Source organism: Phoxinus phoxinus (genome assembly GCF_949152265.1).
Source record: "Phoxinus phoxinus genome assembly, chromosome: 11".
Lineage (NCBI taxonomy): Eukaryota > Metazoa > Chordata > Actinopteri > Cypriniformes > Leuciscidae > Phoxinus > Phoxinus phoxinus.
Genome location: NC_136886.1, coordinates 32531038 through 32653392, shown reverse-complemented (window position 1 = coordinate 32653392; position 122355 = coordinate 32531038). Strand labels below are relative to the sequence as shown.

General features: G+C 37.9%; 5 protein-coding genes across 11 annotated transcripts; all 5 read left to right on the top strand.

The window, feature by feature from the left end:
• The first annotated feature begins 681 nt into the window (after window positions 1-681).
• Window positions 682-35379, top strand: col28a2b (collagen, type XXVIII, alpha 2b). Of its 4 annotated transcripts, XM_079627775.1 has the most exons (38): window positions 682-791; window positions 889-929; window positions 6577-6648; window positions 6895-7056; window positions 8197-8750; window positions 15636-15656; window positions 15783-15842; window positions 16629-16682; window positions 16766-16810; window positions 16909-16935; window positions 17553-17597; window positions 17686-17730; window positions 17817-17870; window positions 20035-20103; window positions 20182-20250; window positions 20343-20411; window positions 21349-21417; window positions 23557-23625; window positions 23726-23794; window positions 23902-23970; window positions 24491-24562; window positions 24654-24722; window positions 25309-25380; window positions 25478-25546; window positions 26770-26838; window positions 27793-27861; window positions 28005-28073; window positions 28155-28223; window positions 29346-29414; window positions 29502-29570; window positions 29649-29729; window positions 29931-29966; window positions 30047-30083; window positions 31035-31592; window positions 33710-33957; window positions 34071-34275; window positions 34709-34900; window positions 34992-35379. In XM_079627775.1, coding segments are annotated over exons 3-38 (3612 nt in total). In that variant the 5' UTR covers window positions 682-791; window positions 889-929; window positions 6577-6647; the 3' UTR covers window positions 35000-35379. The 4 variants fall into 4 exon arrangements, with proteins under 4 accessions (XP_079483901.1, XP_079483903.1, XP_079483902.1 ...); XM_079627777.1 differs by lacking the exon at window positions 889-929 and having other exon boundaries at window positions 701-791; XM_079627776.1 differs by lacking the exons at window positions 682-791; window positions 889-929 and adding an exon at window positions 1587-1725.
• A 1552-nt stretch (window positions 35380-36931) lies between these two features.
• On the top strand, window positions 36932-44354 carry klhl41b (kelch-like family member 41b). The gene is made up of 6 exons (XM_079629375.1): window positions 36932-38514; window positions 39370-39527; window positions 39631-39738; window positions 41002-41187; window positions 41629-41775; window positions 43873-44354. The coding sequence occupies exons 1-6, from the start codon at window positions 37411-37413 to the stop codon at window positions 43982-43984; spliced, it is 1815 nt and encodes a 604-aa protein (XP_079485501.1). The 5' UTR covers window positions 36932-37410; the 3' UTR covers window positions 43985-44354.
• A 2128-nt stretch (window positions 44355-46482) lies between these two features.
• On the top strand, window positions 46483-58972 carry ppig (peptidylprolyl isomerase G (cyclophilin G)). 2 transcript variants are annotated; one of them, XM_079629333.1, is made up of 13 exons: window positions 46483-46669; window positions 47400-47464; window positions 47565-47639; window positions 48835-48942; window positions 49024-49068; window positions 49770-49857; window positions 50114-50143; window positions 50234-50373; window positions 50923-51091; window positions 53960-54163; window positions 54301-54382; window positions 54974-55125; window positions 57558-58972. In XM_079629333.1, exons 2-13 carry the CDS (start codon window positions 47404-47406, stop codon window positions 58516-58518), a joined length of 2115 nt encoding a protein of 704 aa, XP_079485459.1. In that variant the 5' UTR covers window positions 46483-46669; window positions 47400-47403; the 3' UTR covers window positions 58519-58972. The 2 variants fall into 2 exon arrangements, with proteins under 2 accessions (XP_079485459.1, XP_079485460.1); XM_079629334.1 differs by having other exon boundaries at window positions 46509-46669; window positions 50068-50143.
• An 868-nt stretch (window positions 58973-59840) lies between these two features.
• Window positions 59841-61946, top strand: phospho2 (phosphatase, orphan 2). Of its 2 annotated transcripts, none has more exons than XM_079629331.1 (2): window positions 59841-59929; window positions 60039-61946. In XM_079629331.1, exon 2 carries the CDS (start codon window positions 60045-60047, stop codon window positions 60768-60770), a length of 726 nt encoding a protein of 241 aa, XP_079485457.1. In that variant the 5' UTR covers window positions 59841-59929; window positions 60039-60044; the 3' UTR covers window positions 60771-61946. The 2 variants fall into 2 exon arrangements, with proteins under 2 accessions (XP_079485457.1, XP_079485458.1); XM_079629332.1 differs by having other exon boundaries at window positions 59847-59929; window positions 60044-61931.
• Window positions 61947-63000: 1054 nt separating this feature from the next.
• ssb (small RNA binding exonuclease protection factor La) lies at window positions 63001-73317 on the top strand. Of its 2 annotated transcripts, none has more exons than XM_079628588.1 (12): window positions 63001-63203; window positions 63640-63698; window positions 63783-63886; window positions 66630-66804; window positions 67016-67123; window positions 67581-67684; window positions 67797-67868; window positions 67951-67993; window positions 71163-71300; window positions 71784-71976; window positions 72073-72201; window positions 72702-73317. In XM_079628588.1, exons 2-12 carry the CDS (start codon window positions 63642-63644, stop codon window positions 72800-72802), a joined length of 1224 nt encoding a protein of 407 aa, XP_079484714.1. In that variant the 5' UTR covers window positions 63001-63203; window positions 63640-63641; the 3' UTR covers window positions 72803-73317. The 2 variants fall into 2 exon arrangements, with proteins under 2 accessions (XP_079484714.1, XP_079484713.1); XM_079628587.1 differs by having other exon boundaries at window positions 63009-63203; window positions 63637-63698.
• The last annotated feature ends 49038 nt before the right edge of the window (window positions 73318-122355 follow it).

Sequence of the window (122355 nt, the reverse complement as noted above, 5' to 3'; positions counted from 1 at the left end):
TATCTTCAGTTCTTTCACACAAAACAGACTCACTATCCTTATTATTATTATTGTGAAACTTTGTTTTGAACAACTTTTTTGTAATTGTAAAGGTGTGTGTGTGTGTGTGTGTGTGTGTGTGTGTGTGTGTGTGTGTGTGTGTGTGTGTGTGTGTGTGTGTGTGTGTGTGTGTGTGTGTGTGTGTGTGTGTGTGTGTGTGTGTGTGTGTTAGTGTGTGTGTGTGTGTGACCAAAAATAAACGTAACACGTGGCTCTGCTACCCTCTGCTGGCACGTAAGCATACAATCATACAGGATCATTCAGCTTTCTTAGCCTATATGATATTCAATTTACCTCGATATTAATGTTTTTGCTCTGAAATCGGTTTTATTATTCCCAGAGGAACCACCATTTCATAATTTCACAATGTAGGTTCACAATGTTTATGAAGATAAATAAAATCTAATACTAGCCGGAATGTTTTCCGTGCTATTTTTTTTTTTACTAAATAAATAAGAAAGAACATTGGAAACGGTTTAATTTATATAAGGCTAAACATTTTTAGTATATAAACATCAATATCCACATATTTTTATTAAAACATTTAAATATGAAAAATGAGTGGTGACGCGTCTAAATTAACAGCTGAATCAGTGGTTCGATTCGATTCATTTGAATTGATTCAACAGTTTGAATTGATTCACATAAAATGTTCGGTAGGCCTTCATCTAATCACCAGCGTCATTTGAATGTTCATACACTTCTGTGAGGAAAACCTAACCAACCAACCAAATCAACACTGAAGCGGGGAAGTATGACATCTATCTTTAAAACTGGTCATCAGAGTGAAATCAATCTAAACAATTTCAATTTATTGTGTAAAATTGTTTTATTTTTTTGTTTACGAAGGTTAAAACAGGGATAAATGAGGAACACAAGGAACAATCGAGGTAAATAGAGGCATTTCCAATCAAAATTAAACATTTTCTATTACTATACAAAAACAGAAATATTTAGGCTAATTATATATATTTAGGATACATAAATTAAATTTTTTTTTTTTTTTTTTTTTTATTAACACAGATTACTATTAACTCAATTTGCAAGTGTGGTGGAAATGACATTGAAATGACAAATGACAAAAAAAAAAAAATAATATGCATACATGTGCATTGTTAGTATACAAACTAAGAGTGTGAAAACGGTTTTACGTTTATTGTCTGTATTAAAAGTTGACCATAGTCACATCAACTTGTTTAAGCATCTTTTAAACATTGTTTATGTTGCCTTCCGCTCCTATCTTCAGACTTTCACCTATGCCATGTACATATAGTCTGACACAAAAAGTTGTTCCCATTTGTTTGTCATTAGTTTGAATGCAGACATAATTATTTGGTACTCACTTAGGCCTGGTCTATGGTCGATATAAAATAAGTCTCTGATGTCCCCAGAGTGTGTATGTGAAGTTTTAGCTCAAAATACCCCACAGATATTTTATATAGCATGTTAAAATTGTCACTTTTTGAGGGTGAGCAAAAACGCACCGTTTTGTGTCTGTCCCTTTAAATGCAAATGAGCTGCTGCTCCCGGCACAGGGGGCGGAGCTTCAACAACTTGCACTCTGAGACACATGCACTGAAAATGTCTAAAACGTTTAGCCTTCTATGTTTAAACCGGATTCAGACAAAGATGGAGAGACTCAAGAAGAAGTGACAACATGTAGAAGCAACAGGACATTTCTGAATGGTTAGTTGATGAATTTATGTTGCTGATGTGTTGTTATCTTCTAGTCATTGATTAGCATATTCTGTCTTGATAATCTATAAATCGCGTTCAGGAGGCGGGGTTTATGTAAATTTTAGGGTTGGTGATGTCACTAACCCGGGAGGAATGCTGTGTAGTTCCTACCAGCCGTTTGTTGTAGTCCTTAAAAAGCAATTTCTTTAAAAGCAAATTTCTCCCTTTGCTCTGAACTGCATTGTAACTTTGCAGATGTTGTTTATGCTCAAACAGCAACATTACACACTAACTACAGTTAGAAAAGTGAAATCATACTCAACCACCCCTTTAATAATAATGTAAATACAGAAGGTGTGCATGAAATAGACATGAACATGGACCAACAAACATGGTGAGTAACTTATATGGTGATGAACTGAATGATGAACAGCTGTGGTTAGGATTTGTGTCCATGGAAACTGATGAGTGGCGGGAAATTCAAACAAAGGAACATGTGATGAATGAAAACAAACTAAAAGCCCATGAAACAGAACTAAGTATAGCAAAAACTCACAAGTATAGCAAAACAAACTTGTGTGTGTGTGTGCGTGTGTGTGTGTGTCAAGTCAAGTCATCTTCATTTATATAGCGCTTTTAACCATGTAGATTGTTTCAAAGCTGCTTTACAGAGATAAATGTATAATTTAAGGTAACATATTGTTTTGGCTTTATAGCGGTTCTTGAATAAAGATATTTTCCAGCTAAAGTTAGTTTTGATTGATTCACTTACGTCGAAAGGATAATTTGTTATTAAATTAGGGGCCGCTAAGACGACACTGTTCTCTTAAACGAGAACCTGTGAGTAATGGCGCTCGTGTGCGCATCAGGATTTGATTCAATAGTTATGTGCTTTTGAATGTGCGCAGGTTTGTAATTCTCTACAAACCAAGCCTAATCAAACTATTTGTCCTGCCTATAAATTTGATACAGAATTTTATTTTATTTTATCACTACGGGGGAGATACACCACAGCGAAATTTTCCACAGCGCTTTATCTGTAGAGTGGTAAAGGATCCTCCATAGGGAGAGGCTAGTTGGCACTTCAGCACTGCGTTGTCATCGGGTCCAGGCGAAGGTCCTTCCTCTGCACTACCTGCCCATTCTGTCAGTTCACAGTCTGGTTTCTTCCACTCTCTTCATTGCTTCTCTGAAGTTTCTCAACTTGAAATTGAGGGAATCATTAAAAAAATGAAATCATCTTCCTGTGCCCTGGACCCCTTTCCCACTATCCTGATAAAATCAAATCTCTCTGCCATAAGTCCCCTCATCACAAAAACAATAAACCACTCCCTCCAGTCTGGCCATGTTCCTTCCCCCCTCAAAATTGCGGCTATCACCCCACTTCTTAAAAAACCCAGTTTGGACCCGGAAAACCTTGCCAACTTCAGGCCCATATCCAAACTTCCATTCCTTTCCAAAGTATTGGAAAAAGCAGTTGCTGCTCAGCTCCAGGACCATCTTCAACGTCACAACATGTATGATAAGTTTCAGTCAGGCTTCCGGTCCGCCCACAGCACAGAAACAGCTCTGGTCAGAGTCACGAATGACCTTCTGATGGCAGCCGATGCTGGCTCCCCCTCAATTCTTATCCTCCTTGACCTCACAGCAGCTTTTGACACTGTCGACCACAACATTCTTCTCGACCGCCTCCATAGTGATATAGGACTATCAAATTCTGCTTTGGACTGGTTCACATCCTACTTATCTGGAAGGACCGAGTACGTCAGTTTGGGTGCAGCTAAATCTCACCCACATGCTGTCACATGTGGTGTTCCTCAAGGGTCAGTACTTGGTCCAATTCTCTTTATTCTCTATATGCTCCCCCTTGGCCGCATCATTAGCCAGCATGGTATCTCCTTCCATTGCTACGCTGATGATACACAACTTTACCTCAAAATAAACCCAACCCCCCACCTCCCGGCTGCTCTGCCTTCATCATCTTGCACACCACCACTACTGACCTCCTGCCTGGAGGAGATAAAGGCCTGGATGAGTCAGAACTTCCTTCAGTTAAATTATTCCAAAACTGAGGCAATTCTTGTCGGCACTCCTCAGCAGGTTCAGTCGTCCCTAATAACCTCTATCACTTTTTCTGGAAAAGTCATCCCTCTCTCATCTACAGTAACCAACCTCGGTGTAAAACTTGACTCTCACCTCACATTTGACAACCATGTCAAACATCTGTGCAAATCATCCTTTTTCCACCTTAGGAATATTGCCAAACTCCGTCCCACACTCACCCTTTCTGACGCCACAAAACTTGTCCATGCCTTTGTCTCCTCCAGGCTGGACTATTGTAACGCTCTTCTGTATGGGATCTCTAGCAAGAGTCTGCAGAAACTCCAACACATACAGAACAGTGCTGCTAGGATCCTAATGAGAGTGCGTAAATACGAACACATAACCCCCATCCTTCAAGCACTTCACTGGCTCCCCATCTCCGCCAGGATCCAATACAAAATCACTCTCCTCACCCACCAATGCATCCATGGAAATGCTCCACCCTACCTCAAGGAACTTCTCACCCAGCAAACATCAACCAGAAACCTCCGTTCACAAAATGGCAATCGTCTCCGTCCTCCCAGAACCAAGCTCCGGACCATGGGAGACCGTGCTTTCTCCTCTGTTGCCCCGAGACTGTGGAACTCATTGCCAAACCACCTGAGGGTTCCACAGGCAGTTGACCACTTTAAAAAAGACTTAAAAACTTTTTTATTTAAAAATAGCTACAATTAATGTGAAACTGAACTGTTTTATATTTAATGTTTTCTTATCCTTGCCCCTGTTTTTACTTCTGAAATATGTTTGATGTAGCACTTTGAGATTTGTTCGCAAATGAAAAGTGCATTATAAAAATTATAAATAAAAATTTATTAGATCTGGATACGGCCTGGATCCGGCAGGCTGCGGGAAAACCTCGGGATAAACAAAGACACTAAAATTAGCGTAGATGCCATCCTTATGATGTAACGAGTACATCAGGATTTAAGGGAAGTGTTCCCAGTTCCGGCTGACCTAATCTATGCAGCCTAACATTGAGTTATAGAAGTCTATAATGCATTATGTGAATGAGATGTGTCTTTAATCTAGCTTTGAACTGACAGAGTGTGTCTGCTTCCCGGACAATGGTAGGAAAACTGTTCCAAAGTTTTGGTGCTAAATAGGAAAAGGATCTACCGCCAGAAGTCGATTTTGATATTCTAGATATTATTAACTGGCCGGAATTTTGATCTCAATAATTTTGATCTTTTGAGATCAAGTGTGTGTGTTTTGAGTTTTTTTTTTGTGTGTGTGTGTGTGTGTGTGTGTGTGTGTGTGTGTGTGTTTGTGTGGGTACAGCAAGTACCAAAACCTTTACCAAGTTTTGTACCATTTCGATGAAGTAAAAATAAATACATTTCGGTTTGTTACAACTTGCTTAGAAATGGACCAAAGTTCAGACTTTTAAAGTGATCATACGGTGCATGTTGCTTCTCTTTTGAAGCAGGACAATAAAATAGAGTATGCTATATACGTTTTTGAGATATATAGGTGAGGAAAAGAATGTACAGATATTTCACACCATGTATTGTTAGTTGACACATTTATGCAGCTCCATGGCTCACAACTCTTGGGGAACATCTCTGAGAGAACGGTGTCATCCTGATTCATTCCCTGTTCACTTCAAGCCCTGCCGTCGTCACTGGCTCAGAGCAGAATTTATGTTTCCGCTCAGATTCAAAGTTTTTATTGTTTTATTACTGCCCGGCATGCTTTGAACACCACATGCTTTGATGTTCCAGCTTTATTTCAGTGCTGTACAGTGGTGTGTCCACACAGCATACATATATCACGACAGGTCAGGACGTTAACAGTCCCTGCTGGAGATTTTCCATGAATCCTTTAAGCATTTATAAGACTGTGGACGTGTACGGTATCTAATTTTTATTTATTTAAAGTTATTACGTACAAAATCATTAAGAGCTGTGCATTCGATTGTACATTTAAAAGAAATGATCCTTATGCATCGCTGATTTAATTATAGTAGGTCAGTAGTTAATGTATGTTTTAATGTTCATGAATAAATACAAAATAATCCTAAATTTAAATTATTTGCTTTAAAAAAACATTAAATTTTTTTAACAGTCTTTTTTACATTTATGCACAGCCATGCATTTTATATATTATGATATATAGCATTATATGTAAAAATGGGTGTTTATGGGAGGATCTTCCTCGTCACCCTCAATTTTGGCAAGTGATGCATTCATGACATACCCAAAATAAAAAGTTTTTTTTTTAGACACATAACCAACATATATTTAGAAAGCCAACCCTTGAGAGTTTACAGTTTAATTAATCAAACTGTTATAAATATTGATATATACAAGGTCAAACATAAAACAAAAACAACAAATATTAAGAATGTATTTATTAAATGTATAAAATATTTTTTGAATGTAGGATATCAACTTATAACCACAACTTAAGTGTAGCTACAAGTGTGGTCATGCTTCATTTTAAATCTGAGGATGTTCAAACACAAAATAATCCTAAATTAAAAGTATTTGCTTTGAAAAAAAAAATTAAAACAGTCTTTTTTACATTTATGCACAGCCATGCATTTTATATATTATGATATATAGCATTATATGTAAAAATGGGTGTGTTTATGGGAGGAGCTCTGGATATTAGTGTTCCTCTGGATGGCAGCAGATGCTTTACATGAATGGAGCTGATGCACATTTTACACAGCAAACCCATGCGCTCTTCACACATATCCAGGGATTCTCATTCATTTCATATGCCATCTTTTTATTGCATGTGAATCTCATACAGAGAAGAGGCTATGAAGTCTGTCATGAGCTTCTGATCTTCATCGCTGTACTGAAATCAGAGCTGCTTTACACAGTAAGTGCACTTTTTCTGTTTATGAATCTGTTCTGTTTGGAGAGTTCAGTAAAATGGGTTAAAATCATGAGAAAATAACTTCTTTGCTATTCCACTTTTTCAAGGTGATGTGGCAATATGATGTTACTATTATTTAGAGTATTTAGAGTGAAAAGCAAATAAACTTTGCAAACTTTGAATGTGGCAACACATGTGAAAATAAGGTTATCCATCCTTAATATAGTCTCTCTCTCTCTCGTACTGTAGTGATGATACGGCTGTGGCTGGTTTTGCTGTTGGGAGTCCAGCTTGTTTCGGCTCAGCTGGAGGATCTTGATGATTATGATGATGACGATGACGTAGAAGACAAGAGAAATGGAAGAAGCAAAAATAAACCAATCACCTCAAATGTCATCCCAAAAAACAACGGTAAATATTATTTGCTTTTCAACACAGCAAACAGCAGGTGGCTTGCAAAATACTGTATCCTTTGGTTTCCAGTAAGCACAAGTATGTTTTTGGTCTCGAGACCGATTATTGGTCTTCAACTCTCAGACATGTGAAGTATGTTGATTGAGTATGATTTTTTTTTTACATATGAAACAGATTTTCTCCTCTCCAGGGCTTCTGAATTTGATCTAGATGCTGCTCACTGTCCTGGGGCAAATTTCCTCTCCGACATGTTTCTTCTTCTTCTTCTTCTTCTTCATAAATGTGATTTACTGTAGACTAGGGCAATTTCAGATGGATCACGTTTAATTTTACCTTTACATTTGTTTTTGGCACACTTTATGGTATTTATGTAATACCTAACCAGTTATCAAATGATTCAAGTCAGATAGGAGTCACTGTCCTTTAGTGGCAGAACACATTATACTGGATGTAGTCACAATTCAGCATTTTTGTCACTTTGTTATTCCAAGTCTCGCTTAAAAAAAATAGTTCATCCCCAAAAAATTGTATTTGCTAAAGGTTTTTAACTAAATATGGCATCCCAAACCAGTATGCTGCAGTGTTATTTTAGTGTCAGTGAAATTCGTAGTTCTTGTTAAATTTCTATTTAGATTTAATGTTTATATTTGGTGTTTTCATCTTCATTTGAAAGTTTTAGTCATTTTGATGTGTTTGTCATTTTTATTACTTAAAAAAAATGTCTATAGTTTTAGTTCTATTTTATTTAGCTTTAGATATTAAATGCAATATTTCCTTGGCCACTAGCTGAAATAAAATAAGATTACGTTTTGTTTTTCTATTTCAATTCATGTTTATTAGTCATTTTAGTTTTTGGTTAACGATAACAATCCTATATGCTGTTATTTTTTTGGGTGGTCCACAAGATTTTTTACTCTTTTATAAAAACACTCCATATTTACAGCTGTCAAGCTCCAAATACAAACAATAAAACCAGTCTTGTTTGACGTCAATGGTTGATATTTGCTCTCAGCAAGAAACAAAGATGTTTGAAAAACTTTTTTACATCCATTCTGAAATTATATGTAAAAATAACATGCTTTTGAATAAAAAAAAAATTTATTAATGTTTTTTTTGTTTGTTCTCTCCGTCTTTTAGATGAGGACTGTAATTTGGAACTGGCATTTTTGTTGGACAGTTCAGAAAGTGCCAAAGGCAACCATGCCCAAGAGAAGCGCTTCGTTACAGATCTCGTTACCCGGATCCAGAACATCAATCTCCAAACCGGACAGGGCTTGAACTTCAGAACTGCTCTCCTCCAGTACAGCAGTCATGTGATCACCGAGCAGACCTTCAAAGACTGGAGAGGTGTGCCCACCTTCCATGACCGCATTACGCCCATTCCCTACATAGGGCACGGTACCTACACCACCTACGCCATCACCAACCTCACCCGCATCTACCTGGAGGAGTCTGGCCCTGGCACCGTGAAGGTGGCCGTTCTGCTGTACGACGGCGTGTCGCATCCCAAGAATCCCGATATTTTCTCTGCTTTAGCTGATGCCAAGAACCAAGGGATTAAATTCTTCACAGTAGGTTTCACATCCGCCGCCAACATGGACCAGCTGCGACTACTGGCCAGTCCTCCAGCCGCCCGCTACGTACACAACCTACAGGACAAGAGCGTCGTGGACAAGATCGTCAAAGAGATTGTGAGTACGATAGTGCCTTTTGTTTTCTTGTCAAAGACATCAATCAAAATAAATGGACAGCAAATTGAGATTTTGTTCTGGTTCTTAAGTTTATAGTGCTTTTGAAAAGTTTGACTCAAATATGTGACCCTGGATCACAAAACCAGTCACGAGTCGCACGGGTATATTTGTGGCAATAGCCAACAATACATTGTATGGGTCAAAATTATGGATTTTTCTTTTTTGCCAAAAATCATTAGGATATTAACTAAAGATCATGTTCCATGAATATATATTGTACATTTCCTACTGTAAATATATAAAACATTTGTTTTTGTGAGTGAATGCAGCACAATCGGCAACATAAATGCACAACTTTAAAGGAGATTTTCTCAATGTTTTTTTTTTTTTTGCACCCTCAGATTCCAGATTTTCAATAGTTGTATCTCGGCCAGATATTATCCTATCCTAACAAATCATACATCAATGGAAAGCTTATATATTGAGCTTTCATGATATGTATTAATCTTAATATCAAAAAATTGACACATGTGACTGGTTTTGTGGTCCAGGGTCACATATATAAAAAAGCATTTATTTTATAGCTCTGTTATAGTATACTGAATGTCAACAGTTGTGTCTATTTTTATTTCTCCTGAGGACTGTTATAACTGACAAAAAATGTTTTCATTAAGTCTTGTGAGCCATGAAAAAGCAACATCTGAGCAGTAAAACATCCATCAGGATTGTCCAAACAAGGCAGTTGAGCCAAGAGCTGTGAAAACAATAAGCTTTTGGTTCTTGGGGAGCAACTTTGAAGTGTCAAGCTCAGATGCTTGTGAAGGCCCAAATGAAGGATTTATATCTCTTGAGGGATCTTAGATTAAGAGGGGCATGTGTTTCGGAGTATGTGTGCTACTGTGAAGCCCCACTCTTCCCCATCCACACATCTGCAGTGGTAGCTATGGAAAATGGGCTATCTTATCTCTGTATCTCACCTGAGGACATGGAAAAAAGTTGATTATGAATTCCTTGAACGGGGTATTAGTCATAATGAGTAAATGTTCACTCATACACCGCTTATCTCAAGTTAAAAACCCCTAAAGGAGAAGTTGCTTAGCAGTACCTGAGAAAAGTGCCAATTCCTCTGCCATTTTTTTTAATTACCTGATAAAAGAGATACATAGATAGCATACCTGAAAAAAAAAATCCTGGTATGCATCAATGTATTATTTAGGAGATAAAAGCAATTCCCAATGATATTGGATGTCGCCCAATTGTTTAAAAACAGGCAATTATCAGGGCCGCTTATATCCTGTCAATCAAAAGGGGAGCAAAAAAAAAAAAGGGAAAAAAAGCAGTTTCTCTTTAACTTTTATTCTCTCTCTATAACATGTTTTCCTTGTTTTTTACATTTTATTTAAAAATTGTGTTATAAAATGCAGAACCACCACATTCTCTGTATCAGTATCTATATAGGCAGATGTCATTCTATATAATCGGATATTTATATAATCGGTGCATCCATATGTTACGGGTGATCTGTGTTTGTTTCGGGGTGGGTTTCGGGGTGGGTTTCGGGGTGGGTTTCGGGGTGGGGCGGCAGAGGCTCTGTGGTTCATGTAGTTGGTGGTTCTATCCCCGGTTCCACCTGGCCAAGTGTCGAGGTGTCCATGAGAAAGACACCTAACCCCCGCTGCTCCCGACGAGCTGGAAGGCGCCTTGCATTCTGACACCGCCGTCGGTGAATGAATGGGTGAATGTGAGGCAATATGCAAAGCGCTTTGGTGGCCATGGGTCTGTTAAAGCACTATATAAATGCAGTCCATTTACCATTCCTTCCTGTGCTTCAGTTAGTTTCTCTATGGCTTTCATTGATTTGATTATCAGTTGCACCTGTTGTTCATTTGCGATGATTGGTTTGGTTGTGTATTCTGTTGATTTCAGTTCACTGTCTGTTCTCGTCATTTATACTGGTTGTTGTGTTCGTGTTTTTGAGTCTTGGGCTACGTTTATACGTGGCCGGTTATTTTCATAAACGGACATTTCACCCTCTCCGTTTTCAGAAAAGTGTTCGTTTACACGAACCCGTGTATATGCCGTCAAGAGCATGCCAAACCTATAGGTGGCAGTGTAACGAGAAGCTCAAGCCCACGTTAGCCAATCAGAATCCAGAAAATATAGGTCGCACTTTTGACGCAGTGCAAGTTCTGCCGCATACTGTGACGTCGACTGCCTAAAACTCAGTTTTTCTCAGTTTACATGCAAACGTTCAAACGGAGTTTTCCAAAATCTCCACTTTGGCCGGAGTTTTTAGAAAGAATCGTTTTCAGAGGAGAATTCTCCGTTTGCATGTAAACGAGGGGCACAACCGAAGGGAAATGTCTCCGTTTTTCAAAATAACCATGTACGTGTAAACAGGGCCTTAGTATACGGAGTGTTTTGTTTTGAGTTGGGGTTTAATCATCGCCACAACTGCGTTTAGATCCTGCTTTTCTCGTCTTGTTCGCAACCGAACCATAACCGGACACCATACACCCAAATACCTTCCTGAAAAGACCCGCAGAATTTCTTTGCTGATCCAGGTTGTTTCATGCTGGTGAAGTTAGTCAACCAACTTATTCTTTCCAATAAAACTGGTTGTCATGTCTGTCTGTGTTCAAGAGTGAGATTCCTCCCATCTGTTTCTTCATGGTTTTATTAAAAATCCTTTGACAGTTCCAAATGACCTTGGCGGACGTTCTTAGGATAGTTTCCTATTAGTAGACTGGAATGCTGGATCTTAGTGTATCTGGAGTGGTGTAAACCTACAGAATGTCTTTTCTGACCTCTGTGTCTCACAGTACAAAGCATCTGCACATGGTCAGGAAACTTTTACGACTGAAAATGTTAGCCAGCGCTGCTGTCTCCTGCTAGAAGTTCCCCTGTGCTTTTCTGATAATAGAAAACAGCAGATCACAGAAGAGACATCCAAGCCCATGACATCACACCATAGCTGCTGGAAAATCCAGCCAGACGCAGCATTTGATGGTTTTAAATGTTCCTTCCAGACTGGACAAACTGAGATACTTTTCCCAAAAGCAACTAAGGTCACAAGTTCCATCATTACCAACAGAGATCAATGGATCTTGCGACCATAGTTAGATAACAATGCTTTCGGGAAATGCACCCCTGGTAGATGTTGACCATAGCTAGTTAGGACTGGTAGGCTGCCTTGGCTAAGCTAGTGGGGGTTTGATTGAGATGATTAACCGAGGAGGTGGGCGATATAACCAAAATCTTATATCACGATTTGAATAATTTTATTTCATGATAACAATATATATCATGATATAGTTATTTTTGCTTTAAATAAAGTTTTTATTATATACAAATTTAATTGAAATGTCATCTCATCACCAATTTCAATCACATAAAAACTAATACTAAAAAACTCAAGTAAACAGTCAGTGATAAAATAGGAACTAATTTTAATAATTTCAAGCAATAGACAAGACAAGACAAAAAAAATACAATAGAACAAAGACACAAATTAACCTGAAAAAATGTAAGCACTATAAAAAAAAAACTGCAACGAAGCAGGTTTATTGGGCTGCTATCACTTTAAGTGAGAATGTACTGATTTAATATACTAATACATGTCTTTTCTTTCTCAACCATTTATGTCCACTAAAGACATAAACGACTGTGTTTATGAAGATACTCACAAAGACAAGAAGTTTTGTGTGTTTCGACTGTTCAAAGGCGCTAAAAAGACTTCTAGGCGCTAAGTTCAGTGCTAAGTTGAGTATGAGCAGCGGGTTTAAGTGCACTCGTTTCAGGTGTGTGCGCTCAACAGCCTCGACAGCGTCTTCTTTCGCTGCTTATTGCACTTTAACGGTTTAAAAAAACACTTGTTTTTAAACCGCTAGGCTTAAAAACACATTCAAAAGATAAGCTTTCCAGACGGCACAGAACGGCAGCGCTACGTGACCGTAACCACGATAGAGACGATAGTCCAAAATTTTCTCATTTTAATCGTGTCTACTGGAATATATCGCTCACCCCCAATGTTTTATCATCGCAAACTGGAATGCTGTTTTCTTTGGTCATTTCAACAGTTTAATATCTGAGAAAACATCTACTGTATGGCAGGCAGATCCACATTCTCAGATATGAATGAAATGTTCCTGTCCCTGCTGGAATATCCAGCTAAACTACATTTACAGTGATGAATGATTTGGTTTTGCAGGGTCTTATATGGTCCAAGCTGGTAGATTGTGGTGGTTTTAATCAACCAGAAGTGTCTGGCAGCTCTTTCCGTGGAGGACATTGAAGATATCTATCTTTTCGGAACCATGATAACAGGCCTTTTGCTGACTGGATTAGGCATTGCCCTGGTTTATCAAGAAATTAAGAAGACGGTGACAGCTGTCCAAAGCCTCACAGGGCTGCCCGTCATGATTGAAGCAGTGGGCAGAGTGGTCAGCACTCAGGCGGGGACTAATAACCGCAATATGGAGAACAACAGGGAGGTGACCCGAAATCTGGATAACATCATAGAGAAGCTCACGGCTTTGCAAAAGCTGATGGACCAGAATGGACTAAGAAAGTAGCCGTGCAAAGGAATGCGGCTACTCGCCCCAAGACCAAATAATCCCAATCTTATCTGCTTTCGGCTCCCCTCAACCAGCACTGGCCTCGGCCAAGGCCGCTGTTGGAACAACAACTCCCCCGGAAGAGCACTGCAGTGAGCCGCTCTTGCGTTCCTTCCCCCATTCTCACAGACACCTGCTGATTGTTGACTCTGTTTGGGACCTAATCAAGGTTGTCTCCATGGCAACTTGCTGTGATAACGCTATGACATCCTGCGGACTGAGGCACCGAGATTTGGATGCCAGGCAGAGCGAATCTCCAGGCCTACACATACACAAACTCTTACATATATATACAGATATGCAATCACCCCCCACCCCACATCCCTCGCCTTCGCCGCTTTGTACCCCCCAGCCTGGCGGGCGGGTCTGTGACCAGCGCCGAGTGGCTGCAGGACCGGATGGCTGCTTGCCTGTGCTGGGTTACCTCCATCCCCCACTCCCCTCCCCAGTTGCAAGTCTTGTGGGTTCATGTTGTTGTACTGATATGTGCTAATGTTGCTGAGGTGTTTTTTTTTCCCTGTTCCCAGACTGTACTCCTCACAGGAGCATAGTCTGGGAGTTGCCTTTTTTTCCCCCCTCACCTATCCTCATGTCATGCTGTATTATGTTCCTAAATTCTCTGTCTTCCTGTCCCGTCTACCCCATTGTCATATTGTATGTATGTTTGTATGGACAGGTTGATGGCTAATTTTACTGGTACTTGTGACTAAGTGACAATAAAGGCTACTACTACTACTACTATTACTTACTCATAGCCGGACTATATCGGGTCTATAGTTCACCTAGACTGTGAAATGACGGCTATTGCTTGCTGGGATATTAATTGTATCAGTTTTGTGGATGTAACCAATGTGTTTAGCTTCTCGACTGTAGATCTGATGTAGTCAGTTAGGATTACAGGAATGTCTTTAGGAACAATGTAGTAACAATGTAGTAACTTTCCTCATGTATTGAATGTAAATAGTCTTGACAGGTGTACATCTGAAGAATCTGCTTGACCGTAAGCTGGTATGAGGGCAGTGTTACTGGTATTAGAGCAGAATGGCAGTTAGCGGGTTGCAGTTTTTGCAAAAGGAACATCTGCTTCTCATTGACTTTGTGCCGGGTCAGAGCTTTAGGGTACTACGAGCAGCATGATCCTGCATGCAGAATGAATATCTAACCCGGCCTTCTGCACGCTATACTCATGCTCTGGAATGACTGTTGATGCAGGTGCTTGTCATAGAGACATGAAAAGCACAATTAGGTGCTTTAATCGAAGGCCAGGAGCATTCAAGTCGTCTTCTCTGCTGCTCTACTCTCTCAGCCTCCGTGTTTACATCTGTTAATCAGATGCTCGTTCAAACTAAGCGTGATGTCGCTCATCGCACACACTTTAAATAGGAAATGCGTCTTTCCAATGTGTCATTATGTCAACGGTGTGTGCATGCTGTTTACAATCAAGAAGAAAGGACCTGCAATTAAATTTCCTTTGTTCTCATGGTTGCCTGTGATTCCCAGATTACGCCATCTGTCTAACATCACTGACTTTAAAGTTTAAACAAGATCTTTTAGCCAAGGAATGTTGTTGGAAATGTGTCTCTCTCTTATTATAATTTTTTTTTTTTTTGCTTTATTCATACACATGTGCACCAATCATGCAAAATACTGTACACCCTCTAGTCAAATCTGGCTTGAGAAACACTTAATAAAAAAATCATCCTGGCATGTGGTACTTCAGGCTTTCTTCCAATATATGATGTGATGAGAACCGTGTTTCGAAAAGAAACTTAATGCGGAACATTTCTGTTTTCCTGAAAGTTGTTTGGGATATTTGTACACTTTGTGAGTGTCAGTGTTATTGTTCAATGCCAAATAAGAAAGAAATTGTCCCTCTTTTGGGTTGCTTGATTCTGAATTCCCATTTCTAGATGTTTTCATGACGTCGTTCAGAATATAAAATATTACAATCTCTGAAAAATTAGTTTATCTTTATTCTGTAGCTCTGGGCTTCTAATATTTAAGAACTTTAAGAACTTGACAGCTTACATTACAGTGACTAGTATTACATGTTTAAGTTTAATAAAAAAGAATATAAAGGAGTTAATTAACTGCATATGACAGCATATCTTACAGACCGCCTGCAGACATTCACTACCTTCTCAGTTTACGTTAGATGTCTGATACCCAAAAATTCCACAATTTTTTTGTGTTAATTACATTCTTGAAAATGTCTTATAATTCTTGCATTTTTCTTAAATTAACCTTTGTCACTTTTGTTCCCTTCTAGACTGAGGTGGCTAATGAAGTGGTAAGTGTTTGTCTCACCGCATTCATTTAGGACACTTATTAGTGACCTTATTGTGACTAAAGCTGTGTGTGTGTGTGTGTGTGTGTGTGTGTGTGTGTGTGTGTGTGTGTGTGTGTGTTCTAACAGTGTCCTATTTCCCCAAAATGCACTTGTGAGAAAGGAGATCGAGGACCCAGTGGACCCGCTGTAAGTGTCAAACATTCGTAAACCCTTTCCATTCCCTTACGTGATGTCTAAACACATGCATTTAATATAAATTCACAGATTTTATGTTTCTGTACATTTTTATTAAGGAGGAGAAACACTCACCAGATTGATTAAAGTGGCTGAACAAACATGTTATGAACAATTATAAAATAAATGGTTCAGCCAAATATTTCAATTCTGTATTTATTCACGCTTATGTCATTCCAAACCAGTTTGCTTTTATTTTTCTATTAACAATTTTTGCAGTATATCATCCACACAGATATTGTCCATACAGTGATGATTTATGGTCATCTCTGTCAATCTCCAAAAAGATACATAAAGGGGAAAACACCATAAAATATGTCCCTATGATGGTCAAAAGTTGTTTAAATATTGCGGTAAAATAAATAATGAAAAAAAGTATAATATTTTATTTAACAGAAATGCTTCATTGCTATTTTAATTAAGTATAGAATTTTTATTGGTTTTAATAGGTCCAGAATGGAGCACATGAACATAAAGAAATTATTCTGTATCGACAAGTTGTTAAAAAAAATCATTGTCTATATAGACTGTCAACATTATGATTTGGGGCCAGTTGCATAAACATAGCAATTATGTTGAGACTGTGTCTTAAGAAATAGTCTGACTGGTATCAAATTAGACCAATCTACGTTTTTTTTTATGTAACTGACTAAAAAAAATAAATTTGGATGAGTAACTTAGTCTTAGCGGTTTATGCAAATCTAATGTAAGTTAACACTCTTTCTCTGAGAACCACAGGGTAAAAAGGGTCGTCCTGGAGATGATGGAAGTCCAGGAGCTAAAGGACAAAAGGTCAACAATGTCTTTAATCAACTATCATATTTGTGAATTATTTATCCCATGTTAACATCTAAAATGTGTTGAACGTCCTGCAGGGAGAGGGCGGTTTCAGTGGCTCTCCTGGACGAGACGGGACAGAGGTGAACCTGGCTAGAACAAGGCCTAAATTCGCTCTAATTTGACATTATCTGCTTGCGTAATTGCTCTTTCTCACCATGTGTCCTGTACTGATCTTTAGGGGAAACCTGGATACAAAGGAGAAAAGGTAAAATGAAAATCAGCTGATATTACAAAACAAATAGAGGATGCTGCTAGCAATGCCATATCATGGATTAGAAATCCAAGGAATGCATGAACTGATTAAAATAAAATGCATACCTTGTAATGCAATATGCAAAAAGTCCCATCAGCCAAATGCATAAATGTAAATATAAAGAAATGTGCAAATGTTTACAATTATTTGCAATCCTTAATGGTGCACTTAATAATTTTTCTGTTTATCTTGTGTTTTTAACTCTCTGTTAATATAGAAAATTAAATATACAATTATACAATATAATTTAAACAAATGTGGAATTCACTGTCAGTCACTTAGGATAAACATGTTTGCTAATTTAATAAATGTAAAATGTGTTAAATCCAACTAAATGGACTACAAAAAAAACAGATTTTCCTTACCTGTCTAAAAAAGCAAAACAAAGTAGTATTTGACTTGCAGAATACAATTTATGTAGAATAAAGGCCACTGCTATGACTAGAGTGTATATCATATTAAAGATATCAAAAGTACTAACTAAATATTTATATAAGTTCAGAAAATGACTTGGCATACCTTTACATTGTATTGTGTGTGTATATCCTGACCATGAAACACATTTTTAGGGAGAGCGAGGAGAGTGTGGAACACCAGGAGTCAAAGGAGACCGAGTGAGTGACGCTTCAGGTCTACAGTGCAGTTCATGCTCAATAACATGTAACTGTACGTTTCATTTTGACTGAATCTGACTCTTTTAAGGGCCCGGAGGGTCCTGTTGGTATCAGAGGAAGTCGAGGGCTGCAGGTATGTCTTTTAAACCGCATTTGTGAAAATGCAAAACAAGCATTGTTTCTCTCTCTCAGTAGAGTTTTACCGTATTCACTCTGCAGGGTTTCCCCGGACCTAATGGAGACACTGGACCAGAGGGCCTAACAGGGAAAAAAGTGAGTTGGATTCAACAATCTCAGCTTTCAAATACAGTAAAGCAGCACTTTCCAGATAGCACGTGGAAAAGTTTAGGAAATGTTTGGGACAACTTAATGCCAGAAACATTCTTCCATGTTCATGCATGATAACTTAAAGGCACACTATGCAGTTTTCCGTTTTTGTCAAACTACTGTCGTCACGTTTTCTTTTCCTTGACTCTTCCGACCGCGCTTTCTTCGTCGACTCTGCCATGATTCACGTCTGAAATGCGTGCTAGTGTCTTCCATAGAGGCTGCTTCATATGTTGTTGATGTATGTGACGTCGTGCCGTAAAGCAAGTCGTGATTCTCGCGAGATTTGGCGGGGTGCCACCTCTCAAACTGAATTGCTGGTTTTGCTGCTTTGCTATCGGGATGATTCGCCCTACTACGAGTTCGTTTACCATTGAAAGGACTTTGAAGCTGTTATATTAAAGTACACATCTTGCATAGTGTGCCTTTAAATCCCGTGTATGAGCTTGTAGGGTGCTGACACTAAAAGATTGACATTAAAACTCATCTAGTTCTCAATCTCTGTGGTGCTGATATGCATCTGTGTGTTTTTAAGGAGAACTCAGAGCTTAATTATTTTTCTGGAATGCTCTTTTTTTTCATGTACTGATGGCTGTCATATTTTAGCCGAGCTAGATTAATGTCTGGACTTGCACACGCAGAATGCATGTGTGTGTGTGTAGCAGCACATATCAGTATTTCTGTCTTTGACAGGTTAAGGTGTTCTGCCTAATGTGTGTGTGACAGTAATTGCAGTCTTTAGTTCAATGTGTTTGACATGAGCCATGTGTCTTCAAAGACTCACATTGCATCTGCCCAATGACAAATGCTGGCAGACATGTGTGCCTGATATAATAATCATGAAATAATTTTTTATAATGTCATGGTTATTGTTATTATTCAAAGCAGACACATAAGTTTAAGTCGAGTTTAAAGCAGTACGTGTTTATTTTGGTGCCTATATTAACACAAGCTTGATGACAAGCACACTGACTTTATATTCAGTAAATATGACAGAATCCAGATCCGTTCCATTTTGATTAATTGCCATTTTGATTTAAATCTGATCCCCCTCTTCACCAGATTATGTGAAGTTTTAGCACAAAATACCCCACAGATATTTTTATATAGCATGTTCAATTTGTCACTTTTTGAGGATTTGCAAAAACGCACCGTTTTGTGCCTGGCCCTTTAAATGCAAATGAGCTGCTGCAGAGGGCGGGGTTTCAAGAGCTCGTGTGTGTTAGCAGCTGCGATTACCTCACGCAGACACAATAAAATGACAGAAACTGTTCTGTCTTTAATGTAAAAACGGAGTCAGACAAAGATGGAGAGACTCAAGAGGAAGTGACAACATGTAGAAGCAACAGGACGTCTCTGAATGGTTAGTTGATGAACTTATGTTGCTGATGTGGAGTTAACTATCTTCAATTAGCATATTCTGTCATGGTAATCTATAAGTCGCTCGTATAGGAACTGTTGTGAGATGCACACAGAGTGACTTTCTATTGCATGTGAAAAGATGGATGCTAAAGTTTGAGCTGACTCACAAATGTGCTCGACTACAACAACTCTTCCTCTTCTCAACATGTAACTTTGCATATGTTGTTTATGCTCAAACAGCAACATTACACAACTAATGTTAAATAACTAAAGTTAGAAAAGTGAAATCATACTCAACTCAACCACCCCTTTCATTCAGTTTAAACACGTGTGGCTTTTCTCTGGGCCGCCGTCACAGGAAGGAAAGACTAAAACATTTGCTGTGTTCATGCCATGTCGTAATTATCATATTTTCGATAAACAACATGTGACGTACTCTAAGCTAATCTATGGCGACGCTGTCAATGCCAACAGGAATCTGCTTACAGCTTATGAAAACCTTTTCACAATATTCTAATTTTGAATTTGGGGTTTTCATAAACTGTAAGCCATAATCATCAAAATTATAACAAATAAAGGCTTGAAATATCTCATTTTGCATGTAATGAGTCTATATAATATATTAGTTTCACCTTTTAAGTTGAATTACTGAAATAAATTAACTTTTGCACGATATTCGAATTTTTCGAGTTTCACCTGTAATATTTTGGATCTGTTGTCATTGTTCTGAATGGTTCTGCTTCTTCAGGGGGAGAGAGGCTTTCCCGGACCACCAGGAATACAGGGCGAGACTGGCACTGGGCTTCCTGGACCAAAGGTTGGCCTGAGTTATATATAAAAACCTATGATATCTGGAACCCAATGTGATCATAACGTGTGTTTTCTCAATCTGTAGGGTGATGTGGGGTTCCAGGGCAGAATGGGGCCTCCGGGGCCTCCTGGGCTCGGCGAGCCGGGTCTACCGGTAAAGATGTGCAACTGGTTAATGCTCACACTAGGGGGCGCAATCGACACTGAACACAGTATTAAGCTCTACTATCATGTTTACCTCTACAGGGGTCACAGGGGCCGCAGGGTTTGCCTGGAGAGAAGGGCCCTACAGGAGAGGGTTTACCGGGGCCAAAGGTACACACATCATTGCACACAATTTTAAGTGTGCATGAGTCATATCAAGGCTTTTAGGAGTTAAACTTTTTTTTTTTATTCAAGCCGTGTCTTGTGTGCGTGGTTTATATCAGAGAACCTTTGAAACGTCTAAACCTTGTGTCCTTTGACTTCAGTTTATATTCCTGAGTGATCCAGCATTCTTTCATCTGTTTTTCCATTAAATAATGGATCATAATCAATCCTGCTGTGGTTTGACTCTGCATGTGATAACCGCAGGCTGTGTCAGATACTGTATATTTATGTATTTGGCAGATGCTTTTATACAAAGCGACTTAAAGTGCATTTAGTGAGTGCTACCTTGGAATCAAACCCATAACTTTGGCATTGTTATCGCTCCAGTTGAAGTGTGTTGGCACAGGGCAGAATTAGTGATTTTAACTAGTGGTGTTTGTTAAAGGGATAGTTCACTTTAAAATGAAAATTCTGTCATCATATACTCACCCTCAAGTTGTTTCAAACCTGTATGAATTTCTTTCTTCTGCTGAACACAAAGGAAGATATTTTGAAAAATGTCAGTAACCAAACAGTTACCAGGTCCCATTGACTTCCATAGTAGGAAAAAAAAATACTATGGAAGTCAATGGGACCTGGTAACTGTTTTGTTACTGACATTTTTCAAAATATCTTCCTTTGTGTTCAGCAGAAGAAATAAATTCATACAGGTTTGAAACAGCTTGAGGGTGAGTATATGATGACAGAATTTTCATTTTAAAGTGAACTATCCCTTTAAGGCAACCATTATTAGCAACCAGAACATCTTAGCAACCACGTAACAACTCCCTGGCAACTACTCGGATACCGTACACTGATACTCTGAGACAATTTAAACTCAGAAATTGCTAGTAAATTTCAGAAATAATAATTATTTGATGGTTTAAACGTTTGTCTTTTACAGGGTGAGAGGGGTCTGGAGGGGCCGAAAGGACCCAAAGGATCTATAGGTTCTGGCATTAAAGGAGACAAGGTAAAACATATGGATGTGTTTTAAATGACACGTCGATGGCATAATTTTTATTTTTAGGTGAACTATTCCTTTAATCGCTTTCTCTCTCAAGCTCATATCTCATGCATGGGTTTACTGTAACCTAAAGCTGCTGTAAGTTTTGTTTTCTTCAGAAAGAAAGATTATTCCTTTCTCAGTATTCATCCACATTTGAAATGTTCTCAGCTCTAAAAAGTTTGTGTAATTTATTTGTAGGGGTGGGCGATATAACCAAAATTTTATTTCATGATATGAGAAATTTTATTTCACGATATTACGATATATATCACAATATAGTTATTTTTATTTTATTTAATTTTATAAAAAATTTTAATTTTTCTTATTAAAAATAATGAAGAAGCAAATTACAAACAATAGGACAAATACAACATAACAAAAATAAGAATTAAACAAATTATGTTTTTCAGGTACATAGATGTATTTAACATGCAGTTAGAAATGGTACAGAAAATGAATAATCAGATGTAAAAATATAATAATGCATAGTCTTCACTGTATGAATTCAATATACATGTATTCTTATTAAAGCTACAAAAGTTATCCAGTCGAGAGCAGTGAGGGATTTTCTCTTGATGTCACAGAGAGCAGCAGGTATATTAGACTGCTGTCACTTTAAGACCGATTGAACAGATCCATTATACTGATACACATTAGAGGATGGATACCCGACCCAAGCCCGACGGGACCTGCCGGTACCCGACGGGCTGGGCCGGGTTCGGACAGATATATAGAAATGATGTTCGGGTTCGGGTCAGGCTCGGTCACATCAGTGCGATAAGGCATTGAACATTTTAAATTTAAAACAGCTTATTATGTAGGTAGCCAATGTGCCAACGAAACTCGTGCATAATGTGCGCGCGCTTGTGTTAAGAGCGCTTGTTCCTCCGTGCGCGCTGATGCGCTCATCCTGTTGACATTTCCGATTGCCTTCCTAAAGTTGCTTAATAAAAGCGGGCTTTCCACACAAACAAACGTACAATTGTCATTAGTATGAGAAAAAAATGGGGTTTTAACTGCCGGTCTCGGGTCGGGCTCGGACATAAATATCTTTATGCCTGTCGGGCTCGGGTCGGGTTTGGTGACTGCTCTGTCGGACGCGGGCCGGGCTCGGACAGAAAAATTCGGCCCGATCCGCACTCTAATACACATCTGGTTACTTTCACTTGAGACATAATTGGCTGTGTTTACATGAATACTCCACATAATGTGTAGCCTGGGAAAACCCTGACGAACTTCCGGCAAATTTGAGATTTGCTCTGCAAGTCCGTCTGGCCAAGAGCCCATTCAAGGCCATTTCCAATTTCTCCGAATCGAGGCACCAATCACAAACGCTGAGGCGGGCTTTACACGATGACGATCGCTGTGATTGGTTTTAGGTCTACCCAATTGCGCCCAGAGGCATTTGAGCGACGTCCGTTGGTGACGCCCCTTTGGAAATGGGCTGTGAGAAGGGTCTGGTGTCAACCAGGCTACATAATGTGCATTATGACATAATTGCGTGAAAGAGAACTGAATATGTGATCGCATACTGGCTTTCTGTGTACGTACTTCAGCTGTGTCAGTCAGAGCGAGCGCCGAATTGAGTTGTTTTTCACAGCATATTGCACCTAATAACTCTTTTTAACATCGAGCACATCCCAAATTCGTGACCGCTTTCTGAGAGAAGCATCTTTCTATTCGTGTACTTTATCAGAGTGCCAGTATGTATTTAACATCAAGTACATCCCGATCTTTGTCTCATTCATGCGTTTTATCACTAAAGTGTTAATAGTGCTGTGCTACTCATATACTGTATTTACATACACAATAGCAAAATCTCTAACTATACACATTTTATGCCGTCGCCATGATATATACAGTAATATCGCCCACCGCTACTTATTTGCACAGTTTGCATTATTGAACCTCTCTCTGTGGATGTTTGGAGAAACATGTCACAGCATGCAGTGCAGTCAGCCTGTGGCCAAGACAGATGAATAATATCAATGTTGTATCTATTACACATTGATATCAAAATCATTTTAATAACTAGATTGTACATGAGCTGATAAATTTGCTTATGCTTGGCACTGAAAATATATTTTTATTTATTCCCTTCAGGGTGATTTTGGTCCTCCTGGGCTTCAAGGTCTAGTTGGACTTCCTGGAGAAGGGATCCAAGGACAGAAGGTGCTGACAAACTTATGATCTGTGCATGATGGCATAATAACGTCTTGTATATCCATAGCCAAGAATGTATTGATGATTTTTCACATGGTGATTGTTTTAGGGTGTGGAAGGACCACGTGGACCCCCGGGAAGCAGAGGCCCATCGGGTGAGGGCTACCCGGGATCAAAGGCAAGAGCTTCCCATCATGCTATAAACACAGTCGCCAAATAGTATTAGGTCCTGGATAAACGTTATTTGATAACATATGGAAACGCCTTGCAAATGTGCTCTTGAAGGGTGACCAAGGTTTACCAGGAGAGAGTGGTGCACCAGGAGAGAGAGGAGCAGGAGAACCGGGAGCTAAAGTAAGTCTTCTTCACTTTACTATTAAATCTACAATCAACATGAAAACATTTGTTTTTTATATGCACATTAAAGAATGGAGTTGGCTTTTACAGTGTATATATGTGTGTATGCTCAACTCTTAATGATCCTGATTTTACAGGTGAAACTCGAAAAATTTGAATATCGTGCAAAAGTTAATTTCAGTAATTAAACTTAAGAGGTGAAACTAATATATTATATAGACTCATTACTTTTAAAGTGAGATATTCCAAGCCTTTATTTGTTATAATGTTGATGATTATGGCTTACAGCTTATGAAAACCCTAAATTCAAAATTAGAATATTGTGAAAAGGTTTTCATAATCTGTAAGCCATAATCATCAAAATTATAACAAATAAAGGCTTGAAATATCTCACTTTGCATGTAATGAGTCTATATAATATATTAGTTTCACCCTTTAAGTTGAATTACTGATATAAATGAAGTTTCTCAAATTTTTTGAGTTTCATCTGTAAAGTATTATCTATATACATGTGTAGGGGGAACCTGGAGCTTCAGGGTTTTCAGGATTACCAGGATTACCTGGGGAAGATGGAGCTCCAGGACAGAAGGTACCAGTCTCACCTTAGTCACGGAGACACTTGCTCAGCATCAACATATCAGAAAAAGACACTCATTGTTGTATCTCTGTTTGTATTTCAGGGAGAACCAGGAGCCTCCGGGTCGAGGGGCCCTGAAGGAGCAGCAGGAGTGGGCATCCAGGGTGAAAAAGTATCTCTTTCACTTTTCTCTTATGTTTACCTTTCTAAAATCATCTTAAATGGATGGTTCGGAGAAATTTCAACCTAGGGTCCTTTGCACCATGACCTCAAGCCAACCTTTTTTCCCTTGGTCGAACATTATTAAAGTTAGAGCTTATTTAGAGATATCAGCCAAATGGCTTAGTGCGGGCGCTAATGGATCCAAGATTGTATCTGGTAAATTCCCGCACCAATAATGCCCGGGATGGCACCAAACTAATACAATAGTACAAATAGGTTCTGTACTCATAAAACGAGGCATTGGAAAGTTTGTAAGTACATCAGGAGTTGTTTTAAATAACACTTGTCTGATGGCTTATGCTACCGCTAACCTGGACGTCAAGGTCACTTCTGTGATTTGGGAAAAGCCCGTAAAAGTCCCGGCAGAAAGGTTCAACAAACGGTTTAATATGGACTTTTATTTAATATTTTAGGCTTTACAGGGTTAAAGTGAAATGGAAATTGTTGTGTGTTCTTGTTTCTTGTTATGGTGTTTTACTGTGAACGCCAACTTGATGCTTGTTGATGTAGTGTTGTGTTAATGTGATGTTGTGCAGGGTGATCAGGGTCAGCGGGGAATCCGTGGGTTAGCAGGGCCATCAGGAATAGCTGGACCCTCAGGGTCAAAGGTGAGTGTCTTTTGGTATATCATATCAAACAAAATGAGTTTGAGGGTAAAAATAACTAAAATAATTTTCATTCTGTTTTTTATTAATGTCTTTGTAGGGAGAGCCTGGCACCCCTGGGCGACTGGGTTTACCTGGACTACCGGGACGTGCAATACCAGGACCAAAAGTAAAAGCTTTTCTATTGAAGTTTTTTGGTATTTGCACTATAAAACAAAGAAACTTGGAGTTAAAGTTACTTTCAGACTTTTTGGACCCACAATATATATATAAAACCTATCAAATACACAGTATGTCGGGACATATCGAGCACTTCTTCCACCTCCATCTCCTGTTTTGTTTATATCACAGCTCATATCATATACACAGCTATTATATATATACAGCGCATTTATGTGCCCTATATAGTGCATTATGTTCCATTCACCATATAGAAAATAGTAATTGTGTGACCGATTTTAGCCGCAGCTTCAGCGTCTATTTGTAATGTAGGGGGCGGAGCTTCAGATTCTAGAGAGCATTTGATTTGACAGAAAATCTGATCAGAAGATGTCTGACACTGTATAGATCAAACACTGTAGTTGTACCTGAGACTGGAAGAGTTTGGTTCATGTTGTCGAAACAGATGTCCTGTCAGTCAAGTAAATGTCAAATGAGCTTTTTTAATTTACTTTCTGTTAACATTGTGGTAGTTACGGTCCGTGAAGTCTTTAGCTCTTGGTAACCCGCGAGAGCACCACAAGTTTATCCTTCATCATCGCACTCTCCGGGCGTTCAAAGCAACTGTAGCTTTCATCACCACAACGGAAGGCCCGCCTCTTCCTTCATTCGATTGGACAGTGGGAAAAACAGCGATGACGTCGGGCGCTATTTCCACTCGGAGTTGATTTTTTTCAACTTCGAAAACGCGAGGCGCAGCAGGCGGTAAAACACGAGGTGCACATAAACAGCGTGCACAACGCTCACTGCCATAGGAAAACAATTGAAAAAAGGCGCCTCTCTCTGCAAAAAACGCATCATGTGTGATCCCGATCTGTTCATATCACTGTGTATCAAGCTCTGAGGAAGCCTCCGGAGCTGATATTCAGATATGGTAATTTTTTTGTTTAGTTTCTAACGCGCGCTGTAAACGGTCGACCAATCATAACAGATTGGGCTGTCTAACCAATCAGAGCAGAGCAGACTCCCATAAAGGAGTGGTTTAGAGAGACTAACTTATCGAACAAACAGTTTTTAGACTCCAGTTGGAGTTTAGACTCCAGTTATGTGATGTGCAATGCATATTATGAGAAAATTAAAGTGTTTTTGACCTTGGATGCATGTGAACCTATTGTAGGAGACTCCAAACAAAATTAGGAATCTTTAAAATAACATAATAATGTCTGATTGTAGGGTGACTCCGGCCCATCAGGTCCACCTGGTTTAGAAGGAGAGATAGGGTATGGACTTCCTGGACCAAAGGTACATGTAATTATTATTTATCCACCTTATTCCTGATGATCTCACTGCGTTTTGAATTATGGGTGGCACTTCCGGTTTGAGGAACTTCCATTCAAAAAGGCTGAAACTAATAATTTAAAATCATAAGTTTGCCCAACAAATAAAGCTTATCTGTTAGTTTGACTGGATGATCTGTCAATTTCCCTTCATGGTTTATTTTCAGACATCATAAGAATAACATTACACTTGGTATTTTAACGTGACATGTTATAACAATAATATCTATGGCAAGAGCTCTTTTCAGTCTCTGCTTTCTTTTCCTCGTGATCATTTTCTTTTTTCCCTTTGCAATCCGCTGTAAAAGTATGGAAAAGGACAACATATACTGCACATTTGTGGTCTGTTCTCACGAATTTAATTTACGATATATTCAATTAATAATTCACTGGAATCCATGAATAATCTCTCGTTATTCTCATCAAATCCTCACGTCTCTTTCCAGGTTTGTTTTCACAGGTAAATGCAATAACCTTTCAAAATGACGGAAATCATTTTGAAATAGTATCACGTAATGCTGAAGTTAATGAACATTTTTGATTAAGGAGACATAAGTTACATAATACAGATATAGGCCTATTACAGTGATATTTAACCAAAGACTCGCGCTTTGGGGTTATTTTGATCTGTTGAAAGTACTTTGTTGATGCTTTTACACTTTTAAATTTCCTTTTAATGTTCAATGGTTGAACGGTGAGTAGATTAATGTCACTTTCTTAACGTATTGCGTTCATAGAGCGAGCCTTTTCACTGATTGTTTACAGCTTAACGAAAGTTACACCCATAATTCGCGCAAAGCGCCATGGGGCGCAGGAATAGTGTGGATAGTTAAAATTGTAAAACAAACCTTTCTCTCTGTTATTAATGATGTCAGTTCTTGATCAAAATTCATTGGATAGCTCATGCTTTGTTTCTCAGGGTGATCGTGGTGACCCCGGTCCTCTTGGTCTAAGTGGCCCTAAAGGCGACGGCTATCCTGGTCCCTCGGTACGTTAAACATCCACAAAATCCTATTTAAATTCCATTCATGTTCATGGCATCATAGAAAACTTAATTATTCAGCATGATGAGGCTATATTTTGTTGTTTTTGTTGTTGTGTGTGTCATTTGTTTGTTGGCTTCCTTTTCAGGGGCCTCCTGGTCCCCCTGGTCTTCCCGGAGAACATGGTCAAGAGGGCATCGGAGTACCAGGACCAAAGGTAGGACGGTTATTATGTGTCACACTAAAGCAGATATATTGAATGAACATATAGTGATATTTTATCGTGACTGTGTCTCAGGGTGATGTTGGCTTCAGAGGTTCACCAGGCCAGCCTGGACCTCCAGGGGAAGGACTGCAAGGACCACCTGTACGTCATCAAACACAGGCCGATAGTGATGATGTGTTGATTTAGCCCTTCTCAATCTCTTTCAGCCCGTCTTAGTCTTGATTTAACACATTATTGCATTAGATCTTCTCCCATTGTGCCATAAGATTTCTATATTGGTTGGGTAAGATGCAGACATTATAAGTAAATAAGTAAAATTAATTTAAAATGTGAAAATATGAAATATAAATTCTATGTTAATCTAATATTTACACTACCGTTAAAAAGTTTGGGTCAGTAAGATTATTATTAAGCAACGACACATTAAATTGCATCAAAAGTAAAGACAGTAAAAAAAAATTAATCCTGAAATAATATTAATATAAAGCAGCACAACTGTTTTCAAGATTGATAATAATAAAAATTATTTTTAAGCAGCAAATCATCATATTAGAATGATTTCTGAAGGATCATGTGACTCTGAAGACTGGAGTAATGATGCTGAAAATGCCGCTTTGATCACTATATATTATATTCACATATATTCTATATATTCACGTGTATATATATATATATATATTCACATAGAAAACACTTACTTTAAATTGCAATAATATATATTTTTTTAAATGCTGTTTTTACTGTATTTTTGATCAAATAAATTAGTGAGCAGAAGACACTTATTAAAAAAAATCATCAACCACCAATATTTGAGCGGTATATAATTTATATTTTATAGTACAAAATATTAGAGATAAGTTGTAAAAAAAAAAGTAATCTTTAAAATAAGTGCAACTTTCTTTGTTTTGTTATATAATGCAATAATATTCAGACATTTTTTAAGTGTGTCATGTATATAAATACATTTTTTGAGACGCTGTAAATGCCAAAGCACACGAATAAAAACTTTCTTTGGAATACATCCCATTCCTCAAAGGTTTCATCGATTACCACATCATCTTAACACCACATTTATCATAGTACTGTATCCATGATCGTATATTCACACACACACACACACACCAGAAAATCTTTTACATATGTCCAACAAATCCAGATAATGTAATCCAGTAACATAAACGTCATTCCAGATGTCCGAGTTCTGCTTTTATCTCTGCACGAATGTGTTTTAACTTTTGATTTATGCTGAATACTCTCTCTCAGGGCAACATGGGAAGACCAGGACCTCCTGGCCCAACCGGGCCACCAGGACAAGGCATACAGGGTCCAAAAGTGAGGCACTGGCATACACACGTCATAAAGATTTGAAGACATATCTATATCTAAACCTAAGCGCACATCTTATATACTCTATTATAGGGAGATCAGGGGTCGCAGGGTGTAACCGGGCCAAGGGGACCTCTTGGAGAAGGGATGCCGGGGTCAAAGGTCTCAGGTTTTGTTGTATAATCTGTGTTACATGATTGAATATTCATATATTGTAATGAGTCCATTTGTGTTTCTCAGGGGGATCGTGGAGCTCAGGGCGAGAGAGGGATGAAGGGAGTTAAAGGTGACATGGGAGATTCTGGCACTCCTGGACAAACAGTTAGTAAACTAATCTCAATGTTAACAGAGCATTTCAAATCGGTCATTACACTGTGTATGAGTTGTGGATATAGTCACGGGCGAAATCGACGCTTATGCATATAGTCATCATTTATTTTTTCGGCTGAGTAAAAGAGAGGCAAAATTATGTTTATAAAAATAAATCTCAGTAGTGTCATTAATTATAACTCACTTTTTCAGGGTAGACCAGGAATCAAAGGAGACTCTGGGCTAACGGTTTGTCTTTCACATCATACCACAATATTCAAAACACACTGTGCATATTTCACTCATTCAAATATGATGTTTGTTTTTAGAGGGACGACATCATCAAAATGATCAGGGAGATTTGTGGTATGTTGCATCCCACATTACACTTAATATACAACGTAATATGCTTTATGTATCGGTCAAAAGTTTGGGGTTGGTAAGATTTTTTTTCCTGATGATTTTGAAAAAAGATTCTTCTGCTCAACAAGGCTGCACTTATTTGATGAAAAATATAGTAAAACCTGAAATATTGTGAAACATTATTACAATATTTCTATTTGAATCAGTGTTATTTTAGTTGTATTATAGTTTTATTAGTATTTTGTTAGCTTTTAGTTAATTTTGTTTTCTGTATATACAAATGTGTTTTTTGTCAAGGTATTAGTTTTGTTTTTGTTTTTTTGCTATTAGGTTTAATTTATTTTTATTTCAGTTTTAATTTAATTTAGTGTTTGTTTTTATTTATTTGCATTTAATAATTGTAGTGCTTCAGCTTAAACTTATTTCAGTTTATTGCCAAAATCATTTATATATTTATTTATTTCAGCTTTATTTTATTGAACAGAAATGTTGTAATAGTTTTAGTTTTAGTAAATGATAACCATGATTTGAATATATTTTAAATTGTAATTTATTCCTGTGATCAAAGCTGAATTTTCAGCATCATTACTCCAGTCTTCAGTGTCACATGATCCTTCAGAAATCATTTTAATATGATGATTTGCTGCACATAAAACATTTCTGATTATTATCAATGTTGAAAACAGTTTTGCTGCTTCATGTTGTTGTTGAAACTGTGATAATTAATCGTTTCCAGGATTCTTAAATAAATTGAAAGTTCATTTCAAGTTGAAATCTAAATCTTTTGTAACACTATAAACATCTTTACTGTCACATTTGATCAAGTTAATGCATCCTTGCTCAATAAAAGTATGAATTTCTTCAAAAAGGTTTTACTGACCCCAAACTTTTAAATGGCATATAATCTTAGGCCAGTCTCACTGGTTTTCTGTTCAATACTGTACTGTCTTTCAGGCTGTGGAGTCAAATGTAAAGAGCGTCCCATGGAGCTAGTGTTTGTGATTGACAGCTCTGAGAGCGTTGGTCCTGAAAACTTTGAGATCATAAAGGACTTTGTGGCCGCACTAGTCGACAGACTCACCGTGGGACGTAATGCCACTCGAGTCGGCCTGGTTTGTTACAGCCTTGAGGTCCAGCTTGAGTTCAACCTCGCTCGCTACATGACCAAAGAAGATGTTAAACAAGCCATACGCCGGGTTCCCTACATGGGCGAGGGCACGTACACCGGCTCTGCCATCCGCAAAGCAACTCACGAAGCGTTTTACAGCGCGAGGACGGGTGTGAGGAAGGTTGCCATTGTCATCACAGACGGGCAGACGGATAAACGTGAGCCTGTGAAGCTGGAGATCGCTGTTAGAGAGGCGCATGCTGCCAACATTGAGATGTACGCTCTGGGGATTGTTAACATCAGTGATCCGACACAGGAAGAGTTTCTCCAGGAGCTTAATCTCATTGCGTCGGACCCTGACACTGAGCACATGTACTACATAGACGACTTCAACACCTTGCCAGGTAATACACACAGCAAGCTTGAGGCTGAATGCCAGTTCACAGACTTCTACTGTATGAAAGTACTTCTCTGGTGATGGGAAGGTACATACGTAAGGGTTAATGCCCGACGAGGTATCCATTGTCAGGTATTAGAGGATTAGTTCACTTTTAAAAAAACTTTTGCTGATTATTTACTCACCCCCATGTCATCCAAGATGTCCACGTCTTTCTTTCTTCAGTCGAAAAGAAATGAAGGTTTTTGATGAAAACATTTCTCCATATAATGGACGTCAATGGGTCCCAAACGGTTCGAGGTCCAAATGACAGTGTCAGTGCCGCTTCAAAGGGCTTTAAACGATATCAGACGATGAATACGGGTCTGATCTAGCGAAACGATCAGTCATTTAAAAAATAAAAATAAAGTTTAAGTTTTATAAGCACAAATGCTCGCCTAGCTCTGTTCTGTGATGCGCGTTCGTGACGTCACGTAATACGCAATTACGTTGAGAAGGTCACGCTTCTATGAAAAGTAAAAAATGTCTGTCCTGACGAACATTTTCTTTTAGGCTTTTTAATATTACAACACCCAGGATACACACACGCAATGGGCATTTGAAACGATAAACTGACACAAAGACATTTGAATATGTGTATATGGTCCTCCTTCCGCACATTTGTAAACACTGACTCGTCAAGCGTGACCTTTTCAACGTAACTGCGTATTACGTGATGTCACGAACGCGCATCACAGAACAGAGCAAGGCGAGCGTTTGTGCTTTATAAAACTTAACTTTTTTATTTATTTTTGAAATGACTGATCGTTTCGCTAAATAAGACCCGTATTCATCGTCTGGTGTCGTTTAAAGTCCTTTGAAGCGGCACTGACACTGTCATCTGGACCTTGAACCGTTTGGGACCCATTGAAGTCCATTATATGGAGAAATGTTTTCATCAAAAACCTTAATTTCTTTTCGACTGAAGAAAGAAAGACATGGACATCTTGGATGACATGGGGGTGAGTAAATTATTAGCAAAAGTTTTTTAAAAAGTGAACTAATCCTTTAATGGACGACGGTGAGGTGTGCGCGTCGGACGTTTGCCTCCGCCGAAGTCCATTAATACCTGACAATGGACACCCCGAAGGCCATTAACCTGCTTATACCATGTTCACTTGCCAAACAACACATTTATAAAACATTAGTTTATATTTTAATTAGTTTTACAATTGAAATCTAACGGTTTTAGAACTCCTTTACTAGGTGTCCTATTTGATGGACTTTTTAATGGACACCCTGCAGCCAATCAGAATCGAGTATTCACCCAGACCATGGTATATCTTTGAATATTGAACGTATGGATGTGTGCTGTCTGCCGTCAATTTGTGCATGATGCTTTTTCCCACAGAATGTTTTTTTTTTTTTTTCACATCTCTTTTTATTTTTAATTATGATTTGATTGCACTGCTAACAAGTTAATACATTTTACACACAAACTTAAATCAACTTTAATATTAAGATAATAACTGCACTTAAACATTAAGCATTCATAATAGAAAGATCATGTGATGCAGAATTATGCTAGAATCATTCATACTTTTGTTTCATTACCAGTACATTATGTATCATTATTGTTAATTTTTAGATTTAAACACATATATTTAAAAACTGCTGCATATCTTCTTTTATAAAAATGTTTACACTGTTAACACATAGGGTTGTTGACATGGGGGAAAATGCATAGGAAAAATACAGGTGTACTATTCTGACACCTTTAGCATTTATGATACACAATATGATTTTTTTATATATATATCTTATATATATATGTTAAAAATAGTATAATAGTACACCTATATCTGTTTTTCACCTATATAATTTTGAAAAATGTTATATATATGTATATATATAGTGTGTATATATAATTTTTCAAAGTTAATGAAAATATAACAAAGATTTTTGAAGTATGTTTTACAAGAAAATATTATTTCATTCTTTATACTTTAACATTTCATATTTAATTCAATGTATTACTTGCCATTTTTGTAATTATTTGTGAAATTTACTGACTGAAAATTATTTTAAAGTAAATGTATAATATATTTCCCATTTTCCCCCTCTTTTTAATTGTCCCTCATACAGCTCTGGAGTCCAAACTAGTCAATCAGCTCTGTGAGGATGAGAACGGAGCCCTTATCTTCAGTCGCATTAATGGTTTTGAAAACGGATATGGAATTAATGGCAATGGGAACGGCAGGTATAATTCTGGCACCAACATAAATGAAGGCAACAGAGAGAACAAGGGATCACAATCTGGGATGAACACGGTTACTCAAGAGCGCGGGAAGGGAGAAACGTTTGATCTAACATTTGGTCCAGACATTAATAAGGTTAGTGTACTGAAGATAGTGAATGGATTTTTATATTTGTGCTCTAATTTTGTTTTGTGCGTGCGTGCGTGCGTGCGTGCGTGTGTGTGTGTGTGTGTGTGATGTTCCCTTAGGAGGCTGAGCGTGTAACTGAGACACCAGACATAAACACTTCAGAGCAGAGCAGCGGTAGAGGAGATACTCCAACAATCACGGGGACATCCACAAATAGCAGACCTTCATCAGGGACATCATCATCATCATCATCATCAACAACTGTGAACTCGTCATCATCCTCAGTGCTGTATATACCAGCCCCACGACCACCGTTACCTAAAGGTAAACACATGACACACTCACTAATACAATACAAAATACACATACGTTTGGAGTCAGTAAACATTTTTTATACATAAATCTTTTTTCAGTTAATAATTTTATTCAGCAAGGATGCATTAAATTGGTCAAAAGTAACACTAAAGACATTTATAATGTTTCAAAATATTTATATTTCAAATAAATGCTGTTCTTTCGAACTTCTATTTATCAAAGAATCCTGAAAAAATGTATCACGGTTTACACACACACACACACACACAAAATATTACAGACCCCAAACTTTTGAAAATTTGTGTACATAAAAATAAAAAATAAAACATTTTATCTAACAGGTTATATATGTTGGGGAGGGGGGCAAATTCCTGATTTTGTAGTTACTCATACCTAAAGAATTTGCCGTCTTGCTAAATATTGTTTTTACATCTATGTTCAGAGTTTGTGTCTCTGGACCCCCGTTGTGAGCTGCTCCTGGATCAGGGCCCTTGTCGGGACTATAACATCCGATGGTACTACGACCGGCAGGCCAACGCCTGCGCACAGTTCTGGTATGGAGGCTGCGACGGGAACCGGAACCGCTTTGACACAGAAGAAGAGTGCAAGAGGACATGTGTGGTCGTGAGAGCAGGTAAAACACACTCCGGATAAGTAAATATTACAGCAAATGAAAATGGACACCAGTTCCTGCCATTTAGTCACACTATTTTCTTTGCATTTAGGAGGCTGATAACAGTTGTGGATACATTTTCCTTTGTCTGTAATTCCTCACTTACACTCAGACGGACCTGCACTGAAAAACACGAAGCATAAAAATGTTGTAGGAAAGGACATTTATTAAGGGACATTGTTATGCAACCGTAGCTAATCGAGAAAGCATATCATTTCATATCACAACCAGCAGAACTGTGAATACGGTGAGCAATATTGTAATATTCAACACTGTTATAGTTACACAACATTCATTGAATTGGCATTTATGTAATAATAAATTAAATGTGTTCTTGATTTTTGAGAACTAATGTTTTCAGTATCAGTGAAAGTTTGTAATTTTTTATCTTGTACTGTATGTACTTTTTGTAATAAAATATTTTGTATGTGGATAAATGGCTTGGCTGTTACACTGTCAACAAATTTAAAAGTTCTGTAATCCCATGTTCACTAAATGATGATTTAATGATGAGTTATGCTCCGCTAAAGGAGGATTTGTGCTCTTTTTTACAGAACTCTGGTTTTTATTATAATAGAGTTATAATGAGGAAACACATGGTTCTCTTGAGGTTAGACACTGCCATCTTCTGGAAAGAAACCATCTTTTGGTATTGTGATGTCCAAGGATGACTATAATAATACTGGTTTAAGGCTCAAACTCGGAACAAACTCGAAAAATTTGAATATGGTGCAAAATTGTGAATATGGTTACTGAATTTATTTCAGTAATTCAACTTAAAAAGGTGAAACTTATATATTATATAGACTCATTACATGCAAAGTGAGATATTTCAAGCCTTTATTTGTTATAATTTACAATATTTTCACAATATTCTAATTTTGAATTTGGGGTTTTCATAAGCTGTAAGCCATAATCATCACAATTATAACAAATAAAGGCTTGAAATATCTCACTTTGCATGTAATGAGTCTATATAATATATTAGTTTCACCTTTTAAGTTGAATTACTGAAATAAATGAACTTTTGCACCATATTAACATTTTTCGAGTTTCACCTGTACATGAGACGGCTAACCGTTAGCATTCACATTCATCTCAATGGCAGGTGCATGGGATGCAGTCCTGGACGTACATGACCTGACATTTCTGTTCATGTGACTAATTAATTTGGAGCAAAGGGTTGGCGTCTTCTTAGGCATAGTCCAGTTAGCTTCTTGCTACTGGTGCCCATACTACACCATTATGTTGGCAAAACCTCTTTCTCCAATTTGTTATCTTTTCACAAAAATGTATATGCATGAAATTCCTGGATTTGGTTAAATATAGTTGGGCACCAAAATAGTCAACCCCAAAATTTTAAGAAAGCAGCCTTAAAAAAAACTTACCACTAAAGTCTATGTCTTAAAATATGACTGGTATATTAGTCATTTATCTCTGTTATTAATATCTCCTCGTGCTTTAACAGTCTCACACATCTGTCCCTTATGCTTTGACTTAAATTACACATGACTCCTTCCCCCAACACCTTTCTGTCAGTTTTAATTTTAGTAATAGTGTCTCTAGTCTAGTCTGACTGCCGCTCTCCCCCGAGCCCTGAGATCTTTCCATTTTCTAGGTTTAGAAAACGTCCAGTGTATTTGTGGTTGTCAAGTTTACACATCCTTTTAAAAAGGCACCCATGTTCCAATGAAGTTCAAAAGATCAGTTTGAGACGTCTTGAGACCCCAATTATTGTTTAACTAGGAAGTATTCATCTTTGTATCTTTAGGGATACAACAACTTGTCACCGTGGCAGTACAACTTTGTAGCTTATCTACCCCTAAACCGTGCATATTAGAGTAGTAATATGTACCTTTATATTACTATTAAACTTATAGGGGTAAATAAGGTACAAAGATGTCCCATTGAGCTGTTGTACAAGGCACTTTTTTTCAAGTGTGACTAACTACACTAAGCATTTGATCTCCTCCCAGGATCTGACGCATGTATAATAAAGTTTCGGGGACTCGAGGCACCGAGTGGTTGAGGCAGCTGAAAATGGCTCATCACCTGTTGTAGTCGCAGCTGTCTCTAAACACTGCAAGCGAACCCTTCATTTATGTGAGGAAATTAACTCAAAGACTCTTCAATTCTGATCAATTGAAAAGTATAGAAGAATAGAATTGGATTGGTAAAACTTGCAGACTCAGAGGTCTCCTCAGATCTGTATGTGTGACCAGCTGGCGTCTTGGCTGTCCATCACATTGGGATCCCCTTCTTCACAACCAGGATTGAGGGATGACAGAGGCAGTGGGGGTGGACATGAGCGGGAGGGTTATATTTAGGATGGCAGGATTAAATAACAACCCCTTCACCCTGGGAATCTCTTCAGCTCTCTGTCCTTTTCCAGCCCGGACGGTGTGGCGAGCAGACCTGCGGCCACTTCTTTCTTCTCTAGTCCTTCATTTCCCATCTTGAAACACAACAACATGGATCCCAAAGCCATAAAGGAGGAGCTGCGGCTGTTCCAGAGCACCTTGTTGCAGGATGGACTGAAGGAACTTCTGAACGAGAACAAGTTTGTGGACTGCACTTTAAAAATCGGTGACCGCAGCTTTCCCTGCCATCGCCTGATCATGGCCGCCTGCAGCCCCTACTTCAGAGAGCTCTTCTTCTCCGAGGACGGCAAGGAGAAGGACAGCGGCAAAGAAGTGGTTCTGGATGACGTCGATCCTAACATCATGGACATGATCATCCAGTATCTGTATTCGGCTGAGATCGACTTGACGGACGACAACGTTCAGGAGATTTTTGCAGTGGCGAACCGTTTCCAGATTCCCTCGGTGTTTACAGTATGTGTGAACTATCTTCAGCAGAAGCTTTCGCTGGCCAATTGTCTAGCCGTCTTCCGGCTCGGCCTTGTCCTCAGCGTTCCCAGACTCGCCATAGCGGCTCGCGATTTCATCGCTGACCGTTTCGAAACCGTGTCTGCCGAGGAGGAGTTCCTTCAGCTGGCACCTCATGAGCTCTTGGCCCTGATTGGTGGAGACACACTTAATGTGGAGAAAGAAGAAGTTGTGTTCGAGTCGGTGATGAAGTGGGTGCGCAGCGACAGGGCCAAGCGCGCCAAGAGTCTAGGAGAAGTTTTCGACTGCATACGCTTCCGCTTGCTTCCAGAGAAGTACTTCCGGGAGAAGGTGGAGAACGATGACGTGATCAAGGCCGATCCTGAACTCGTGAAGAAGCTTCAAGTCATCAAAGATGCCTTCGGAGGAAAACTCCCCGAGAAGAAACTCAAAGAGAAGAAGGAAGGAGAGGCCGGAGAAGAGGAAGAAGAGGAGATGCTGCCTGGTTACTTGAATGATACTCGCAGGCTGGGGATGTACGGACGTGATCTGATCGTCATGATCAACGACACGGCTGTCGTGGCGTACGACGTGGCCGAGAATGAGTGTTTTCTGGCTGCCATGTCAGAGCAAGTCCCGAAGAACCATGTGAGTTTCTGCACCAAGAAGAACCAGCTCTTTGTCATCGGGGGCTTGTTCGTGGATGAAGAAAGCAAAGAGTCTCCTCTGCAGTGCTACTTCTACCAGGTACAATCAACTTTTAAAACTGGGTGATGGTGACCAGACTAGGTTTCTTAAACTAGCTTCGCCTCCATAGTCTTTATGCTGATCCACCAGCATTTATCCAGTCTGGACCAGCATGGAAATATTCTTTTCATGGGTCTTTAAACTAAATTAACTTTCATCTGCAAACTTAAATACATTTCCAAGACACTTTTCTGGCATTTTTTTTTTTTTTTTCAGTCCACAGTTTAGTTACCGGCAAAACAGCTTGCGATAACGCTTTACAATAAGGTTCAGTTTGTGAACTCTGGACATCATGAACTAACAATGATCAATATTTTTACGCATTTAGGTTACGTTATACACATATACTAATCAATTTTTATTATTTCAGGTTTTATAAATTAACATGAATGTTAAACCAATATGAATTACATATGTATGTACCTATCAAGTCAAGTCAAATTTCTTTGTATAACACTTTTCACAATACACATAATTTCAAAGCAGCTTTACAGTAAATCATAATGTTAATGTTTATAATATCTTAATCTCTTCATGCCTTAGTCGCATTTAGCAAATTAGAGCTGAGCAATAATATAGTTTTCATTTTGTGACAACAAGCAATCAAGAAGTTGAGATTTGCTAAAGTACACATCACCCTAACTTTATTTAAGAGCTGGGTGATAATATGTACCGGTAAACATGAAATATCTGAAATAATATGCATATGTAATCAATATTAGCCTATTTTTAAATTAGCAAGAACCTAAGTTAATGTATAAATAGTTGTTAATAGTTAGTTCATGATGGTTAATGAGTTGAACCGAAGTGTTATGGAATTGATTTGTCATTTTAAAACTATTTTGTCCTATCCAGCTGGACAGTATCGCTGCTGATTGGAGGGCAATGCCACCCATGCCCAGCCCTCGATGCCTGTTCAGTCTGGGTGAATGTGAACACCTGCTGTTCGCCATCGCTGGCAAAGACCTGCAGACCAACGAGTCCCTCGACTCAGTCATGTGTTATGACACTGAGTATGAATTTAATATGTCCATCATTTTGTCCGTTTAACTGCTCTTCACACATGAGTGGGCTACTGGCTTAGGCGTGTGTCTTCAGTGTTTCATTTCATTGCAGAAAGATGAAATGGAGCGAGACCAAGAAACTTCCTCTGCATATTCACGGCCATGCAGTTGTCTCACATAACAACCTGGTGTACTGCATTGGAGGAAAGACAGATGACAAGTAAGAAAGAGTGTGTGCGTGCGTGCGTGTGTGTGTGTGTGTGTGTGTGTGTGCTTGTACAACTATCTTTGTGAGGACCAGTTTGAGTTTTAGACCATTGGAGTGAGGACATTTTGGCCGGTCTTCACTTTCTGAGACCCCTTTAAAGGCCTTTATTTGAGGGTTTGAGGGTCAAGACTTGGTTTGGAATAAGGTTATAATGAGGTTAAGGGTAGGTTTAGGGTTCGGGTTAGGCACTTAGTTGTGATGGGTAAGGTTTGGGTAAACTGCTAGAGATTGCATTGTGTCAATTAATGTCCTCATAAAGGTGTGTGTGTGTGTGTGTGTGTGTGTGTGTGTGTGTGTGTGTGTGTGTGTGTGTGTGTGTGTGTGTGTGTGTGTGTGTGTGTGTGTGTGTGCTCTCATTCACACATAGGGTGTAGTTCGCAGCTGTCTGTGCCACTTAAGGCAACAGACGGCAAGAGACACTCCGTTGGGTTTTGTCAGAATCTGTCAACTCTCGTTTTCGCCGATTGAACATGTTGAATCTGCATTTGTCAGTCTTAAAAGGTCTGAGAAGTGACGTACTGTAGTTTGATAATTGTTGGAGTTGGTCTGTCAATGCAGTGTGAATTGGCCTTTAAAACCCTCTTATCATGAGCAATCAATTTTGCGTTCATCTTCATGAAAATCAAATATTCATCTTCAGTCCAAAAAAAGCATTTATTGACACTATTATTACTAAACACCAGAAGAACTGTAAAAAGTAAAGAAAATTTGCCAAACTTGTACTGCTTCTCTGTCTGTGTAGCACCTACAACTCTAGGCGAAGCACAAGTTACTAAAGATTACAAAACACATTTTTCTTTCAAATCATGTGCACCAATTCATTTTTACACAATTACACCAAGAATTTGTATTACAAATGTAAATACAAAGTTATGTAATGAAACTCTAGAGTAACTCAATCTGCCAGCAATCACATGATTCTCTATCGGGCACAGCTGATTGGTTCCTGCTGTATCAGTAGCCATTAGCCAATGAGCTCGCTGTTTAACCTTTAAATACTTGGTCAGCATTTGCATCTACAGTGTAGCAGCTCTTTTCTGCCAAGACCAAACATTTCAACATTGCCATATCCATTACCACTCGAGAGTTGTCATGACAGAAATAAAGTTATAAAGTTTTGATTTTAAGTTCAAAGCTAGCACAAATCAGTGCGCTGTAAATCCCTTTCGATGAAAACTTCTGAAAGTAAATAAATCTCTCTTGTCTCTCTCACAGCAAAGCTATGAATAAAATGTTCGTGTACAACCACAAGCAGTCTGAATGGCGAGAACTGGCTGCTATGAAGACGGCCAGAGCGATGTTTGGTGCCGTAGTTCATAAAGGAAAAATCATTGTAGCTGGGGGAGTGAATGAAGGAGGACTCATAGCTCTCTCCGAAGCCTACGATTTTGGAACAAACAAGTATGATTCCACACCATTGTTATTTTAGTATTATTTATATACTTTTATAGTATTTATTTTAATTTTAGTTTAAGTTTTATTCATTTTGTTATGTGTTTATATCATTTTTATAAGTTTCTATTTAGCTTTCATTCATTTTTATTTCAGTTCTAGTTTTAGTAATGTTGGTACTTAAAATGTATTTCAGTTTTTCAACTACTATTTATGTTTTATTTCAGCTTCATTTCAATTAACAAATAGTTCCTGCGAGTAATGCGCCTGAACAAATTAAATCGATTATTCAATAATTATTTACAGGTTTGCTTGCCATACGAAATGATAATATTTACCATTCTAGATGTTGTCTTCCTGTGCTTAGCCATCTTTTTTTTATCTCTTCACTGTTTCTGCATGTAAAAATCTATACAATGCATTAAATTAATTCATATAATTTGCTCTCAGGTGGGACACATTCACAGAGTTCCCCCAAGAACGCAGCTCTGTGAATCTTGTGAGCACCGGAGGAAACCTCTTCGCAATTGGCGGCTTTGCTATTGTAGAGCTGGAAGACAAAACCATCGGACCCTCCGAGGTCACTGACGTTTGGCAGTAAGTCATCCTGATTTTGTGTCATCCAACCAATCAATCAATAAATAAACCAACTAATTAGTCAAGTTCCAAGAAAGAGCCCTGGAATAGAACTGGATGTCAAAATATGAGTGATGAGTTTCCTTCCTAAAGGTGAATAGACCTATGGCTAAGCCAGCCCCCAAACGCGATGAGCCAATCACAGTGCACATAGCTAACCCAATACACTCGGACATTCTCTGCTTCCACGTCCATTGAAATGCATTGCAGTTAGTCTGTTTTAACCCTGTTTTAACCCGGGATAACCCTAACCCTATCCCGAGAGGCTGGGCGACGGTGTGTGTTTTTTTACCCTTTCCCAAGCCACATCTCAACCGAGATAAGTGTATGCTCTGGATTAAGTTATGCGATAACGTTAGACCACAACACCAACTAAACGTGGATAAATTAAACAAGGATGTCTAAATCTGTTCTGAGGAAAGTCGACAACGTATTTGAATGTTATCTTTAACATCTCTAACGTAACGTTAGGCTAACGTTAGCCTAACATTAGAAAAAGTTAACGTTAGCTTCTGCGTTGTACATCATGTCACTTAGCTTCATTAACGTATCTGTAAATAACCAAGATAACAAATGTTACCAATGTTGTGCTGAATGATTCATGTAAATACTGTAGCACCAAACTAATGGAGAGGTAACGTTTCGCTACTCTTGGTAAAGATGGTAAAAAGGCTTTTCCTGTAAACGTATGCAACTTAGACCTGTACATATTTAATTTGATCATGAACCATTAATTACATATTGAAGCACATCATCTTTGACAACTTTCTACAAAACAACTGGGGAACTTTGTGCATAGTTAAGGCCTTTTTGGTGACTTAGAGATGATATATAATCTTTCTGTCTCCAAAAATCATCAATTGCCTCCTGTGAAATGTCTCCTACTGTGACAGTTGCCATAGCGCCTGCCACCGAATGTTGACCATTTGTCCGAGTGAGTGGAGGGGGCGTGGCTTATCCATAGGTCAATTATGTAATATTTTTTACTGAAGACATTCAGCTTCAGTTACAGAAGTACATTTAGACCAAGATTAAACATATCAAAGAAAACGGGGCATTGTGATGCAATGCGCTACAATGGATGTTTCAATACCATACAGCATCATCACGCACCCATTCAAAAAGACAAATGTACCAGTTTATAATGTTAACATTATTGTGGGTCATGTCAAAAAAAAAAAGAGCCCGGTGCAGATACTTTGGATGGATTTATTATAGTCAACAGGTGTTAGAGTGTTAGTCTCAATTGCTTACATGACACATAGCAACACAGCTAAAAGTATTCCCTTCACAGGCACCCATAAGAGTTGTGTTTGTAATGTCTGAGTTGGGGAGGCGCGACACACAAAAGCTGTATATGCTATATTTTTGTAATTCCCATAGGCAGGGTGCGATTTGTGGGAAAAAAAACAGGGGGATGTTTTGAAACATTTTTATTCATAAAAATAAATCATGAGAACATGAACTTCATCACTGCATTTGCCGGAATTGTAAAATCTTTTTTTTACTTATTAACTCATGAAGTAGCTTAACGCAATATTTTTACTCTAATAGCTTACGCAATAACGTTAACTTTACATCACGATGCTGAGCTACAGTGAAATGATAGAAAAGACAGATGTATTCTGTGTTAGCAATTCGCCTCATTCTCGCAAACTGGACACTACTGGATTCGCGTCTACCACGATGCGCTAAACGCCTCATTCGCGCCGCAGGACCTCTAGACGCGCGTAAACGTGTCTTTACATTGACTTAACATTGAAATCACTCGCGCCAGATGCTCAAGAGTGTGAGTAATCATTTTAAAATAAAATTTACTTTAATAAAACCATGGATCCGTGATAAGTTTTGTGATCCGTCTCGCCACTAGTGTAGCAGCACTGATCACTTTGAGGGGAGGATAAAAATAATTAAGCAGAGGCAGGAATACATTGACCAGAAGGGGAAATCCCACGCAAATCGCACCCTGCACATAGGTGTCATTAGTGTCGCAGACATACTTCATATGTAAACAGCTATTGATACATGACACGTGCATTGACCTGCTTTCTTTCACAGGTATGAAGATGACAACAAGACATGGAGCGGCATGCTGAGAGAGATGCGCTACGCTTCTGGCTCCTCTTGCGTCGGCATGCGTCTGAACGCGGCCAGGATGCCCAAACTCTAAATGAAACCCCTCTTTTTAAAGTGTGACTCCATATGGTCATGTGACCTTTGACCTCAGCACACAGCTGTCTGTGGTCATTTAAGCATAGTCTAAAATGAGGAACTAAAAGTGCAAAAAAGCTTTTTGGGTTCTCTAAAGTATTTTTTCTTTTACATTTTAGACTTAACAGTTAATGTGAAATGAATGTGTATGTGTGTGAACAAGCCATTTTTCATTTAATGCCATGACAGCTAGAACAGGTGCGCGCCTATTTCTGTGTTGTTATTATACTGTGATAAAAATAAAAACTTTAGTATTCTACTTCAATACTAGTAGGTTACTATATGTATATGCATTTTATTTTGTAAAATAAACATTTTTAAACCATATCAACTAACTTGTGGGGTTTTTCTAGCACAGTTTATTTCCCTGATAAGTGCAAAAATAAAACAACTATATATTCTGGCTAGTCACATTGTTTTTACAGCAACACATTTGTATTATTTATTGATAATTTACTTTTTAGTTTTCATATTACACTGCTTTTGTGAAGTTTTTGTGAAGTTGAAATACTATTTCTTTCAGTACTTAGACTGGGTGACCGGTACCGACGGCTGTGGTTCGGACTTCGGTATAGAAGCACAAAGATTTGGTTCAATGACTCACTGTGAGAAAGAATCATAAAAAAGTTTTGAAATTAACATACAGAAGATAAACACAAGAAGAAATAGGGTTTGAGGTCTTACTTGACGCAAAGCAGTGTTTGCTGTCAAAGCATCAGGAGAAACATCTAACTGTCTTTACAAACATGTCCATCAGCAAACCCGTTCTGATGCCTGAGACCAGAAGATGGTGTTGTATGTCAAAAACAGCCTGACGGTGTTTGCTTGAAAAGCTTCATCGCATCACTGATGATTATCAGAATCTCTCACAAATCTCATATCAACTTAAAACCCATGTCAATGTCTGAACACTCACCTGCTGTAATAATAACACTAGACTAGACTGGTACATTTTGTCCTCCTCTGATGCATTTCCCTCAGCCAGATTCTCAGTCTGTTTCACAGGCATTTGCATGTTTTAATGTGTATCACTGTGATGCTGAAGAGTCCAGAGACACACACTCCTGGAAGAAGCTGCTTGTGTGTGTCCGTGCTCAGTTTCAACTTCACTTTACATTGTTTTTATTCAAATTCTACATTAAACACATTTTATATATGATATTTTGTCTTACATTACATTTACATGTAATCATTTAGCAGACACTTTGATCCAAAGTGACTTTCAAATGAGGAGAGTAATAGAAGCAATCAAACTAGGGCATAAATATGCAAGTGCTGTGACCAATCCCAGTTAGTCTATCACACAGTACACGTAGCAAGTTATTATTATTTTTAGTAAGTGTTAGTATTAATGGGTCAAGTGTTGCCGAAAGAGATCCCAGCAAACATCCCAGCAAGCCATTTTGCGTTTAAAAGATGTCTAGTAGCCGTCCAAACACAGCCCAGACGTCTAAAACAAGGCAAAATTTGTGAAAATTTAATAGACGTCTAAACCATATCCCAAGAATAGACAGGTCATTTTATTTAATTTAATTTCTTTATCTAATTGATAACTAGTTTAGATGTATATTACATTTTAACTGACAGCCCAACTTTTGCCTTGTTTTAGACGTCTGGGCTGTGTTTGGACGGCTATTAGACGTCTTTTAAACGCAAAATGGCTTACTGGGATGCGTCTTCAGCAGTTTCTTGAAGTCGGGTTGAGATAGACATCATTCCACCAGCAGGGAACAGCAGGTAAAGGTCTGTGAAAGTGATTTTGTGCCTCTTTAGGGCTGATGGCACCACAAGGTGCTGTTCACGTGCAGAACGCAAGCTTCTGGAGGACACATAGGTCTGAAGTAGGCCTACTGTGTTTACCTGTAGATATATATAGGGGTGCAGAGCCAGTGGTTGTTCTGTTGGAAAACATCAGTGCCTTGAATTTGATGCGAGCAGTGATTGGCAACCAGTGCAAGTTTATGAAGAGAGGAGTGACGAGCGCTCTCTTCGGGCTCGATAAAGACACTCTTGCAGCAGCATTCTGGATTTGACTGCCAAGAGAGCATCACAATAAGTAAGTTACCAGTGAAAAGGGTAAATAATCACCAATCTGCTGGTGAAATAAACAACACAGAGACATGAACAGAAACCAAATCTATGAACACGCAGGGTCTTGAGCGTCAGGGAATTCATACAAATTTTAGTGTATATAACATTGCAGTAGCCTAATTATACAGCAAAAGATGATGTTTTGAAGAATATGGGTGACCAAACAGTTTCTGGTTCCCATTGACTTCAATAGTAGCTACTATAGCCTACTATGGAAGTCAATGAGACCCATCAATATCTTCTTTTGTATTCAGCAGAAGAAAGACATTCATTCAGGTTTGGAACAATTTGAGGCCAGGGTGAGTAAATAATAGTATTTTTTGGGTGAAATATCCCTTTAAATTCAAGCGAAACTGCAAACCGCATGTGGTTTTTGTCCGCATTAAGCTTCCATAGTCTACAGTTGAGGCTGTTCATCTTTTTACCCAGAATGCTCCGCTAGTCGTCACGGCGCCATTTTTACAGACCTGCGCGCTGAGGACACGAGAACGACAGTCAATGTTGTTTATATTCTCTTCATTTTAGTATAACCGGTTTAACTTGGATCAAACATGTAAGTTAAACTCCGAGTTTACTAGTAAAAAGGGAAGAACGAAATGGAAATATTAATGTACGCACTAATGGACACATGTAGCATGTTAGCATGCTAATCATTCAATCATTAAAAGGTTAAATGTTACGATTTTATTGCTGTTAAAAGCAAACAGTGCTGATTATACACTTCACACGTCTAAGTTAGATAATAACGCAGTTTAAATAATGTGATACACTAGGTGTGTTGCTGGTGATTTCAGTTCATGTGTATTTATTAGCTTATCTGTGCCGTGAGGCTAGGACAACATGTAGCTAGCATGACGAAAAATAAAGGTTTTAATGTTGTTTTATTCAAAAAGTTATTTAGAATATCAAAAGCGTCATGAACTCATGTAGAAGTGATCTTTTTGACGTGTTCACAGCCGTAATGTGTGTAGTTCTGCTGATAGTGAAAGTGGTTACATTGACATTTACGGTCAGTTACTTCATTAATACGCTAGAGTAGCCAAAAACTATCGATATGTATAAATAATAAATTCCAGTGTTCACTATGGTGGATGTTTCAGAATCTGTCATAGACATACCCATGTTATAATGCACAACTAAATCAAAAGATCCAAGTGCACTCAGTTTATGGAGTGCATTAGTGTGTGTAAGAGTGTTGTTACACTGGGTTGTGGTGTTGTATTGAGTCTGTAAGCACAGATCTGTTTCTGTACTACAGTTTGATGTGTGTTTTGTGTTTGCAGCGTGATGGGGGTGAAGGCGCAGCGTCCTCGCTGCTTCTTTGACGTTGGCATCAGTAATGTGCCAGGTAAGACTCAATATGCACTTAGACATCTGCTCTTTAATTTGTGAAAATGTGGGATTTATTTCCCTGTGTGATCTTTCTCTCCCGGTTTTCCTTTCTACAGCGGGGAGAGTCGTCATTGAGCTTTTCTCTGAGGCGTGTCCCAAGACATGTGAAAACTTCCGCTGCCTGTGCACAGGTAAAAAATACAAGCAGTTTTTGTAATAACTTAGGAACTCCAAGGCACTCGAAATAAGTAGAAAAAGTTAAAAAGCCTTTATTTCATTGATGGCTTAAACATTAAAATTGGTGACAGATCCACCTAAGCGTTGCGGCTTTACATGCCTTCGTCAGGGTGTGTACAAGCAGTTTTGTTTTATAAAACTGGAAAGCTGTCTCTAAATTTCACATTTTTAAATGTTAGCAGTTTTAAATATACCATTTTATATATTTATGAAATGAAAGGTAATTTTTTATTGTCAGAGGAACTATTATTTCAACAATACAGACAATTAGTAAATTTCTATTTGCCTAATGTTTTATGGGTACTGTAAATTCATACACTTTAGAGGATGGATACCCGAGCCCGACGGGACCCGCCGGTACCCGACGGGCTGGGCCGGGTTCGGACAGATATTTAGAGATTATGTTCGGGTTCGGGTCGGGCTCGCTCACATCAGCGCGATAAGGCATTGAACATTTTAAATTTAAAACAGCTTATTATGTAGGTAGCCAATGTGCCTGATGCTTTCACTTGATGCAAATCTTTTTCGTGATTAAAATGTAAAATATTACCATAACATCCGTCTTCCTGTGTGCGGACATTTGTTTATGTAGCCATGACAACGAAACACGTGCATAATGTGTGCGCGCCTGTGTTAAGAGCGCTTGTTGCTCCGCGCGCTGATGCGCTCATCCTGTTGACATTTCCGATTGCCTTCCTACAGTTGCTTAATAAAAGGGGCTTTACACACAAACAAACGTACAATTGTCATTAGTATGAGAAAAAAATGGGATTTTAACTACCGGTCTCAGGTCGGGCTCGGACATAAATATATTTATGCCTGTCGGGCTTGGGTCGGGTTCGGTTACTGCTCTGTCGGACGCGGGCCGGGCTCGGACAGAAAAAAATGGCTCGATCCGCACTCTAATACACATCTTTTAAAACATACTGTTTTTCGCCTACTATATAATAGGGAAGTATGCAATTTCGGATAAAGCCCGAGTCTTGCACTGTCCTGGGATGCGTTTCCCAAAAGCATTGTGAGCCCAAATGAATCGTGGAGACCATTGCCAGTGCCACTAATGTTCTCGATGATCTACTTAGCTCACGTTACTTTTGAGAAACGCCCCCCGTGTCTGTATTTATGCATTGTGAGGGTTTTCTTCTCCAGGTGAGAAAGGAATTGGCAAGACCACCCAAAAACCTTTGCACTACAAAGGAAGTCTGTTCCATAGGATAGTGAAGGACTTCATGATACAAGGAGGAGACTTCACTGAAGGTACCAATGTCTTGCTTTCTTCTGTTGTGTTATGTTTATCCTGTGTGTTGTGACATTTAACAGACATGTTTGCCTTAACAGGGAATGGCAGAGGTGGAGAATCTATATATGGAGGTTTCTTTGAAGGTGAGTGTCCTTAAGATTTTACATATCAATATTTAGTCAGAATTGTCTAAAAAAACTTTTATTCAAATTTGTTTAAACTGTCTTTATATACCAATACATAATTAAAATGCAAGTACTCTGAAATAGAGAATATAAAAAACTGAGTGACTCTAGTGTATTTAATCTTCAATAAACAGTAACACAGCTCATTAATTCCATTCACTCCCACCTAAAAACGGGTGCGCGACTGCGCGCACGTGGGCAGAGCCAGTAATAGCGGCGGTAGTCATGGCGACAGAGAGTGACAGTTGCGCAAGCCAATCACTTGTTTCGTTGAAGATTAAATACACTAGAGTCACTCAATTTTTATACTCTCTTTTTCAAAGTACTTACATTATAATTATGTATTGGTATATAAAGACAGTTTAAGCCAATTTGAAAAAAAGTTCTTTAGACAATTCTTACCTACCCAACCTTTAATAACAACACTGGAGTTGGCGCCGATAGCCTTGTGGGAAAGTGCGCCGACATGTAGCGTCGTTGCGCTTCGGGCGACCCGAGTTCGAGTCCCGGCTCGTCGTGGACCTTTCCCGATCCCATCCCCCCTCTCTCTCTCCCATCTCGCTTCCTGTCTAGATACTGTCCTATCCAATAAAAGGCAAAAACGTCAAAAAAAATACTGGAACACTGGATTAAATATTCTGCCATTTTTCTTTTTCTAGATGAAAGCTTCACAACGAAACATACCAAGGAGTTCCTTCTGTCAATGGCAAACAGAGGGAAAGACACCAACGGCTCACAGTTCTTTATGTGAGTCCAACACACAGGCTTCTTCAGGCGTCCCTACTGTCCTCTTGGATAATGGATGATAATCTGCAACTATCGCTTTCCTTTTTTGCAGCCTTGATGTAAAATAAATGTATATGTCTTCAGTGCATTCGTCTGGTCTTGAACGAGTTATGAACTGCGGTCCCAAATCGATTTATGATGTGCATTAATCACTGTTTTTGTGTTCGTTAGATTTGTATTTACATTCTGCCTCACTGTTTTGTGTCCCTGACCATAGAACTACAAAACCAACTCCTCACTTGGACGGGTAAGTGTGCAGCACTATTAAGGAATATGGATTAGAAGTATATTTTATATGTGCAGTGTTTAATGGTTTTGTTGCTCTTTCCCCCACCAGAATTCATGTGGTGTTTGGTCAGGTGATCTCCGGCCAGGAGGTGATCCGGATGATCGAGAGTCAGAAGACGGATACCAACAGCCGACCCTATGCCGAGGTCAAAGTGCTCAACTGTGGGGAACTTATTCCGAAATCTAAAGGTGATTATTGTATGTTTTTATGTTATTAGCTTCTAGCTACAAAAGATCAACTTCACGTGTCATTGCATTTCAGAAAATGTTGGCATGCAATTCATAACCGAACGAAGTATGCTGACTGACCTTTTTTTATTAATACTAATAATTAGTATTTATATAGTGCCTTTCCAACACCCAAATAATATTGCATACTTGTATACAAATATATTTTTGGCCTAAGACATGATTTAGATCTAGTTGCTTATTTAAAATTTGACAAATTAACTTGCACTTTGATCATACTCATTTATAAGTAACATTAATTGTGATAAGACTGTCCAGTGTTATGTGCATCAATATTTACTTTAATGGTCACTCATAGTTAATCGTGTTATTCAAGGGGCTTTACTTGAATTATTCATTCATACAGAAAGTTTTATATCCATTCCTGTAAACTTGTATGAACTCAAATTATGTTTGGCAGTGCAAGAATATCTGAATCCCAAACAGTTAATAGTGGCCAAATTATGAAAGTGTGTGTTTTAAAGTATTGTTTGAACTCTTTTCATTTAGCAAAGAAAGAAAAGAAGCATCAGTCATCCAGCGAGAGTGATGAGGACTCTTCTTCAGACAGCTCCACCGACTCGGAGGAATCAGAGAAGGAGAAAAAGAAACGAAAGAAACACAAGAAGGAACATAAGAAGAAGAAGGAACAGAAACACAAGAAGAAAGAGAAGAAAGGGTACTTTGCTAATACAGTTTACTTTTGCACATTTACGATTAGAATCTTTTAGGGCTGCAACCGGCAAAATACCGGAAGTGGCGCATTCCACAGGCGAGAATCCATGAACCGCATTATTACATCGTTTTCTAAGGTTACGTGATCTATTTAAAACCATTTACAATCATATGGCATAGTGCTATGTGCAAAAAACATTAAAAAATTTATGCGCTGGGAGGGTTTTTTTCCCCACAGAGAAGCATGACGCTTTAATGGGTGCAGATTGTGTTAAAAGTACCTCAGCTCCGTTCACAGTAAGCGCTGCTCCACACACACACTAATGTGCATTTGGGAACGCAAAACCTCGAACGCGTGTTTCAGTTGCACTGTCATCATTTATGCGTGTCAGCGTCTCGGGTTTCTCCAACTCCATCTCCATGCGCCGTTTCACAAGATTCGTAACGCAACTCATTTATAAATATACGCTAACACAAGAGAATACATAAATATCTTTCTGAAATATATGCTAATTGTTGTCCATTGCGATTTCAAAATAAAAGTTTAACCCTTGCACTGAGTTTGCATGTTTTGACGTGCACATGCTATTTTTCAAGAAATTACAGCAGCTGTTGCATCCCTATTGTACAGAAGAGACCAAATATTAAAGATTAAGTTGACATTTGAATTAAATTTAGTTTGGCCAATATTAAACAAGGATTTGATCATGCCTTAGTAGTGTAACCGTTGGCGCACTCTGCAGGCATGTTTTTACGTAATGTACATGTTGTACAGTTATATTATATTAGTTTATATAATTTATTTTACATGGTGTTTTTTAACAGCGTTGTTCAATAAAACCCATATGATTAATTTAATACTTAATTTGAACAAATAATTATTGCTTGTTATTATATATTTAGGTAACACTTTACAAAAAGGTTCATTAGTAAGTTAATGTATTAACCAACATGAACTAACAATGAACAATACATTTGTAACTATTAATTTTTGTTAATGTTAGTTTCATTGTTTGTTCATGTTAGTTCACAGTACATTAATGTTAACAAATACAACCTTTGATTAATGCATCAGTAAATGTTGAAATTAATATTAACTAGGATTAATAAATGCTGTAGAAGTATTGTTCATTCTTAATATGTTAACTAAGGTAGTTAACTAATGCAGTGGTTTTCAAAGTGGGGGCCGCGGCCCCCTGGGGGGCCGCAGAAAGTTGGACGATTTTTTTTTTTTTTTTTATAAATATTTTAAAAATATATAAAAATGTATATTATTATGAGTATTGTTATGAAATAGCATTATAATAATTAGTCGCATATCTAAACATTAAACTTTTAATGGTAATCTTTCTGATTGGCTGGTACACCATCATGTAATCTGTCAGTGTAGCCTTGGTAACAACCGCCAGTGCTCAGCTATTAAGCTATTTATTTAGTTAGCTGGCTAGCTCTATCAAAATGGATAGATTTGTAAAACGGACTAAACCTAACGAGCCAGCTATCGAAACCGCAGATAAAAAAAAACAGAAAACGAACTCCTGGCCGAATAAGACTCGTAGGTATGACGCAGCATACACACCCACACACACACACACACACACTGTTGAATGTTGCTACCAGGCCCAGCCCTCCCATTGATATTCTCTCTCTCTCTCTCTCTCTCTCTCTCTCTCTCTCTCTCTCTCTCTCTCTCTCTCTCTCTCTCTCTCTCTCTCTCTCTCTCTCTCTCTCAAAGACACACACACACACACACTCTTGTTAAGATCTCTCTCTTTTTCCATACAATGTTGAAATATATATACTATATATGAAGATCTGACATACAAATGTTATTATTACAACACCAATAAAGGTTCATGGATGTTCACAGATGTTTTATTTATTTATTTCTACATTTGCAATTGCCATAGTATTGTCGATGGGTTCAATAACGCATCATGCGAAAGGGGGGCCTTGGCCAGAACCTAGTGGTATTTGGGGGGCCTTGTCATGGAAAAGTTTGGGAACCCCTGAACTAATGAACCTAATTGTAAAGTGTTACCTATTTGTATTTTAAGTCATTTTAAAGGCTGTTGTTCACTTGGATCTATTTTTATTACCACAATTTTTTATCCGATTACTCGATTAATCGATGGAATAGTCAGTAGAATACTCGATTACCAAAAGACTCGATAGCTGCAGCCCTAGAATCTTTCAACAACTCGAGTTGTTTGAAGAATTTGCTTTCCACATTGCTTGTGCATGTCAGTACTAAAAGATCGGCACGGTACCAAAATTATCACTGAAAAATAAACAATCCTTAACGTTTTATGTATTGAAAATAAGAAATAATTGAAATATCTGAAAAGATTTCGGCAGCCAATAAAACGTGTTTTATTTTGTACAAATCATGTTCATCCTTGTTGAAAGTGGTTGTATTTTCATTTACCTTCGTTTAGTTTCTCACATGTTTTTTTTAAGGATGAGAGCATGAGGCCACAACCTGTCCGCGTGAGCATCTGCTTTAGGCCCTGTTTACACTAGTGTGTTCTCGTTTTAACATGAAAACAATCCATTCTGGCGTTTCAGAAACTATCTCCATCCACACTACACAACTGAAAACACGTTACATGACCATTCATGCACACTGGGTGTGCTTACAAGTGTAATAAAAGCTCTAAAAATAGCTTGCCTGTTGTGCATGTAGGCAGCTGCAGGATTATAAAATGCAGAGTTTAACTGCGCAGTGGTGGCTGTGCAAAAGGACAACAAAGTCAGCAATATTATTTCCACAATAATTATATGGTTCGTTTAATTTTATTATATGCATTGAGTGCTGTTTTCGTCTTCTGTTGACAACTTCATCATAAAGAATTTGAACATGTTTTTCCAGGTCTGACGAGGAAGAGGCTGATCCCCAACCTTTGTCAACCATCCGCCCAGAGGAAGTCCCGCCCATTCCAGAAAACCGCTTCCTAATGAGGCGAAGCCCCCAGAAGGCCAAAGAAGAGGAGCAGGGGAAAGAACAGAACAAGGAGGACTCTGGGAAAGAGAGACAGAGAGACAGGGACAGGGAGAGAGAGAGGGAAAGGGACAGGTAGATGTGGTATTTTAATATTTCACCCAGTAATGGTGTGGATGATCATTTGTTTGTACAGACATTGATGACCATTTTTATATTGTGTGATTTTATTATTTTTCTTACCAGTTCATAACTTGTATGTTATATTCTAGACCCATGGCGAATTCACGGCCGAACCGCACAAGACTGGTGATGACCAGGTCAGGGCGCAGGATTAAAGGAAGAGGACCGAGGGTGAGAGAATAACTGTGGTTTGCTTTGAAAGACCGATTATGAGTTAAATGTAAATACACTGCCGTTCAAAAGTCTGGGGCGGTAAGATTTTATCTGGTTTTGCAAGAAGTCTCTTCTGCTCACCAAAACTGTAATGCACGTGAAACTCGATTTTCAGTAATTCAACTTAAAAGGTAAAACTAATATATTATATAGACTCATTACATGAGATATTTCAAGCCTTTATTTGTTATAATTTGTATGATTATGAAAATCTTTTCACAATATTCTAATTTTGAATTTGGGATTTTCATAAGCTGTAAGCCATAATCATCAAAATTATAACAAATAAAGGCTTGAAATATCTCACTTTGCATGTAATGAGTCTATATAATATATTAGTTTCACCTTTTAAGTTGAATTACTGAAATAAATTAACTTTTGCACGATCTATTCAAATTTTTCGAGTTTCATCTGTATTGTAAAATGTTATTACACCCTCAAATAGCTCTTTTCTATTGTAATATATTTTAAAACATAATTTATTCCTTATTGATTAAAGCTCATTTATGTATTTTTAGTTTTAACTTTATCTCTTCTGTCCGTCTGTAGCGCTATCGGACTCCATCTCGGTCTCGCTCACGGTCGTGGGACCGGTTTCGGCGCAGTGAGACGCCTCCACACTGGAGGCAGGAGATGCAAAGGACACAGAAAGCTAAACCTAACACAGCCGCCACCCAGGACAGATGGATCAAAGGGGACAAGTGAGTCCAATTTTACAGTACATGCTAATATTGAGGGCGGGATTCATGTAATGAGGGATTTTCAAGCGTATTTAATTAGAAGTAGGGCTGAGCGATATGGCCAAATAAATTATCACGATAAATATTTTCATATCATTCAATATTAATAATCTTTTTAAAGTTTAAAGGCAGTTTTTTGCACCGAAGTGAAAGCTGTAGAAACAGCCCGGTAATTTTAAAGAACTTTTTACTGTCAGAATTCATAATTTTTTCTTAAAATAAATATCTTAATAGAAACATTTATTTCTTAGTTCTGCATGTTCTACCGGGTGATATTGTTGAAAAATCATTAAATAGATTTGTGTCGCCTGACTTTATTAGCACATATCTTTGGCACAGTTTGCGGCGCAGGCTGCGATATTAAAGGAACACTCCACTTTTTTTGGAAATAGGCTCATTTTTCAACTCCCCTAGAGTTAAAGAGTTCAGTTTTACCGTTTTCAAATCCTTTCAGCCGATCTCCGGGTCTGGTGGTAGCACTTTTAGCATAGCTTAGCATATATATATTTGATCTGAGGCGGCGGTGGTGACACGTTGTATTGGTTGTAGTCATTATATTTGATTATTAAATAATTAATTGAATTAAATGATCAGTCACATCGAAACATTTTACAATCCTACTAGCCCTTTATTTAGATTAAAAACCATTCTCATTCATTTGGTGAGGAACATCGCGTTTTGAGCAGGATTTGCAGACCCTGTCACGCTGTTGGCCATCACTGCAGCAGACGCATATCGCAGTATTAAAGGGATAGTTCACTTTGAAATTAAATGTTGGTATGTTTTAGCTTACCTGAAGTGCATCCAAGATGTAGGTGTCTTTGTCTCCGCAGTAGTTTCAATTTTGATATTTTTAGGTCAAACCGTTCTTGTCTGTCAGTCATATAATGCAGGTATATAGTAGGGGTGGTTAATCTGTCTGATTTCCCGATTCGATTCGATTACGATTATTGAAGTCCCGTTTCGATTACAGTCGATTTTCAATTATTAACGATTATTGATTTTCCATTTCACAACAGTAAATTCACTACAGTAAAAATCACAACAATAACAAATTATAACAAACTTCAACATATTCTGAATCTCTATTAACATAAAATTCAGATGTCCACGCATCACATGTTACAGCTATCCTACCCGCTTTCTTCAGTGATTCCATGACTTCGGTTTTGGTCTTGTTGTAGAGTGTGGGGATCGCTGTGTCTGTAAAATATCTCCGAGATGGGACGTTGTATCTCGGCTCCAAAGTGTGCAACATCTTGCAAATGGATGCAAATCCTTGGCAATAAAAGTTGCGATTGATTGTGTAATGCGCTTTGCCCTTTCCGGGCCGGGTGAAAGCTTTGACAATATTGTTACCACGCTTCAGAGTTCCGTCTTTTGCGTTCCGTCAATATTACGTTATTATCGATTTTCAAAAAAAAAAAAAAAATATTATTATTTTTTTTTTATTATTTTTTTCGAAAATCGATTTTTGGCATTTGTGAATCGATTCAGAATCGTCCACGTCCGCATCGCGATGCATCTAAGAATCGATTTTTTTCCCCACCCCTAGTATATAGGCACTGTCTCCAAAAGCATGCAGAGAAAAGTCCAAATTAAAAAAATCCCCATCGTAAGAACACATTGATGGCCTAAGACACGAAACAAGCGGTTTGTGTGATAAAACGAACAGTATTTATATTGTTTTTATCTCTTTTACACAACCATGTCCATCTGATCTGTTTACGTAGTAAGCGCCGCAAGGCTCCGGAAGTGGTCTCGTGCGTGTACGTCACTCATTGTTTACACCAGAACCTGCACAGAACAGAGATTGTAGGGAGGACGGCTAATAGAAATGGTACTAGTTTGCGCTTATCCGGGATGTTTACACCGATGTAAAAATACATTTATGTAAGCTCGCGCGAACTCATCCGGGAGAGACCACTTCCGGAGCATTCCGGCGCTTACACATACTAAGTAAACAGATCAGATGGACATGGTTGTGTAAAAGAGATAAAAACTATATAAATACTGTTCGTTTTATCACACAAACCGCTTGTTTCGTGTCTTAGGCCATCAATGTGTACTTACGATGGGGAATTTTTAAATTTGGACTTTTCTCTGCATGCTTTTGGAGACAGTGCCTATATACCTGCATTATATGACTGACAGACAAGAACAGTTTGACCTAAAAATATAAAAATTGAAACTACTGCGGAGACAAAGACACCTACGTCTTGGATGCACTTCAGGTAAGCTAAAACATACCAACATTTAATTTCAAAGTGAACTATCCCTTTAAGACTAACGATTAATTGATCGTTAATTTAAACGACGATCGATCACGGGAATTTGTGAGAATTGACATCCCTACTGGAAATTAATGTTTCATGTGTATTTTTTTATTTTAGAGGAGATATGTCAGAGGACAAAGCAAATGCCACTGAACCAGCCAGCGAAAACAAACCTGCAGGACAAGAAGCAGCAAAAAAGAACTCAGAACGAGAAAAGAAAGATGCAAAGCGGGACAAATCACACAGTCCGTCCAGAGGAAGAGATAGGAAGAGGGACAAACATCGCTCCAAAAGCAGAGATCGGGACGCACGGAAAAAGACTGATGCCGATGTGGAAAAGAAGAAAGCTCGCAGCCGGAGCAAGAGCAAAGAAAAGAAGAGAGAGAAGGAAAAGCGCGATAAAGCCGATGACAAACGGGGACGCTCAAGCAGCAAGGACAGAAAAGAGAAAGAAAAAGATAAAGATGCCAAAGAGCGAGAGAAGGAAGGAGAACAGAAAGACCGAAGCAAAGAAAGGACCAAACAGCATCCGGATGGGAATGAAAAGGAGAAATCGAAGGAGGTGGAAAAGAAGAAGAATGGAGAGCAGCAACGTGACCGATCCAGAAGCAGAGAAAAGGGTCGTGATGCGGCGCGCAGGTCCCGGTCGAGGGGTCGAGGTCAGCGTGGCCAATCACGCGACAGAGGCCGTGACCGGCGTCACAGCAGCAGCCGGGACAGAAGATCCTCTCGCCGCTCGAGAAGCCGAGAGCGAGACCGAGCGAGAGATCGGGGGAGAGATGCGGAAGACCGAAACAAGAGGAGGAGCGCAGATGAGGCGAGGAGCAAAGAAACCAGAGGACGAGACCGAAGCTCCAAAGAACGCTCTTCCCAGAGAGAGCGAGACGAGCGGACGAGCGGGAGGAAGAGGAGAGGAAAGAGCGACAGTGGAAGCAGCGATTCTGAGAGCGACGGCGATAAACGGAAGAAAAGTAAAAGGAGCGAGAGCCCAAAATCAAGAGAGAGAGCAAAGGATAAATCTAAAAGTCCAAGAAAAGATGCGAAGAAGAAGGAGGCGTCTTCTAGCGACAGTGACTGAGACTCTGCATGTTCCACTCCCTATTTTTAGTTATCTTTTCCCCACACAAGCATCAACGGTCTGCTGTTCAGCAAGCGATACAAAGAGACTGACATTTTAGTCATCGTGTAATCATTGTGGACACGCCCTGGAATACTTTTAATGACTGATACAGGCCGTAAAATCCTAATTTGTTTCGGTTATATTTGTCCTGCTTTTATCTGACGTTTGTTTTTTCTTGCCCATATCTCGACGTAAATGTTTAGTGAGTTTCTTAGTGAAAATGGTTGCTTACTCTTTTTTTTTTCTGTCTGATCGGAGCTGTTTTTTTTTTTTTTTTTTTTTTTTTTTTTAGGGTTTGTTGGGGACATGTTTGCGTACCTTGGAGTTTTGTAAGGGCTTTCTGTTTATAAAGAGATGACAATGTGAGGTTCTGCTGAATTTGACAAATAAAAATTGGTGCTGAACCTGTGAACCTCGCTTTCAGTGGTCCTTCCTAAACTCTTCCTAAGTTTAATCGTGTAGTTAGCTAATGTAGAGGTTTTTTTTTTTTTTTTTTTTTACAGTTGGATAAGGTTTGAACATTGCAACAAATCTTTAAAAGCAAAAAAATATTTAATTCCATTAAATGTAATATTAAGCAAATCTAAAAGTCTGAAATTAATTTTAGTTTTATATCAAACTTAATTTCCACCATTGTTCATCCCCATTAGTTTTTTAATATATTTAATGCATTATAGATTTAAATTCTCATTTTTAAAAGCACAAACTTTTTTTTTTTTTTTTGTATCTATAGTCTAGGTTTTTCAGAGGGTTTATATAACATTTTTTATTCCTTAAAACATGATTTTTTTTATTCTGGATGTTGGTATTTTACTTTTAATTATTGAGTGATAAAAAAATATATCCAAAATCCTGTTTGTAATATGTTTATATATTTAAAAACAGGATTTTTCGATATCCATTTTTATCACTCAATAATAAAAAATAAAAATGGCAACATCCAGAATATATATTTATGTCTGCAACAATAATTTCAAACATGTTATTTTTTCATTCATGCTTGAAATTATTGTTGCATTCATACATTGTTCTGACGCATTTCATAGTTTTATGACTGCACTGCACTATTCTAAAAAAAAAAAAAAATATTTCCTAGTCTTATCTATAAGTAAGACAAAACCGGTTTCATCTCGAATAAACTGATTCGGTTTACTGAATGAACAACCGACTGTGGAAACAGAAAGAAAGAACGCCCCCAAGTTGACTTGAGTGATTTGCATGACCAATCAGAGCGTCGCATGATGTTTGAGTGGCGTGCGCCGCAGCCTATCAGAGACGCGCAGTGACTAATCATGCTTTGTGTTGTAAGCAAGTGTCCGTCTCAGAATCGCTAACAAAATCGAATAATTCACTCAGGCTGCCGCATCAGGTTGGTACACATTTGATTTCCTTACATGTGTCTCGTTACTTGACGTGCGGAGAAAGGATCGTTGAACATTCGCCATCGTGTCAATATTGTGTTTTTGTGTTATCCCCAGCGCAGGATGAAGACCTTAGTAGTGTTCGACTTTGACCACACTATCGTGGATGACAACAGCGACACATGGGTGATCCGCTGCACTCCCGACCAGACGTTACCGGACTGGGTGGAGAAGTCCTACGAGAGAGGCCGCTGGACCGAGTATATGGGTCGGGTTTTGACCTACATCGGGGACCAGTCCGTGAGCCCGGAGCACATGCGCGCGGTCATGGAGAGCATCCCGCTCACCGACGGCATGCTCGAGCTCCTGACCTTCATATCCGAGAACAAGCGCGACATCGACTGTATTATCATCTCCGATTCTAATACTGTGTTCATAGACTGGGTTTTGCATGCATCAGGGTTGAAGTCGGCTATAGATGACGTCTTCACTAACCCTGCAAACATAGATGCGCGCGGCTACGTGAGTGTGCGCTGCTTTCACGCGCATGACTGTACGCAATGTCCTATAAACCTGTGCAAGAGGAGGGTACTGCATGATTTCAGAGAGAATCAAGCTAAAGCTGGTGTGCATTATGAGAGGATCTGCTATATAGGAGATGGAGGAAATGACTTTTGCCCCATTAAAGAATTGAGAGAAGGGGATATTGCGATGCCTAGGAAAGGATTCACACTAGAGAAACTGCTGTGCAAAGCCATTTCAGAGGGGCCAGAAGCTCTCAGTGCGAGAATCATGCCCTGGACAAGTGGCAATGAAATCCTCCGGGAATTACGAGCTCTAATTGAGTAATGCAGTATTATAGGAGATAATGAACCAATAGAATATCAATATGTTTATTCTGCAATATGCAGTAAATGCATTATGTGCATGAATAGGCTATAGATAATTTACACACACACACAAAAAAACATCCCTTAATTTACTTGATAGATTTATTTGGGCATGGTGTAATATCTGAGTGTATGTTTGGTGCACATTTTAAAAAATATATATTTTACATTTAAGTGTTTACGAGAGTATAAATGCAATTTGTCTTGGAGATTTAATTCATAAAGCTCACTGTTAGGATTTAACAGGCTGAGGTGCTTTATATTTAATGCACTGAGGTTGGCTGTAGAGCATAAAAATGAACAAATGTAAAAGTTTTAACATGCTGGCTATATATTTATTAGCACGATATAGAAATTCCCCTTTAATATCACTATATTAATACTATACCAATGAATGCAATTATTGTCATGTTATGAATGAATGCAGCCTGGCTGTGACAAAATCCTTTAACACTGCAATCTTGTACTACTATAAAATGAATATAGTCTAGAATATATAATACGAACCAGATTATTATTATTATTGGAAGCCCTAATCTGCCTTATAGTACCATATTTTCATATATATATATATATACACAGTGGGCCTGAAAAGTCTGAGACCACTGTAGTTAAAACTAAAACTATTTCCAAAAGCAAGTAACATTTGAATTTTAAAAATTGTATACAGCACAAATTATTTATTTCCAGATTCTCAACGTGGTCTCAGACTTTTGACCCCCATTTTTTTCTGGACACCAGCGGTGTTTAAAAAGCCATCCGGGTCATAGTTCCTCTGACAGCGTATAAAGCGTCAGACTTGCTGCTCTTGATGTAGATTAACAGTGCTGTGAATGCTTCTTCTTGAATAAGCCTGAAATTGAATTGTAGATGTGTATTGGAAATCCAGAGTGTTGTATTCAAAGCAAACCGAGATGAATGGAGTAGATCGTGGACTTTATTGTTGGTTTATGACTATTTACAGGGAAGTTTGGATCTGTCAGAACAAATCCATTTATATGACTGGATCATCGCCATATTGACCTAAACTAAGACCTTGTTCCTGTTAATATTTACAACAAATCTTGTGTCCTTTGTACTTGTGACACACATGTTTAGTGTCCCATTAAAAAGGAATAAAAAAAAAGTTATGGCCTGTCTTTTGTTACTTTGAATAATTGTCTGTGTCGGATATGAGACTGAGCTTAAACTGAGTCACTTATCACTGCACAAACAGTGCTTAAGAAAACCATTAGTTATAATTATAGGTTATATGAGGTGTTTTCTTGTGGCTTTTATTAAGGCGATACATTACACTCTAAAAAATGCTGGGATGTTTTAACCCAATTTTGGGTCAAATATGGACAAACCCAGCCATTGGGTTACATTTTTAAATTGCATTTTTGATCCAACGTTTGGGTTTGTCCATATTTGACCCAAATTTGGGTTAAAACAACCCAGCATTTTTTAGAGTGACAAAATAGCTGTTTTTTTCATGCATCTGTCAGTTTTGAGATTTTTGGCTTTTTGGTCTTTTTTTTCTCTTTTTTTTCAGACTAGTGTAAAGAAAACATCCAAAATACACTTGTAAGTGTATCTTTTTATAGCACTTTATCTATTTGCGTCTGTAGATTTCAATAACAGTACACACATCTTTAAAGGCCCTTTTCTCAAATGTTTTTTTTCTACTGAAATCTCCACACTTTCATTTCCAAACAAATGCCTTTACATTTTATTCTATTCTGAATGGTTTTACAGAAGGGTTTGTTCTTTGCCTGATTTTATACAACAATATATTCCTAAAAAGAGAAATTCAAAATCCCCTCTGTAAAAACCTTTGACTCTAATATCTAGAAAGAAAGAAAAATCTAGAAATGTATGCAAATTAGTGCATATTTGATTAGATGCTGCCTCATTAGCATATTTCAGAAAACGTGTAATACAAGTAATAAGAAATCATATCACTCTAAAAAATGCTGCGTTGTTTTAACCCAATTTTGGGTCAAATATGGACAAAAATGCAATTAAAAAATGTAACCCAATGACTGGGTTTTTCCATATTTGAACCAAAATTGGGTTAAAACAACCCAGCATTTTTTTTTAGTTATCACTCAACTGGGAAAGTATGGTGATATCTATTCGTTTTGTTGTTGTTTTTTCACCTTGCCTTAAAGATATATTATAAAAGACCAACAATGTTACCAACTAAAAAAAAATTTATACACAATGAATATTCTCGAACTGGAAAAGCTTGGAGATGAGTGTGTGTATTCCGTGTACTCAATTTCCCAATCTCCCCCAGTCTCTGCGTGACATCATAACTGCGCGACGCCATACTTGACCCACGGTCGGAATCGGATATCGTTTAGTGTGGCGTTTCATTGAGATCAAGCAGATTCAGAACGCAAGTAAAGTGAGTATGTCATTTTCTCTTGTTTTCCCTGATATTAAGAGTGTTGCGATGCTTCAGATCGCACCGAAAACATACAATTGACAGATTGAGCGACGTTTGTTCAGTATCATTCCGTGACATGTGGCGCGCGTGGCGTACATGATTCATAAACACTTATAACTGCTGTTGACTGAATTTATTAATATTATCCACACAGTGTATTTTAAGTGCTGTTAAACACTGGGTTTATAAACTTAAAGAGTCAACATTTCTATTAAAATAGAAACTGCATGTATGAGTTTTGCTGTACTCACACGTGGTTTGAAAATCATGTGCATGTACATTTTTCATGATAATATAGCTTGTGATGTAACTTTTTGATAGAATATGCAAAAAATAAATATGTGTTCAGATTTTTTGAACGTTTGCAAGAAAGTGTTGTTTATCATCCTAGCAGAGATGGCAGACAATCAGGAAATGTCTCCTCTGGAGAAGAAGGTGGCAGAACAGATTGAGGTGAGATAATCATAAGTATTTTATCTTTCCAAGCCGTCGTTCATGCCAGTGACATGAATAATCAATGTTTCTGTCTGTGTTTAGTACTATTTTGGTGACCACAATCTCCCCCGAGACAAGTTTCTGAAGGAGCAGATGCAGTTAGATGACGGCTGGGTCACTCTGGAGACAATGCTGAAATTTAATAGGTAATTGCAAAATAAATGCATATCTTGTTTCTGAATAAATCAAGTACACCTGGCTGCAGTCTGCAGAACAGGGCGGGGCTACACGTGTCACTCCGCCCCATGCCTACTCTGATTGGCTCGATCGTCTTTCATAGGGATTCATATGATTAAAAAATGTGGTTCAAATTTATATGAACTGGAAAAGCTGTGCAGTTTCACAAAGCTTTTAATGGAAGGAAGAAGAAAACATTAGCCTGTATCTCACAATGTTCTTAAAAATTGTTTTGCTAAATTAAAGGTAGGGTATGGGATTTGCAAAACGGCCGGCATATTTTGAAAATGCACAACTCAAATGGTCCTACCTTCTTTCCTTCAATGCTGGCCCTGACTCCACCCATTCAAAGAACATGGACGTATGCGCACGAGGGGGAGGGGGGTATCGTAGGACTGTTTGATTGACAAACTTACTGTCCAATGATTCTAGGTGGTCTTGGAAATGATTGGCTGGAGTTTTTCAAGTCCTGCCCGTTCCACAGATGATTAAATTTCTTAATTGGTAACACTTAACAATAAGGTTCATTAGTTAATATATTAACTAACATGAACTAACCATGAGCAATACACAGTGTTGGGGAGTAGTTAACTACAAGTAGCGACGCTACTAACTTAACTACATTTTTCAGTAGCTTGGCAGTAACTCAGTTGCTTTTTAAACAGTGTAACTTTTCCAGTAGCTAACTACATTTTGCAGCAAGTAGCGATGTAGCGCGAGCAAAAGCTACATTGCGTTTTGTCGAGCCTGCGCGAATCAGCGCGATGCCAGGATATTCTTCTTCTTTAAGAGTTGTGACGTTCGCGAACGAACCGATTCTTTTGAATGGCTCATAAACATGAACGATGGGAGCCGAGTCGCGGCTGGAGGGGAGCCGTTCTTTCTGTCGTTCCTTTTTTCCTATGCGTGTTTCACACAGATGCACACAAATTAGCTCCTCCGCGAGACAGAACAGTTATAGGGGGAGGGGCGCACCCAGCGCAGGGGTGTTGTGTGATGATAGTTGTGTTCCATTTTATTTATTCTAATTTTATCTACAGTATATATTTAAAACTTTAAATATTTTTTGTTTTCTATCAAAATGTTCTTGTGTGATAACAATGTTCTTGTGTGGAAGTGTTTGTAGTAAAAGCTGTTTTGCACAGAAATTCATTGCAGCCGGCTTTGTTTTTGATGTTTATTTGTGAGTAGGTATGAATAACATAGTCAACGTAGCTTTACACATACACACACTTTGGTAAATCCAAAATAGTGATGTCACTGTCTAAGCAGAGGGATGTTGTGCGACCCTATGGCCACACATGACAAATGAGGTAATAATCAATATTTCAGAATAATTCAAACTCAGATATTGGTGTGTGATATCTGAGTTTTAATTATTTGACTACAAATCTCACCTCATCATTCCTCCCAGTGATTATTTCCAGGCTAAACTGAGATGTCCCCAAGCTGGCTTCTTTAAACTGACTACTGGTAAAAAGAGCCAAAAACAGATCGCTAAGATCCGGATCCCCTCAAAGAGCCATTTTTTGCCATAACCGCCACCTGTTGTTTAATCACGCATCTTTCGGCTAACGGTTCACCGACGTACAGAAGTGGGTTGACACACCCATATTATCCATTCAGCTATTTGTAATATACGTTGTTCAAAAAAATCTAAAGTAGTTTCAATGTAGCTAGCTACTTTTTGATAGTAACTTGTAGTGTAGCTAACTACTTTTCCAAAAGGGTAGCTTGACTGTAGTTTAACTACTTTAACTTACGAGTAGCTTGTAGCTTGTCAAACTACAGTTTCAGAGTAGCTTCCCCAACACTGGCAATACATTTGTTACTGTATTTGTTAATCTTTGTTAACGTTAGTTAATAGAAATACAGCTGGTCATTGTTAGTTCACTGTGCATGAACTAATGTGCACAAGATTTTAATAAAGTATTAGTAAATGTTGAAATTAACATTAACGAAGATTAATAAATGCTATGTATACTGCAATTTATTATTAGTTCATGTTAACTAATGTAGTTAACTAACGAACCTTATTGTAAAGTGTTATCGCTTAATTTTCATATCAGTGCTTCTAACTCAGTGGCTGTAAGTGGGTTAGGAATAGGATTTCAAGTGATTTTGAAAAAATGGACAAAAAAGAGAATCACATACCCCACCTTTAAGCTGGTCTTTAGTCTAACATTGAAACAACGCCACAACATTTAACGCTATGATACTGTTTGTTCGTGTGTCGGTCAAAAACGATGTATTTATAATCCAGTTATTACATTTTTGAGCATGGACCTGAAAATTACATTTTCAACTTAAACTGTCGAAAATCTTGAACGGACAGAAGAACACAATAAACTTCATCATGCACAATAAATTAACTAATTGTTGTATGGTCTTATGGAGCCATGCGATAGGTTTGTTTGAGGAACAAAGTGAAGTTTAGCTCACAAATATCTTTCTCATTTGGATGTGTCGTGCACATTTTTGAAGGAACATTATGTTTTAGAGCTGCAATGGTGAGTTTAGTCAATATAATAGCTTGAATTTTGGTCTGTTTCTCACACAAAGCTTTCATACTGCTCTAGACAAATCAAAGTATAGTTCGCAAGTTGCATGAATGACTTTAATGAGAAAATAGCTACATGAAGATTCTTCAATGTGTCAGTCCATGTAACTTTGCTGCGGTTGTGTCCCATTTTTTTGTATTTGTCCTTACAGACTAAAGACTCTCACGTCAGAAGCGGCCTTCATTGTGGAGGCGCTAGAGAAATCTAAAAGTGGTCTGCTGGAGATCAGCGAGGACAAAACCAAAATAAGGCGAAACCCGACCAAACCTCTTCCAGAGAACAGTGAGGAATACAGGGACTCGCTCAAACACAAATCCATCTACATGGTGAGCGGATGGGAACAATGACATTAAGTCCTCTTTCTGCCTACCCGTGTTGCCTTTGCTCTAAAGCAAACAGCTTATAATAATATTTGAACATGTCTAGTCCTCTGTAAAACTGGGAGATGTTGTTTTGTCCTGTTTTTGAATCCTACAATAGGATACTATACCCACATGCTGCATTGTGTTGACTGAGGTTAATGTTTAAATTCAACAGAAAGGTTTTCCTCTTGAAACTACACTGGATGAGGTGAAAGAGTGGCTCGCTGATAAAGGAACAGTCGAGAACATCTACATGAGGAAAGGAGCCCTGAAGACTTTCAAAGTAAGGGGTTTAAGAAAGTCCAAGTTCTCTTAAAGCCGGCGTGAAACGGAAGTTGTGATTGTCTTTTTTTCCCCAATTATGAGGAATATCTGAGTGATATGGCTTATCAATTAAGGAAAAATGTAGTTTTAGGGCATTTCGGTTAGTTTAGGCATATGAAGACGCTCGGATCCACACAGGACAGTTTTACTCACATGTGACTTGCATAAACACATTTCAGTACTTTTTGAAATGTTGCCTTGTGAAAGTGAACCTAGCCGAGAATAAAATGTAACATTGTAACAAATTAAGTTACTGGTTTGGAACAAAGCAAACAATCTACAGATCTTATAAGACCTTAAATAAGACCTTATTTATTAACAACATTGGGTAGATCAAATTTTAATATATGAAAACTGTAGCTATGTGCTGTTTACCTTATCAAAACTGAGCTCTATACTGTTGCTGTCGTCCGCAGGGATCAATCTTTGCGGTTCTAGAATCTGAAGAGGCTGCCAAAGCTTTTGTCGAACGTGCCGACGTTAAAGTGTACAAAGAGAACGAGATGATCGTTATGATGAAGTAAGTGCTTTTGCAGTTTAGTTCCCCATTTAGCATTGCATGTTTACCTAGTAACTGAATGGCATTGAATATATTGGTGTAAGAGGTGTTAACCTTTGACCTCTGTCTGTAGAGAGGCCTACTTTACTAAAAAGATGTCAGAGAGGAAGCAAAATCGCGTGGAAGCAAAAGCTAAAGCAAAAACGTAATGCACAGCACTACATATTTTCTACTAAAAAGTGATATGAGATCTCAAATGTTATAATTGGTAAATCTGTGCATTTCAGTGATAAGGAGGACAAGCAGAAACAAGCTGAAGAAGAAGAGCTGGTGAGTTTCATGCAGAAACAAAAATAAAACATGTTCTCAGATGTGTTTGTGTTAAAGTGGTCCTATTAAGCTTTTTTACATTTTCAAGGCATCACCTTTATTTATACTGCGCTTTATACAATACAGATTGTTTCAAAGCAGCCTCACAGTGATAAACAGGAAATTAATGATTCGGTGATGCAAACAAAATTCAATTCTGCTTTAAAGCAGCTCTAAAAAGACAATAGTAAACAGTTATTATTCAGTTAAAATCAGTTCAGTGATGATTCATTTCGGTTCAATAACTGTGTAAAGTACATCAATTCATCGTCCAGTTCTCATACAATGGTGTCAGTACAGTCAGATTAATAATATTGTTGAATCTTAAGTGTCCCCAACTAAGCAAGCCAGAGGCGACAGTGGCATGGAACCCAAACTCCATTAGGTGACAGAAATGGAGAAAAAAAACCTTGGGAGAAACCAGGCTTAGTCGGGGGGCCCATTCTCCTCTGGCCAACCAAAGAACACGGTGTGTTTATAATTCAGGCTGCAAGTCAGATTGTGGATCGGAAGCTTTCAAAATATTTCATCCAGTTCCTTCTGCTTGAAGATCGGTTTCATCATGCTGGTATGGAGCCGACGCTGGCCATAGGGGTCTGTGCGGAGGACTTGTCTGGTTCTTGGGGTCTTTGCTGAGGATCTGTGCTGATGGCTGTCATATCAACAAGGTCTTCACAAGGAATTGTTCTAGTAGACACGGTCTCTGCTGGCATTCAGCGCTGCGATACTTCCTGGTTCTAGTAAGAACTCTAGCTGTTGCGTTTTGGACCAGCTGGAGTTTGTTTGTTAGGCGTGCAGGGCAACCACCCAGTAGAGGTTGCACAACTACTGATTTCTGCAAGTCGATTTCTTATCAAAACTATACCCGAGTTACTCTACTACTCGTGGTTCATGCTACTGTAAATGAAAAGACATGAAATAGTTCTTATCAATAAATATTTATTAATTCATACCTAATGCAACAATTACATAAGTAAACTCAAAACATTATAGCATTACATGTTTTAATTTTCATTTAACAGAGTAAAGCCAAATAAATTGCCGTTCTTGCCTTTCATTTCAGACGCAATGTCTGCTTTTAGGGGCCATTCACATATTGCGTGTTGCACACTCAAGTTCGTTATTTAAAATGTAGGCGCGCGGCAAGTGCACTCACAATGCATGGTTTTCCAGGCACCGATGCGAGATGAAATTATGAAATCGCATCGAAAACCATGCATTATGAGCGCACTTGCCGCATGCCTACATTTGAAATAACGAACTTGAGCGCGCAAAAGACGCGATATGAAAACATCTCAACTTTTCAGAATGCCGCAAGCGCTCCGCATGTCATGTGACAAAGACAGAGCAAACAGCTGATCATAGCTGTACAGGGCGGGTTTTTATTTCTCATCTCCATAAATATATATAGTAGTAAAGCTAATGCAAGGGCTAGAAATCAATTAATCCTTTGCTGATACTACTTGGCAACGACAGACGCCACGGGCGCGCAAGCACTTGTGGAAAGGATGAGAAAGCGGCAAACCCGCGCTTTCCACATGTGAACAGCCCTTTACAGAGTTGGCAAATTATATTTTTGTCATCCTTGATGAAATACTTCCTCACATCTGATGTGTGGTGTCTGTTGGTGACGTTCGCCATTTCTAATTAATTTATGGTTAATGCACGCTTGAGTAGTCGATTGCATTCCGATAGCGCGGACTAGTGGTTGAAGTAGCCGATCTCTCGACTAGTCTATGCAAGCCCTACTACCCAGTAGAGCATTACAATAATCTAACCCTGAGGTCATGAACGCATTAACTAATTTTTCTGCATTTGTTATTGAGAGAATATGTTGTAATTTAGATATATTTTTAAGATGGTTTTACAGATGCTAGAAACGTGCCTTTCAAATAAAAGATTGGTATGAAAGACCACACCCAGGTTCCTAACTGACGACGAAGACTTGACAGAGCAGCCATCAAGTGTTAGACAGTGTTCTAGGTTATTACATACAAAGGTTATTGTCCAATAATTAACCTGTTTTTTTTTTTCAGAATTTTGTAGGAAATTACTAGTCATCCAATTTTTTATATCAACTATGCATTCCGTTATTTTGTGAATTGGTATGTTTCGCTAGGGCGTGAAGAAATATAAAGCTGAGTATCATCAGTGTAACAGTGAAAGTGAACACCATGCTTCCTAATAATATCGCCAAGGGTAGCATGAACAGGATGAAAGGCAACGGTCCTAGTACTGAGCCTTGAGGTACTCATGACACCTCTTAATTTACTGCTACAAACAGATAACATTCGGATAAATATGATTTGAACATGCCAATGCACTTCCACTAATGCCAACATTATGTGTTGCTATTCTAAATAATGTTGTGGTTGATGGAATCAAATGCAGCACTAGGATCCAGTCGCACTAATAGAAAGACACAGCCTTGATCGAATAAGAACAAATAATTTGTAACTCTAATAAGAGCTGTCTCCGTACTATGATACGGTCTAAATCCTGACTTGAAATCCTCACAGATACCATTTCTTTCTAAGAAGGAACATAGTTTAGAGGTCACTGCCTTTTCCAGTATTTTTGACAGATAAGGGTGATTCGGCATCGTCTGTTCTCTAGGATCAAGTTGTGTTTTTTAATGAGAGGTTTAATATGTCCAGCTTAAAAGTTTTTGGTATGTATTCTAATGGCAATGATAAATTAATAATCTTAAGAAGAGGCTCTATGACTGCTGGAAGCATCTCTTTCAGTAGCGTAGTTGGTATAGGGTTTAACAAGTTAAGACAATTCTTCCACTCCTATAGAAAAAAATGAATGGATTTTTATTTTTTTATTTAGTGTGTAATGTTGAAAGTCGTGGTTGTGGTAATGTTGAAAGGCGGTGACATTTCCAAAACACACTAGAAGCGGGTGACCAATCACAACACACTGGTGCAGCCAACCAATCACAGCTTGTTGTGCTTTTCTTCAATTTTTCTTCTTTTGCTAAAATGTCAAATATGTTAAAAAAAAAAAAAAAAAATTATATTTCAAGCATAAAAAAACATTTTAGTAGACCCCAAAAAGAAAATCAAGACTTTAATAAAGTTCATAATAGGTCCCCTTTAATAATATCACTCTTCTGTCAACCTAGAAATCCCTGAATGATCAGAAAGGCTGTCTGCTGAAGTTCTCCGGTGAATTGGGTCAGACCTCGAGAGAAGATTTTCATACGGTCTTTTCTGATCATGCCCAGATTAAATGGATTGATTTCACCAGAGGAGCAAAAGAGGTGAGAACAGAGAGTGCTTCACATATAATGACAAAATCATATAAAGAAAGTACAGGTGAAAAATTAGAATATCGTGCAAAAGTTCATTTATTTCAGTAATTCAACTTAAAAGGTGAAACTAATATATTATATAGACTCATTACATGCAAAGTGAGATATTTCAATCCTTTATTTGTTATAATTTTGATGATTATGGCTTACAGCTTATGAAAACCTTTTCACAATATTCTAATTTTGAATTTGGGGTTTTCATAAGCTGTAAGCAATAATCATCAAAATTATAACAAATAAAGGCTTAAAATATATCTCACTTTGCATGTAATGATTCTATATAATATATTAGTTTCACCTTTTAAGTTGAATTACTGAAATAAATGAACTTTTGCACGATATTAAAATTTTTGGAGTTTCACCTGTAAATAATTTGATTAATACCTTAAAGGATGTCTTCCATTAATTTAGTCTTTTTGATCTCCTTCTCAGGGCACCATCCTGTTCCACTCAAATGCCAAGGATGCCCTGCAGAAAGTCCGCGAGGCTAAGGGAGGGGAGGATCCGAAGGTTAAAGATCATGTTGTTCAGTGGGAGATACTTGAGGGAGACACCGAGATGGAGATGCTGAAGAAAATCATTGAGGATCAGCAGGAGTCCATGAACAGACGCAAACAAGGCAGAGGTAATTCGCAGGACACAGTAAAGATGTATTTGAACCCATACGATCTCACTTTTTAAAACATTTGCACTTGTTCCACGCCGTATCCTATAATTGCAGGAGGTCACAGGGGTCGCGGAAGAGGCAGGGGAGGCCGCAGAGACCGAGGAGGAGACCGAGGAGGAAGAGAACAGACCCAGTTCAGGGGAAAGAAGACCAAGTTTGATAGTGATGAAGAGGGAGATGAAGGTAAATTGATGTCACATATGTGGGTGTTTTATTTTTAATAATATAAAATAATATAATCTATTTGGTTTAAATATAATTTCATTATATTATTATTATTATAGTGTTTTATTTATTTCTGCAATAATATATATATATATTTTAAAACATTTAGAGGTGTTATTATATTCTATACTTAAGAAAAAATGTTTTCCTTGTCAAATTTACTTTAATAATAATTCATCTTATTTTGCAACAAAATAGAAGTTAATTTAAATAATTACCACTCTGTTCTGTAGACAACACTAAAGATGTTATACGTAATTGTTGACTTTCCCTTCATGCAGTGGATTTGCATGGCATTTTTGTTTGTTTTTGTTTCTAGCACAACTATTTTATTAAGAAGCTAGTTTTTTTTCCATCACCCACAGACTGGTCAAGTGTTGAGTAAATAAATGCTGAGTTTACTTTAAGTTTGGCTTTAGTCATATGAAAACATAAATGTGTTTTTTCCCCTTCAACAGAACCCGCCAGTCCAAAGACCTCCAAGAGACCTCTTGATTCGAATGGGCAAGATAATGGAGCACCGGTTTCCAAACAAGCAAAAAGCGAGAATGGTTCTTAAGGGCAAAGAGCCGTGGCCTTAATTTTGTACTGTAGATGTTCCCTAAATTCAAGAGATCTGGAAAATGCATTCTCAGACTACTTCCTGTGTCAAAGGCTAAAAGCTACGCAAAAGCTTTACGCCACACTTTACCCCTAAACTCGTCATGAAAAAGGCGTCATGCATCAAATTCTTATGGAATTTGTTTTCTTTGAACAAACATCCTGGATCCCGTTTATTTATTTGCCATATACACACTTATGATTGTTGGTATGATTTAAGATCTCATATGCAGCTTTATAAATGTGCTGTTTTCAAAATCTGTTCAGCTTTGTGTTCTTTCATTCCTAGAGCGGTGACAGTCTGATTACTCTGTACCGGTTAGTTTTTCAGCTTTATCAAGGAGCTGATTATTGGTTCTGACAGCATTTGTATGCAATACTGTATTATTTTTTAGAAATGTTTGAGGCCTACAAGTAAACTTGTAAGGGATTTGGAAATATCTGAATTTTTAGTCTTAATCCATTTTTTTTTTTTTCATTAACGAAAACCTATTTTCCGCCTGTTAAAAATATTCTTTAATTTCGTCACTTGCACAAACGTAGCACGATATGTGTGTGAAATCCTTATTTCTTTTTCTTTGTTGCTGTAAAGTTGCTTCAAGTGGTTACAGAGGCATGTAGGTCCGGAGAGTTTTCATTAAGAGTACTTAATTTTGACTGAGATTTTTTTTAACTCACATTTTGTTTATCACAGCAACGGAAACATGTCTCTTAATCTAAAGTGCTGTTTTAGATGCTATGCTTCATATTTACCCCTTCAGGGCTTCAACAAGCACTCATTGTTCTGTTTTTTTCCCTTGTTTTTTTACTGTATCTCATGTGTTAAGATGAATATTACACACATTTAGAATTTCAATAAAGATCTTGAAAATCAAAACTAATTTTTGCTTTTAAGTTTTACCTGGAAAATGGACACTATTGATGCAGTAGCTAGTAGGGCTGGGTTAAAAATATCGATTTCTCTATTTTAATCACTCATCAAATCGAACTTAAAAAAAAAAAAAAAGCTGTGTAGGGTCCAATAAATCACAATAAGATTTGTACTTTGTTACTTTACTCTGCTTTCAAATTGTGTGTGTGTGTGTGAGAGAGAAATTCAAACAATAAGTAACGCTTTGGCGCTCTTTAATGTCACCTGACGGGAACCGATCATCTTGTCGGCTTTCCTGCTGCCATTTACAGCACGGAATAAACTGAATGAACATTGGAAGGTATGTTGAAATGAAAAACTTACTGAAATCCTTATTCTCATTTTGCTCAATAAGTATTAAGACGTCAACAAACCGCTTGTTAACTTTAGCCCCTTTTCACAGAGCAATCCCGTAAAGATGGGGCTAGTAGGCCTAATGTTACTTGTCATTTACCTCAGAAAATTCATTCAATGTCCATAAACTCGCTAGTTAGCTAAAACAATTAACTCCAGAGAGGAGCATCTTGCTGAATTTTAGTAGAAACATTGTCATTACAAAAAAATATAACATTATTATAAAAACTTGTGTAATTTAAATCCATGCAAATAGCCTATACACATAATTTGATTTAACCTTTAATATTATAGTAAGTAGCTACCAAATGCAGTTCCCTTTTTGTGAATCAAAATCGACGTCCACTAGCTTTATTCAATGCAACAGAGACTCCGTTACCCGGATTTTGTTGCAAATATATGGTGCATGTATCCTTCAAGTATTACGATATGCATGTAAAGTAATTTTAAAACTCAATTTCCTTTTTATTTGCATATCATCATTGTTTCAGCGTCGTTTTTAAAATAATGTCAACCTGCTCTTTTACTTTATTATGACCTCCATACGACTTTACATGGTAAATTGAAGTTTTGTAAGGGAGTAAGTGTGAAGCTCAATGTCTTTTAGAGGTTAGATTTTCATTAAAAATTGTATTGTGATACCAGCTTACAACCAGCAGGGGGCGTGATGACTCCTTTAGTGTCCAGCACTGCAGTTTGTGCATGCTAAATTCAGGGTTTGCTTTGCTTAGAGGTGGTTGTGCCCTTTAACGTTTTGCTTTTGAGTGAGAATGCCAATTCTTCTGTCTGTCTTGTCCCTTTGGCGCAGTCTTGTCACTGTTGAGAAAATTGGTGTTGATCCTCAGCTTCAGCGCATTGCAGTTTCTTGAGCTCGTCTACTATGGTATGTGAGACTCATTTGTTGAGCTTTCTGTTTGAGCAACCTCATATTGTTTGGTCAATATAGATGTTCATTTCACTGTGAAAACCAGTGCGAAAGTCAAGAATATCATAGGCTTCGGCCAGCAAGAAACCACCCGCAAATACATAACGCACTAAAACTGCATAACAATGCTTTAGCAACCAACTTCAGCTGGGGGAAAAGACTTGCTTGTTGGTCTTAGCTAGTTTAAGCTGATCTTCCAGCATGGCCAAGTCATTCTTTAGCTGGTTTAGCTGGTCGGCCAGCTGACAAATCTTCTAAAACCAGCAAACCAGTTCAGGCTTTTTGCATTTAAAAAAAAAATTTTTTACCCATGGAATCACTCTAATAACATGGCGATTACATGTGCAAACATCACTCATATATGTTAAAAATTATTTTCTGATGATTTTCCTCTGGAATGTCCTATAATATTGTAACTATTTTTTCTGTTTTTTTTTTCCTTTTCCCCCATTTTTGATGTCATTTGACATCGAGCAGCTTACAGTATTCATTTGACACACACACACACACAGGTCTTCATGCATCGGCGCGGTCTATTGTCAGCCTTGTTTTGCATGCACACGCAGTCGTCAGCATGTCAATGAGTGTCCCTGGTGTCTTTCAGTGTCTGCAGCACCTGAAAGTCAAACATTTGACGGTGACACCAAAACCGCTGCTATTCAAGCCACATAAAGCATGTCCTGTGTGATGAATGCGAATGGGTTTATGATCGCTTACAGAGATACCACCGTAACGTGACATGAATTGTTTGTTAACAAATGGGTTGTTGTTTGTCATAACACACAATTCAACATCTTCAATGCATCAGTTGGAGTTTCGCAGCACATGTTGAAGTCAGGTAGATATATTCTTCAAGCTATCAAGTGGCTGGATGGATATCATGTATTATACAGTAGTGGCCAAAAGTGATGTGGGGAAATTTACATCTTCGCACATCAGAAGTTAGACGCGTTCCTGCCTGGGTCAACATATTTTGTTGATCTTGGAACATCATTCCTGTAATCCTAACCTACTCCTAAACCTAATAACTTATCCCTAATATCAGAAGGAAATTATAGGTGAATAACACTGATATTGAAGCACCTAACCCAGCCTAAACTTGGCATAAACCAAGATTGGTTGATAAAGATGTTGATCCAGGAACATGATGCACTTGGTGACATCCTTACCTTTTATTCAGATATTATAAAAATTTTGTGTAATTGTGCCTTGGAGCTTAGTTTTCAATAATAATGAAACATGCCAAATGTGAGGACATCTTTTCTGGCAAGGCTGTCATACAAAGAAATTATGAACACATGCTAAAACAAGAGAGAACCAATAAAATATTAATTTAGTTTGTCGCCAATTTTCCTGTGAGCTTTTTGTTTTTCTATGCATTTTATTTTTTATTTTTTGCATGGTAATATAAAACCTGTAGCTGTAGTTTGCCTTTTTTTGTCAAATCATTCTGTCAGATAAATAACCAAGTTTAGCGTTTTGTTCTTCCCTCATATTTAAAAAAATATTAAACGTTTTCCTCATGTTTTGATTTTTTTTTAATCAAACTTGTTGTGTTATTATAAAAAAAACAAATATCGGTTACACTTTATTTTTTTTATATATCCTGAAAATTTATTTGAGCATAGTAAAGGCTTACTTGAGGATAAGTAAATTATTTGATTTATCCTGATATTGAAAATATTGAAAAAATATTAAAAGTTTTCACATTATTTTGATGTTTTAATCAAACTTATAGGTTTACTGTTAAAAACAATTATCGAAAGGTCCACTTTAGTGATTCTACTGACTATAAGTAACTTTGCAACAACATGTCAGCTAACGCTCATTAGAGTATTACTAGTCTGGCTGTTAGGTTTGACTTCTAGAATAGTTTTTATCCAGAAAAGTTACATTTTTAGATAGGTCAACAGTGACCATTTTAGCCAACGCCTTAATTTTAAATCAGTTTGCATGTACTTCCTGGTTTGAAGGCCTAACAAACCGTCTTAAAGGGAGGCTGCAAATTATAAATAATACATTAATAAGAGTAATTCTGAACCTGGGCCCTAGGTCTCATATAGGGTAGGGTGAGCTCAACTGGCTCCCTGTTGAGTCTCGTGTTATTATGTCAAGGCTGACCATGACCCATCAAATATTGTTTGGCAATGTCCCAAATTTTTTGTTGTGTCTTATTACTAAGGTAAAGGACACACACAATATCAACACTCGTGGCAGCATATCAGACCTTTGTCCTTATACATTTAAGACCGTGTTAGGGAAATGAACCTTTGCCTATATAGGGGCAGTTCAGTGGAACAAGTTAGACCGGCAAATTAAAGTTATTTCCAGCATGAACTCTTTTAAAAAGAGACTCAAGGCCTGGTTAGAGAGGATAGCGGAATGAGGGATGCCTTTTTTGTTTCATGTAAAGCCTTCTTGATACAATTAAATAAATCAAATCAAATAATAAAGTGATATTTAGCAGTCTACTAATACTCTAATGAGAGTTAGTTGACATGTAGTTGCAAAGTTACATAGTCAGTAGAAAGTCTAAAGTGGACTATCGAAATAAAGTGTTAGTATCCACTTGACTTTTGGCCATTACATGTGTTGTAATGACCTTTTTGCATGTAAGCAACCTTGCTTCACACTGATGGAAACTGTCACGTCACTCTGTCCCAGCATGCACTCTGCTGATGGACACCCATTGTTACATGTCCTTGAAAAGTGCAGGAGTGTAACGTTGACGGGCAGCTCATCGCGCTGGTCAATACCTGAGCAATCAGGGCTTTAGGAAGAGAATCTGTGGGTGGCGAGGGCTTTCAGAGATGAATGGACAGGGAGAGATCAGCCGGATAACGGAGGTTTAATTCCAGCACCAGTGCATTATGTGCAGCCGTTAGTTGTGTTTTAAGTTGATATAGTGTTGTAGAGGTTAGATGAACAGAACCCATGTGTGTTGCGCGCAAGAAATGGGCAATGTCCTCTATTCAAGGTCATGGTAAAATGTGCAGTTGATGAATGCTGGATGTGTATATTCTGAGTGAGATGTAGTTTGACATAAGACGTACAAGGGCAGCGAATCAAATTGGGGTTCTTTCTCCCTTAGGCTGTCTTGACACCGCAGTGACAAGATGATTAATTTCTATATTTAGTCCTGTCCAGAAACAAAAGTCATGCTATGATCTCTACTTGGTGTGCAAGGCTTGAGAGATGTGAGCGGTATCTTTTGATTACTAAGCAAGCGATGTCTTCAAATCCTATTATCTCCATCCTTTTATTTAAAGGACAATGTTCGAAATGTAAATAAGTGGCTTTAACATTTTTAACTTTTATGAATTCTGTGCATAGATGTGACCCTGGACCACAAAACCAGTCACATGGGTCATTTTTTATTGAAATTGAGATTTATACATCATATGAAAGCTGAATAAATAAGCTTTCCATTGATGTATCGTGTGTAGGACAATATTCGGTCGAGATACAACTATTTGAAACTCTGGAATCTGAGGTTAAAAAAATCTAAACATTGAGAAAATCTCCTTTAAAGTTGTGCATTTATGTTCACGATTGTGCTGCATTCACTCACAAAAACACCCGCCCCCTCTCAGAAAATACATACAACTGACATTACTGAGCTATATGCGTTTAAAAGTAGCCTATTAAAATGGCACAATGGCATTGCTCAGTTCAACGTGTTGGGAAATCGGGCATTTTGGATCAACCAAAATTTTCATTTTGGATCAACCCGCGCATCACTGGTAGGGACGCACCGATATGATAATTTTGGCCGATACCGATAATTCTGTATATTTGAAAGCTGATAACCGATATATTGGCCGATAAATCTAAATCCAAATTTTTATATCATTTTTGAGAGCCTGATTACAAAAAACAAAATTCTCACAATTAAAAGCTATGACCCAAACACACAATTTTAATGTTCTCATTATAATTTTATGTAACCTATATGACAGTGCTTCCAATCATATTCAAAACCCTCATGTTGAACAGTGCGGATCTGAAGTGTCTCAGCTGAAGGAAATAATCTACTATTCATTTGCTTTAATATATCGACCACATTTTTTTTATCAGGCTGATAACATCAAAAATGAACATATATCGGCTAGGGGTGGGGAAAAAATCGATTCTTAGATGCATCGCGATGCGGATGTGGACGATTTTGAATCGATTCACAAATGCCAAAAATCGATTTTCAAAAAAACAAAAAAACACATTTTTTTTAATTTTTTTTTTAAATCGATAATAATGTAATATTGACGGAACGCAAAAGACGGAACTCTGAAGCGTGGAAACTAGGGGTGGAGCCGAACCCGAATACGGTATTCGGAAAGGCACAAATAACGTGTTTTTTACAAATACTTATTTCGAACAAATACTTTAAAAAATATTTGTATTCGGGAACAAAAAAAACTTTATTTCAAAAAGCTGCGTTTCCTCGTGAGCCCGCAGTGCATGTCCGGATGAGTGAGTGAGTGACGGACACAGGCTGGTCCACACAGCAACAGAGAGCGCTCGGCTCAGCGAAAAAACACTTAACTCCATCACTATTTTTGTTGAATAGATGTTTGTACCTTAACTGGGTTCCTGAGGCAGTTTATAACTTTCGAGAAGCGATCGGGAGATTATTCCATTACGCTGCATTATTGACGTCTGCAGTCGGTGCTCTCATGTTCGCTCTGTTTACGTATAGTAGCTGTTTACGTAGCTGTTTAGCGCGGTAATTTAGGCTGTTGACAGAGTGACGTTACCTTTCGGTTAAAAAGGTTAAAAATGCTTGTGTAGTTTTGTCGAATTGTATGCACGTGTGGGGGTTATATGGTACGTAAGTTACTCAAGATGTACTGTAGGCTGTATGCTTCATAATGTTCACAATGGTATTTTATTAGTTGTTGGTTTAACCATGGATGAGGTAATGACTGTTATGTTATTTTCTTTTCAATGACATTCCTTGTTTCATTGCTGGATTTATGGAAAAACATCAACCAATATTGCATATCCATAATTATTATAATGGATATAATTAAAGAATACTTACACATAACGTAAATTAGAAGTGTAACGCAATTTTTTTTTTTTACGATTACGATTTTTACGCCTATTTTGAATTTTACTCGAATACAAATACTTTTCCCCCCTCAACAAATACAAATACAGATACAAATAGCGGCTGCTTTGCACACTCCTAGTGGAAACAATATTGTCAAATCTTCCACCTTGCTCGGAAAGGGCAAAGCGCATTACACAATCAATCGCAACTTTTATTGCCAAGGATTTGCGTCCAGTCGTTGAGAACCAGGGCTTTCGCGCTATGTTGCACACTTTGGAGCCGAGATACAACGTCCCATCTCGGAGATATTTTACAGACACAGCGATCCCCACACTCTACAACAAGACCAAAACTGAAGTCATGGAATCACTGAAGCAAGCGGGTAGGATAGCTGTAACATGTGATGCGTGGACATCCGTATTTTATGTTAATAGAGATTCAGAATATGTTGAAGTTTGTTATAATTTGTTATTGTTGTGATTTTTACTGTAGTGAATTTACTGTTGTGAAATGGAAAATCAATAATCGCTAATCGAGAATCGTTAATAATCGGAAATCGACTGTAATCGAATCGGGACTTCAATAATCGTAATCGAATCGAATCGGGAAATCAGACAGATTAACCACCCCTAACATCGGCCGATACTGATATATCGTGCATCCCTAATTACTGGTGCTTGCCTCATACTTGGGGTTGAAGATTTGATAAAACCCCTAAACTTAAGTAGCATTTTTGCTATATGGATATGAATGACTCCTCAAATTGTGATGTTTAAGAAGCGATCTGAATTATGATTTTCTTCTGGCTGAGGGTAAAACAAGAGAATGAAATCCTGTAAGTAAACTCAAGCTATTATCTGGAGACCTAGCAACATTTTTGCATAGGAAAATATTAAAATCTGGTTAATTCTGTAGACCTGTTTGGCTCTAATATACTACAGCCATATCAGTATATGATGACATATGTATCTGTGAGAAAGTAATTAGTATCTGGTTGCTTGTCCTCTGTACCTGCCACTAATTAAATAGATGATTAACTTTAACAAATTAGCCAAACATTGCTTACCTACCTGTCATAGCGGATGGATTGATTGATGGATTTTCTAATAAATTCCAGGAAATGTAAACTAAACTGCAGTCTGATTCCTCTCCTCCGCTTATGAACAATGACAGATTAAACTAGCCTAAGACACTTGGTTTTCTAGTCTGACCACACCTAGTCTAGTCTTAAACACGTGGCTTAACTGGTCAAGCTAGTCCATGGATGAAGCGGTCACAACATGATAATGCATTTAGAAAATAGATAAGGTGAATTTCATTCGTTTTTTGTGTGTTTGCGGTTATTAACCAAGAGTGAGAATTGAAAGTTTTTTTTTGAAGTTTTAAGTTCTTTCTGAAATACAAAAAAGAAATATTTCTAAACTGAATCCTATGTCCTTTGTAATTATTTCTTTGGATTTGAGTTGATTTTACAGGTGAAACTCGAAAAATTTGAATATGGTGCAAAAGTTCATTTATTTCAGTAATTCAACTTAAAAGGTGAAACTAATATATTATATAGACTCATTACATGCAAAGTGAGATATTTCAAGCCTTTATTTGTTATAATTTTGATGATTATGGTTTACAGATTATTAAAACCTTTTCACAATATTCTAATTTTGAATTTGGGGTTTTCATAAACTGTAAGCCATAATCATCAAAATTATAACAAATAAAGGCTTGAAATATCTCACTTTGCATGTAATGAGTCTATATAATATATTAGTTTCACCTTTTAAGTTGAATTATTTTAATATATTTTTCTTAAAATATTGACAGGGTTACTCCTGTCTGGCGCCCAAATTTATTAAAGTCACGTCACCACCATTAGCATGTGCCAGCGGTGTGTGTGGTCACGTCCTGTTTCTACCCAGTTCTTCAGTCTCACACACATTAACACACTCTGTAGTCTCAAGGTCAGCTGGAGATCTCTCTGCATCGGGCTTTTCTCTGCTGTCAGTTATTGCAGCTGTAGTGATATTAATGCCCAGGTCGTATGTGCATATGATTAGCGAGTTTTTGCTCTGATAAATGGCAGTGGGGTCGCTATCAGCCATCCTGGCAATATTAATGACCACACTGACGCTAAGCAGAGGCAAGCCAATGAACAGAAATATTGCTGTTATCTGTGCGGCCATAATCATAAAGACAATAGAGAGATGTTTAACGGTGGAGCACAAAGGCATTCATCATCTGGAAGAGGAGCGTCTGGGTGGCGAGACTCACGGATGCTCACAGTCGTGTGTGTGTGTGCGTGTGTGTGCGACACACTTTTGACATTCATTTTGTGTAACTAGGGCATGGAGGACTACGTAAAAACACATTTACTTCAATATAATGTTGCTTTTCTCCCTTTATTCTCAGTGGTCACTATTATTATTGTTCATATATAATGTGAGGAATTTTGAAAAGTCTTCTAATGCTGTATCCTAGTTAAGTTTCTCCAGTTTCCACTGACTCAGTTGAGGAAATTACAGCCAGTCGTATATTCGATATTAGGTGTCGTAAGATTTTTTTTGATTTTTTAAAACGAAGTCTCTTCTGCTCACCAAGGCTGCATTTATTTGATTAGAAAAACAGTAAAATTGTGAATTTTTAAAATAGCTGTTTTCTATGTGAATATATTGTAAAATATAATTTATTCCTGTGATCAAAGCTGAGTTTTCAGCATCATTACTCCAGTCTTCAGTGTCACATGATCCTTCCGAAATCAGTATAATATGATGATATGCTGCTCAAAAAACATTTCTGATTATTATCAATGTTGAAAACAGTTGTGCTGCTTCATATTTTTGTGTAAAACATGAATTTTTTTCTGGATACTTTGATGAATAGAAAATTCGAAACGTAAAAGAGCCAATTCAATATGCTTTCAATTTGTATTATTATTATTATTATTCTCAACTTATTTCTGTTTTATGTACAGTGCTGTAGTATAAGAGTTTACTTAAAGTTTTCTTGTATGGGATTGTATATTGTAAGTTGTCTTTGTATATTTGACTTGAAGTTTGCTTTAAAGCCACTCCTCCTTATATGTTCATAAAAGTATATGCTGTTTTATCTACAGGGATTCAAGAGAGGTTATCTTACCGTCTAAATGGGAATCTAAGGAAGATATTGTATGAATTTAAGAAATGTAAGATTTTAAAGAAACAGGAGTCATACTTGAGCGCTGTTTGGAAGTATTGGCGAGAAACATACTGACCCCTAACTTTTGAACTGTATAGTGTAAATGGAGCAATGGATTTGAAGAATCACTTTTACAGCTTGGCATGTCTGGTTAGGATTTGGTGTTAACTCTAACAATTAAACTATTAACATGCCACGCAAATAATGTGGATTGTCATGTTGTATTATTACTGTTCTGAGCAATTGGATGTACAATTTTCACTTTGTGAATGATAAAACTCCCAAAAGGCATTGGAGGAGGAATCTGAGTGCATAAAGATTTACTAAACAGGGAAAATTAGCATGCGCACAATCCAATAAAAGCGCCGATGCCTACTGACGACACGCAAATTAATGAACACAGCCGCAACCGGATCATTTCCATAATGACCAACGAAATCTACCAAGAGCAGCGCAAATTAGTGTCTGGTTTAAAGCAGTGGTTGATTATGATTTCACTTTTCTAACTTTAGTTAGTGTGTAATGTTGCTGTTTGATCATAAACAACATCTGCAAAGTTACAATGCTCAAAGTTAAAAGCAAAGGGAGATATTTGCTTTTAAAGAAATTGCTTTTTAAGGACTACAACAAACGGCTGGTAGAGACTACACCTCACTCCTCCTGGGTTAGTGACATCACTAACCCTACAATTTACATAAACCCCGCCCCCTGAACACAATTAATAGATTATCAAGACAGAATATGCTAATCAATGACTAGAAGACAACTACACTTCAGCTACATAAATTCATCAACTAAACATTCAGAAATGTCCTGTTGCTTCTACATGTTGTCTCTTCTTCTTGAGTCTCTCCATCATTGTCTGAATCCGGTTTGAACATAAAAGGCTAAAAGTTTTTGAAAATTTCAGTGTGTGTGTGTGTGTGTGAGGTAAAAGGACATGAGCTCTTGAAGCTCCGCCCCCTGTGCCGGGAGCAGCAGCTCATTTGCATTTAAAGGGACAGACACAAAACGGTGCGTTTTTGCTCACCCTCAAAAAGTGACAACTTTAACATGCGATATAAAAATATCTGTGGGGTATTTTGAGCTAAAACTTCACACACACACTCTGGGGACATCAGAGACTTATGTTACATCTTGTGAAAAGGGCATTATTATCTCCCCCCCCCCCCCCCCCCCCTTTAAAACATGCTTTTTTTGGCCGTTGAATAATGGCACAAATACCTGTAAATTGACGAGCGTAAACCTTAGTAAATCCCCTTGCATGATTCATTTAAATACTCTCCTCCCATTCATTTTGTGTCTGAAAGGGAAACTCCTACAAATGCATATGTAATAAAGTCAGCCGCAAAAATAACCCTTTCAGCGCTCATTTTTTACTGCATGTCTTTAGTCAATCCTGACAGTAGTTTTGTAACGCCAAAAGAGGTTTGCGCTGGAGCAAGCTGTTAGTAAATCTGGCCCTTGGGCTCTTTTTGACCTGTGCCAGTAAGCAATCATCTAACAACCACTCAGAACAGCAACCCGCCAACTTGTCTGTGTGGGCAAATGTTAATGGCAGAGTAAGGGTTCAGTGGTGACCCAATTTTTCAGTGGTCCAACCTGCAGAGAGAAACGACGGAAGAGTCGCGCACGTACTCCGCTAAACCTGGTCTGTTTCTATGACAACCCTCCTCTGGCCTGTGGAAACGGGAGATGAGGGGCGTAAAGCGCTCACTCTTGACCAGTGGGCCGTGGAGGAGCTGTCAATACTGTTCTGCCCCATCACCACCCAGAAAAAGAGAGGTGGGAGACTGTGACAGAGAAAGATAAATGCACGAGAGGAGGCGCAAAAGAGAGAGATGATTGTCATAATGTTCTACGTCAGAAGGTTATTCTCCAAATAATGAGGCACAGCTGTCCTTATTAGCATATTTACTGGATTTAGGAGCAATTCATAGATGCATTCTAGAAACAAACTTGTTGTATTATTGCATGTTATCAATGTGAAGCTGCTTTTTGATACAATCTGTATTGTAAACAGCGGCGCTATATAAATAAAGGTGACTTACTTGACATTCTTTATTTTTAAATTTTCAATGTATGTAGACGTGCTTTAGACGTGTTAATTAGCTTTTTTCCAGCATCTCGTGTCATGAATAGTGTGTTTATGATGTGTCAAGTTAAAAAATTGTTTCAGTTTTAACAGTGCAGTGGCTTACTGTCAGTTTGTAAAGCAATGGACCAATCAGATCAATCTGGGGGGCAGAATTAGCATAATACAGAGAAACAAGCGCACACAAATTTTGTGTCCCTGTATATTTCTATGTCATCGCTTCCGAAGAGGAATTAGCTTGGGAAGTGGATTTACTTATTGTAGAGATAACAAAAAGTTATCATGAACGTTGTAATGTTTGAAACGGACGTCACAACAAATGTCAGTAGACAAGATTTTAAAACGAGCGGTTCATTCATAAATCCGCTTCAAAAATAACTTTTATACCTTTAAAGACAGGCGTACTGTGAGCTACGAGGTTGTTAATACACGGTATTTGCTTCTGTTGAAGCCGTCAGCCTGTGTTATTTTAGGCTATTTTTTTTATCTAATTGTATTTAACAGTAGAATTCCTGAAAAACTACGTTACCCATGATTCAGTACAGAAAATTACACCAATCAGTAAGTCGGGAAAAAACGACACGTGTCAAAATAGCTCTTTAGCCCCGCCCACTTGCATGAAGCACTGCGACTTATGTAATCGAGTCGATCTTAAGTTTTATATTTCTTTTTTAATTTGATTATGCTGTTCGCAATGCTTCATGGGATTGTAGATCTTTCCCTCACTAAAGCCGTTAAAGGGATACTTCAGGATTTAGCATTAAGCTTTGTATCAGTAGAAAACCTGTAGTATTTTCAAATTACCGTGCTTCCCTCCCTCATATCCCCCTGAGACGAGAGATTTATGTATTTTTTATAGTCTGTAAAAAATCCTCCGATGATGCAAAAATCGTCATTTTGCATCATCGGAGGCTTTTTTGTCCAGAGGCTAGAGACTACAGCCAGTAGAAGGCGCTAGATCCGCATGTTTTCAGCCCGCCCATAGAGGATTGGATCTCACTCACAGAAAGTACAAATAGTGTCAGCCATCTTTTATTAGGAAGCTAAGCTAACGAGTTCTTATTCTGTGGAGAAAGCTGAGTAGTAGCGGCTACCATCTAGAGGATGGATACCCGACCCGAGCCCGACGGGACCCGCCGGTACCCGACGGGCCGGGCCGGGTTCGGACAGATATTTAGAAATGATGTTCGGGTTCGGGTCGGGCTCGGTCACATCAGCACGATAAGGCATTGAACATTTTAAATTTAAAACAGCTTATTATGTAGGTAGCCGATGTGCCTGATGCTTTCACTTGATGCAAACGTTCGTTTTTGTGATTAAAATACATGTAAAATATTACCATATCATCCGTCTTCCTGTGTGCGGACATTTGTTTATGTAGTCGTGACAACGAAACACGTGCATAATGTGCGCGCACCTGTGTTAAGAGCGCTTGTTGCTCCGCGCGCTGATGCGCTCATCCTGTTGACATTTCCGATTGCCTTCCTACAGTTGCTTAATAAAAGCGGCTTTCCACACAAACAAACGTACAATTGTCATTAGTATGAGAAAAAAATGGGATTTTAACTGCCGGTCTCGGGTCGGGCTCGAACATAAATATCTTTATGCCTGTCGGGCTCGGGTCGGGTTCGGTTACTGCTCTGTCGGACGCGGGCCGGGCTCGGACTGAAAAATTCGGCCCGATCCGCACTCTACTACCATCCTCTTTTTCCCGGACATGTCCGGCCGTCGAGATCGTCCAAAATGTCCGGGACTCGGCTTTTGCTTTCTGCAGTCGCATTCATTGTTTACACGCAGACCTTTTGTTTCAATCTAACTGAATTCCTCCCGATTGGTGAATCTGAATGTAGTGTTTACATGAACGCTAAACAAGTGATGGGTTAATGTGCGTTTTAACATTGCTAAGGAAATTCCCGCTCCTCCGTGAGAGATACGAGACGAGACCGGTGCGTCTCACAGGTGCCGCTCATCAGTAATCCCGCCACCGGGCTCGTGCCGTTCTCCCGCGGCCGTCAGTCTCGTCCCGCTCGCCGCAGTAAACATGAGGAATGGCGACTGGAGAACGCTAAAGCCAAATCCCGGACATTTTTGGCGATCTCGAAATCCCGGGCAGACTCGTCACGGAGACTCACTAGTAGCCTAGCCTTGTTTAACAGCGCTCTGACCGGTAGGCGTGGCTTGGGAGTGTCCTCGTAGGACAGTGAAGCAAGTGCATTCTGGGAGTTGTTGTCTTTCATGAGCCACAAATACATTTTCTGGCTTTTCTCAGTCTAGAAGGCTCCAAATTCAAAAATAATTTCACATTTCTACTACATAAATGACCCATTTTAAACACACATTCATCTTTACAGAGGTGAAGTATTCCTTTAAGTACACAGTCTTTTACCTTTATCATTTTGTCCGATTTTCAAAAAAATGTTTTGCTTCAAATCAAAGTTCATGTTATGATTTAACTCATGGCTGATTGGCTTGGTTCATGGCTTATAACTCTTTAACAACGTTTTTTTTTTTTTATCTCTATGGGGAAAATAAATGGACAAAATACTTCCAGAACCAGCACTGCTGAAAACGGGAACTAGAAGTCCTAAAACCCTGAAAACCATTGTTTCACTCAGAAATGTCAGAGGTAAAATGGCTTGCATTTTGTATTTCACGCTGACTTTAAAAGTGAGAACCGTGGATATGCAGTTTATGTGTACATTATGATTATATACAAACCCGTTTATGTATAATCATTGTTACCAGCTCAAATGTGCTGTAATCATGCGCGTATGCTGATTCCAACAGCGTGTTTGGCAAGATTAACCTGTCCATGTGAGACAAAGTAACACTGAGTCCCGAGCCGCACGCAGTAAACGAAAATGGCTGACTTTTGACAGGCCATTTCTCTTTCAGACATCATGGGCATCTTTTTCCATTCTTGCGGTTGCCATGGTGATGAATAAGTGGGTTTCCCTGCTGGGCAGAAAAAGAGATAATTTCAGTGTCTTTGTGTGTGTGCGAGAGCATGAATCATGGAGTGTGTTTCTGACTCTATGGCTCTGCTCCACAGCGCTGAGCTGCCTATAGTCTGCAGCCTATACAGGCACAGGTGACCGAACGCTTTACACAGGCACAAACTCACAAGTAGCGCTTGTTGCATGAAATGCATGGGAGATTTTTCTCACAATTGATTGCATTAGAGATTGGCATTAGCAGTTTGCTCAGCAATACTCAGATAAGCCTAAAAATACAAGGCATACATAAATATTTGGTCAATTTGTATTCAAATTGAACTAGTACACTTTTCAGTTTTAATTTATATATTTATCTTGCCTTGTTTTTTTTTAAATTTATTTATTTTTATTCATGTTTTGTATAATTATGAGTATTGATTGATGTATTTTTTAATTATTTGTCTTTTTAGTTATTCGGTGTACAGCACGTTGGTCAGCTTTATGCTGTGTGTAAATGTGCTTTATAAATTAAATTTACTTACTTACTTGTCTGTCATCTTTAATGTTTTTTTTTTCAATAAGCTAGGCACAGTGCATTCTGGGATTGCCTTATCCATGATTGAAGTACATATGTAATGCTCTTAAAGATTTTGCCCAACATTAGGTTTATCTTATAGCATCAGGAAGCATGTCTTTGATGGCATAATAAACTTCTAAAGCTACAGAGCATATATTTTGTTCAGGTAATAGATTAAATAATTGCTGTTCATTTTATATAATTTCTGAAAATCAAAGGTCCTTGACCCCAAAATAGACATTTCTGCCTTAGTTTGTGCACAAAAAGGCCTCTTGGTCACCTCTCGGCTGCTCTAATGTGCTATGATAGATGTCTACAGCGATTAACTAACCCTCTCGCTAACATCCTCTCCAGCTATTTACAACGGGCTTCATGCTAGCATGCACAAATAGTGTCTGCATAACAACTATGAATGGTCACAGCCCACGTCTGATCGCCGGGTCCTCGTCCCATCAGTCCATTTTTTAAATCTTAAGATGTATCATGTTTACAGTCACAAACACTAGACTATTAAGATATTTTTAATACTTTTATTTTTAATGTTTATATATATATATTCCATGTGGCATCTTTATAATTTCTGTCTGTCCTTCTGATGATTAAAATATTGTCATATTATTCATTGTTGGCAAATGTTTGATTATGTGTTTTCCTGACGGAAAATGCTATTGGCTTCAACCGATAAAACACCTTGCAAATGCAAATGAAATATAAATACAAGCTGCTGTGTTGGTGCGAGAACAGCATGTGCAATTAGCATAGGGCAGTGAGTCTGTGGAACGTGTCATCCAATAGAAGAGTGGCATAACAGTAGCCAATCAGATGAGAGGAAGCCCTAGAGGCTTGTGACATCAAAGACACGCCCATTATGCACAGAAAAGCCCTGAGTGAGTGACGCACGTGATTAAAATATGCCACTTCTTCCCGTCCAATCATTTTGTGTCCTTTTGGACGTCATCTTCATTCTTGTCACGCGTCCCTGCCTCTCCATTGCCTTTCTCTAGATATCTCTTCTATATTCGAACTTATTTGCGTCATTGAGATGTCAGTGTGATGAAGGGGCTTCAGATAGGATCCACTATGAGTGACAAGCGTCAAAGTGGCTGCTCTGTTTTACATTTTATCTACTAAATGTCATTTATTCTAACATCCAAGGACATCAAATACTATAGGACCAAAATGTTCGACATACAATATAGCGTATAGAGACAGAATACTTTTTTTAAACGAATAAATTAAAGCATTCACATGTTTTCATGTGCATACGTGGACCCAAAAAGTATTTTTCAACATTTATGGTGTGCATAAAAGTCACTGCAATATATATATATATAAACACAAAATATAAGAGCAAGTGGCATTTGTGTTAAAAATAGAAGTTTTCAGCATTTTGTATCTTTAAAGCAGTGACATTCAGCTATTTAAATGTGGTTTAAGACATTTTGGGGCAACTTTAGACATGTGTGGCTTGATGTCTGTAAATAAGTGACTAAGAGTATACCAGTAACTCTTGACACAAGATGCTGACAGCACTTGTCAGAAGTCGTGACGCATGCAGTCGTTCACACATGCTTGGTGTCGTGACTCACAGGATTATATGAATATGCGCCTCTTAGCTGAGCCTTTCCCACATCATACAATTAAAATGATTTCCTATGGTTTGTGATACCGATGCCCAGTCCAGCTGGAGGCAGATATCTCATAACTCATTCACATCAAAAGCCAACATACAGAAGTTAAAATACAGAAGTGGGCAAAAGTGATTTCTGAGGGAATATTTGTTTTTAATGCCCATATACAAGTTCGATTAATCCATCAAAATATGAGGAAAATATTATTATTATTATTAGATTTTAAATATGAGGGAAGAACAAAACACGAAACATTAGTATACTTTTCTTAGTTCATTTTACTTTCAACATTTCTATCTGTTAATGTTATTTAATGGACTTGAGCTAACACGCACTAACAATGAACAGTTGTATTTTTTATAAACTAACGTTAACAAGTATTAATGAATAAATATTGTAACAAATGTATTGCTCATAATTGTTAATGCATTAATTAATGTTAAATAAAGTGTTACTGCATGTCGTACTGTGTGTGTGACTAACTGGAGATATTAGCTTATGAGGTGCTTCTCATTAGATTCTCTTGTGAGGAAAAAGCCCAGTAATCTAGATTTCTCATTAATGTCTCTCAAGGCTGATTTATACTTCTGCGTCGAACTGACGCCGTAGGCTGTGTGTAGCGCGCGTACCCTTCGGCGTACCCTGACGTGCACCTCTCCAAAAATGTAACAACGCGTCAATTCTATGCGGACGCAAGCGCTGTGATTGGTCTGCTAGAACCCCTCCCTCGGGTTTCACACACTCCCTCTGCATGTGTAATTGCGCGTCAAAGCGGACAACGACGCAGAAGTATAAACCAACCCGTTGCCTACAGCGTAGAGGCTCCGGCGTAGGTCCAACGCAGAAGTATAAATCAGCCTTAATTGTGCTCAGATTTCAAGTCAGCAGATTATAGTCAGATATCTCAATATGAATTCAAATATTTCTCTTTGAATTCTTCCTAGATCAAATTATCTCAACTGCTCTATCCTATTACTATATGTGACCCTGGACCACAAAACCAGTCACATGGGTAAATGGTCCGTGTATCATCCGATCATTTCATTTCCTATTTGGAATGGAATAACGAGAAATGAAAAAACAGCTCGTTTATTCGTTTTTTTGTTTAGTTTAAAAAACGAAAAATTAGATTTTGGCTCGATTTTTCATTTTTCGTTTGTGGTTTACAAATCGGTTTATGGGTTCGATATTTCGTCCGCGCATGTGGGTGGCGCTGAAACGCCCCTTTCATCTGATTGGTCAACCCGATCCGCCTTCAGTACGAGCTTTTCTTTCTGTCGGCAGAATAAGAGTTAGTACGAGTGCGTCACTAACATTATTGCACTTCAATAAAATAATGTCTGAAACCACCACTCACTTTTAAGTTACTATGCACAATATTTGACGCAGAAGTATGTTCCAGCGACCCCATTCATGTGAGCTACAGTAGGCTAGGCTATGACAGATTATTTTAGCATGATGTATTTCTCATTGATAAATACAGTGCAAATAGCCTAGTTCCGTCTCTTTGGATAAAAGGGAAGTGGAAATAAAAATCAACATAGGGCCTATAGGCTGAACTGTAGGCTACTATTAGGCCTATATGTAACACCATTATAGTGTGTAACATTTACCAGTCAGTAATTTACTAATTTTGAAAATTGAATGGAAATAAAGTTTATATTTATTAATGTAAGCATGTGTAGCCTACTCAGTTCACATGAAAAGAAAGAGAAAGAAAAGAGAGAAGCTAAAATCAGTGAACGTTAATACTGTCAAAATTAGCAGGGTTTGGGATTGATTAAAATCATGTCGGTTGAAGAGCACAGCATACCTTTAAAATGTTATTAGTTTTATTATAAAACTAATACGATTTTATTACATTCTGAATTAGTCAATGTTTCTCTGAGTTGTCTTCATTATGTTGACTTGAGAAAGCCATGCAGCATATTTTAAACATTATTATTATTTATTATGAGAAATTGACTTCACTTTAATGCTTCACCAAACTCAGCTCAGACCTCCAGACTGGTCTGACTCGCTTTATATCATTTATAACTGGTCAGACATACTTTCCCAAAAAATCCATCGACTTGCATTATCTGAGCAATGAAGGCCGTAATAGTTAATGCTCTCCACTAGAGGGGGCGACAGGATAATACGTCTTTTCTACTCTCTTTTCCTGTTTGCATCAGTTTAAATGACAAATAAATGCATGAATTTCATTCATAAATAGGCCATATCTGTGTATGAGAACAAGCTTTACACTTCAAGCTGTACAACTAATTAAAACTTGAACCTTACTTCAAAGTTTGCCACTCTAAGATGTTGTTATTCACACTGGTTTTTGCGTTTAAATTTGTCCATCTGGAAGTTTTATTTGTCATGAGCTCTATATTTTAAGATATACTAGAAAAAATATGATTCAACAACACAAGCTCTGTTTTTACACAGCAAATTTGTTTTCCTTTTAAGTAGACTATAACCTACAAGTTGCCATGGCTTGCCATGTTCTGTTTAGGCTATTGTAGTTTGTAATACTTGTTATATGTGCCTAAATTTATATAGGCCTAACACATTTAAACTTCTGTCCGTCCGTCTGTCCGTCCGTCCGTCTGTCTGTCTGTCTGTCTGTCTGTCTGTCTGTCCGACATTTATGCACAAACATTTATGCACAAATATTTATGCACAAATAATCTTAAATAACAGTTGAAAAAGGTGAAGATTATGAACAGATGTTTAACACAAGGATATATTCCCATTGGGTTGTTGGGTTTTCATGTTTTATGGGAACCATAATGATTTTATACTGTACAAACTGTGTTATCCCCTAACTCTGACGTAGCTAACAGTTATAGATCATCTACGGACATCTAATGTTAAGGACATATATGGTACAATTCAGCCTATATGTTGATTTTTATTTCCACTTCCGTTTTATCCAAAGAGACGGAACTAGGCTATTTGCACTGTATTTATCAATGAGAAATAGGCCTACATCATGCTAAAATAATCTGTCATAGCCTAGCCTACTGTAGCTCACATGAATGGGGTCGCTGGAACATACTTCTGCGTCAAATATTGTGCATAGTAACTTAAAAGTGAGTGGTGGTTTCAGACATTATTTTATTGAAGTGCAATAATGTTAGTGACGCACTCGTACTAACTCTTATTCTGCCGACAGAAAGAAAAGCTCGTACTGAAGGCGGATCGGGTTGACCAATCAGATGAAAGGGGCGTTTCAGCGCCACCCACATGCGCGGACGAAATATCGAACCCATAAACCGATTTGTAAACCACAAACGAAAAATGAAAAATCGAGCCAAAATCTAATTTTTCGTTTTTTAAACTAAACAAAAAAACGAATAAATGAGCTGTTTTTTCATTTCTCGTTATTCCATTCCAAATAGGAAATGAAATGATCGGATGATACACGGACCGTAAATTTAGATTGAGATGTACTGTAGGCTATACATCATCTGAATAATTAAGCTTTCCATTGATGTATGGTTTGTTAGGATATGACAATATTTGTCCGAGATACAACTATTTGATAATCTGGAATCTGAGGGTGTAAAAAAATTGAAACATTGAGAAAATTTCCTTTAAAGTTGTGCATTTATGTTCACGATTGTGCTGCATTCACTCACAAAAATACATGTTTTGTATATTTATGGTAGGAAATTTACAAAATATCTTCATGGAACATGATCTTTACTTAGTATCCTAATGATTTTTGGCATAAAAGAAAAATGTATAATTTTGACCTATACAATGCCCCGTGCGACTCGAGACTGGTTTTGTGATTCAGGGTCAAATATGTTAATAATTGTATCATTTGAGTCTGTTTTTATTTCTAATTTTAGGAAAAAACATCTGAGGAAAAGTCGATACCTAAATTAAATATAATTGATAACACCATTACATTTCCTGAGCTATGAAAGAGCGAGATCTGAGCAATTTTTCCTCTGGGTTTTCATCTCTTGCACACCACAAATGTCTAGTGTTAATACACCATTACCAGTGACCTCTGAACTTTACCCTCTCTCATCCTCGCTTGTGTGTGTGTGTGTGTGTGTGTGTGTGTGTGTGTGTCTCTTATCAGCTCTCCGCAGATGCTCTCCCTGTGCCGTTCACATTTCGCTGTAAAATTGGCTTTTCTCTCGGCAGGATAGCGAGGATAATCCTCTTCTCCTCCGCTCAGCAGAATTAGACGCTGGAATAACCAGCGACCCATTTTCAGCTTATTTTAGGACGCACTGAAACACACATCATGAAAGGCCTGAGCTCTCCATTTGAAGGAAAGATTGCTAGAAAATTTGTGCAAGGTCATACATTTACAAACAAGAAGGATAACCCTAAACACAAAGGGTCCAAAATTATCTCAGTACAAATGCTTCCATCATCAGTTCAATTATAGGATGATGGAGGGTTGCATTTGTTTTTAAATATTGCTCACGTTAAAGCCCCAGTGAAAACAAAATAAGAGTCTTTCTCTTCCAGGAAGTGTTACTTCCAGAAAAGTATTACTAATAGTAAGCAAGTGTATACATTTTAAAGGTAGGGTAGGTCAGAATTGTCTAAAAAAAACTTTTATTCAAATTTGTTTAAACTGTCTTTATATACCAATGCATAATTAAAATGTAAGTACTCTGATAAAAAGAGTATAAAAATCGAGTGACTCTAGACCGTTTAATCTTCATTAAACACAGCTCATTAATTCCATTCACTCCCACCTAAAAACGGATGCGCGACTGCGCGCACGTGGGCAGAGCCAGTAATAACGGCGGTAGTCATGGCGACGTCGAGTGACAGTCGCGCAAGCCAATCCTGTGATTCGTCCCGAATGGAAATAATGAGCTGTGTTTAATGAAGATTAAACGGTCTAGAGTCACTCGATTTTTATACTCTTTTTATCAGAGTACTTACATTTTAATTATGCATTGATATATATAGAAAGTTTAATCAAATTTGGTAAAAAGTTTTTATATAAATCCTACCTACCCTACCTTTAAAGGGTAACTAAACCCTAAAACAACTTTTTTTAGTTAATGATCTGTAAAAATGGGGTTTCATAAATGCTGTTCATTGATTCGAGTAAATTTTTTTGAGATTTGGGTATAAAGTGTTTTAATTTTAAAATATATGGTGTAAAAACGTCTGAGTGCTGCCCTCTTCAGGTTAAACGGATTCTCCTGAAGTAGGGGAACTCTGTGACGGTACTCTGTCACGCCCTTGGTGCGAGCTCACCACGCCCTTGGCAGCCCCTGGTATAAAAGCATCTGGGCCCGGTTCCCCAAAACGTTCGTATCGCTAAGTAGTTCTTAACCTATTCTTTAACCTCTCTCTTAACGTTATGGCACGATTCCCGGCACGGAATATATCTTCTGTAAGTCACACTTTCGTAAGGTTGGTCTGGACCATTCGTAAGCTCTCTCTTAGCGTTGTTTGAGACGCTAGTCGCCGCCACTGTGCAGCAGACTTTAGAAATCAGCGCAGCGCAGTACCAGTCAAACTATGGTATATTGACAATGTTGTGGCTCAACAATGATTTTATGTTATGGACATTTTAAGGCCATGTCCACACGGACACGGGTATTTTTATAACCGGAGTTTTTCCTCCTGCGTTTTTTTAAAATCTCCGTCTACATGAAAACGCAAAAACACGCTATCAAGCGCCGTCAAGAGCATTCCACACCAGCAGGCGGCGATATAACCCTAACCGTAAAGCCACATTGGCCAATCAGAAGCTGTCAGCGGCGCACAATCTGACGTCAAACACAGCGGATAACGGCGCACACTTTGACGTCGCAAGGCAAAAACTCCGGTTTTACTGTCTACACGACAACACTGCAACCGGCGTTTCTAAAAATCCTCACCCTGGCAGGGGTTTTCAAAAATGTTCGGTTTCAGTGACCCGGTTTCCGTGTGGACGAACGGGCAAACCGCGTAAAAAAAGTCACGGTTATAAAAATACCCGTGTTCGTGTGGACAAGGCCTCAGACTAATAATAAAATATGTTCGCAATGGATACAGGCCTATTTATGAAGTTGACTTTATTTGGTATCAGAAGTAATATGGTGGTAATTAGCCTAGGCTATTTCGTATTGTCATTAAAGTGTTTAAATTGGCAATCACTTTTGATAATTGAAATCTGGCAAACAATTTAGCTCTAAATGGCTAAGATCTATAAATGGGTAAGCATGGTGGTGTCCAGTAAGCGATCAACTATGGCAGCGATCCAACGTGTCCTTATTGAATCAAATGTTTTATTGAAAACATTAACCAATGGCAATCAATACCGCATTAAACAGAAGTAACTGCAGCTGCTTGCCAATCAATTCTGATTGTAAAGTACCTTACCATTAATATAAAAGTGTATTACATGATTTTTAGAAGTCGTTAAACCCATGTCAAGAAGCGGCACAAGTGGCACAACGGGATAAAGGAGGGAGGATGATTAGCGAGGGATACCCGGTTCGTCTACCCGTCACAACATATCGTGTGAACATATTACTGACAATTTAATTAATAGTCTATATTTTACTGATAACTTAAACTGTTAAAATAAATGTTACTGAAATAATTTGAGGAATGTTTCATTTGCATAGAACGTGTTGTCTTTCTTAACGCCGTAATGCACCTTCGCGTGAAGTGGAAAATCAATTCCTGAGCAATCGATGCCAACTAATTCAGCACCTTCACTTTGGACAGCGCCTTTGTAACGTCGAACGTAAGAGGCAGCGTGTTAAGAAGCTTCCTAAGGGACACTTTGGGGAATACACTTAGGAACATAAACTACTTTTGTAATATATATCTTTCGAGTCTTCTTAGCACGCTAAGACTGAGCGTCATCGGGGAACCGGGCCCTGGTTACGAATTAGGAGTATTGAAAACGACCAGGGTAGCGTATATTAGCATCTAGTTAGCATAGCATTGCTGGTTGCAACCGCTGCTGGACTGCATAACTTTCCACCAGACTTGGAAATTAGGCGCCAGTGGTTGCATGCACTTGTGTGCCAAACGCTGCTCTACCTGCATGGACTCCACCACCGCATGCGGCATCTTGATGTGAGTGATAGGCATTTTGTGTCGACAAACGCGCCGGCGTTTGTATTTTTCACATAGCGGCAAAATATACTTAACGTAGGTTAATAGTAATAATAATCCACTCAGATACTGGCCCCATTCTCTCTTGCGCGGCTGCTTCACTAGCATCGTCGGATGCTGATCGCGATGCGGGAGTTAAGACCGCAGTTTGAGCCAGCGTCTCGAATTGATATGGCTCTGGCCCTGTGTCCACAGACATTTCACGCTCCTCCACTTCAGGTGAAGGTGGGGGAGAAAAGTCCTCGACTTCAAATGACCGCTCTGTTGCAAAGCTACTTGCGTCACTCCAGTCACTCTCCATCTTAGCGAGTCTGACAGCAGCTGTCAATCAGTCCGTCACTGCAGGTCTCAGGTGCCAGTGGGTGGAGTCAGGCTCTGACCAGGGGTTTAGTTACCCTTTAATATATTCACAATTAGGGATTTTACCGATAACCGATAATTCGTTATATTTGAAAGCCGATAACGATATGTTGGCCGATAATTCTGAATCCAAATTTTTATATAGTTTTTGAGAGCTTGATTACAAAAACAAAAGTCTCGCCATTAAAATCCATGTCAAAAGCACACAATTATAATGATGTTCTCTATAATTTCATGTATCCTATATGACAGAATGCGCTGCACATGTTGCACTGAATTGCTTAAAATATGATTAGAATCACTTTGAAAAGGAAAATACATTTATTTTCCTTTTCAAAGTGATTCTAATAATATTTTAAGCAATTCGAAACCATCATGGCCAACAGTAGCCGTTTTTCAATGTCAAGGAAGGATCCTCAGAAGCCGTAATTTCGAGGATGCTACGTCATCGACATCCGTCGAAGGACTGTTCCAATGTCGAGGATCCTCAGAATTTTAACCAAGGGCGAGTCCTTCGTTCGGAAAATATCCCATATACAGAAAAGGGTGCATATATGTAGACTTCGCGCTCTTCTCGCTATCAAATCGCCCACAATCCTATGCGCGCAGCTTTGCTATCTTGTTTAAAAAAAAATACAAAATGTCGGATGTTAGCGGAGTCGGAGCAATAACGGGGCAATATGCTTTTAAATGCAAGTAGGCTATATTTACGTTACCATACATTTGTTATAACCGTCATATAAGTAAAGTTTAACGTTTAAATGCCAGTACAAATTACTACCGTATTGATATTACAAATTATACAAATTACGTTATGGCTAACCTGTCATTTTAACAATTGTTAGCTTGTTTGCCGTCACCGGCATTTCACATATTTTACCATTGCATGTGTTTTAACAGCTAGAATGTTGCTATGGACGCAGTTCTGTTCACTCAGGCAATACAATCATTTTTTAATCAATAAACTCCTTTTGAAATCAATATTTTGTCTCAAATTATTGATTTATTATTATTGATTTATTTTGTTAGGTAGGCAGCCATGTAATAAGCGGGATAATGTATAGCGAGCCAGTTTTTACAGCAAATACAACCCTTTTAGATTTATTCAAGACCCCTCCGCTTCGCGTTAGAGTTCGCGGGGTTTCACTGACGGAAGCAATGACGTGCACTTGCTGTACGTGTTCTCTCGAATCCTAAAGAGGATCCTCGCCTAGCCTCTGAAGGAAATGACTTGGAAGGACGCGTCCTGCCAAGGAAGTATCCTTGGCATTGAGAAACACCTAGTGTACATCTGAAGTGTCTCAGCTGAAGCGAATAATCCACATTTTCTTATCAGGCTGATAACGATAAAAAAAACATATCGGCCGATACCGATATGGTGGCCGATATATCGTGCATCCCTGTTCACAATATCTAATATTCATGTATTCGGCCTTGAGTGTCTAGACAACAAGATAAAGTGTCCGTTAATATGTGGATCTCTAAAGATGAGGATAATAGATTTCGGTCTCCAATGAAATATTTAGAATAATTATATAATTATTTTAATTAAATGCATCGATCACCATCTCGGTTGTATTATATCTGAAATTGATACTGGGAATATCAGTAAAACCTTTATTTTTCGTTCACCTATAATTGTAGGGCATTCAAATTTATGTAATGAAAATGTATTTATAACGTTTTTGTTTGGCAATTTATGAATTTAGTTTATGTCATCCAGAGAAATGTAAACTAATCATAAATATATAGAGACTTGATCTAATGTGTTTATTGTATGTTATTTTTCGTTTAATACATCTTGAGATTAGTATTATTAAAATAAAAAAAATTGTCAATAGGGACCAATTGCTTAGGATGCCCAAAAGGCTCAGAAACAGCCATACAACGAAACATGGCCTGTTTAAATAAAACCTTTTAGACAAGGAAACATGTTGTGCTTTCAGCTGAAGCGCTTATGTAATTGTCTCTCGCCATTGTGTGTGTGAATAAGGTAGTTTCTCCTTAATATACACGGATTGTCATGACTCATTGAAAAGCTTAGTCTCTCTCTCAGCAGAGCTGTCACTTTAGCTTTACACTCACTGTTTCTCATCTCTCTCTTTGTGTGTGTGTGTGTGTGTGTGTGTGTGTGTGTGTGTGTGCGCTAGCTTAACTGTCAGTTTAGCTTTGCATCTATTTCATATTTGTCTGCACAGCTCCTCATTGTCACTGTGAGCTTGACACAGATTGAAGAACACACCCACATCTATAAGCATTAAGCATAAACGTGACAGACATGTGAATGTGAGAGTTTTCATTGCCCACCATTTGTTGCTTCATATATTGTTTAACTGTGTACAATTTGTCCTTAATATTTATATGGAAATCTACTGTGCATTTGCGGTAGCTGTACACACACACACACACACACACACACACACACACACAAACGATCAAAAGTTATAGATTTTGACATGTTGAGGCACAACAATAGAAAGTCGTATGACAAGAGGAGAATCCTTCATGATAAACACACACACACACACACACACACACACACACACACACACACACACGCATATGATGGGGCACTGCGGGGGCGACTGCGATGATGATGGCCTCATCCACGATGACGACTCTGAAAAACGTCATGGCATCAGTTGGTTAGGAAAGCCTGTTATAAAATGTTCAACCCTACAGATGCACAGTGTGTACGGTGTCAATCCTTCTGTCTGTAGGTGGCAGCAGAGCGCAGCTTTATGCGCACTGGAACAGAACGTACCAGACAGCAGGTGTGTGTGTGTGTGTGTGTGTGTGTGTGTGTGTGTGTGTGTGTGTGTGTGTGTGTGTGTCTGTGACACTCGTTTGTTCGGCCCTCTAGTCTTTTTAGAGCTCCTCTTGATCGCACATGATGCCACACCAGCAGGACTAAGACTTCTGCATTATAATGTATAAGAGGAGCTCTAAAAAGACTAGAGGGCCGAACAATCGTGTGTCACACACACACACACACACACACACACACACACACACACACACACACACACACACACACACACACACACACACACCTACTGTCTGGTACGTTCTGTTCCAGTGGGTATATATAGACTATAGAGAGTATATCATACAATATAGTGTACATGAATTACCCGGAGAACATCTATACAGGTGGAGCTGGGGGAGGTGGAGGGTTTCTGAATGTGCGCTGCAAACTGATACAGCAAATACTGACCAGTATTTAAAGGTTAAACAGCGAGCTCATTGGCTACTGATACAGAAGGAACCAATCAGCTGTGCTCTATAGAGAATGATGTGATTGCAAGCAGATTAAGTTACCGATCTATCAGCCCGCGCCAGTTTTATCACAGAACTTTGTGTGTGCGCGCGTGTGTGTGTGTGTGTGTGTGTGTGTGTGTGTGTGTGTGTGTGTGTGTGCGCACGTGTGTGTGTGTGTGTGTGCTTGTTTATGTGATTTATGAGGACACAAATTTGTATAATGACATGTGTATTACACTGGTATTACAACTTAAACGTGGTTTATGAGGACATTTCATGAGTCCTCGTAATTCAAATAGCTTAAAAAACATAAAAAATGCAAAAAATGTTTTAGTAAAAATGCAGAATGTTTCCTGTGATGGGCAGGTTTAGGTATGGGGGCAGTGTAAGGGGATAGAATATACAGTGTGTGTGTGTGTGTGTGTGTGTGTGTGTGTGTGTATATATACAATTCATGAAAGGTTAAATTGTGTATATCAGACATGAACATTGTGGTCTAAAAGTAAAAAAAAAAACAGATTAAAAATATGGGGTTCAAAATATAATTTAAACATGGTAACAAGAAACAATTGGTATTGCGAAATATTATATATATTATGAAATATTATAGTGTTACAATCAAATAAATATTTCATATTCTGCACTATTTATGGGTAGGCTAAGTAAGTGCCTAATGACAAGACAAAGTGCTCTGCTAACATATAGCTTATACATTTTTACCATATTTGTTGTTTTACAGTCGTTTCCAATGGCGAAACACAATTTTCCATTTATATACACATTATAAACCACACTCTCAAAACCTTAATGCAAAGTACATAATACAGTTTGATGTTTCCGACACACAGTTCACAGAAGCAGTTTAATATTTACATAACATTAGAGTTCCCCATAAATGAACAGAGGTGCATAAATACATAATGCATTTTAAACAGTGTGTCCTGCCACATTGCCAAACAGAATAGATGTTATTATTTATTTTCTTTAGTTCATTTTATTGTCCTCATGCTGAGCTCCTTCTGACCTTTCTTTTCAAAAAGCTTTTTAATAAAACATATCATTATACGACATTTATTTATACGAATATTTCTTTCTGGTTTGTTGACCTTTAATTTTCAGTTTAGTTGCTTGTACATTTCTGTAAGTAAACGCAGTCCTGAAAGTTTTAATAAGTGGGACTGTGACATTTCAGTTTACAACAAGTGACCGGCCTTCAGTAGAGCAGAAAGATCTCGGTGTGTGTAAATTGGTTTATGGATGCATTTGACAGTGTTCTTTCATATTCGGTTCAGGCCATGAAATCCAATCAGGTAACTTTAAAAACAAATCACACTCAGCTACAGCGCCTGGGGTTTATTTTGAGTTTCACGGGGTCTCTTTGACTACGCAGAATGCGCAATTACAAAAACAGTGAAGATGCAGGCGGTCTTAGGTTAGCCCATCCTCTCATCCTTCTGCGAAAAAATACAAAACTGTCCTGCCCGGTTGCCATAGAAACAAGTAATTGCTGCACCTGGCAAATTGCAGGGCACTTTAAAGCGGTTAATTCAGCGCTTTTTCTCGGCTCTTCCCGTCCTACAGGCCTGACATGTGACTCTCTGTTCAGATGCAGAAATATCTCTGAATCCCCGATGTCAGCAGAGCAGAATATGACGTGTAATGATAATGCACAGATGAAAAGGTCAACTTTTTTCAAGTGTGTGTGTGTGTGTGTGTGTGTGTGCTTGTGTTTGTGTGTTTGCTTGTGTGTGTCTGTGCAGTTCATGCAGGCGATTATCATGTGACTAAGAAGGGAAAAGAATGCAGCTAAAGAAATTAAATATAATTAATTGGTATTTTTGTGAGTATATATTAGGCTATGAAGAAGAGAACAGAATGGGGATGTTATATTTCTAAATGCTGCGTTCACCACATGCCGTAATTGCCGTAATTATGAGATGACAACATGTGACGTTCTACTTGGAGCTGTTCACGTTCCCGTTAATTTCTCCCATAGGGATTTAAAAACAGTATTTTTTAAAGCGTTATAAGCCGTGAACCAAACCAACCAGCTACGAGGTGAATCATAACATTACAAACTTTTATTTGAAGCAAATTTCTTTTTTGAAAATTAGACAAAAATACAAGACTGTGTACTTAACAGCTTTAGTAATAGTAAGAACTAGGCTACAATCCCAATAATATAATTAAAAATGATGGAGAAATAGAAAACTACTAATTTAAAATGTTTTGCTTTATATATATATATATATATATATATATATATATATATATATATATATGTAAAACAATATATTTTAAGTTTATTGCAAAATATGCACATACATTCAGATATTTGAGTATTTTGAGAGTAAGGAGGCCGACTCGATTACATCATTCACAGTGCTTTATGGGAGTGGGCGGAGCTAATGAGAGCCTAAGTCCCGCCCCTCCGCTTCCGGCTCATGGGACCTTATTTCGGAAAAAAATATGTATGGTAGTCAATGGCGAGAGACAACTTATCTTTTTATTCCGTCTGAACTGTGCCCTGAATTACACATATGATGTTTGTCAATTTAAAATATAATTATAAAAGTCAAGAAAGTCGCAGTTTGTCATAAAACAGAAGAGTAACGTTTAGTTGTATGTGAAAATCGCTGAATGAACTACATCTCTCGTCTCACACTATACGTCACCGTTGCTCGTGTGTGTGCAGTCTGGTACAACACACTCCGGCATGACGGCGTAACGTTACGATTATAACGTAAGACTATAGAAAAAATGACAGACGTTAGCTTCAGTAAAGTTAGCTTCAGTAAAGTTCGCTTCAGTAAAGTTCGCTTCAGTAAAGTTAGCTTCAGTAAAGTTAGCTTCAGTAAAGTTAGCTTCAGTAAAGTTAGCTTCAGTAAAGTTAGCTTCAGTAAAGTTCGCTTCAGTAAAGTTAGCTTCAGTAGAGTTAGCTTCAGTAAAGTTAGCTTCAGTAAAGTTCGCTTCAGTAAAGTTAGCTTCAGTAAAGTTAGCTTCAGTAGAGTTAGCTTCAGTAGAGTTAGCTTCAGTAAAGTTAGCTTCAGTAAAGTTCGCTTCAGTAAAGTTAGCTTCAGTAAAGTTAGCTTCAGTAAAGTTAGCTTCAGTAAAGTTAGCTTCATTCATTGAGAGAAAAGGTATGACGTCACATGTGCGCCTTTTGGGTTTGTAGTCTTTATAATTACGTATTTTCACAGTCTTATACCTCAACAGTTTTACATCAAACTGCGACTTTCTTGACTTTAAAATGTATCTTTTAAATTGACAAACATCATATGTAATTCAGGGCACAATTCAAACGAGATCAAAATATTTGTTGTCTCTCGCCATTGACTACCTACAATATTTTTCAGAAATAAGGTCCCATGGTGGTCCACCGGAAGGGGAGGGACTTCGGCTCTCTATTTCGCTTGTTTCGACTCTGATTGGTGGACCTTTCTGTACAGAATCATGGGTTATGTAGTTTTTCACCTCAAATTTCACTGTTAAACACGATTATTTTATAAATAAGCTTAAATAATGCTGGCTGATGGCTTCAACAGAAGCAAATTTTATATATTATCAACCTCGTAGCTCACACTAAGGCTGTCTTTAAATGTTTATGTTATCATATAAAAAAAATTCCCTAGTATTTTGTCATTTCGAGTTCGACAAGAATGAAAGAATTAAATAAGTAGAAATCTCGTAATTATGACATGGCGTGCAGTGAACGCCAAATAAATAAATGCTGTTCTTTTGAACTTTCTATTAATCAAAGAATCCTAAAAAAACGTATCAGTTTCCACAAAATTATGAAGCAGCACAATTGATTTCAACATTGATAATAATAAAAAATGAGCATCAAATCAGCATAATAGAATGATTTCTGAAGGATCATGTGAGTAATGATGCTGAAAATAAAGGTTTGATCACAAGAGTAAAGTACATTTTACAATATATTCAAATAGAAAACAGTTATTTTGAACTGTAATAATATTTCAGAATATTACTGATTTTACTGTATTTTTGATCAAATAAATGCAGCCTTGATAAGCAGAAAAGGCTTTAAGCAAAAAAAAAAAAAACATACCGACCCCAAACTTCTGCATGGTTGTGTATATGTGTGTGTTTCACGGTGCATGGTTGGTGTTCAGTAATCCAGTTGGTTTCATGTATCAGAAATCCTGAAGCAAACGCTGTCTTGTCATCCGTCGCACAATGTGTTTTAAAATCTTGAGGGATTAAATGAGGCTTAGATGAATCGCTGGCTGGATGAGATGAGGATGCTGAAGCCGAGCAGGAGTTTTCACATTTCTATCACAGAGATTTGCTCCTCGAGATAGCAACAAGATTGAGGGCTTCTCTTCAACGAGGCAGGAATACTTCATTTAAACAAGATAACCATCACACACAGGTTTAAATGAATGAGACCCGTCAGCAAGAAATGAATTACTCGAAGGAAGTGAAAGATTTGGGACGGTGTGCAGGCCACTGATTATCTGTATTTATGGAGGAGAGTCGTGACAGTCGGAAAACGCCTCTCTCTCTCTCTCTGACTCTTTCTGCTTTATATCACTCGTCTCTTTTGCACCCCATTGCTTCCTCTATCTAGTGGTTAATGAGGGGTTCTCGTATTCGCACTGTTTATGTTATGTAAAAGCTGTCAAGGTCAGGAAAAGAAACTAGTTTTCTGCGCAGCCAGATCGCCTTCCCGGTTCCACACAGTGCCCGTGTCTTCAGGGTTTGCTGGAAGCGTCATAGCTTTCAATTCATTTGGTCCACAAAACAAACTTGCTGTAACTAACCTCCTTATCTTTAACAGCAAGCATGTCCCACGTTAGCCAATCATTAGAGCCGGTCCCGGCTGAATTTATGCGTGAGGTTTAAACGAGCATGTTAAGTGCTGTAGTCTGCACTGGTATCCATCATCATTAGGTTTCCAAGGCATTTACTATGAGGGATGAAAAGAGAGCAGCGTGTGAGTTTATCAGAACTCTATTAAAAGAGCATTACGCCCTAAGAGTTATAAGAGAGTGCGGGGAAAACAAATGAACCAACAGCCACTCAATGACTCGACACATTCTTCCTGAACGCCTCCCTCTCATGGCAATAACTGCACTGCACTGTACTATGGAAAAAAAGTTGAAATTGAAATGTTGTTTCTAAAAGGATAATGTATCGTGGACTCTTGTTTCGTGATGCACAAGCACATTCCTTGTACATTTCATTTGTACAGAGAGTCTGGCCTCTCTCCATTGACAAGCGTTAACTTCCTTGAAGGCGGTACTCTGTAGAAGTTTAAAACTATTGGATCTGCCCAGAGTTGCTCTGGATCTGCAATAACCAATCGCTAACGTTTGGTCGTGACGTATGACGACTCAAACTAGCGCACAACCTCAACGTCATCGTTCTCAGACACTCCCTCTGTTCGCTGATTGGACCGGTAAAAAATTGACTGGAGAAAACCCAAGAATACACCACAATCCCAGACGTAGTTCTGAAGGAAAATGAAAATTGAGCGGATGTAGGAGGGCGGAGCCAGGCTAGCATTTTGCATTCTTATTAATATAATTTTGTCTTTTCTGTTCTGATTTTATTTTAAAGCTGAAGTCAGCAAGATTTTTTTTTATCATATTCACTGAAACCGACACTATGCTCCGACAGAACAACATAAATCAGCCGGTTTTATAAAAAAAAGCCAGGCTACATTCCTTGTCACACTCTTCAAATTATGATATTAAAGGTACAATATGTAAGAATTTTGTAATAAAATATCCAAAAAATCACTTGCACAGTGTGATATATTTCCTGCAGTTGTGTACTTACAATATCCCAAAAGTTCCCAAAGATTTTTAATTTCAGAGAAATTCCAATTTTAAATAATTGGCCGTCCCGGAAAACCTGTTCACTTGTCGCCTGACGCTGACGCAATCTCCGTGTTATTCCTGGTTTCCGCTCGTACTGCCATAGTAACCATGGCGACAGACGTGGACAACTGCATAGTGCGTAACGTCTAGCTGTTGTTGTCTCGTTCAAACATTATGGACCATGGCAAGCAGACTTTGGGGAAAAAAGGAGAACAAACACGAGGATCAATATAAGCGTGGTGTTTTTGAGATGCCGAGAGCTTCGTGTCCGTGACAAATTCGACTTGACAGAGTTCTTGCATGTATTTTATCAGACAGGTGAGCAAATGTACATAAAACAAATCAATGTTATATATATATATATATATATATATATATATATATATATATATATATATATATATATTATATATATATATATATTAAAAGAGCGTTACACAGAGAACCAACAGCAACCCAATGACTCAATTCTTCCTGAATGCCTCCCTCACATGGCAATAACTGCACTGTACTATGAAAAAATTTAGTTCAAAATTGAAATTTAAATGTTTTTCTAAAAGGATAATGTATCATGGACTCTGTTTTGTGATACGCAAGCCCATTTCTTGTCACTCTCCTTTAAATTATGATATTAATAAGAGCAGTTTATGTAAAGCATACACCATTCAAAGGTTTGGGGTCATAAGATTTTTTTAAAGGAATGTATGCTTTTATTCAGTACGTTGATCAAAAGTAACGGTAAAGACATTTACAACATTTTCTATTTCAAATAAATATTGGTTTTTTTTTCAAACCTTTGTATTTATCAAGTAATCCTGAAAATGTAGCATGTTTTCCACAAAAATATGTTTTTAACATTGATGATAATCAGAAATGTTTCTTGAGCAGCAAATCATCATATTTTACTATATTTTATGTTCAAAGTCTGTGACAAAAAAAAATATCTTTGGTTACATGTAGTAACTATAAATGATGCATACAGTAATTACATGAAACTAAACCAAACCCTAATCCTAATAGTGATGTAGTTACTTAATATTACCGTATAATTACTGTAACAAGGACACCAATAAAGTGTAACCAATGCAACTATAAGGCTTGAAGATATTATAAAAATGAAAAATGCTTTTAAAATGATACATATTGCGATAAATAAACTTAACATGACTTGACATTTCTCAGACATTTGAATACCAGTGTTTATACTGTGAATATTGCAGTAGATACTTTATTATTGTAAGACAGTCTTGCAACTGTAATACTCGTGGCATATGTTTATTTAATATGAAAGGAACACTTTTAAAAAAAGTGTTAACAGTTTTTCCGGTAACCTAAAAAAACATTTAGATTAGCTAAAGTTTGGTTTTTTTTAAATAAAAAATATAAAAGTCAGACAACAAAAGTCAGAGTTAGATGATGTAGTTACATGAATAGAGCTGTGCTTTTCATTGTGAGTCTGCAGCACTGCACAACAGTAAAATACATCCTACGGCTCAAACACACAAGGCAGAAGCTGTTCTTGACCATCAAACTCAACGCCTCGATTGCTTTTCTTTTAAACAAGCCCAAGAAAAAAAACTGCTGATGGCAAAATGTGATGTAACCAACTAAAAATAGGTCAGAACAGAGCGTGGAAAAATACTGGACCCTGTTTACATTTCATTTATGCTTCCTTTCTTCTCATGCCTGTAAATATATATTTATGCATACATTAGAGGAGGCAGAGGCTGGCTGTCACACTTTTTAGCACAAGAAAGATATTGAACATTTTCAGCCCTAATGCAAAGGAATTTTTTTTTGTCACAATACAGTGATTTGTCACAATACAGCTTTTACTGTATAGGTTTTCAGTAACATTTCAACAGTAAAACTATTTATAAAAGTAAAACTTTATTTTAAGGTGTCATTGTTACAGTGTAATTATATATTTAAGTACAGCGTAATATTAAGCAACTACATGTACTAGGATTAGGATTTGGTTGAGGGTTAGTTGCATGTAATTGACACTTCGCAGGGAGCTTGATTGACAGGTGATCTGACCAATCATACTTCGCCATCCGCCATTTTGTCTGACAAAGCAGTCAGGAGAGATAGTAGATTAACATGGGAGGATTTGAACTTGAGAAGCGGAGTGTACTGACGCCTTTCCGCGGTTAAAACAACATTCCTTCTGATGTTCATTCATGTTTATTTGATGCTATAAATGAACTAGAAGGAAGAGATGATCGGTTCACGAGCGGCTTTAACTGATGCTCTACAGCGATCTGTCAGACACATTAAAGAGCCACAAAACGGTATTTATTGTTTCAATTTCTTGAAAAAAATGACCAGATTTGAAAGGTGAGACTTTGTTTAATATCAAAAGTAACCGCAAAGTAAGCTGGTCTGTGTCTGTCAGTGTGTTGTCAGTGTCCTCTCTGCTCCGCGATGTATTTTTCACTGCGTGAGAACATGGTGTGTGTGTGAGAGCGGTGTAGCTTGTCGGACATAGTGACAGTAACTAAGGGGGGCGGGTCTTTGCGAACGGTCAATTACGCATAATTTACTGTTATTACTATGGTAAGAACATGTAACATATGTAACAAGGACACTGTAAAATAAAGTGTTACCCAAAACTATAATTAAATCAACTGTATCAATTTATAGCATTTGAAACATGTGTGACAACTTGCAGCAATAATCATAAAATAATAATTTATTGAAAGAAAAACACTACAACTAAATGTTGTACATAAAAGTACTGTACATGGACGAAGCCTTTTTGAAAACTTCCCAGTTTGATCTTCAAACACTTCTAGCCATGATAGATCTACACTGCAAGGTTCAAATCAACATTTCTCTGAGCCATATTTCCTGTCACATTATTTTACATGTCATAAAATGTCAAAGACAAATGGCTTTCCTGCCCAACAACAGTGCAATATTACAGTAAACATCTCTTTAATGGCAGACTCATTTGGTCAAGGCAGATAAAGTTAAGATCATTTTTAACCAGACTTAGATGGATCCTAAAAGTGTTTTAGTGGTTTACAAGTGTTTAACAGATAATAAATGTGTGATAGAAACCACAGGGTGTGTTATGCAGTGAACACACACACACTCACATTTCATTGTTGTTATAATTAAAAGCAGCATCTCCCCCAGGACACCGCATCAATGAGTTAATGAGCTTTACTGCTATTGAACGTGTGTGTGTGTGTGTGTGTGTGTGTGTGTGTGTGTGTGTGTGTGTGTGTGTGTGTGTGTGTGTGTGTGTGTGTGTGTGTGTGTGTGTGTGTGTGTGAGAGAGAGAGAACTATTCAAGAAAATAAAAGTTAATTGTTGTTTTTATTTGTCTGAGCATTTTACAATGTCTCTAATACTACAGACACACAACACTGGTTGCAGATTAATTAATTTTATTTAAAGCAGGGTTATTATCATTAACTAAAACCATAAAAAATAATTGTTACTTGAAACAAAATAAACGTTAAAGTTAAACTAATTTTTTTTCTGCTAAGGCAACATTTCTCATTTAGTTTAATTTGAAGTACAGGTCACACTTTACAACAAGACTTCTACAGCATTTATTAAGCTTATTTAGTGTTAATGTTCATTTCATCATTTACTAATTATTAAAATCAAAAGTTGTATTTGTTGACATTAGGTAATGCACTGTGAAGTGACATGAACAACTGCATTTTTATTAACTAACATTAACAAAGATTAATAAATAACAAATAACTAATGTTAACAAATGAGACCTTATTGTAGTGTTACCCTAAAATAACTAAACCGATAAACAAACAAAAACTAATAAATACTGTAAAAATTCATAAAACTTTATAGACATATAATATATAAAAAACGAATAAAATGAAATTACTAAAACTTTAACTAAAATGTAAGTAAAAATAGTACAATTTAAATCTAATTTAAAATATTAACAAAAACTTTAAAGGGGTGGTTGATTACGATTTGACTTTTCTAACTTTAGTTAGTGTGTAATGTTGCTGTTTGCTCATAAACAACATCTGCAGTTACAACGCTCAAAGTTCAAAGCAAAGGGAGATATTTGCTTTTAAAGAAAAGGACTACAACAAACGGCTGGTAGAGACTACACGACATTCCTCCTGGGTTAGTGACATCACCAACCCTAAAATGTACATAAACCCTGAACACGATTTATAGATTATCAAGACAGAATATGCTAATTAATGACTAGAAGATAACTCCACATAAGCTGCATAAATTCATCAACTAACCATTCAGAAATGTCCTGTTGCTTGTCCTGTTGCTTCTACATGTTGTCACTTCTTCTTCAGTCTCTCCATCATTAACTCCGTTTACATCTTTCTGACTCCGGTTTGAACATAAAAGGCTAAAAGTTTGTGAAATTTTCAGTGCATGTCTGTGTGAGGAAAAAGGACACGCTCTTGAAGCTCCGCCCCCTGTGCCGGGAGCAGCAGCTCATTTGCATTTAAAGGAACAGACACAAAACGAGTGTTTGCTCACTCTCAAAAAGTGACAACTTTAACATGCTATATAAACATATCTGTGGGGTATTTTGAGCTAAAACTTCACACACACACTCTGGAGACATCAGAGACTTATGTTACATCTTGTGAAACGGACATTATATTCAAAATAGTATTTTGAATATAATGCCCTTTAATAGTATACCAATGATACTAAAATAACATTGATTTAGTGACATTAATTTATGACTTTTTGAGGCTACTGTAAATACCGAAAAAATATAGACATGTGAAATATGATAAGGATGAATGAATATGGACATCCCATTTCTCTCAGTCATTCACCCATAAATTTGCCTTTTTCTCTCGTGCTTCACTAGAATACAAATCTGAAAACCAGTTTCCTACCACTCAGTTTTGCCAACAAATCTCTCTCTCTCTTTCTCTCTCTCCATCTCTTTCTCTCTCTCCATCTCTCTATCTCCATCTCTGTCTCTCTCTTCTCTCTCCACCTCTCTCTCTCTCTCTCTCTCTCTCTCTCTCTCTCTCTCTCTCTCTCTCTCTCTCTCTCTCTCTCTCTCTCTCTCTCTCTCTCTCTCTCTCTCTCTCTGAGCCCCAGGTGGGATCTGACTCTTCCATCATTCGTCAGGCCGAGCGGAGGAAGAATATCTGTCATTCCTCTCTCACATCTTTCCCTTCTCTCTGTTTTTCTTCCCGTGGAGAACACATCCTTTATCTGGACACATATGATTTAATGCCACACACACACACACACACACACGCTTTATCCATCTATGCTTTAGTACATTATTTTATTTCATTCAATATAGATATCAAGTGAGAGCTGAAAGTTGCCCTTATATTCAACAAAGATATCACATATAACAATATATCATAGATCATTGTGACAGAGAGAGGATACACTAGCATTTCTCCCTCTGTCCTCTCATTTCACGCATACACACATGCAACCTTTTCCTCAGACATTATTCATCTGGTTCTTAACCAACTTGATGAATAAATTGAGAGACAATTTGGGTCGGTAAGATTTTTTTATGTTTCTAAAATAAGTATTTTTTCCTCACCAAGGCTGCATTTTTTGGGTCAAAAATACAGTAAAAACAGGAATATTGTAAAACATTATTAACATTTAAAATAACCATGTGAATATATTTTAAAATGTATTTTATTTCTGTGATCAAATCAGAATTTTCAGCATCATTACTCCAGTCTTCAGTGTCACATGATCCTTCAGAAATCATTATAATAAAGTGTTACTGATGCATTTTGCAGATTAGAGCTGCATGGGTGATCATATATTAGTGGCCAAAAGTGATATATTGTATTGTATATTTGTTTTCAATGCATCTAGAAGTTTGATTAATCCATCAAAATATGAGATAAATGTGTGTTTCATATTTTGTAAATATAGTTTAAAGGGAAGAACTAAACACTAAACTTGGTTAAGGAATTTATCTGACATCATTTTTGCACAAAAAAAAGGTAACTAAAGCTACAGGTTCTATTTTACTATGCAAAAAAAATGCATAGAAAGGCAAAAAGCTCACAGGAACATTGACAACAACATAACTGGTTATTAATATTTCATTGGTTCATACTTTTCTTTGTATGACAGCCTGGCCAAACATTATTTCTGCATAATTTGGCATGTTTCATTGCCTTAATATCACAAATAAAACAATTCCAACTCCCAAGCACTACACAATATAATTAAAAAATCTTTAAAAATTAATTTAAATTAAATTTTGTATTTGAATAAAGGGTAAAGATGTCAAAGTGTCACTTTTGGCCTCTAGTTTACATTTTGCTACAATGAAAGCAATCAAGCAGTTGAGATTTGCTATAATAAAGTATTTATTTGCATGTATATATATATATATATATATACACACACACACACACACAAACAATATAACTTGTATAACGATATATAAGCTGGGTGATAATATTACATTTTGCGCCATAATAAAAAATGCTTTTATTTTCTATTCTGTTGTGATTTAAGCATTTTCCATTTCTCTGTAAATTGTATTGTTATCACGATAATATACGTGTAAATGAAAATGTTATTTGAATTTCTGAATTCCTCAGTGTTCAGTTTGCCCACCGTATGCATGAGATTTGAGTTTGTTTCTTCCATTCCTTTCAATTGATCCACATTATCTGGTGATTGTTGAGTATTGAGTGGCGGCAAGACCATTCACAACCTTTAAACACATTTTGAAGTACAAATCAATGAGACGGAGACCTGTGGCAGCACTATAAGCTCTCTAACCTTCCCCTGATGTAGTTTCTCCACTGAGCTTTTAAACTCTTGAACTTTCCTGAGTCAGCTCAGCTGTAGGTACCAGCTTGACATTCAGATGATAAGCTATCTAAATGGGGAGGATGAAGAAGCATTTATAAGAGAGAATGAGATGTAAGATTTCAGTAGCTCAAGCTTAAAATGGGGGGTAGGGAAATCTGGATAGCATCATTACTTTGCTTTAAAGAGCCCCGAATCGTTCTGTTTCAGAGGACACGAGATGCACACTTTAGATGCAGAAACCACGGGCTGATGGGGGTAAAATAGTTTTGTTTCCATGACAACAAAATGGAGCAGTTGCACAAGCGTCATGGCGAGGGGTATTTCGGTGTGGGGTCGGAGCGGGACAGACAGTGATTGCTGTAATCATGCTGGGGAAATATTAAGCTAATGAGTGGTGACTGAATAGCATTTCTCTTTCCCCCTGGGCTGCATATCTTTAACCTTCTCTCTCTCGTCACAGCTGCCGTCTTTATGCTCTCTCACATGCTGACTGAAGCTGCTCTGTGCCAAAATCTGTGTGTCCACGTGTGTGACGATGAGTTCTCACTATGGTGAATGTAGTGTACTGTATGTGAGGGTTTCTATTGGTAAATAAAACAAAAACTAGAACTGTCAGAAATTATTTTCGTTAATTGCAATTAAGCTGTTGGATACTAACTGGAAAAACAAGTTTAAAGGGGTCCCATTTTTTTTTTTTTTTTTTGTAATGTTGCCATTTTAGCATGAAAAAGCTCTGCAAAGTTACAAAAGCCCCTTTCACACAGCGCGTTGAGACAAGGAGCTCCTTACTATCCGCCCTGAAGCTGAGATCGTTCGCCAGCTTTGTGGAACGGTACGCGTCTCATCCTGACGTCACGTGTCTTTACGGGATCTTACCGGGATGTGTGTGAACGTACTCACAGATCCTGTAAAATCACTGGCAGTGTAAATGAACCAAAATCAAACAATCCCGGGACAAATCCTGGGTCACATTATCCGTGTATTTTCCGGAATCTCTGTGTGAATGGGGCTTAAGTCCCTCCAGCGGGAGTTATTCTCTATATCAGTGTCACTGTTTCTGAACTCCCTGAAACGCCTCCATTGTAGTCTTGAGTTTTCTTCCTGGAACGAACACGTCACAATATTCCTCATTTAAATAATTCCTGCCCAAGGCATGTGCAAAATAAAGGTTGAGTTGCGTTAGTAATTTAATTAAATTAAATGAAATTCAAAACACTTTATTTGTCCCCAAGGGGCAATTAATGAGGCCATGTAGAGTCACGTAAACAGTATTACATATAACCATCATACATTAAATAATAATGTGCTTAAACAGAAGGATATATCCTAGTGAGGCTGTGTCCTTAATGTGCTTAGGTCCTTTTTACACCTGGTGTAAATTGAGTTTTGGTCGATCTTTCAGTCGATTCACAAGTGGACAACGGTGTAAACAGGGTATAAAATGTTTTGAGCTTGTCCACTTTCAGACACTTCCAGAGGGAGTTGAAAACACATTAGACCGGATTGCTTTCGTAGTGTAAACACTCATGTGATCGAATGTGTTCAAACATCCACAAAAGACCGTCTACTCTCCGTCTACTGTTTTCGCAGTGCTTAAGTGCCAACTAGCCTCTCCCCTGTGAAGGATCCCTTTACCACTCTACAGATAAAGCGTTGTCGGGATAATTTCGGTTTCGCGTATCTACCCCGAAGTGATAAAATTCTGTCTAAAAATGTTTAAGGCCAGACAAGTAGTTTGTTAAGGCTTGGTTTGTAGGGAATTACAAACCTGCGCACATATATTCAAACGCGCATAACTATAGAATTAATTCTTGATGCGCACGTGAGCGCCATCAGCGTTTCTCACAGGTTCGGGTTTAAAGTCTGTGTAGAGAGAATGGTGTCGTCTTAGTGGTCTCTAATTTAATAACTAATGATCGTTGCAATGGCAGTGAATCAATCAAAACTAACTTTAGCTGGAAAATATCTTTATTCAAGAACCGCTATAAAGACAAAACAATCTGTTACCTTAAATGATACGTTTATCTCTGTAAAGCCGCTTTGAAACAATCTACATTGTTAAAAGCGCTATATAAATGAAGATGACTTGACTACAGATCTAATGAGTAAACATTATGGGAAGAGTGCTAGCCAGACGGGAATTAAACTTTTTGTTTGGTTTGAAGATGAAAACGTACCAAGCACAATGTTCTCTCCCCATTCATGATTTCTTAAACACACTCACAGCGTTCAGCTGGTCTTGCGGCTTCAGAGCAGAAACTAAAGCTGATGCTCTCCGTGTGTTTTTGTGTCGTCTCCGAGCGCGTTCTTATGTAAATTGCGCATGGTTATTTTGTCCATTAGACTGAAATATCTGAAAAACCCATACATGTATCCGCCCATAGACCCTCCCCTGGATGAAATCACGACTGAAGTGGTTGAAAGTGGACAAAAGAGCTTTAATGTTGTTAGAATCGATTATTTATTTATTTATTAACATATCTTTATTGCGAGGATTAACCCCTTGAGATGAAACATCTCCTTAGCTGATTAGCTGATTTTACTTGGTCACAGTGGAAACAGAAATCAAGAGCAATGCATTGTGCTCTGGTATATGCCATATATTGGCTAGTATAGTAGGTCATCCAGAAAATGACATACTATATGTGACCCTGGATCACAAAACCAGTCTCGAGTCGCACGGGTATATCTGTGGCAATAGCCAACAATACTTTGTATGGGTCAAAATTTAAAAAAATTATTTTATGCCAAAAATCATTATGATATTAAGTAAAGATCTTGTTCCATGAAGATATTTAGTAAATTTCCTACTGTAAATATATAAAACATGTATTTTTGTGAGTGACTGCTGCAAAATCGTGAACATAAATGCACAACTCTGAAGGAGATTTTATCAATGTTTAGATTTTTTTGCATCCTCAGATTCCAGATTTTCAAATAGTTGTATCTCGGCCAAATATTGTCATATCATAACAAACCATATGTAAATGGAAAGCTTATTTAATTAGCTTTCATATGATATATAAATCTCAATTTCACAAAATGTACCCATGTGACTGGTTTTGTGGTCCAAGGTCACTTGAAGTTGTGAGAAGTAGCTGAACATATCCAGAGACTGCCCCAGTGTTCCTCTGACCATACGCACCAGTATTGTTTCCCTCGCTCTTGTATATGTGTTAACGCTCCTCCTCTGGCTAAGTCTGCACAATGTTCCTGTTTGCATAATAAGTAGATTGCTGATTGCTCTGAGCCGCTCAGGGCGAGCTTTAATTTTACAGCTCATATGGAAAATCGAACCCCCGCTGAACAAACTAAATGTCATGATGTTTTATCCTGACAGCACAATAATACTAATATTACTCTGTTTGCTAGAGTGAATTTATCATCAGATGCTTTTCAGGCCGTTCTATTTAAAAAAATAAAAAACATAAATACCGGTAATGTGGATGTTACTGTAACTTCCAGTTCATCCCTATATTCACTATTGCTACTTCTGAACTTGGATACCAGATCTGATCTAAAATTGTATATATTTATATTTTAGGGACATGGTTTGGGTTACAGTCTATATACGGGGTGTCCAGGAATCCTATTGGAGGGCTACTGTCCTGCTAAATTTACCTCCAACCCCAATTAAACGAATCAGCTAATCAAGGTCTTACTATAGATGTGTGTGTGTGTGTGTGTGTGTGTATATATATATATTGACCCAGATACATTTGAAAACAACATTTTCGTATCCACACAGAAATGCCAGAAAACGTTAAATTCACGTGTAAAACCTTATAAAAGTTTACTGAGATTAGACAGGAGCAGGACATAATAAACTTCTGGCAGGATCATTTTATTTAGCAATTGCTCTCGTGGTTTCACTGCAGGACAGCAATTGCAAAGAACATTTTGTCATCTTTGCAGGACTATGATATGAAGAGTGTAAAAACGTAACATCTTTAGCAACAGTGTGAAAGGGAATAGCACATAACAGGCACGATACTGGGTATAAACATGAATATCTATTGGTATAATATGCGTCACGACTAAACGTGGTTTTCGAAAGCCTCAGCGTTTATAAACGCGAAAACAGCGTTTATAAATTTATCCACTTCGGAAAGCCTTTTTAAAAGCTCAGTTTACTTCTCACAGGACAACAACGCAGTCTAGGGGCCGTTTACACAACACCGTTTTCATCTAAAAACGGAAAACTTTTTATGCGTTTTGGCCGTTCATTTACACGTCAACATTGTTTTGGGGGCCTGGGAAGTGCACGTTTCTGAGGACAAAACCGTTATCGACTCTGTAAACTACAAAAACCCGAATTTGTGAAAACAGTGAGGTCATGCACAGGCATATTACGTGTTCAGTCTATAGGCGTGTAGTGTTTCTTTACAAAGTGACATCGACAGCTACTGGCCTGGCAGCAGCATACAGCGCTTTTAGTCGTTTTCACAGATACGTGACGTTGTGTGTACACGAAAAACACAATAGAAAAACGTTTCAGTTGTTAGTCGTTGTTGTGTAAATGTAACGTGCACAAAGGCCAAAACGGAGAGGATAGATGGATAGATGGATAGATAGATAGATAGATAGATAGACAGACAGACAGACAGACAGACAGACAGACAGACAGACAGACAGACAGACAGACAGACAGACAGACAGACAGACAGATAGATAGATAGATAGATAGATAGATAGATAGATAGATAGATAGATAGATAGATAGATAGATAGATAGATAGATAGACAGATAGATAGATAGACAGATAGATAGACAGATAGATAGACAGATAGATAGACATAAGAACAATAGACGTTTGCTGTATGTCCTCTATTAGATAGTGAAGGCCTAAATCTGTGTGAAGAAATAAGCAGGCTGCTCTTCATCATTTGGTATTCCTCTCTGCACATAATCAAAAGCAGAGGTCACACCAAGGTTAATAAGTGGGCGTCTCACTCGATGTGCACGCACACAAACACACACACACACACACACACACACACACACACACACACACACACACACACACACACTCTGTGCTTTTTGGCATCACTGTAATCTTTTTCCTTTGGGCTGATGGGTGCTTCACACACATGTGCATTTATACAGTGGCGAGAAAGCACTTCGACATGTGACTCAGAGGAAGGAAATGTCTTCTGCACTAACTGATCTCCATTTATATGATAATAGGCAGCCCGAGGAAAGGCAATTAAAGTGACAGCAGCCTGGTTGTTTTAGGCACGCTTTGTCTCGCGGTGAATAATGGAAAATAAGGAATGGTTCTGTTTAACAGCTCTGTGGCCACAGATAAGACGCATACACAAACACACACTCATTAGGGTTTCACCACTCTAATTATATTGTCTATCTGCTCTTTTGAAGAGCACGTCAAGCGCTGTTTTTTGTGTTGCAAGATGCATGCGATCGTCTCTCAGCATTTCCAGCTTGAGTTATGTAAGGGATATTTGGAGACTCAGCTATGATTGACAGCTCTCCTTCAGTGTGGATGTTCATTCATGTCGCTATATGTCTGATATATTTATATACCACAGGGTGGCGTGTTGCTCACACACTGCTCACATCCAACATCTGAATATCTGCACCATTCCTGAAACGTACATATTACAACGTTTCAGGAACGTTTCATAATTCCTGAATATGACTATGTTGTATTTTGTCAATCTCTAGTCAATCTCAGGTACTTACATTATTACTTTAATTGCCCAAATTAGTTATTGCTCAGAGATTGAGAGATGGCATACATTAGGAATAATAACAATTATTCAATTAGGAAGGAGGATTTCATTTTAATTTATTTTAGATTTTAATTATTATTATTAATTAACAAATCTTTAAAAATATTGATATTATCAAAATGATTTCTGTGATTTTTTTTTTTTTTTTGCAAACAGGGTTGAATTTCTGGCAGGATTGAAGTGAAAGAAAACTCATTGCTAATACTTGATACTGATGTTTGTGATGTTGATTTTTCCCTCCAAAATGATGTCACTTCCCTCCAAGATGATGTCATTCTGAACTGCCCTTTGACAGTTAAAGGATTTTTTATAAAATACTGACAGTGTTGAAAGTGATATTGAAAACACAAGACTTTTAATTAGCAATAACAATAAAATAAAATTCACCCTTATTTTTAATTGAATTCTGATTTTGTGATAAACAAAAAAACTATTAACATCTTCATCTTTAAAAATCGTGACTTTAGTATTTTATCCGATATTGGGACACGTTTTGCACAGTCGAAATGAACCGTCTAACCCAATCTCTGTAAACGCACTCGAGCTGAAACAGAAGTTTATTGCAAACACATAAAGCTAATGGTTTCAATGAAACTGACCCTTTTCTGCTGCAGGTTTGTGATGCATTCACCATGACTTTAGCGGTATAAATGTTTGGCAAGTGCTTAAGGAAACGATCACAGTGCATTTACATAACAGATGGCGCCTGATGGTAATTTTCACGTGCAATTAACTCCATTCATGAAGACGGCAAGCTCAAACACCGCATTACGAGAGAGTTTGTGTGTATATGTTTTATGATGTTGGCCATAATTGAGAAACAAGAGGTCATATGACAGATTATGTGCATTTGGCATGAATATTTGCTCTTTGCAACAAACTGTTGTTCCTTTCGACTCTCTAATCTTCAGGTTTTTGATTTCCTCTGTTATAGTGCACTCTTGTACTCCATCGCTTTATGTTTTCATGTGCTGGAAAACGTAATACGCAAAGTAGGAAGGTGAGGGGTAAGTGGAAATCCTTGTGAATATATATGTGAGTGTATGTGAGGGACAAGACAGGACAGCGCTGTTTCAGTGCTATTTACATAGGCAGGACTTTAAGGGGTTATATGCATGATCCCTCAATGTTTTCCAAAAGCTGGAGGCTTCTGTCCAATGCAATTACACACTCTAAAAAATGCTGGGTTGTTTTAACCCAATTTTGGGTCAAATATGGACAAACCCAGCCATTGGGTTAAATTTTTTGGTCCCACTTTATATTAAGTGGCTTTAAGTATTATGTACTTACATCAAAAAATAAGTACAATGTACTTATTGTGTTCATGTTGTATTGTAAAACACTTTTGCTGCTATTGCGGTGTGATACGGGTAAGGTTAGGGACAGGTGTGCTGGTATGGTTAAGTTTAAGGGTGGGTTAAGGTATAAGGGAAGGGTCAACTGTGTAATTACAAATGTAATTACATAAATCAATTACTGCTGTAATTACATGCTGTTATTTTAAAAATATAAGTACAATGTAAAAAACATATATGTACACAATAAGTCCATTGTATCAAATAGTTCATTTCAATGGAAGTACAGTACTTAAAGCCACTTAATATAAAGTGGGACCAATTTTTTAATTGCATTTTTGATCCAACGTTTAGGTTTGTCCATATTTGACCCAAAATTGGGTTAAAACAACCCAGCATTTTTTAGAGTGCATGCAAGCTTTGCAATTAATGTGTTCTCTTGAAATCAAACATCGATGTCGCAAACCCATGCTCAAGATCATCTATAGGAACTACAGTAATAAGATTAACAAATTTTAATGTAGCATTGCATTGCATTGCATTTATGGAGAATCCTACAATGCATTGAAATAAGCTCTTTATTACACTCTAAAAAATGCTGATTTGTTTCAACCCAATTTTGGGTCAAATATGGACAAACCCAAACGTTGAATCAAAAATGCAATAAAAAAAGTTAACCCAATGGCTGGGTTTGTCCATATTTGACCCAAAATTGGGTTAAAACAACCCAGCATTTTTTAGAGTGTACATTGCAATTAATTCAGTATTAAATCATTATGATTACAACAGTACATTATGACATTGCTTTGGCAACTAGTTTAAATAAGATAAGTTTGAGTCTTTTCATGTTTTAGTATTTTATTTTATTCTCAGTTAACATTGATTTTATTTCAAGTATAGTGAAAATGTTTTTATGTACATAGTTTTAGTTAGCTATAATAACTCTATAAAAATATGTGTGTGTGTGTGTGTGTGTGTGTGTGTGTGTGTGTGTGTGTGTGCGAGTGCGAGTGTGCGCGCGCATCTGTGTGTCTGGGAGCGAGTGCAACCAAGCGTGAAATGATTCTGTTAGTGTCATTTCTCTCACACACACACACACACTTCCAGCATCCACACGGCGGCTCTGCATGCTGTGTCTGAGAAGGCTGTGATGGCTCCCCGTGGCCTCTCACATCGCAAGTTGTTTCTGTATATTCTAACATTGTTTTGGAAGGCAAAAAGAAAAAGGTAACACTAGCTTTGACAGGGATTTGGAAGCAATTTCATTGTCACATCAAACTCGAAAGTGAATTGCTTTTTTTGAGATAAAGTATAATGGATACAGTGTTTACACCGCTTTAGAAAATAGCTAGGAATTACTATTACATTTACATTTACATTTAAACATTTAGCAGATGCTTTTATCCAAAGCGACTTACAAATGAGGAGAGCAATAGAAGCAATCAAACTAACATGGCAGCAAGAGT

Coding starts and splice junctions, on each gene's coding strand:
- col28a2b (XM_079627775.1), top strand. Junction 23,626..23,725: donor AAGGGATCCAAGGACAGAAG/GTGCTGACAAAC, acceptor TGATTGTTTTAG/GGTGTGGAAGGACCACGTGG. Junction 24,563..24,653: donor ATGGAGCTCCAGGACAGAAG/GTACCAGTCTCA, acceptor TTTGTATTTCAG/GGAGAACCAGGAGCCTCCGG.
- klhl41b (XM_079629375.1), top strand. CDS start 37,411: ATGGATCCCAAAGCCATAAAGGAGGAGCTGCGGCTGTTCCAGAGCACC. Junction 41,188..41,628: donor TACGATTTTGGAACAAACAA/GTATGATTCCAC, acceptor ATTTGCTCTCAG/GTGGGACACATTCACAGAGT. Junction 41,776..43,872: donor GAGGTCACTGACGTTTGGCA/GTAAGTCATCCT, acceptor TTTCTTTCACAG/GTATGAAGATGACAACAAGA.
- ppig (XM_079629333.1), top strand. CDS start 47,404: ATGGGGGTGAAGGCGCAGCGTCCTCGCTGCTTCTTTGACGTTGGCATC. Junction 54,383..54,973: donor TTAAAGGAAGAGGACCGAGG/GTGAGAGAATAA, acceptor GTCCGTCTGTAG/CGCTATCGGACTCCATCTCG. Junction 55,126..57,557: donor AGATGGATCAAAGGGGACAA/GTGAGTCCAATT, acceptor TTTTTATTTTAG/AGGAGATATGTCAGAGGACA.
- phospho2 (XM_079629331.1), top strand. CDS start 60,045: ATGAAGACCTTAGTAGTGTTCGACTTTGACCACACTATCGTGGATGAC.
- ssb (XM_079628588.1), top strand. CDS start 63,642: ATGGCAGACAATCAGGAAATGTCTCCTCTGGAGAAGAAGGTGGCAGAA. Junction 63,887..66,629: donor ACAATGCTGAAATTTAATAG/GTAATTGCAAAA, acceptor TTGTCCTTACAG/ACTAAAGACTCTCACGTCAG. Junction 72,202..72,701: donor TGATGAAGAGGGAGATGAAG/GTAAATTGATGT, acceptor CCCCTTCAACAG/AACCCGCCAGTCCAAAGACC.